General features: G+C 36.2%; 1 protein-coding gene across 2 annotated transcripts; it reads left to right on the top strand.

The window, feature by feature from the left end:
* Positions 1 to 71,551: 71,551 nt before the first annotated feature.
* On the top strand, positions 71,552 to 143,489 carry LOC149574819 (tobamovirus multiplication protein 1-like). 2 transcript variants are annotated; one of them, XM_089814656.1, is made up of 12 exons: positions 71,552 to 71,838; positions 71,928 to 72,099; positions 84,459 to 84,549; positions 84,652 to 84,704; positions 99,750 to 99,842; positions 99,950 to 100,021; positions 100,173 to 100,245; positions 100,438 to 100,483; positions 100,608 to 100,671; positions 142,470 to 142,523; positions 142,724 to 142,801; positions 142,954 to 143,489. In XM_089814656.1, exons 2-12 carry the CDS (start codon positions 71,932 to 71,934, stop codon positions 143,044 to 143,046), a joined length of 885 nt encoding a protein of 294 aa, XP_089670782.1. In that variant the 5' UTR covers positions 71,552 to 71,838; positions 71,928 to 71,931; the 3' UTR covers positions 143,047 to 143,489. The 2 variants fall into 2 exon arrangements, with proteins under 2 accessions (XP_089670782.1, XP_089670781.1); XM_089814655.1 differs by lacking the exon at positions 71,552 to 71,838 and having other exon boundaries at positions 71,845 to 72,099.
* The last annotated feature ends 690 nt before the right edge of the window (positions 143,490 to 144,179 follow it).

Here is a 144,179-nt window from a genome sequence, read left to right as displayed (position 1 = left end):
CTAGTTAAATAATCATAAAAGAAATCTCAAAAATTGTCTCTAATTCACATCCTAACTTGGCTAACTAAACAACCCACAAAGAAAAATCATCATGAAAATAAACATCATAAGACTATAAATAGAATCTTAGAAAACACATAGTTTTCAGCCACATGATTTAAATCTTCTAATTTCTCTTATTTAGTTTGAGTCATAAGGATGTGTTTAGAAATAAAGTAAGAATATAAATGTTAATATAAATTGTTATGTTGATATGCTTATTTAAAATAATAAGTACTTAAATATCCAATCTTTTATCCATATAAAATATTATACAATATTATCGTGTTATTAATTTAAATTATCTTAAACCATAAATGATTTAATTAATAACATAAATTTATATTATTATATTTAAATATTGATATTAATTTCAATTTCTAAAATATTAAAATGACTTTTATTTAAGTCTAAAATTAATATTTATTTTTCCTTTAATTCATAATGCAACTAGAGATAAAATTATAAATTTAATTTAATTATTTATAATTTCTCTCATAAAGTCAAATAGTTATTAACTAAATGATTTCAAAGCGAACTCTACCACAACTTCTCTTAAAATATAATAAAATTATAAATATTTAGTTTTTAACTTCTCTCTTGCATCAATAAATATTAAATTATTTATATGCAACTAAGAGTTTAATTAGACTTAAAGAATCACTAATATTACTAACATTCACTTTAACTGAATGAATAATATTTATTTAAATTTTTAGACATTAATAAATAATTTTTAAATTTTATTTTTAATTAACTAATTTATCTTTAATTTATTTATTTATGTTTTAAATAAATAAATCTAAAAATTATATTATATTAAATAAAAATACACGTGCAATTAGTATTTTCGTATGTCTTTGATCTCTCAAATCATGCAACCATACTAAGTTTTCTATTTTTAGCATATTTGTTTTCACATGCATGTAACCTTGCTATACTTAGCTTCTATTTTGAGCATATTTATTTTCACATGCATGTAACCATACTATACTTAATTTTCTATTTTTAGCATATTTATTTTTACATGCATGTAATCATATTATACTTAGCTTTCTATTTTTAGCATATTTGTTATCACATGCATGTAACCTTACTATACTTAGTTTATATTTTTAGCATGTTTATTTTCACATGCATGTAACCTTATTATACTTAGTTCTATTTTTAGCATATTCATTTTTGCATGCATGCATAAGTTTAGTTACAACATGTTTTCCTCTCAATTAATCTTTTTTTTTTTCCAATAAATTTTGCAACTAAATTATTTTAGATATAAAAATAATATTTATCTATATTTATAAAATTCATGATAATCTTATGGTTCTAAAGACAAATTTAAAGTTGAAACTCTAATTGTTCAATTTATTATTTTTCTTCCAATTTTTAATAATCAAATTTCTGTTATATTAGAAAGGGGTTTATGAGAATACAATTACAATAATTTTCTACAATTTTTCTATAATTTTTTTAAATCAATTTTTCTTGATTAATTAGTTTTCTTTTTTTTAAATCTACAACATATTCTTTATTCAACAATCAATATAGTAAATTAATAAGCAATATGCAAACACTCAAGAAGATATGAAGTAGACAAATCTTTCAATAAAATTTTACAATGGGTTTTCAAACCCTACCACAAAACCACAGCTAAAATCTGAGACAATCTGTGAATGCATGCAGACACAAACTCTCTGAAACTTTCAACAATTCTTTTTTGATCCCATTCTGATGGGGACATGACCCAAGAACAGAATGGACACAACAGAAAAGGAGAAATTATATTAACTAAGAAAATAAGCTAGTACAACAGTACAGGGAAAATAAACTTCAAAACATGCCCTAAGGGCTTACAATAGCATAAATCTGGAGATAATTTCTCCTTTCAGTACCTCCTCTCAAACTCCACTCCGAACTGCCTTTTATAATGCCAGAAATCTCCTTAAATAGACCCCGGAGGGTTAAGGACTAGGAGTACATTCTAAAAAGTGCTAGTAGGCATCCACCAACCAAATAGAAGGTTTCAGAAGCTGCGTTAGAAGTCAACGCAAATCTAGAAGAATCCAAAAATGGTAACCGAACTTTCGGAAGGCATAACTTTTGAACTGTAGCTCCGATTGACGAACCGTTTACATTTTCGAAAAGCTCTCGAAGCGCTCTATAGCCCTATGTACCAGCTTCACTCATCCCCCATTTTTTGGCCCTTTTTGAGGTCATTTAATGCCCCTAACTTGACTTTGAAGCATTCCTAGGAGGTCTCCAAAACTGCAATAACTTTCAAACCGTGGGGCCTTTTGACCTGATTCTTTTTCTGGAATGCTCTAAATCACAATTACATTCATCTGGCCAATTCACACCTTCTAGTTTACCAAAATGATGACTCAATTACATGTTCCTATTTTTTCAAGATTTTCTAGCACATTGATAGTGGAACTGTGAGAGTTGGAACCTTTATTTGACCCAAATGGGTGTCCAAAAATGAAAACACATGAAACAGAAGCTAAGTCTAAGTGCATTTTTTTGGGTGACACAGGATTGCCCTTATACCTCTGGATGCTCCTACATCAGACACCCAGGGTAGATTGAAAAGTGACCCTATCACTTTATGAATGGTAGAGGAAATTCCAAATGGGAAACCTCAGCTACTGAAATCCAAGTTGAGTCCTCGATTGATCGTCCTTTCCATTTGACCAAATACTCTTCATACTGCCTGTTTCTGGTACTCCTACCCACACGATGATCTAGAATATCTTCTATCTCCTCCTTCTCAGAAGCAAGAATTAGACATGGCTCTAACACCAGCTCCTCCTCTGCACCATCATCATGATACTCTGTTAAATCTGCAATGTTGAAAATGGGAGAAATGTGAATACCATCTGGCAGCTCCACTTCATATGCATTTCCTGAGTCATGTTTCTTCAAAATTTTGCAGGAGCCAAATTTCTTCATTTTCAGCTTGTTGTAAGTACCGGCTGGAAATCTTTCTTTTCGTAAGTGTACCATGACTAGATCCCCTACTTGGAATTCCTTATGTCTTCTCCTTTGATCAGCCCTAGCTTTATACTCCTGATTCATCTTGGTAATGTGTGCTTGAACCTCCTCATGTAGACGCTTGATATGTTCAGCAAATTCTTCCGCTTCAGCACTTGTCCTCTCCCCTTGCTCTATCTTCCTCAATTTTGGTGCAGTCCTTGGGCTATTCCCATATACAATTTGGAATGGTGATTTTCCAGGACTCCTATTTACAGAGTTATTATAAGCAAACTCTGCCTGTGGTAGAATCAAATCCCATCCCTTGGGCTTATCCCCAACTAAACATCTCAGAAAATTGCCCAGACTTCTGTTTACCACTTCTGTTTGGCCGTCAGTCTGTGGGTGATACGTGGAACTGAATCTTAGGTCTGTTCTCAACTTCTTCCACAATGTCCTCCAGAAATACCCCACAAATTTAGTATCTCTATCAAAAACTATACTCCTTGGAAGACCATGTAGTCTTACCACCTCTTTGAAAAACAAGTCTGCAATATGGACAGCATCATGAGTTTTGTGGCATGGAATGAAATGTGCCATTTTGGAGAACCTATCAACCACCCCAAATACTGAGTCATTACCCCTTTGTGTCCTTGGCAATCCAAGAAAAAATTCCATAATTATTTCCTCCCATGGCCTTGATGGAACAGACAATGGCTGATATAGGCCAATATTGTGACTAAACCCCTTGGCAACTTGACAAACTTGGCAACTCTATACAAACTTCTTCACATCATATGAAATTTGAGGCCAAAAATAATGTTCTCTAAGAATGGAAATGGTCTTATCTCAACCAAAATGTCCTACCATCCCTCCACTATGTTTCTCCTTAATCAGATTTTCCCTCATGGAACTCCTTGAAATGCACAATTGACTACCCTTGAACAACATGCCATCCTTAATCAAATAGTCTAACCACTTGGTTCTATCTACAGCAATAGGTTCTTTACAAGCTTTCCATGCTTCAACAAAATTAGGATCCTTGGGATACAAATTCTTGAGTTCATCAAACCCAACTACTTCAACCTGCATTACTGTAAGCAACAATTGTCTCCTACTTAGTGCATCTGCAACCCTGTTAGATTTTCCACTTCTATGCTTCAACACAAATGTAGAACTCTGCAAGAACTCTACCCACTTCATATGCTTCTAATTCAATTTACCTTGGCTATTTAGGTACTGTAATGCCTGATGATCAGTATACAAAACAAATTCCTTTGGCAATAAATAATGCCTCCATTTTTTTAAGGCCTGAACTATTGCATAGAACTCTTTATCATAAACAGAATACTTCTTCTTTGCATCATTCAATTTTTCACTAAAGTATGCAATAGGCTTACCTTCTTGGCTTAATATAGCCCCAATAGCACTACCACTGGCATCACAATCCACCTGGAAAACCTTTCTAAAATTTGGAAGTGCCAACACAGGTTGTTATGTTACCTTCTTCTTTAGCAATTCAAAACTTCTCGCAGCTGCTGCAGTCCATTTGAACTCTTTCCTATCCCCTCTTATTGTATCAGTTAGGGGTGCACATATGCCACTAAAATTTTTAATAAACTTCCTATAAAAACTAACCAGACCATGAAATAATCTTACCTCAGTAGAAAACCTTGGAGTAGGCCATTTCAAGATGGCTTTTACCTTCTCCGGATCCATTTTGAGACCTTCAAGTGATATAACAAACCCCAAATAGACTAACTCCCTTTTGCAAAGATACACTTCTTCAGATTAATTAACAGTTTCTCTTCCCTTAGCCTTTCAAGGACACTACGAATATGCAGTAAATGTTCTTCCAAAGTCTTGCTAAAAATTAAAATATCATCCAAATAAACAATAACAAATTTTCCCAAGAACTTCTTAAGTACCTCATTCATGAGCTGCATAAAGGTGCTTGGGGCGTTCGTCAATCCAAAGGGCATGACTAACCACTCATAAAGACCCTCCTTGGTCTTGAAGGCTATTTTCCACTCATCTCCTTCTCGAATCCGTATCTAATGATAGCCACTCTTGAGATCTATCTTTGTGAAGTACTGAGCTCCACTCAAGCAGTCCATAAGATCATCCATCCTTGGCAAAGGAAATCGGTACTTGATGGTTATCCTATTTATAGCTCGAGAATCTGTACACATCCTCCACTCTCCATCCTTCTTTGGTGCGAGTACTATAGGTACTACACATGGACTCAGGCTCTCTCGAATCAAGCCTTTCCTCAACAGCTCCTGAACCTGTCTATTTAGCTCCTCTATTTCAGTAGGAGTCATCCTGTGAGCAGCCTTGTTAGGCAAACTAGCTCCTGAAATTAGATCCATCTGATGACTGATTTGCCTTACTGGTGGCAATCCATTTGGAACATTACCAGAGATAATATCTCCAAATTCCCCTAGTAAATCTGAAACTTCAAGTGGTATTTCACTACTACCTTCTTTATCTTTCCTAGGAATCAAAGCATAGCACATACGCTGATGTTTCATGCCTTCTAAAAACTTCCTTTCATCAACAAGACAAATCCTAGCATTGCTACATACCTTTTCACCTTCCTTTTTCATGGGCTTCAATTTGTGGCGAACTCCATCCTTTGTCAGAGAGTATGTGTTTGCATGTCCATCATGTACTGCATGTCTATCAAACTGTCATGGTCTACCCAACAATAGATGGCAAACATCCATCGAAATAACATCACAGAGAACTTCATCATGATAACTCCCAATTTTGAATTTTACTAAACATTGTTCACTTACCAGGACCTTATGATCATCTTTTACCCAGGCAATCCGATAGGGATGGGGATGTTTCTCCCTCTTGAGTTTCAACTTAGAGACCATCTCTTCTGATACCAAGTTATCAGTGCTACCACCATCAATGATCATGTCACAACATTTGTCCTCACACTTACATCTGGTACGGAACAAACTCCTCCATTGTCTTGGTTCAATCTCACCACTTAGTAGGACTCTTTCATTTACCAAGGTCTCTCCTCTTTCTGCATCCTCTAAATGTGATGATTATGCATCCTCATCCACATGAGCAACCCTAGCTTGGCCCTGAGCTCTCCTATCTATCCTTCCTTATCGTTGAGGGCATTCAAAGGCACAATGACCTTCTTCATTGCAATGGAAACAGGTACCACAGAAGTCGCCTCTTCCTTGTCCACGTCCTCTACCTCTTCCTCTCTGATTTCCAAAGTCTTGATCATGGGAGCAGTTGAAACCCTCATTCCTCTGGTTCCTTCTAGTACCCACATCTTCATTTTTCTTTTGGGTTTCATTGCGGCCTCCAGATGATCTACCGCTTCCCCTTCCTCCTTGACCACACCCTCTTTGTCTTCCTTCAAACCTTTTATTCAGCTTCTCTTCAACTCGTAGGGCAAACTGGTATGCCTCTTCAACGCTGGTCATTCTTACCAGACTTAATTCCTCCTGGATGCTAGGTCGCAACCCACTGATATAACGAGCAACCTTCTGCTTATTTGCTTCTGCATGTCCTGCTCTAATCAAGAGTCGGTAAAACTCCTCTGTATATTCTTGGACTGATCTTCCTACTTGCTTTAACCCATGCATCTTCTTAAACAAATCAAGCTCGTAGTCCATAGGAATGAACTACTTCTTCAATTTGTCCACCATGCGATCCCACCTTGTGATCTTCTCCTTTCCTCTTCTGTTTCTTTCCAATTGGACCTCTTGCCACCAGATTTTGGCATGGCCTTTCAGTTTGGCCTTTGCAAACTTAACCCTATCTGGGTCCCTGATATCTTCATACTCAAAGTATTCTTCTAGTTCATTGATCCAATCGATCAACTCATCTGGTTTCATATTTCCTGAAAATACACGCACTTCAATTGTAGGTCTTTTCCCAAACTTAGTAATGGCCCTAAAAAGTATTTCTTCTGCATGATTTAGAACTTCCCCGTCAAAATCCCCTTTTGGTCCAATTTTGTCTTCTTTGTTTTCATCTTCACTTTCATCACCTATGGCCACAATTGTTCCTCTACGGAGCTCCTCTTGCAATGCTTGTACCTACCTTTGGAGGGCTCTAACCTCCTCAGGATTAATAGCTCTAGCCCTTCCGCCATGCTCTCTTCGTGGAGGCATCTTCTTAACTCAAACCCACAACCACACAGTCCTGGTGCAAACTGCCTCACAGTCGGCGCTCTGTCTACACACTTAGGAAAACCAACTCTGATACCACTTGATGGAGACACAACCCAAGAACAGAATGGACACAATAGAAAAGGGGAAATTATATTAACTTAGAAAATAAGCTAGTACAACAGTACAGGGAAAATAAACTTCAAAACATGCCCTAAGGGCTTACAATAGCATAAATCTGGAGATAATTTCTCCTTTCAGTACCTTCTCTCAAACTCCACTCCGAACTACCTTTTACAATGCCAAAAATTTCCTTAAATAGACCCCGAAGGGTTAAGGACTAGGAGTACATTCTAGAAAGTGCTAGTAGGCATCCACCAACCAAATAGAAGGTTCCAGAAGCTACGTTAAAAGTCGACGCAAATGTAGAAGAATCCAAAAATGGTAATCAAACTTTCGGGAGGCATAACTTTTGAACCGTAGCTCCGATTGACGAACCGTTTACATTTTCAGAAAGCTCTCAAAGCGCTCTATAGCCCTATGGACCAGCTTTTCTCGTCCCCCATTTTTGGCCCTTTTTGAGGTCATTTAATGCCCCTAACTTGACTTTGAAGCATTCTTAAGAGGTCTCCAAAACTCGAAAAATTGCAATAACTTTCAAACTGTGGGGCCTTTTGACCTGATTCTTTTTTTGGAATGTTCTAAATCACAATTACATTCATCTGGCCAATTCACAATTTCTAGTTTACCAAAATGATGACCCAATTACATGCTCTTATTTTTTTGGGATTTTCTAGCACACTGATAGTGGAACTGTGAGAGTTGGAACCTTTATTTGACCCAAATGGGTGTCCAAAAATGAAAACACATGAAACAGAAACTAAGTCTAAGTGCATTTTTTTGGGTGACACGGGATTGCCCTTATACCTCTGGATGCTCCTGCATCACATTCTGAATTTTGCTCCTCAAAACTTATGTGTAATTGCAAACTGAGCTTCAATTTCCTTAATAAAGAGTTTTTTCCCCAAATCAAGATTTTGATCATGCAATCATGCAGAAACTCTTTGTCTTTAATTACTATATTTTAATTTTCTTGTACACACTTTATGCAATTTAATTAAAATAAATTTTAATAAATTAAAGTTTTCTATTCCTTATTAAATCATGTGATATTTTTAATATAATATTTATTAATTTAACTATTAGTATTATTTAGAGTTTATTAAAAATAAAACTCCTAAATAAATTATTATTAAATTAAATAAATATAAATTATAACTTTAATTAAATCTTTTAAATTTAATTTTTCAATGCACATTTAAAGAAATTTTTAATTAAAATATTCTTTTATATTTTATTTTCCTCCACTTATTAATTAGTGCAAGCACTAATTAAAGCATAGTTTATTATTTAAATTAATAATAATAATTAAAGCTCATTGTTTAAATGCAACTCTAATCTAATTATTATTAAATAAATAATTATAATAAAGCAATCTTTAATCTTTAATAATTTAATTATCTCTTTTTGTCCAACTTCTTAAATTAAACTTTTTAAAATAAATCTTTTAAACTGAAGTATATATTTAATTAATTAATAATTAAATAATTATCATCATATTCTATTCTTTTTAACCAATTTTCTAAGTTTAGACTTCTAAATTAAAATACATATTTAATTATTTTTTATTAATTAATTAAATATTCTCATAATCTATGGCTAGGATTGAACCTGAACATTATCTCCCCATTCTTACCATTGAGTTATTGTGATAGGGCACATTCATCCTAGCAATTCAAGGAAGTGTACCTACATCTTACATAAAAGATGAGCATGTACATATATATAAATATATCTAAACTAAACAAACAATGGCAGGGAATGGTACATCGTGTAGATCCTGACTAGCAGGTGATTGTGACTCCCTCCCTTAACCACATCAAACATGGCAAACAGAAAGATAAAAAGGACACATGTACCATACACATGCAAGTATGGGGTAAGTACCATAATAATTATAGTCAAACATCAAATGTTCAGATAAAATTGCATCATTACAAATATGAAGTAGTCATCATTAAAACATCATTAATGCACCAGTAACCATAATCATTAAACAACACATGAAATATAGACAACTAAGTAATCATCGTTGATATATCTATAGTCCAAGTTATGAAATAATATCCTTGAAACTAACACATCCATGAAATGGGCATAAAAGAGTTTAATAAATATAATAGAAAAATAAACTATGGGTGGGCACTACACTCCACCCGTATTGTCTCCACCAGCCCCTATAGTGCTACCTCACTTGTCATCTCTCTCATCGCCATCACTAGTGTCCCTCACACTGGTAATCTAAAAATCCTCTAAACATCCTCCAATGTCATAGTCATCTCTCCTGTGGGTAGGTGAAATGTGTCTGTCTCACTATGCCACCACTCGCATAGGGCAGTAACCATCACCATATATGTTTGTGTATGGGGCAATCTTGCCAAGTATCCCAGGTCGATGCCATCAATCCTCGCCTAGTCAGCCAATGTAAGCTACTCCCCAGTGCGTAGTATGGCTATCTATCACTTGCGTAACACCAGAGCATCTAGAGACCACTGCACACAAACCAATAGCATGTCGATATTCCTTTTTCTTGTATACATCACCTAACTTCTAAAAAACTCCCCCCCTCCCTCTACCAAATCCTTTTTTTATCTACGCAACTTTCTCATTTTCCCCACATTCCTACCATCGAGTTCCCATGAACGCTTGAACCTTATGATCTTGCTGACATAGATTATTGTGGGATTGCTCTTTGACCTTTGAGCCCCAAACACCCCAACCCACATTCCTACAGGCACATTCCTGTGGGACCTAAGCCTTTGCAATCTCATCAACCCTGCTTATCATGGGATCATGTTTTGACTTCTACCTTATCGATCAGACCCTAACCCATTCTCGCTTTGACCCTATCCATTTTGGAAAAACTACATTTCTGCCACTTGGAGCGCATTTTTGTCGGTAGGATCACTTTCCCGCTATCGGATTAGCAATCTTGCAAAAGGTGTTTCTAAGCCCCATTTTACCCTTCCCCTCTAGTCATTTTTAGGGGATCACGATCTCACCGATCCCTATAGAAATCCCATCGAAACTGTGTCCATGGGATCGTGTTTCCTACATTGTGAGAATGCTAAAAATATTGCAAAATAAAAAATCAAGGGCTAGTTTTTTTACCCTACCAATTGATCTAGTGTCTACCACACTCATAATCATCGTACCATGTCTGCCCGATGCTCTAGTCATCCAAATGTAGCCATCATATCATCCAAGTCAAAGCTCCAAGCAATAATATCTCATCATCTGTATGAGAGCCAATAACCCTTTATGGCCCCCCTCAAGCCCCTAATAGGCCCCCTAGGGTGCCCTATCTTCCTCTATGACTCCTCTAGTGACCTCATTTTCTTTCGGCCTTCTTTCCTTTTGCCCTTTAATTCTCTTATTCACCCTCTTTTTAATCCTTCTATGTCCTTCTACTCCTAGCTTGTTGCAACTTTTCAAGAAGTGGCCAAGCCTCATTTTCTTTCCCTGATGCCTTCTTGAGGGGGCATCACACAATCTATTCTCTCCTTTTCTACTCAAAACTGGGGCAACCATGTCGCTTTAAAAAGTCTTCTTCATGTCATTACATCCAAACTTCTTTAAAATAATATTGTTCCAAAATTATGTCAAAGAGGGGCAAAATGTAGACACCAAAATCTAATTATATCACTAGGTAATCTTATTTAGTCATCTCCTAGGACATTACTAATTAAATATTTATTATTTAATTAATTAATCATCAACCCCTAGTTAATTTATTTATTTAATTAACTATAGTCTAATTGATAAAATCGAATGATAACCCAAAATCAATCTATCAATTAAATCCCTATTCCTCTATTAAATTTAATAAATAATCAAATCTATTTAATTTAATCCCACATCCTCCATTTTATTAAATAAATCATTTAATAAATTATTCAAACCTCTAAAAACATCAATAAAACCCTACCTTTACCCCTAATCCAACTCATTCACCCATACTAACCTCACTTAGTCACCTAACTAACCCATCCCATCAAAGCTAAGCCACTTGCCCCTAACCCCCTTCCTAAACTAAGTCTAATCCCCCTCCTAAACATGTGCACAACTTTAAGCGAGGGTTAAGACTTGCTAACCCAAGCCAAAGTCAAAAAGTCTCCATTATCCTCTTCCATCCCTATCCAAGAGCATTTATGGCTCTTACATGCCATTAATGCCTCTTACATTCCATTAAATACCTCTTACATCCCTCTTCCACACTCTTCCTCCCTCATTACTCCCTTTGACCAACCATTATCTCATCCTGTCACACTCATCCTCCTTGTGACAAGTGTCACTCCCTTATTGGCTCTAAACAAGCACAATCCATGTGCTCCCCTTTCAAAGCATCCTAGCCCTCCCTCACCATTCTTCCATCCTTGAATCCTAACCCTCCATCTCTCTACCCCATGGCCTATAAATAAAGCCCCTCCCTCTCATAATCCATCATCCACTTTCATGCAAACTTATAATGCCCCACTGACCACTATATCAAATCCATTTTTACGTCATTACCATGTTAAAATTCACCCAAACCTCCATTGTTGAAACCCTCACCCATTTTCATACTTGATATGACACTCCATCCATTGGAAGCTTGAGCATAACATGAACCTACATCCCCTATCTATCAGGGACATATCTACGTCATCATAGGTTACACCCAAGGAGCTTACCATTCTTGGTTTGTCTTTCTTCTTGGTGATAACCTTGGTGCTATCATAAGTGTTAACCTTTTTAGTATTGTGAATACTTCATTAATAGTTAGTATTCCTTTATTATAGTACTAAATTAGGTGATACAATCCTAAGCAAGGAAATGTGATGAAAAAGCACAGGTGAAACTTCAACCTCATTAGGTTCTGCATTGAATGTGGAGAATAGAGGAAGAACAAGTCAAAGAGGAAAAGGCCCTTCACATGAAAATTCATGAGGGAAGTCAAAGAAAGAACGTTCTCAATCTAAAGGAAAGAAATATTGTTGGTACTATGGAAAACTTGGTCACTTGATGAAAGATTGCTAGTCTTGGAAAAACAAACAAGGAGAAGGAAATGAAGATGAGAGTAAGGAAGCTAATCTTGCAAGTAATTAATTACAAGATGCTTTAATCTCATGTTTAGATAATGCTAATGATTTTGGGTAATAGATTCTAAGGCCTCATTCCATGCTACACCTTGTAGGAAATATTTTCAAGATTATGTTCAAGGTGATGTTGGATAGGTATATTTGGGTGATGATGGGCCCTATCCTATTGTTGGAAAAGGAAAAATAAAGATCAAGTTGCCAAACAGAAATGACTGGATGTTGCAAGAGCTAAGGTATGTCCCTAATTTAAGAAGAAATTTAATTTATGCAGACAATTGGGTAGTGAAGGTTGTGTAGTCATGTTTACAGACAATGTTTGGAAGGTAACTAAAGGTTCATTAATAGTAGCTGAAGGTGCAAAGGTTGGCACATTGTACTTGTGTACTGGAAACACTTATTCCACTTTATTTACTATTGATATTGATAATGTAGGGAAAGCTATTGTAGATGTTCCAAGAACAGATTCAGTTGTTTGGCACCATAGGCTTGGGTACATGAGTGAGAAAGGGTTGAAAATCCTTTGCTCTGAGAATCTGTTGTCAAGGTTGAAAAATATTGATTTAGAGTTCTATGAAAATTGTGTTTATGGTAAACAAAGAAGAGTCATATTTCTCAAAGTTGGAAAAGAGAATAAGAGTGAGAAGTTGGAGCTAGTGCACTCAGATGTGTGGGGATTGGCTCGGGTATCATCTCTTGGTGGCTATTGTTAATATGTTATATTCATTGATGACTCAACTAAAAAGACATGGGTGTATTTTTTGAAGCAGAAATTTGATGTCTTTGAAACTTTCAAGAAATGGAAAGCTTTGTTTGAAAATGAAGCAGGAAAGAACCTAAAGTATCTCAGATCGAATAATGGAGGTGAGTATTGTAGCAAGTCCTTTGAATATTACTATTATATTAATGGAATCAAAAGGTAGAACATTGTTCCAGGAACTTCACCAGAAAATGGTGTATCTAAGAGGATGAATAGGGAAATCATGGAATGTGCAAGGTGCATGAGATTCCATGTTGGGTTGTCACTTCATTTCTAGGCATATGTTGTAAACACTATTGTCTATTTGATAAACAGAGGACCTTCAACTTCTTTGGATGGTGGTATTCCAAAGGAAGCATGGAATAGTAAAAAGGTAAATTATTCATTTTTGAAAACTTTTGGTTGTGAAGCTTTTGTCCATGTTGATAAAGAAAATAGAACCAATCTTGATACTAAATCTGAAAATTGTACCTTCATTGGATATGGAATAGATGACTATGGTTATCGATTATGGGATTTTGAAAATCTAAAAATAATTAGAAGTAGAGATGTTATATTCAATGAGAAGGTCATGTACAAAGAATAGTTGCAAGAAAAGAAGTATGACTAGGTCAAAGAAGACTATGTGGTTTTGGATGAGACTCCTAAAAAAGAAATGCCACTAGTATCTGATACTCAGCAACAACAAGTTATCCCAAAAACTCCTATAAGTGTTAGATGTTCTACTCAATTGAGTAGACCTCCTAAAAGGTTTTCTCCTTCTTTATACTCTATTTTATTGACTGATTCTGGTGAACTAAAGGAGTATAAAGAGGCAATATAGGTAGATGCAAACAATAGTGAAAACTAGACATGAAAGAGGAGATGAACTCCTTGTTGAAAAATCAAACTTGAGACTTACTCCCTTTACCTAAAGGAAAAAGAGCCTTGCTAAGAAATGGGTTTATAGACTGAAGGAGGAAGATGGAGGAAAGAAAAGGTATAATGCCAGACTTGTAGTAAAAGGTTTTGCATAGAAAGAGGATATAAATATTTATAAAATATTCTCCCCTGTTGTAAAAATGACTTCAATTAGAACTATACTAAGTCTTGCTATTGTAGATGACTTGCATCTTGAATAGCTAGATGTGAAAATAACCTTTCTCCATAGAGGTTTGGAGGAGGAAATTTACATGTAGTAACTAGAGGGATATGAGGTCAAGGGTAAGGAGAATTGGGTGTGTAGGTTAAGGAAGAGTTTTTATGGCCTAAAGTAGGCACCCCGACAATGGTATTTAAAATTTGATAGTTTCATAGCTGAATAAGGTTACCATAGATGTCATTCTGATCATTGTGTATATTTTAAGAGATTGGATAAGGGGAGTTATATTATTTTATTACTTTATGTTGATGGCATGCTTGTTGTTGGTTCTAATATGCAATAGATAAATGAACTTAAACAAAAATTAGCAAGGTCATTTGCTATGAAGGATTTGGGTGCTGCTAAGAAAATCCTTGGTATGAGGATCACATGGGATAGGAAAAATAGAACCTTGAATTTGTCCCAAAGTGAGTATATAAAGGTGTCAAAAAGATTTAATATGCAGGATGCAAAAGCAGTTAGGACACCTTTGGCTAGTTATTTCACATTGACCAAGGAAATATGCCCAAAGGCATAGGAAGAGTTAGATAAAATGTCTATCATCCCGTATTCATTAGCAGTTAGCAGTCTGATGTATGCAATGGTATGCACACGGCCAGATATTGCTCATGTAGTGAGAGTTCTCAATAGGTATATGAGTAATCTGGGTATGGAACATTGGAGTGTTGTCAAAAGGATACTTTGATATTTGAGAGGTACTACTATGAAGGTGTTATGTTTCATAGGATCAAGTTCTGCTCTGAGTGGATTTGTTGACTCTAATCTAGCAAGAGATCTTGATATAAGGAGGTGTACTAAAAGGTATGTTTTTACTGTAGGGGGTACTGCAATCAGTTGGATTTCTAGATTGTAGAAGGTTAATGCACTTTCAACCATCAAAGCTAAGTATGTAGTTGCTATAGAAGCTAGCAAGGAGATTATTTGGTTACAATGTTTTCTGGAGGAACTAGGTCAGAAGTAGGAAGATCGCCCATTGTATAGTGATAGCCAGAGTGTCATTCATCTTGTAAAGAATTATGCTTTTCATTCAAGGACAAAGAACATACAACTCAGGTACCATCTTATATGGTCTATTTTGGAGGATGGCCAATTACGGCTTGAAAATATTCACACAAGTGATAATCCTGTAGACATGTTCATGAAGACAATCCCCAAGGAGAAGCTAGTTCATTTCTTAGCTTCTATTGAGCTTCTTGACTAATGATCATGGAGTTAATACACAGCAAAGGCTTTTATCTAGTGGAAGCCCCGTGTGGTAGTTGTATTACTATAGGATCAATCTCCAAGTGGGAGATTGTTATCTAGGGTGGAGTCTAATCAGTCCCCAAGTGGGAGATTGTTAGTTGTGGTGACTAATTAGAAAAGTATTGTACATGCTTCATAATTCTTTTTAGCTCCTATTTTATTGTTCCTTATTTAGATAGGCATATTGTAACCCTAAAGTGATAATATACTATATAAGATAGCTTAGGGTTAGGTATTGGGGTAATACTATGTATAATGAGATAGGTTGTTCTTGTAGCGATATTGAGTTGTAAGGGTTTGTACTATAATCACTAGATAATAAGAAAGGTTGGATGACTATGTAGGTAGATGTAGCCTAGGTTTAGGGTGAACCATGTTAAATCTATGTGTTATTTGTGTTCTTATGGTTTTCTTCTTTTGTTTCCACATTTAACTAGTTATTCCTATATTGTTCTAGATCTATCAAATCCTGACAGTATTGACAGTTGAGGACTTCAGTTTGTAGTAGAAAGTACCACAATTTGCAAACAATAAGGGAAATGAACATGTCTCAAATAGTTAGACAAGGGACAAAGAAACCTTTCCAACACAAGTAATAAGGATATCAAAAGAAAAATCCTACAAATGTTAACACCATATTTGATGTTCACAAATGTTTACACATCTTTTCACATTCCAAGCAATACTACCTAAGGTCATGGTTCATTACTCAACACCTTGGCCCATGCTTAATGCTCCTTTACCTTAGACCAAGTGGTTTCCCACAAGAGATATTGGCTTTGTCATGGAGGTTTTATTGGCAGAACCAAGGGGACACAAATGGTGAGTGTAAAATCTTAGGGTGATCCACATAGTCCACTAGGATCAAACCTTGCACCAAGATGTTGAGCAGATAAATAAGGTGGCTTCTATACTATAGTTTTTAGAAAGGGCTTTCATTCATATCACTCCCCTTGCTCCCAATATGGGACACCTTACCTTAAGGTAATTAACGGACCTCACAACCACAAGAGTACCTTAAGCGTTCCTGCCTAGTGATTTCCTTAAGGTCACAATCCTACAAGTACCTTCACTAGATGGAGACAAGTACTACATCTACCAAGGTTTTGTGTCCTTGATAGCCTTGAGTTTATAATGGGTTGGAATAGTCAGATTCTCTTGTCCCCACTTGGGTCATTCCTCTTGATCTCTCAAGTGCAGACTCACTAAAGGTAATATCTCTCTAGCAACAAAATGGATCCACTTTTGGAGGTCAAAATTTTTGATTCATCTCAACGGTGAAAAGCATACTCTCTTCTCCCAATTGCTTCCCTCAAACACACCAAGCAAGTTTGTTTTACCCCTTACTTCACCTTGGTATATCAAATGGGTCAATATTTCTGATTCACCAAAAGGTAAAGACCATACTTTCCTACCAAGTGGCAAGCTTTTAGTGGAGCAAGTGATTATGTTCCTATGAAAAATGAACAACTAGTATATTGCCACATATAAAATGAAAGAAATAAAAGCACAATTTTGGTTGTTTGTTTTCTTTCTTTTAGTCAGCCCTGCAAACAAGAGTTTGTAGCCTTTTTAGCATAAGGTCTTTGACATGCGTTCTTTTATAGTAATTTTAGAGCAACCCTACAAAAAAATGTGTTGGTTCATCAAAGGGTTAGTCCAAAATGAGATAAAAATCTACAATAGACCTCTGTTAGATAGTGAATAAATCTGAGAAACCTGACAATAAAATGCTTAAAGACTCAAAATTGATCAAATAACTCAAACAACAGTCAGTTCCAAACAAGGTGATATTTTTTATTGACAAAGTATCGTACGATACTTTTTAGTATACAAAGGCAATATTTCTCAGTATGCCCATGTGATAGAACTCACAATATTGGTGCAATAGTTTCTCTAAATGCCTATGATATACTTTAACTAGTAAAGTATCACACTTTAGTACTAAAAAATATCATATGATACTGATAAAGTAACACATGATAATTTCTTCTTCAAAAGTAAGGGAAAAAGTACATAAACAAGAAGTAACAATGCATGACTAAATGCAGCTAGAGAGGTAAGAAAAAAAATGTTTTTCCCCACGGTGGGTGCCAAAATTTTACACTAGAAATATGCACTTTTCTAAACCCTTCTATCTAAGGGATTCCATATATTGGAATGCTTGAATGGTGGCTTAGAGCTCCCTAGTCATGGAGTGCAAAGGTGTATGTATAAGCATAGAAAGAGCTCACAACTAAGCCTTAGAGATGCAACCCTTGCTAGTAAACCATGAAATGGGTGCTTCTTTAGATAAGAGAAAGAGTGCTAGTACCAAAGAACTCTCAAATATGAAATGCAAGAATGAAACTATGCTAAGATGAAATGCATAATGCAACTAAACTAAGCAAAATGAAAGTATTACAACCATGCTAATTAAGCTAGGTGATCTATGATATTGTGAAAGGAAACTAGATTAATGAAAATGAATGTAAACTAGAATGAGAATTCAAAAATGAGAAAGAAGATATAAGTTCTCCACAAAATGCTCGAAGAGAACTTGTAGAGAAACTTGTAGCATAACAACAGCTCAAAATCAAGATCCTCAAAAAAGGAGAGAGTTGTCCATTTTAAAGATGTATGGACAGTTGAGATCAAGATCAAGAAGTGGATGATCAAGGATGGGAGTTGACTTCCAACATGATCCATGTGCACGATCATTTCCACCAATGAGAAAGAGTTGACTTTTTATGTGAGACAAAGTCTTTTCTTTTAATTTGTAAATAGGAAAAAGGCTTTATGTGTGCATATTATAGTGGGTTAGAAGAATGGGGTCTTTTATTTAATTAAAAGTGGACATGTTCTTTTAATCAAATATGAACTTAGGATATTATAGTCACACTATAGGTTAAAACCAAATAAATTGATTTTTAGAAATTTGGCCTAGGTAAATGATTAAATAATTTAGCCAAAATGTTGAGAAGGAGGCTAATAGTCTAGATGATCATTTTGAGGTGATTACATTTCAAATACCCATCTAAGAGATGTACCTTCCCTGATCCAAAATAAATTGACTATTGATCGCCTTTGAGATAGTTAAAACATTCTTCTTGATCTCTTTGCATTTATATTGAAAATTAACTTAAAGGACTAATTGCCTAGGAACTTATAGTTTAGGAAATAAAAAGAATATTAAATCAATTGAAAATATATTAATTGGGATGAAAATTGCATGTTAATCACCTAGGTAGAAAATAGAAATTTATAAGCATAATGGTAGACTTGGGAATCTTTGGATCGTTGTTAAGTCTTTTGCTCTCAATTATTTATGTATGATGTATGTATGCTTTGTTGGAATGTTTAGATGGATAATATGCTAAGAGGGGGGATCAGTATCTTCATAATTTCTACCCTTTAACAAAATTTTATTGGATCCATTGCTTCCTTTGCCACTCGATAGATACTAAGCACATACTATATTACTTGTAAATGAAATTAACGTAAGTAATCTAAAGATATTCATAAATAACCACATAAATAAGAATTCATCACACATAACACAATCATTTTTGTCACAACGAAAACCTTTCTTAGAGGGAAAACTATGGTGGGGGTGGTACCCACAAATCCGTCACTATTGTAGTAAGAGGATGCCTTGTTAGGGATACAATGTTTAGTCACTTTTGTAACTTACACTATTAGGAGAATACAATAAGATCTATTAGATTCACCTTTCACAAGGATTTTCACAACACTCTTTAAGTGTTTCTTAGTTAAGAGATTTACTACAAATAGTTAGGTCTACCTTTTAGAAGGATTTCAAACAACTACAATGATAAGAAAGAAAAAACAATAATCTACACAATAGAAGCTTACTTTTCTTGATTAGATCTCGCTTCTGCTCAATATCTTGTATCACCTCTTGTGACTAATTTGCAAATCCTCTTTCACTACTTAAGATTTTTGACCTCTAATGTGTTCAACTCTATCCTCTATCATAAAAATTGTCTCACTTCAATTCCCCTCTCAATCATAGTTAACAACATCTAAAAATTGTTCTAAACTGGTCCTTTAATAGTTTTGCTTTTACCTTCAAGATATATGACCTAATTAACATTTTTGAACCCTCTGGAAAGCATCTTAGACCAAAATCAACACTTTTAGAATCATCCAACCTTTCCTTCCTTTTTATCTTTATTTCCATTGGTTTATTTTTCCTTGCAGTTATCAACAATCAATTCACATCCTTCAAGGAATATTTTCATATCTTTACCTTGGTCATTGTAAATCATTTTTATCGCTCGATAAGATTGTGTCACATCAGATTTTGTGCCAAATTAAACTCTTATGTAGCCTTTGTATTACTCAGTAAGTACTCTATTCTTCTTGTTCTTGTTTGATGGAGTTTGTGCTCTGGCATAACTAATATGCTCGGTAGTTTGTATTTTGACCTAGTAGTTATGTGTGCTTGATGAATATATGATCACTTGATAACCACTAGATGCTCTGTTATAACTATATGCTTGAACTTTTCTTCCTTTATACTCTGGCATATCATAACTCAATTACTATGTGTAACTACTATCTTTGTCACACCTTCTTGTCCATCTTTTTGTCACTAATTGGAAACATAGTCCTTATGATCATTTATGGGAGTAACATTCTCCCCCTTTGACATTAGTGGAAAAAACTTGATACTTCAAAAATTTGAACTTATATACAAACCCTCAAACTCATAAACTCCCCCTATGCATATGCTTCCTCAGTAAACTATATATTTTGCAAAAAAAAAAATTCAAAATTGTTTTTTTTTCAATATTGTAATAACTCCTTATATTATCATATAATGCAAATAAATAAACATAAATATACAATATAGTAGATCATCTCACTTTTTGACACTAATACCAAAATGTATTTAGGATCAACAAAAATAATAACTTGCTTTGGATCCAAGCTAAAGTGATCAATAAAGCCTTTACATTTATTGAGTATGATGCCAATAGTTTTATCCCAATTTGTCCTTATGAATTCAAGTGATTTTTGCTCAACTTGTAGTTGGGCAGCAAGGGTAGACATGTGATCTGTTATGGAGAGGTTTGAGGAAACAATTGACTCCTTAGCATTCCTAATGTGGTGTTGCATAACCTTGAGATGAGGTAGTAACAAACCTTAAATTTCATTTATCTATGTCCTCAATTTATTCTCCTCATCTATCAAACCATGTTGAAAATTCATGAGAAATCTCACTCTAGAGTAATGTACAGATGTGTGTTGATCTCATATTGGTTTTAACAATTGAGTGTCAACACACTTAAGATATTTACTAAGTTCATGTCGAGCTAGTAACACATGCCAAGTATAATATGTATAGATGTCAAGTTGTAATGAGTGCCAAGTCACTCATGTGCCGAGCAGTTCAAGTGCCAAGTGAATAGTTGATGCTAAGCAAGTTCAAGTGTTGAACAAGACAAAATTATAGTAAGTGTCGAGCATCAGTATTATCAAGTGTTGAGTAACATAGAATGGGCCTAGTTGTTTGTAAAGGCACAAACAACTATGTAAACCATTTTTGAGCTGACATATGGATATATCTCAAAGCTTTGAAGATAAGATCAACTCTATTTGGATTCCCTATGCGATTAACATGCAACCAATCAAAAAATGGAAGGAATTGAGCAGAAAAAATGAACAAATCTCAATCATAGATTCATACCTAACCCTAAGCCACAAAAGTCTTTTTAAAGGGAGATGTAGCCCCATAATTCATGTATGTATGAGTGAATGTGTATGCGAGGAGGTGATACCAGTGAAGAATTGAAGAAAATGAAAGGGGTGAATTGATCAAGTTTCAAGGTGACTTAGAAGGACAGAATTGTAGAATAGAGGATCAAGGACACAACAATTTCATATCAGATCAGAAAGGATCAAGATGGATTGAATTGAGATTTATAATCAGCAATACCATATTGTAAATAGTCAAATCAAACATTCTACTATATTTTCTAACAATTGTATTAGCAGGATGAAATCCTTTGAAATAAGGCTGACTTAACAGTCACAGTGAAATCCTTTAATAGGGTGACATTCCAAGTGAGTGTTCTAAAGTCCTTTAGATAGGCACACTTTTAATAGGGTGTTAAAATCCTTTAATAGGGTGGGATCTAACAATCCTTTGTAATCCTTTAATAGGGCATGCCTTTCATAGGGCAGATCATGAGAATGGTCAAACTATGTAACCTTAACAAGTGAACTTTATTGCTATAGTAGTGAAGAATTGTGGGTGTCATCCCCACCCCAGTTTTACCTTCTCATTAGAGGGTTTTTAGGTAATCATATTTGGTGTCAAGTGTTTATATGAATGCATTTACTTTACATGTTATCTCAATATGTTTTTGAAAAGAAAAATAGGTTTTAAGGGATCTTGAAACCCATAAGTTTTACATAAACAAGGCTAATAATAAGCCAAAAAAGCCCAGCCAAAACAGAGGTCCAACAGCTAAAAAAAGACCCGAAGGCCCAGCCCAAAACAAAGGCCCACAGAAAGGCCAGGAAACAAACAAACTAAAACAGACTATAGAAAGCCTGTCGAAAAGCCAAAAGCCAGGAAGACAAAAAGATAAAAGACAAGAAAACTAGTCTTCAGTTATCTTCTCCATTTCCTGCATAGTCTGAGCTGCCTTGATTATCTTTTGCTGCTCCTTTGCCATTTGATCCTAGACCTTCTCAATGCCCTGATCCATACTGGTGTGAGTACTGATTATGGCCTTGTCATCATCTGACCTAGCCTTATCCTTGTTCTGTCCTCCCTCCTCCACCAGCAAGCCCCTATCCTTAAGTTTACTAGCAAGGGATTGAATGTTGTCATTCATCGAACTCAGGAGAGAAGTCATCTGACTTGCCAGGTTGTGGTTGTAGTTTTCAAGATTTCTTAATCTCCTTTCATTTATGCTTTCTTTGTTTCCCTGGTCCTCCTAGCTATCATTACCTGTCTTATTCTTAATACTTTCCATCTGGGATACTCTTTCTCTAACTTCCTCCAGCTCATGGAAGAGCCATTTGATTGATCTGAAGTTGTTAATCATACTACTGCGGGCATTATTCAGAAGGTTCATTCTAGTCTCCCTTGCATTGTCTGAGATGGCCAGGATTGTTCGGTCTATGACCTCATTGAGCCTAGGCTACTCCAAGTTGTCCACCAGGATCTGAGGGTTCATAGCTTCCCTAAAAATTCCCATAGTAGCAGTCCTCACATTGAAATTTTTCCAGGCCTTTATCCTATTTTTGACCTGCACTTCCCCCTCGTTCTCACTAGTGATGAAATTTGCTTTTTCCTCCGAAGGAGGCTGAGACTGGATAGGGGAGAGGGGAAGAGGAATAGCATCAGTCCTCTAATTTCTAGTCTCCTCAACTCTCACAACCTTCCTCTTCCATTTTTTCCTAGGTTTCTCCTCTTCCACCTCCTCCTCCGACACTTTGTTAGAATCTTCTGTATCCATTTCCTCCTCCTCCTCAGCATAACCCTCTTTTGCATGAGCTTGGTCGTGATCCCTAGGGCTTTTCCTACTGGGAGTTGTAGTAGTGGACAGTTTCCTGGCTTGACCTTTTTTCTTCTTTCCTGAGGAAACATTCTCCTCCTCCGAGCTAATGCTCTCAATGTCATCAGAGTCAGAAGAAAAATTGGAGCTGCCTTCGTCAACATCCTCAACATGAGGAGGGTTCTTGCATATAGACTGAGCTTTGAAATGCTCATGGATGAGGAGTAATAATCCCTCATGCCAAGCAGGGTTAACAGTGGCTTTCTTCTTGAAACTAGAGATTTCCTTGTTCATAGAAGTGAGAAGGTAAAAGGGTATGGAAATTCTTTTCTTATGGCGAAAATGATTTAAAATCACAAAATGGTGAGTTCTGACCCAATCAAACCTAGGGTCCAAGGTAACATAATCAATGAGGGCATATAAAACATACCTTCATAACTTCTTTATAGTCTCTGTCACATAGAAAGACTCTTTCTTTTCCAGCTTGTTCATCTTTGCAAAATTTTTCACGAACTCCTTGACTGCATTGGACGAAAGTTTCTTGTCCCTGTAGAATTTGAAACCCTCCATAGGGATACCAGTGACCTCTGCAACCACCTCCTCTGTGATTTGGAAGGAAACCCCGTTCACCTTGACCTTGCCGTTGTTCCACAAGTTCACCATGCTGTTGGTGACCTCAGGGTCAAAACCATGGAGTTTCTCGAAAAAATTTAGCAACTCTGCCCTTTTCCAATTTTTTCTAGACTTTGCCCATATTCTTCAACTTCTCCACTTCACTCGCCAGCTCCTTTCTACTCCATTCTTCAGTCATGACGTCCATTTTTTCTTCAACAATTCTCATGAGCCCCAATCTCTGCAAATTTTTTCCAGCCAATATTTTGGCTCTGTTTCTATTATTGGGTTCGTGATCATTGGCCTCTCTGATACAATAGCGAGTGAAAATGATAACGATCCTACAAACGTGTCGAAAAGACGGATAAAATCCCTTGAGAATATGAAAACCAAGAAACATATTATTGCTCGTACCAACATCCATTCTTTCTTTATTAAACTTATAATTTATTAACCCTTGGTTGTAAGCACTACAGGCAAGAAGCCCCACTATTTCACCAAGGGTCAATGGAAAAACATTCTCAATTAAGATCCACAGTAGAGAATGGCCCTGTGGGGACTTGAACCTTGGTTGTAGGACCTACAGGCAAGAAGCCCCACCATTTCACCAAAGGGACAAGCCCGTTATCTCAATATGTTAATGCATATATTGTTTTAAGTTAAAAGTTTTATTGGTTAAAGATTAGTACTTCTGATTCACCACCCCCCCCCCCCTCCAGAAGTATACATTTCCCATTTGTATTTCCAACAATTAGTATCAGAGCTAAGTTCTCATCAAGAGAAGCCTTACAACTTGGAGAAAAGATCTTGAGATGGAGGTTTACAAGTTGGGAAAGACCATTGAAAATTAGGAGATTGAGATACATCTCTTACTACAACAATTGAATGAAGCCAGAGATGTCTTGAGAAGTTCGCTAAAGAGAAGGAAAGAGATTGCTATGGTAGAAAATGACACACAATACAAAGAGATTGACACCACAATGTTGTTTGTAGAAGGTAACTCCTATGAATTCGATGCAGTAATTACAGATCTCATGGACAAGAACAAAGCACAAGCTAAGGAAATCAAAAATCTCAAGTTGGAACAAGAATCACAAGCTATACTGCTATGTGAAGTGACTAAGAAAAAGAAGAAAGCTATAGAAGACAAGGCCATGATTGAAGAAGGCAAAAGAATTTTGGCAAATAGATTAGAAGAAAAATCAGCAAACTTATCTAGGATCTCAAACATTCAATTGGATACCCTAAACCAAATGATGAATGCCTATTATGAGTTGAATGTCAAGGATATTGAGATAACTACATTGAAGTTGCAGAATGATCTGAAAAGAAAAAAGGAGTTTGTTGAAAGTTTCAACAATCCAAATGAAGCCATCAAGTACTTTGAGCAACTACTAAAATCCCCTAGATCCAGTAAAGACACATCAAGATTGGGATACATAAGCACTAAAGAAGGAGAATCATCCAAAGTTGCTAAGGAAAGAAACAATAAAGGTAAGAATTCTAAACCTACTTGTCATCACTGTGGAAAGAAAGGGCATACAGGTAATCTTTGCAGGAGCAAGGATGCTAGTCAGAATGCTAAGCCAAAGAACATGGTTCATTTTCACAAGTGCAACAAACAAGGTCATCAGGCACATGAATGCAAAACTAGAACCATGCATGCACCAAAATTTGAAGGACACTGCTACAATTGTCAGAAGTTTGGACACATAGCCTTTAAATGTAGATCTAATTCCACATGGTCTATTGGCATTAAGTTTTTATCGCCATTAGTGACAACACTTATCTATATCAATGTAGCTACCAAGCTTAGCACTTAGTTTCCTACACTCACCGAGCATTCTAGTATTAACCAAGCTTCGAAGTGTTTAGTAGCTTACACCAAGCATAACAATGGCTATCGAGTGACTATAGGCAATATGAAGACCAGCAGTGCCTATCGAGCAATAAGTTTGTGTCATGGAAATTTAGTGTAAACCGAGTGTTGGAAGAAGTAGTGTTTATCAAGTGAAGCAAGGTAAACTCAGCATGCAGTATCTACTGAGTGACACTACATCTACTAAGTCACCAGTGGTCACCGATTTTAGAACTACATCAAGTGATTGGTATGGACTGAGCCTTCACTTCTACCAAGTGCATGACGATGTCATGTAATGCAATGAATGTTGAGTATCAGAAGGTCACCGAGTTAGTTCAGTGAACCTGAGTTATTTACTATTGGGCCAACTTTGTAATGTGTTGTTCACTTGTATTTTGGCCGACCTTGCAATTTTGGAAATTAGAAAGGTATATATGTAAGATATATTGTAAGATACATTGTGTTGAAGTACTATGAAGTATTTTTTGAGAAGTGCATGTGAAGGATTATCAGTAGCAATTTAAGGAATGTAGCAAGGTCAATACAAAAGCAAAAATGTCATATCTATCACATAAGGTGATCAATGCATAAAGGATCTTATCAACAACTAGTTGTAAGTAGATCCACTGCTTCATCCTAATAGGTGAATTAGTTTCTAAATCCTTTAACAAGGTAGACTTAACAGTCTTTGTATAAATCTCTTAACTGAGTGCATACTTCATTGTATGTTTGTAAATCCTCTAACAAGGTGGACCTAGCAGTCCTTTGTGCTCCTAACAGGGCAAATTACCAGAAGTGGTCAATGTAAGCCTTAATAGGCCAACTTTGTGTTGTAGTAGTAAAGTTTTGTGGGTACCATCCCCACCCCAATTTTACTTTCTATTTGGAAGGTTTCTGGGTCACCAAAACATTGTGTTCTTTTGTGTGATGAATGTTTTATCTTTTAGTACTAATGTATGCAATAGTATAGATGGATTTGTGGTGAATTTAAAGAAAAGTTTTGAAGTTACTGATTCACCCCTCCCCTCTTAGTAACTTATCCAGTCTTGAATATTTCCAACATGGTCATCAAACAAGTCAACAAAGGGAAGAAGCTTTGAAAAATCCTATAATCAGGATTACAATACAAGATATAGCTTTCATTATTGTCAAGAGTATGGACACATCCCTATGAATTGCATAAGAACACACTTCAATGGTAGCTACAACAGATGGTTGAGTCAAACCACATGCTTTAGTTATTTGAAGATTGGTCATATCAGCAAGCATTTCCCAACAAGGACAAAGGCACCTAACTCAAAGTTCAACAAAGGAAAAGGAAAGGTAGATGTTGAGCACATTATAGGAGAGATGAACAAAATATGGACAAAAAAAGATGGATGCAACGCATCAAATGAAAAGATCACTTCACCCAAAAGGTGAAGTGAACACATCTCATCAAACTAAAGCAAAAGGAGGTATGTGGGACTGATATTTAAATGCTTCATCATACATTAGTTCCAAGATAAGTTAGAACTAAAAGGGATAAATTAACATGAAGAAAGATGCAAGATAATAAGTAAATTCCATGATTAAATCTTTAAGTTTTCATCTTACTACTGAGTGTGTAAAGTCCTCTTCAATTGTCGAGTAAAACCTAGTATGTGTCAAGCTGTCAACTAAAGCCAGTTGAAGCCGAGTCAGTAGTAGCTACTGAGTGAAGGAAATTTCTATTAAAGTTGAGCAAGGATAATTCTTATATCTGCCAAGTGATGGGAAAACCAATGGATGCTGAGTGAAACAAAAATTGCATTGGAGCTGAGTTTATAGTTGTATATGCACCATGCATTAAATGTGATATTTTGAAGGGTATAAGGTATATTTTTGACCTTTTTCATCATTACAAACATAGAACAAGAAAGAGTAGAGTGAAGAAGCAATTTTCAAGCAAGAACAAAGCATTTGCATGAATCAAAGTGAAGGTCGAGCATCAAATCATCGATATTAAAGTATTCTTCATCTACTGAGCTATGCAATTTACATATTTGTTAAAGCTTTAGTTTGAAAAATGACCTTGAGTTCTAAGAATGCAAAGGATAAGAAACTATTTGAAGTTCAACTAGTTAGTAATCAGGTAAAGCAACTAGATTTTAGAGCCATACCAAAAGTTGCAAACAAGAATGATCTAGCAGGTGTATTATCAGTTATTCCACCTAAGGTCATAATGGTTCAAGATGTGAGAAAATGCTATAACTACAAGTTTGGAGGAATTGGAGACATGGAAATACATTAGGCATAAGATAAATTATGTAAAAATATATTGTTAAGGAAGAGTTCAAAATTGTAGAGAGAAAGGGCTTAATTCATGCCCTAGATTTTCCAACGGTCTTCAAAACTTAGTGGATTAGAATTGTTCTAAGCAAAATACATGATGGATGTATGTGGCTAGAAGGTGGACCCATCAAAATTTCAAAGAGGATTATACATAGGGTTACAGGATACCCAACCCTAGATTGGCCCAAGACCCTAAGGATCGACTCAAAAGAAGTAATTGAGAAAAATACAGGGGCAAAATGGAACAAACGTGGAATGACAATTGATACTATCAAAGATCCACTCTTGTTCTATGTTTGTTATATCACATAAATTCTATCAGTCAAGCTAAATAAATAGTGTTCCATGTATAGAAATTGATGTAGGATACAAGACTGTGAAGAAAGATCATACCTATGATCTTGTAGAACTACAATTGCAACAAATAATGGAGAACTTAGGAGCAATAAGGAAGTCTAAAAGTGTTCAATGTAAGTTTGGTTCCATAGTGATATGCATATTTTTCTATGTTCAAAATAAATTCCCATCTTTTGGGAGAGTAGGATGGAAGACCAATAGGTCTATGGCTATGCAAATAAATGAGTACATTGAACAAATGAGAGATAATTTTGAGTCAGTTTTGACTAGTTACTTTGAAGATTTCAACCAATCAATGAAATAGAGGCTGAGAATTCTTATTTCCCTAGTGGAGAAATACTACAATGATATTTTCTTTCTTGTGGATATTTACTACACTTTCATCTAGGCTACAGTACCTAGAGTCAGATGGCTAAGGCCTTTGGGATATGAGATCAACATTGATGAAGCATCAGCTTCCATTACTGCACTTCTTGCTAAAAAGGTTGACAAGACTACCAAAATATTTGGTAACTATGATATTGTGAAATCCAAAGTTGAGATGGAATTAAAGATAACATAAACCTTAAAAAAGAAAGACAAAATAGTGAGGAAATTGAAAGCCAAGTTTGGTGAAGGAGTTGAAGGCAATGGTGAAGATGATGATGAAGGAGAAGAAGAGGAAGAAGAAGAGCAAGGCCAAGAACCTCTTGCCCTAACCCAAGGCATGGGTGAAGATGCAAAAGAAGAAGGTGTTGAGGAAGAACAAGCCAAGCAAGCACCAACCAAACAAGAACCAAAGAATAGGAAGGCTAAAACATAGCTTGCAGCATAGCCAAAGGGAAAGAAAATTGCTAAACCAAGCCCTGCAAAACCTAATTCTCTAGCTACAAGAGCCAACACAAGGGCCACCACTCAAAAGGCCAAGGAGCAAGTAAAGGAAATGAAAAAGGCTACTAAACAACAAGGTCTTGTGTAGAAGAAACTAAGAAGAAAATATGTGGCACAACCTGAGTCAGATGATGAAAGGACTGAGTCAAAAGACACAAGCCAATTCAGAGTGGTGAGTCATGCTCCCAAGTCTATTATTGAAAACATTTGTGGTAATGTTAGGGATAATGTAGACTTAACAAGATTGAAAAATATTGAATTTAATAAACTTAGTTGAGAAGACCAGAATATGTTAGAAGAATTGTTGTATGCCATGATGGAAAAATTCAAGAACACACCACTTGAATTTGATAACATAATGCCCAAAGATTTGTATTCAATTGTTGAGAATAAATGGCACTATTGCCTAAATATGGAAAAGGAAATAAGAGAATCTATATTGGCACAAGTGATGCCATAATTATTAAAAGGAAAAATCACAAAGGCAAATAAGAAACATGGTAGCAAATTTGCACCTAAATATAAAGCCTTCAACATTCTGCAAAACAAGATTGAAGATGTTGTAAAGAAATCCATTCAAACGTGGAAGTTCATATATGGCTTGACTACTATCAAGGAAGGAGAAGAGGATCCCTTTGAGGGAAGGAATCATGGAGAAGGTGAGGATGATGATAAGGAAGGAGAAATTAAGAAAGAAAAGGGATATAACATAGTGGAGGAGGCACAATAGAAAAAGGATGAAATGGCAACAGCTGAGGAGCAGCAAATTGAACAAAGTGTGCAAGGCACACAATTACCACCATTAAGCCCTCCACATGACACAAACACACCTACAGACACAATAAAAGTTAAATATATTCCCGATAGCTTAGCTCAGAACATTAATTGATTAATTGTAAAGGATTTGAAGAAGATCCTTGACCAATCTGCACTACGAGCTAAATTGTGTGATAATCTAGTATTGGTCAGCGTAGATGAGCTATAGAAAGCAGTAGCTGACATAACTAGGGATAAAGTGAATACACAAGAACCACCTTCTATCATCCCAATAGCTACTAATGGTCAACCTCCAGTGCAAACATCAGAGGATACATCAACAAAGGTTGACACCACAATCAAAGTTGTTATGATTGAACAACAGACTCAGATTATAGAAGAGCCTACAAAGGAACAAATAGGACAAACAAAGAATTTTGTACCTACTGCACAAACACAAGGTGCACCCCAATTGATCATAATTGATCAAGGCATATCTAAAGAAGGGAAGGAAATACCCAAGGAAAAGGATTAGGAAGCCATACAAACATTGGTTAATTTACCAATAACTAACACTCCTACCAAAGTCCTTTAGGAGCCGAGCACTAATGCAATGCCACTTCAAATTTTTGCACCAGGCTCGAGCTCAAAAAAGGTTGCAAGGGTAATTCACTACGGATACCCAACACTAGATGAAGAAATAGTTATACCAAAATATGAATATGCAACCATGAACTTAGAATAGATCAACATAGTGCAAGAGGCATTGGAAAGAAAGAAGAATCAAGAGATACTTAGGAAAGAGTATAAGAAAAGGCAAGCACTTCATGAGATCAAAGACATTTTTTTAGGTGCATTTAGCTTGCAAACACCTAATGAAACCAAGCCTATATTAGAACAATTGTTAGAAATTATTGAGCAGGTGATAAATGAAGACTAGGAAACCAATGTAAAACTCATGGAATGGTCTGATAAGAAATTTCAAGGAAAAGTAAATGAGAAGATATCTAGTGGAATAGCACTATCACAAGTAGAGCTGGCTAAAAAGATTGAAAAAGTGAAGAAGGTACTTGAGAATATATTCTCATTGTACACAAAATTTTGTGACCCCACACTCTTCACACAAGAAACAAGCCACAGAATTTTGATTCTAGAAAGAAATTTGATGATTTCAAGTACACAACTACCTCAAAATCCAACTCAAGGTGAGAAGCATTTCCATATAGTGCTTCACACACAAAAGGAACTAGTTGTATTAATAGCAGAAGAGGCTAACACAAGAGCCAAGCTAGTCCACATTCAAGCTTCCCTGACCCCTCACATGGAAATACTACAAAAGGAACTAGCCTATGCTGAAATAGTGCTAAAGAAAGATCCTAATCTTTCAACTTTGGACGGATTAGTTTGCATTTCAATAGAGATATCCATCCAAATCAAATCCTTAGATGTTGCAATAGACAACTGGGATACTGCTCTAAAGATTGTAATGGAAGTCAATAAGAATTTTTTGGATAAATACACACTTAGTGTATAGACCCTTTGACATAAGTGTTAAAAAGGAGGAGATAAATGTAAGGAAGAGATAAAAGCCAAGGGGGGACAAATATGCAAGGGGGACACATGTGAAAGGGGATATAAAAGTAAACAAAGAGAAGAACAAACAAAGGGGGAGTAAACAATAGAGAAGTGGAAACACAGCATATTAGATAAAGAGTATTAGAATGATTGAAGACAAAGAGTATTAGCAAGAGGAAAATCTAATCAGAGAGATTTTGGATACAGAAAAGACACATTAACTCAGGGGGAGTCACAAAATTTTGAGGTATATAGTCCATTACAAAATTTTGAACAATTTTGAAGTTTTATATATATGTTGAACTAGATGTATATTATACTGGAGGACATTAGATTTTTTATGTATAGTTAAGTGTTTTTGCCACTCATGTCAAAGGGGGAGATTTTTTTATCTCAGATTGGTTTTAACAATTGAGTGTCAACACACTTAAGATATTTACTAAGCTTATGTCGAGCTAGTAACACATACCGAGTATAATATGTATAGATGTCAAGTTGCAATGAGTGTCGAGTCACTTATGTGCTGAGCAGTTCAAGTGCTAAGTGAACAATTGATGTCAAGCAAGTTCAAGTGTCGAGCAAGACATAATTATAGTAAGTGTCGAGAATCAGTATTATCAAGTGTTGAGTAACACAGAATGGACCTAGTTGTTTGTAAAGGAACAAACAACTATGTAAACCATTTTTGAGCTAACATATGGATACATCTCAAAGCTTTGAAGATAAGATCGAATCTATTGGATTCCCTATGTGATTAACATGCAATCAATTAGAAAAATGGAAGGAATTGAGTGGGAAAAATGAATGAATCTCAATCATAGATTCATACCTAACCCTAAGCCACCAAATTCTTTTTAAAGGGAGACAAAGCCCCATAATTCATGTATGTATGAGTGAATGTGTATGCGAAGAGGTGATACCAGTGAAGATTTGAAGAAAATGAAAGGGGTGAATTGATCAGGTTTCAAGGTGACTTAGAAGAAGGATAGAATTGAAGAATTAGTTTGTAGAACAGAGGATCGAGGATATAGTAATTTCATATCAGATCAGAAAGGATCAAGATGGATTGAATTGAGAGCTGAAATCAGCAATACAAGATTGTAAGTAGTCAGATCAAACATTCTACTGTACTTTCTAACAATTGTATCAGCAAGATGAAATCCTTTGAACTAAGGTTGACTTAACAGTCATAGTTAAATCCTTTAACAAGGTGATATTCCAAGTGAGTGTTCTAAAGTCCTTTAGCCAAGCACACTTTTAATAGGGTGTTAAAATCCTTTAACAAGGCGGTATCTAATAATCCTTTGTAAGCCTTTAACAAGGCAGGCCTTTCACAGGGTAGATCATGAGAATGGTCAAACTATGTAACCTTAATAGGTAAACTTTATGGCTACATTAGTGAAGAATTGTGGGTGTCGTCCCCACCCCAATTTTACCTTCTCATTGGAGGGTTTATGGGTAATCATATATGGTGTCAAGTGTTTATGTGAATGCATTTACTTTACATATTATTTCAATATGTTAATGCATGTATTGTTTTAACTTAAAAGTTTTATTGGTTAAAGATTAGTACTTCTAATTCACCCCCCACCTCTCAGAAGTATACATTTCCCATTTGTATTTCCAACAATGTGGTGCTCAGGTCAACTATTAATGCAGCAACACTAGACTTCAAGTCTTCATTCACCTTATGCATTTTATCCTTTATATCACTAGTGATTGATGGAATATCACATTTTTTTGTAATAAAGAAATAACATCTTGCATTGTTACCTCTAGCTTGGTTATCGTAGATGAAAACACAAATTGTTGAAGGGCAATGGTTGTTGACACCTTCTCCAGAACTTTATTCTCCAACATCTTTTCTAATCTTTACATTAATTTTGATAAAGTATCTATGTTTGGTTCATTCAGTTTATCAACTATCTTGACAAGTTGATCTAGTATGGGAGCATTCTCATTTATGGTAATGTTAGGTACAACTTCAAGCAAGATTTCTTTTACATCATGTAATACATGTTTTTGCTTGTGTTCCTTCCTCAATCTTATTTTCCCCTTTTCCCTTTCACAAAGCTTGGTATAGATAGCCATATTCTCCTCATCTAGTGTGTTAGGATCACATGAAGGCATAATAATAACCTCATCTAAAGTTGCAAGGTTTGATCTCAACGCTTGGGCTTCCTTCTTCTTCTTCTTCTTCTCCTTCAACTTTCTACCTTTTTTTTCCTTAAGATTGGTGGTTGGGGAAACTTGTAGAGTCACTAGAGCTATAGAATATGTAATTATTTGCTTAACTTCTAGCTATACATCTTCTCCCTTCTTCTCATTTTCTTGTTCACCTTGTTCAACACTTTTTGTAGCAATAATATGCATAGGCGGCACATGATGCTTTTCCTCAGATTGGCCCAGTATAGTAACATTTTATTCTTCTATATTTTTCTACTCTTCTATTTGTCTAGTAGAGAATGGTTCTAACAATGTGGAATTATACACATAATTAGGTGTACATGCAAACAATGATAAATCTTCACCCTTTCATGCCTTTACATTTTCAGTGTAGCCTTGCCCAATATTTCCCTCACTTAGAGGTTTGTGGGTTGGTGCTTCTCCATCTATTGCAGATTTGACTACTTAAGACTTGATAGAATATCCTTGTATTTAAGCATTATAATCAGCTTCACCTTCATCTTTATGTTCAGTGTCTTGATTTTTCTTGATATCCCCTTCTGCAGTTTGAGTTTGTTGCTTAGGGTTAGTGTCATTTTTCTCTACACTTGTGAACATGGGTATACTCTCTACTAGAGTATGTAATAAACCAATAGACATGTCTCTTTCTTTCTTATGTGGCTCCCCCTTTGTGTTATTTTTGGGGTATGGTTTGATTTGTTTTATTACTGGTGCATACCCTGTTATATGAGGAAATGATGGCTCAATAGATATAGGACTTTCATCCTTCTTCTTGGTTCCAGCCAATACATCCTCATCTTCCTTAAAACTATTTGCATGATCTTCTTCAGGTGTATCTTCTATGGTTATTGTATCTTGTACTTCAAGTGCAATTTTGTGACCAAAATCATCTTCTTGATTGTTTGACTTCACATTATGTTAGTGCTCGATAGCTTCAATAGTAACAATTTCACTAGGTTCCTTGATTTATATATTTATCTTTATATGGTTTGTCCCTTGGCTTCAACATCTTGCATTTCTAGATAGGAGTTTCAAGGCTCTACGTTTGGGTAAAAATATTTTATTGTTTACTTTTATTGCTTCTTTTATTTCTAAAATTTTTAGGTCAAGCATCACTGTAGCTAATGATCTTTCCCTCATTTATCTCTCAGTAATCATAGCATATTGTCATCTATTTTCAATCTTACTATACAGATATTTGGGAATCATGTTTCCAATCTCAATTGGAGTATTCTTAAATTTTTCCATCTTATCTATACCAATATCTCCTATCTTCCTTTGATCTTATTCATTCATTTTCTCATACTTTAAGTATTGAAAAGCAACTAATCCGTCATGCTCTCTTAATGAATTTTCCATATCATCTACATATTTGGGTTTAAAATTTATAGCAACACAATAATATCCTCCCTCTTTTGAGTTTTTCCTTTTACTATCTTCAGTATCATCATCATCATCTTTAAGAATTAACTTTATTCTTCTTTGTGTAGGCTTGGTAGCAAGTTTCCTATTGACTTGAGGGGCTCTTTCCTTTTTTGACATGTTTTTACTTCTACTTGTTCAGGCTTAGTTACCTTAACTGTGCCTTTCTTCAATGGTGATTTTTCTATTTGGGTAGCATGTGTCCTTGACCTAGTGCTCTTGGGGCTTATAAGAGTTACAAATGGTCTCTTCTTCCCTTTCTTTCCTTGTGAATTTGCAACAACTATGGCTTCACCCTTGACTTCAATAATAACTTCATCTTTACCTTTTCTCTCTATAATCTGTAGGGGTTGATCATCTTTTCTCACACCAAGTACATCCTACAGTGTCTTGATTATTTTCCTTTCTTTGCTTTCATCTTCTAGAATCACAATGTCCATAGTAATTTTCTTTTTGGCCTTTTCATATATGCCAAACTTAGGAGCTCCTACTTTTAATAGGGTCATTAAACAAGGCTTTTATATGCATTGGTGACCCAATCAATATTAATTTCATAATCCATGGGTGCAATCCATGAAACCCTAGGAATAGCAGCCTTGACTAAAGTATTGTTGGTGTCAATAAAGAAACACACATCATCATGTATTTTTCCACTAAATGTGGAGCTATTTGATATCTCTAGTTCATCCTTTCTTTGAAGTTCTCAAAGTACTCAATCATAACATTGTCAAAGTTGTTGCCAAGAGTTCTAACATATTCATTGATCTAGTATATTATGGGGGCATTTGACTTCCAATTCACTAGACCAATGCTTGGGAAATAATTTTACACGTATAAGAAAATGGAAACTAACAATGATCCAAACTTAAATGTGTTTGTTCTAGAAACCCAAATTGTATTCATATTGTTTGACAATTGTCATAGCTACAACTCAGTAACATCATACTTATGATCCTTCTTCACTATCATGTAAGCCATGTCTACCACCATGCAAGGTACATTGTTGTGTTTACAGATTGAAATATTTTGTAGACAAACACATACACTCCAAATTTTATCTATGAGTCTCTTATGTTGTCTAATTTTAGATCTCTTCCATCCCATTGTGCTTTAGTGTTTTCCTCAGTTTTCTTTTAGGAAGCAGTACATAAGGTTTTGACCCTATCAATTATATGATACACAGTGATCTTATGGATAACATCACAAGTGATTTGAATGGGTTCATCTAACAACATCTTCATAGCATGTACTTTGCTAAGAACAATATAGATCCAATCTACTTTGAAAACCTTCAGGAAGTGAAGGGTATGAGTAAGAACCTTGGTCTCCAAATGTTTGAATTCATCCTTCAAATTTTCATTGTCGCATAGTTCCTCATATGCTTCCCTTAGATCATAGTCACCAATTCCCCCAATCTTATAGTGGTAAAATGATCAAATTTCATTGACAAGTAAAACCCTAGGTGGAGTGGTAGATAATGCACCTACCTTGTATGTTTGTGTATCAATTTATGGGTAAATTTTGTACTTAGGTTCTTCATAGGCATCATTTCTAATCATTTTTACTACATTTACCTTGGATTTCTTCTTCGTAGATGTAGAGCTCAAAGCCATTATTGTGAACCACGATTACAATAAATAAATTCTTTTGATTTTTGTTAGTGTAAATAATTAATTATTATTACACTTTACTTAAGTTTACTTAGGTTAAATGCATTATCATATAGACGCCTAGGAGTATGCATAGTCATATGAGTTGTCTTGTTGACAACACAAGAGTTTTCATATTCATCTGAGTTGTCCTATAGACAACATAATTGTTTGTACTCTAATTGAGCACATGGTGTCCACAACATCTCTTTACAATATACACCTATGTATGCTTATCCTCTCATCATCACACAAAATCCTATGCTTAATGGAGGATAATCCACTCTTAGTGGACATGTGCTTAGTTGTGAGGCTTATCACTTTGTTGACTCCTAGTCATTCTAGATGCCTTTATATATAGGCACTTCTAGTGTGTATTCATATGATATTCACTCTCATTATTGTTATTATGATCATACATTATTGGTCCATATTGTGCTAGTGCTTGAGCTTCTTGATCTTGGTGTTATTTTTCCCTAAGGCAAATTCTTACATGGTATTAGAGTGATAGGAGATCTCTTCACATAGCCATTGGAGGCCATTTTTGCTTCACGTCTCAGAGGGCCATGATTCAGATCTGAAGTATCTATAGTTATTGGGAGTGTTTAGAGCCAAAGCAGACCTCGCCATGGCGTCTGGAGGATCGATTCGGTGAATTTTGACTATAAATTTAACTACCCTAGGCCATAGTCAAATCTGAGGCAAAAAAATTTTACAAACCAGAACCCACCTACCCTAGGCTAGAGTCAAATCTGAGGCAAAAAAAATTTCCAAACCGGAACCCAAAGGCCTAATTTACGAAATTGGTATGATCTCTTTAGATCAATGTAATTAATTTTTCAAATCTGAATATTTTTGCGTCTTAGCAAATTTTTTTGCATCTCTGCAATTTTTTTGGATTTGCATTTGCAAAAAAATTGGCCTATTAGGCCTGTAGGAGAGCATTTTTTTGCAAGCAAATGGGGTGGTCAAACCCCGACAACCTGTAACCGAAATATTCCAAATCACTGCTGACATATTCCATATTACAACCAGCACATTATGCTTCCAAATAGCAAAGGGCATCCTCAATATTTTTGGTGGCTTCACAGTTGAGTCTATCTCCACAAACTCATGCTTTTAAATTACCCTACCCCTGCAAGCACAGTGCATGTGGGATTAAAAATTTGACACCATCAGTCAGCTTCTCTTGTTGGCTTCTGCTCTCATTGGCAATCTCCTCTGTTGGCCACCACCCGTCCTCCACCATGCGGTCCACCCTCCATCGGTGCTTAACACTGCCACTCCCTCCACATCAGTAGTAGATGACTCAATGCTAATAAGTGATGCCCCCAGCACAGTCAACTCCCACATGGCTACCATGTCTACTGCCACGACTGCACCATGTTAGCAACCATCAAGCCCACATCACCTGCCAACACAATAGCATGTCATCTGCCATGTGATGACTAGTCAGCACCTTTGTACATCCATGTCGACTGCCACACCAGCTGTATGGACTACCACGTAAGCTAGTCGGGTTGTTTTTTGCTAACATCATCAACTTGCAATCCTAAAATTGACGGTCATTTGATCGTCACAAGCAAGCCATATTGCACTATCGTGATGGCTATTTGGATGTCAAATTTAACCCAATATTTTCCTGACATCATCAAGGCAGACCCCTCACCATATGCAGTTTTTATTTGACAATCCAACTTCGAGAGGCCATATGTTAGTCATCTAGACTCCAAATTAGGTGCAATTTTTTTTTTAGGCTAAAATTTTCTAAAAATTTTAGTGGTACTATTATTTTCTAGTTTTGGTGCATAGATTTATCAAAAAAAATAATTTTTGGTGACTGTACCTATCCAATCCTACTTTTTGCAACTTCAAATGCTCTGTACAGGCTCATCAAGACACATAATCAAGTTCTATTTTTTTTAAAAGTGCATAATTTTTTGTCTATTTTCTAGATCTACAATCAAATTATAGGCTTGTGTGGACAAAAATACTACTTTCAAAAATAGGTCCTTTTTGGCATTATATTGCTTTGATCAAACTTCAAAATTGTTGTATATTTGAACTACATTGCTAAGTACCAGATTTGAACTCCAAGAGGAGGTTGCAAATAGAAAATTAGAAATCCACTTTTTTTCCATATTGACAAGTGGCCTATTGTAATCACACTAAGTACAAAGTGTCTAAGCATTCATTTGGGTGGGAGCGGGGGGGGGGGGGGGGGGGGGGGTGTCTTGTGTTTTTTGTCTCCTTGATATTGTGCTCTTTCTTTTGCATTATGTGTTCTTTTTGTAAGTTAACTCCACATAATTATGCTACTTAGAAAGAAAAGATAAAGGAACCATTAGTTGAAAAAGGTTTACTACATTATGTAACTAGTGCAACAAAGAAACCTGATGATGATGCTAATGAGTCTCATAGAGAAGATTGGGCATCAAAACAAGAAATGGTCCTAGGAACCTTGTTGAAGAATATCTCAGATCATGTCAAATATCACATCAAGAACATTAACAATCCAATAGAAGTTTGGGATCAACTTGAAGCATTGTATGGGATAGTAGATGAAGATATGGCCTACACCATTCAGGACCATCTTCTCAAATTGGATCCTAGGAATTTTGACACTATCAAAGATTATCTTACCCAAGTAGACATGTATAGGGCACAACTTAAGGATTGTGGTGAACCCATCAAGGATGGAAAATTGATCAAACATGTTATGACTCATCTCCCCCCTGAATATGATGCTTTTGTTTATAGTTATAATACTCACAAGTTAACAATGGGAAGTGCCTTCACTAAGCCTTCATTCGAGTCATTTTCAGGAATGCTAGTCTTAGAACATGAAAAGTTAGTGAGTATAGGAATTCTCCAGTCTTCCAAGACCAAAGCCTTGGCAGCTAATCAAGGGAATCAAGGTGGTAAAAATTCCAACAAGAAGCAAAAGTAGTGGAAGACTAAGCCACAAGATGACACACAAGAAACTTCCTCGACACGTCAATCTTCCTCCACACAATAATCTTCTTCACAACAAGGCAAGTCTTTTTCCAAAAATAATAAGAAGGGGAACAATTTCAACAAAAGGAAGAAGAAAACTTGTGCCTATTGTAAGAAGAATGGTCATCATGAACATGAGTGTAAGGATAAGAAAATTTATGAGTTGCTAAACATAATGAGGAAACATAAAATTGATGTTCCAAATGCCTATAAGGATAAGGGATCTTCATCCACTTCAAAAGGTAAGGGACAAACTTTGGTAGCAAGTACAAACAAATTTGAGGAATGAGTTCTTGATTTAGGAGCTACACATCATATGGGTGCTTGAAGGGAGCATTTTTCCTCTTTGAAACCATCACATGTACCTTACATCTATGTGGGATATGACACACAAGTGGAAGTTGAAGTAAAAGGGAATGTTGAGTTGGACAATGGAGTTTTCGAGGATGTAATTCATGTTCCCAACCTTAGCACCAACCTTCTTTCAATCTACCAAATAACTCACTATGGATGTGGCAACAAGGTGGAGTTCCTTCCTGATTCAATTGTGTGAAAAATCTAAAGGATGATTCTATGGTGGCAATTGGAAAGCCTAATCGTGATACAAAACTTTATTATTTCTCACATTTTGTGCTTGAGTCTACTTCTCTTGCCTTGTTGACCCACTCAAATTCACAAAGTAAACTATGGTATAAGAGGTTTGAACATCTCAATTACCACTACCTTCAACAAATTAACAACAAGGATATGGTCATATGTCTACCTCAAGTCAAGTATTCAAAGGGTGTATGTACAAGTTGTGAAGAAAGCAAGCATCCTGAAGAGAAGTTTGACAAGGGGAAGTCTTGGAGAGCTATTGTTGTTCTTGAATTGATTCATAGTGATGTAGCTGGCCTATTTCCAGTGCCATCATTTAGAAATGCTCACTATGTTCTCACCTTCATTGATGACTTTTCACACTACACTTGGGTCTTCTTTCTTGCTCATAAGAGTGAAGTCTTTGATAAGTTTATCACCTTCAAAGCTGAATTTGAGAAGCAATCTAGGAAAGACATCAAGATTCTTTGAACAAATAATGGAAGGGAATATGTGAATTCAAGGCTTATAGACTTTTTTACTCGTGAGGGTATTGATCTTCAACATTCAGTTGCATACACTCCACAACAAAATGGTGTTGCTGAAGGGAAGAATAGAACCCTTAAGGAGATAACCACTTATATGCTACAACGTAAGTCTTTAGATCAAGTTTTTTGGGTAGAATCTATGTGTTGTGCCAATTACATCCAAAACAAAAGTCCCCATAAGGCCTTGGCTAGAATTACACCTTTTGAGGCTTGGCATGGAAGAAAACCAAGTGTAAAACACTTTAAAGTTTTTGGTTTTCCAACATGGGCAAGGATACCTCCACAAAAATGAAAGGCATTGGAACCTCAAAGTAAACCTTGTATATGTGTTGGATATCCTAATCATCTTAAGGCATACAAACTCATGTTAGTGTAAATAATTAATTATTATTACACTTTACTTAAGTTTACTTTGGTTAAATGCATTATCATATAGATATCTAGGAGTATGCATAGTCATATGAGTTGTCTTGTTGACAACACAGGAGTTTGCATATTTGTCTGAGTTGTCATGTAGACAACATAGTTGTTTGTACTCCAATTGAGCACATGGTGTCTACAACATCTCTTTATGAGATACACCTATTTAATCTTATCCTCTCATCATCACACAAACTCCTATGCTTAATGGAGGATAATCCACTCTTGGTGGACATGTGCTTAGTTGTGAGGCTTATCACTTTGTTGACTCCTAGTCATTCTAGATGCCTTTATATGCAAGCACTTCTAGTGTGTATTCATATGATATTCACTCTCATTATTGTTATTATGATCATACATTATTGGTCCATATTGTGCTAGTGCTTGAGCTTCTTGATCTTGGTGTTATTTTGCCCTAAGGCAAATTCTTACAATTTTCTTGATTCACTCCTAAATTTGCTTCCACACTTCAATTCTTTCATGGGTTTGCAAGCACAATCCTCTATGCTCAATTGCTAGCTTAAATTGCCACTATTTTCTCTATAGCTCTCTTAAATGCAAGGTAACCAAATGAATGGTTTTTACCCTATTTATGATAAAGGTTGCCTTTAATGCACTATTAGGGCATATTAATTACTTTGTACAATGTCAACTCGGTCATGTTGTAATTCATTTTTTACTCAATGAGTACTAGCCTGACTTCTCAACCTCAATGAACATATCAACTCTTCTCAAAACTTTACTCACTCAATTACTATTGCTCCATCAGTTATTGAAAAACTCAGTGAGAATATGCATTTTTAAAACTTGATGAATTTATCCCTATGCATCTTATACTATGCAGATATGGACAACATTTTTTTGTAATTTTGGAACTGGTGCAAGATATAACAATAATTACAATGATTCTTGAACAAATTACTCCTTTGAGAAGGTTCTAGTGCCTTCTTACCAAACAATACTTGTCGAGCCAATAAACTCTCCCCTTTCTTAGGTTCATTGACATGCTCTTCAACTTCATTCATCATAATAGCTCTCTTATTACCAGCCTTCTAAGAACATTCATAAGCTCTATGAAATTCTTCACCACAACAAAAAAAAATTACCTTTAAAGGAAACCTTACCCATCCTCTTCCTTGGCTCAACATGATTTGATTCATCTTTTGCACTCAGTTTATCCTTTGTTGAGTGATCTTGCTTCTCCTTTCCACGGGAACTAACTTGATGTTTTCTCTTTAACTTCTCTTTTCCCCTCAAAGCATACTGATTAGCATCCTCAACAAAAGAAATACTAAGCATACCAATCTCATCCTAAATATTGAATCTCAAACCATTAATGTACTAAGCTATCTTCTCCTTAGAAAGTTCTATATGTCCAGTCTGAATGGTCAGCTTGTAGAACTCCTCGGTATAATCTTTCACATGCATGTCCTTCTACATCAGATTTTGCAACCTCTTAAATAAATCAAGCTCATAATAAACATGAATGAACTTAGTCTTCAACTTAATCACCATCAATCTCCAATGAGTGATCTTCATTTTACCTTCATCTTCTTTGTCTCTTTGCAATTCTTTCCACCATAAAGAAGCATGTCTTTTTAGCTCAGTTTGTTCCAACCTCACTCTGAGTGTATATCCAATATCCTCTAACTCAAAGTAGTCTTCTAATTCACCAATCTAATCAATCAAGTTTTTAGGATTAAAAGTACCTGAGAAATTAGAAACATCCATCTTATGCTTCAACTTCAACCGAGTGCTAGATCTATAAGACTGACCAGCTCTGTCTTCCATAGGTCTCTCCACATGATTGTTTTATCTTCACCACTCGATCCAAAAACCTCAAAGTCTTTAGAAACTTCCTCATAACCATTTTATCTACTCACATATTGAGGTACACCAACTATAGCCCTCATGATCTCATTCTTCATCAACTCTGTCTCAGATTTGAAATATGATCTAACCTTCTCTAAAATCCTTACATCCATAGTATCACAAAGATCTTCAATTTCCCTAGGGTTGAATCTTATCAGAGGCATCTTCCAAGATCTTTGCAAACCCTCTAAAAAAAATCCATAAGATCAACCAGACCCTTGCTCTAATTATATTCAGCCCAACTCTTGGTGCAAACTTCCTCAACTTCAACAATCTATCTACACATTTAGGAAAACTTAAGCTCTAATACCACTTGATGCATTGCAAGGTAGTAGAATCCCCAAAGGAGATTTCCTAGCCCCCAAAAAAAACCATACAATGGAATAAAAATAATAACACTTTGATTTAGATCCAGAATAACACTAATTATTATAATATAATCATAAGATTTTCATCCAACATGCTCGATTGTAAGGCCTTCTAGGTTACAACCAAATACAAAACAATTATAATGGTAATTCTTCAAGACCTCACAAGATCCAATCTCCTATCTAGTCTAGATCCATAATCCGATAGAAAACCCCAAGAAGAATCTAAACTTGTGCTTGCATGCCACCAAGCAACCTACTTATTTTTCAAGCTGCAATTGCTAGATCTTCTTACAAACTTTGCTCTCTCAGCTACCCCCTCTTCTCCATGTTGGAGTCAAGACCCTCTACTTATACCCAATTAAGCCACAAGTTGGCCTAACAAGTTACAAATCAAATAAACTCTTACATTAAATACCTATTTAAGCCACAATTTGACCTACAATAGATATTAAATATCAAATACCTTAGAAGGCTTACAACACTCATTAAATACACCCAGGAAAAATAACCAAGACCCAAATAGGTTCACACAAACTCCCATGATCTCTCCACATCATGATCTCATGCCACATTCATTAAATGCTCTAAGATGATTGATTAAATCCATAAGAGCTTCATTCGGCAAGCCCAAGCTATCGAGTGTCAACAACCACTAGCCAAGTACTATCGAGATCCTACTAGCATTGTCAAGCAACATAGTATATGGCAAGCAATAATATATGTCAAGCAATAGTATATGTTCAGCACATCAGCCAACACTACACCTAGTAACTACTAAGCACCACTCCCTTGGTGGTCAAGCCCTCAACTCCAAAGCCAAAATCCATCCAACATGTAGGATTGCTAACTACCCTAGGATGATCCTGCATGTGTGTGTGTGTGTGTGTGTGTGTGTGTGTGTGTGTGAGAGAGAGAGAGAGAGAGAGAGAGCATTGTAACCATAACTCTCTCAGGACATATTATATTGTTAAATTATTGGTATAAAATGAGTAATCAAAAGTTAGTTTCTCTTTCTTATCCGCCACTCTAAGCAATTAATTTAAATTTTAAGTTGAAATACTCTATAACAAATAAAATTTTAACAAGTGCCATGTAGTGGCTAGTATTTATCTTTAGTTTAGTAATTAATTTTAATTTATATCTAAATTGATTTATTAATTATAGATAATTATTAAAAATTATAATTATTTTAAATAGTTATAGTTGTAATACTTTTATAAATAATTATAAAATATAATTATAATTAGTTAGAATTATAAAACAATTTTACTTATAATTAATTTTAATGTTAATTATGTAGGCCAAATAACTAATTTGAAAGTATAATATACTTTTCATTAACAGTACATAATTGATATATAATAGCAATATTATAATATCATTCGATTAAATCAAAATTTATATAAAATTCATTAAAAATAAATTCAAAGAAATATTCAATACTTTATAACATGATAACAAAAGTAGTCATTATTCTTTTTTGATAAGTAATAATTTTATTTCTTCATAAAGTAAACATTTACATTTACAACAAAGGCTTTTAGCCTAGATAATCTTTTACAAACCCCATGCACACAACAACCACCTAGGCACCTACCCATCAACATATCACCACCCCATCACTACACTAAAACAAAAATAAACATTATAGCCCTACTAAACAAAAGGTGCATGCTAACCAATCACAACCTCACCACACGCTTACTTTATGAATCCCCACTTTGCCTACATCTCCTCCTTGGTGTTTTTGACTATAAACCCACCAACATTCTCCACTTTGGTCTTCTTCCTTCCCATCACAATTCATAACTCCTCTTGAGGCATCTCCCCTACCTCTTTCTCCTCAATCTTGCTTAGTGTATGCTTGTGTTTTCATTTGTGCTCCTCTACTAGTTGCCCCTTATATGCCTCCCATCGGTCCATGAATTCCAATAGCTCTATCTAGGTCATCCTTTATTCAACCACCCTCTATACAATAGGTGTCGAGGTGTCAAAACTCATAAAAGGTCAAAAGCCTCCCATCACCCCTTTAACACGATGCCACCATCCCACAACTATATAGAAACTTGCACCAATCTCCACCATGTCTAGTCACCATATAAATCCAAGATGTCATTCATGCTCAATGCATAACTCCACCATTTGCAAAACCTTCTCCTTATTTTGGGCAAGTGGAAATGCCCACACATAAAAAAGTGATGAAATGTCCACATTTGTATGTGGATGAAAGTCTCCACCGATGAATTCCCTTCCAAATAGTTTATGTAAAATGCAGACAAACTCATCCTTCTCTATCCTAAATACCTTCCCCAACCTATGCAACGTAATTTCACTTCTGAGCCCTAGCATATGTTTCTGCTTGAGTATCTCCAAAAAGAAATTTGCCTCCATCTTAAACTTTACAACTGAAGCTCCTTCACTTGATATGGTGTGAAATGTGAACCATGCTTCTCTTATAAAGCCATTTGTGTCTAGAGAGTTCTATAGGCACATCACCCAAAATAATGAATACCACCGTATTGATTCATCATATCACCGTTGATCTCTTCTAGCCAAACAACTCCCATGCTCACCTCATTCTTACACCAAAAAATGATCTTCAAAGATATCGCACCATCATTTCAATATCATCACAATGTTATGTGGGGTTATAGAGGTAATTTAGTAAAATCTAACACCATCTCATTTTTTTCATTCAACTTTACTCCCACATTTTCCATTTTGTCAGCAATATAGTTTTGTATGCGTAGTGTATGCGAAACTTTATAATCTTCAAAACTTTCCAAAAACCTTCTAATGTGTCTAATGTGTTTATCTAAAAACCATGTCTCCATTTTTCTCATCATGATCCCATTGATTAAAATTTGCAAGTCTCCTTGAAGGTGTATTTTCTTGCATCCACTTTGCTTTAACACTTGAAGCACAAAGATAGAAGCAAAACATTCAGCTACATTATCTGTCCCTTCTGGAATTGACTTTTCTCCAATAGTTAGTATGTTATCTTATGCATCCAGGATTACATGGAGAAGCACCACTCTTCCTCAAGTTACCTTTAGATGTCCCATTGAACTGCACTTTAACCCATCCTACTACAATCTTACTTTGAGACTCAATTCTTTCTTCAGCCCCATCAAAAGGATCAACCCTTATAAGCCTTTGAATGGGCCAACAAAAGTAGTCATTATTATCTTAATATAATATTTTAAATTACACTTAAAAATATTGTCTATAAGACCTTCAATGAGGTAAATGTCATATCATATGAAAAATAATAGTTTTTACAATTAAAAGCTTTAAAAAATTACATTTAGACTATAGAAAAGGCGTTCTTTTAGCAAAGTTAGAAAGACAATAAATTGTAATTAGTGGACAAAATAGTTTTAATCATTAGTTAAAAATAAATCTATAAAATTATACAACAATACTTAACCTACGAACAAGTACCTGATTAGACAAAATAATACAAATTAAAAGCAATCGTTCTAGTATGTTTTAATTATTATTTATAATTTCATAAGAATGCATGAATATGTTGGTCTTAGAATAGTTTTGACATTTGAGTGTCAACACACTTAACCACTTTCTATGTTAAAGCCGAGTACACTATGTATGTCGAGCCACAGTGTGTGCCGAGTCAGATTTCCAACAGGTGCTAAGTGACTTTAGATGCTGAGTGTTGGCACTCAAAATTGTAGCCCCGATTTTGAATACCATTAAGAAATTAAGGCCTATAAACGCTTTTTGATGCATATGTGCTCAGCTGTACTTTTGAGACCTAAGAGGTGTTCAATGTTTCTAACACCTTCCATTTGGTGCATCTATATGTTTCATGAAGTTAAATTTTTGTTTCGAGTCATTTCATGAAGTCTTGTTTTGAGCAATTGTCAAATCTGTATTTTCACCCAAGTGTCAAACAGCAACAGGAGGCTGTGTTTGTCATTGAATATCTCACACCCAGTAATGTTTCATGACTCACCACTTTGGGAGTGTTTAGTGTCCATACCTAAGAACCTATGCTTCAGATTTCAAGTCATTTTGAATCCGTTTGACTAGGTTTTGAATCCCTCAAAGTCGGTCATTTACTGATGTCATGTTGATATGCAATTAGTTTAGAATTCTAGGAAGCCCTGTTTGACAAGTTATAACTTTGACCTAGTTGACCAAAATGCTAAAATTCCTTTTGCATTACATTGTAGAGGTCACAGACATGTTATGTTTCATGTTTGAGCTTATGATGAATCTATTTGATTAGTTTTCAAACGTGATTCCAAATGCAATTTCTAACTTTTTACTAGTGTCAACAAGTGCAGATTTGTCGGAACCCCTGTTCGTAATGTCATATCTTGAAATCCATGATTGGTGAGATTGAATGGATTGTACCACTATGTTGTACTCCAAACATACTTTAAGTGTGCCAATTTTCACATCTTGATAAATCCATTTGTACACTTTTCTAGGTTAATTCCATTTGCAAAAATCACTTTTCTGTCATTGTTTCAATCTGCAAAATCCGAGTAGCCTTCTTTGATCAATTTCCAAACGTGCCCAGTTATTTATCATGAGCCCAAATTCTAGATTTATAATCTCCTCATGATAGTGAACCAATGCCTCTAATTTTGTTTCCCCATGTGCTCATTTGCCTAATTTTTGAAGCCAATTCCATACGCAGTTTAGTGTTTTTTGAAATGTTTACTTGCAGGTAATTATGAAAGGAAAACTTTGTCGATCAATATCTTTTGACCCTGAATTTATCATGACATGAGATTTGACAGGGTAGGAGTATGTAGAGCAAAGAATTATTATGTCTAATTTCAGAGCCCAGTCAGATCATCGAGTTAGTTTTTAAGGCCAGTCAAGGGACCTCCAGACGCAAAAATTGACAAGTTGCAAGAAAGGGTAAAAATGAGTTTTAATGATGTTTCAATGATGGACTTTGATTCAAATCAGTGCCAGATAATCAATGGGCTAGTTCGAAAGTTTAGGTGTTTGAGTTCAAATTTTTTTTAGCCAGACCCACTCTGGGGCCCAACTGATTCTATCAGATCAACATGTGGGAGGGAAATCTGTAGCAATAATGATGAGGCAGCTAACAAATCTTCAGAGTTTGAGTGTAGTCAAGTGTCTGTTAACCTCAAAATGGTTTTTGACACTTGAGTGCCAACACACTTAACCACTTTCTACATTGGAGCCGAGTACACCATGTATGCCGAGCCACAACATGAGCCAAGTTAGGGAAGCCTTCAGGTGCCGAGTGAAGTTCAAGTGCCAAATGACTTTAGGTGTCGAGCATGATACAAGTGTCGAGTGACATTTGAGTGACGAGTCATAGATGATGCCAAGTAAGCCAGTTTGTTATATGTGCCGAGCATCTGGAATCAGTAAGTGCCGAGCAACATAGAATGCACATACGAGTTTGTAACATTAAAAATTCAGATGTAAACCCTTTTCATGGCCGAGATTTGACGAATCTTGAAGGATTAAAAAGATAAGAATGAATCTTTTGTTCTTCCTATGCAATCCACATGCAACCAATAAGAAAAATGGAGAAGGCATGCGACCAATTGTAAATGTGCAAGGAATGAGCAGGAAATAGAGATTCAATATGGATCATAGATCCATACCTAACCCTAAGTCTTCAAGTGTCTTTATAAGGAAGACTAAATCCCATTGTATGTGTGTGGATGGACGAGGGTGTGTAAAGAAAACTAATTCTCAGAGTGAAGAGTATCAGATCAAAGAGGATCAAGATCAAAGAAAGCAGATCAAGTGCTTGTATTCAACAATCGAAGGATTGTAAGCTATCAGGTTTATTATACCTAATACTCTCGAGCAATTGTATTAGAAAGAAAACCCTATGGTGATAGTTTAGCTTAGCAGCTATTTTGTAGATCCTATAAATAGGTGATTAAATCCTTTAACAAGGTAACACTTCATGTAAGGTGCTTGAAATCCTTTAATCAAGTCACTACTGATACAGTGTAAAGCCTTTAACAGGGCAGGCCTTTAACAAGGCAGACCATTAGAAGTGGTTAAACATTATTGCTGCAGTAATTTTTGTGGGTATCATCCCCACCCCAGTTTTACCTTCTTATTCCTAGAGGGTTTCTGGGTTACCAAAATCTCAAGTGTTATGTGGTGATGCATATGTGTTTCTCATAATTGTTTGATGTGTTTATATGGATGCAATTTACTTTCAGTTAAAAGTTTTAGTGGTCAAGGTATAATACTTCTGATTCACCCCTCCCCTCTCAGAAGCATTATTCCTATTTGAATATTCCAACAGTGTCCAATCAGCGGCTCATCATTATCTATTAGATCAAGCAACCTCAAGCATATAAAGTTAGAAGAAACACATGTGTGTAGTATTTCATGTTCTACCCATTTAGATACACTCGTAGTCTAGACAAGTCGTCATTTAGAGGAGATCAAAGCACTCCCATGACTCTCAAAGGAATAATTTTGGAAGACTATGAAATGATGAAGAAAATTGCAAGCCTCGCAAGATTAGGCTCGGTCCACCAACCTATCTTTGAGTGGTCTTGGTTAACACCTCTTATCTACCAGTTATTCAAATCAAAGAAGTAACAAAAATATTAAACTGAATTATATTTAAATGCTTGATATTAAATATTTTTGTTTTAGTTTCCTAGGCCAACTTTTCCTAAAGTGTGATGGGGACCTCTCCTCAGGCTAATGTTTCAAGGTGCATGTATGAATATGGTTCATTTTAGTAAGGGCCACATTGAAGTATTTTTATTGCCATTGATTGCAATAAATATAGAAACTTTGAGACACAAGCCTTGGATTCCTAAATATCTGGCTTGAAGGTAATACACCGAGGGCATAACATATTATGTGTTATGTGTTTGAAAATGCCAATAAAGCTAGGTCATACCCATGTGGACCCTGCTCTTTCTTTTTTATGCTACCAACGATGCCCTCTCAAGAACAAGATAAGAGAAGCCACAGGCAGCAGGATATGGAGGAGGTAGGGGACATTTAGTAGCCTATGCAAGAATCAAAGAATTAGAGGCATCCTTAGAGCAAGCCACCCATGTAGAAAAGAAAGAGCATCCACGTAGAAGGGAAATTTTACAAAACTAAAGTCCATGCACACACATTGCAAAATGGAAATTTTGACTTGGATAATCCATAGTCAACATATGGTTAGTCACCAACAAAGTTAGCTGCAGGAGATCACTTAGAGCTATATTCACACTGAAGTGGAAGGCACAGTCTTTGGAAGGAGAAGATCCCACTTTAGCTGTCAGACAATCTTCAAATAGTAATAGAGGATGTCTAAAGAAAAATAGGGGAAGCTGATGTTTGAAGAAAGGAAAAGATGCCCATGCAACAGGGGAGTAGCTATACACAAACCACAGGAAAGCGGTAGAGACCACACGCAATTAAAAAGAACATCCATGAGCAAAGAGCCTCAGCATAAGAAAAGCAGTATCCCACGCATGAAGAAAGTAGTATGAAGGCATGTGTTGAATAGAAGGGAGGAACCTGCATTGTTAAAGATAAATGAAGCCAACCGCCATGTTAAGGCAAGGAAGCCAATGTCACAATAAGACCACGTGAGCAACAGTAGGAGATTCACGCATAAAAGCATGGGCAGATTGAGGAAACAACTTGTAGAGAATAAAGTGAAACTAGCACAGAACGTGTGGAGAGACAGGGGAGTTTTAAAAATAAATAAGACATGCAAGGAACAAAGCCACACCAAATCAAGAAGTCCCATGTGCAAAGCAAAATTTACAGAATGGCACAAAAGAATGCCAACAGGCAGCTCACATTAAAAGAGGCCACCATGGGAGCAATCCTTAGTGCCAAAAGAGGGAGCTCCATGCTTAAATGAAGAGACAAAGTGAAGCTGTACGTTTAAATTGGAGGCAAAAACATCGTCTAAAGCAAAGATAGTGGCAACAACAACCTGATCCTGCTATAATGCAGAAAAATGGTAACATTTTATTAGTCTCAAATATTATGAGAAGCCGAGGTAACACAAGTCCAAGAGGCATCTTCAAAACCTTTACCCTACATCATTTGGGAAATAGACATTGTCAAACTTTAAGTACCATTTCACACAAGAGATGAGTGTTCAAAAAAGAATGCCTTTTAAAGGCAGCTCCTTGTGCAGGTGGGCCCATGGTTGGCTAGAAATAGATAGAAATTTTAAACGAACATGCATGAACTGATGATGTCAGTAGGTCATCGGGAAACTAGAAAATCTGGCAATTCACTATATCACCATCAAAAAATGGCAAGGTTTTCCAGTAGCGTCATAGTGGATCATTGAAAAACTTTGAAATCTGGCGAAGTAAGATGTGGGTCCCATTTCCAATGTAGTCAATGAATCAGTGAGTGATAAGTGGCAGCTAGGCAATGGGAATATAACAAATCAGCGATGATGTGAAGCTCTAGACCAATCACAAGGTGCCACATGGCACAAATTCCAAGGATGGAAATTATGTGGCAAATCATGATCAAATGGCACCATATCATGCCACGTTGCAGATTTGAGGGTATTCGCTATGTTGCTAAGGTGAAGTTGCACGACAATTAATATAGCAACATAGCAAATATGATGTGGCATCCAAGTGGTGTGCTGACATGGCAGAACTGAAAGACAAATAAGATGTTGATGCATGGCACCTAGGTGGCAGGGATAGATGACTATACATGGAATGAGCCAATCAGAAGACAACACGTGGCAACGATGGCCAAACCAAGTTTGACCAAGATAGAAGATTGAAGGAATTTTCAAAATTATAAAATTAATGTTTTTTATTATGTCTTCCGATATGCATGTACATGTTCTTTTTAAATAAAGTTTGAATTTAATGGCATAGTTCAAACTTTATAGTATATCAAATTTTTGAAATTTTCAAGTGTTATGCAAAGCCATGAGACAGAGGCCTAAACTTCAAAGAGGCATAATTGGGGATATTTTTATCCAAAATAGGCACTCTAATATACCATTGGAACTAAGAAGATCTGAATTTTCTATTTCTGAGGTTAGTTTTTGCACAGGTGCTCACCAGTTTGCTTTATAAGCCAATTTGTGATTCCCAAGGCATTCTCAGCAGAATGGGTAAAATTTGTCAAGGAGCATCAAATTTGGTCATGAGGTAGACATGAAGGCTTGTTGAAGTGTAAGAGTGAAGAAAATTGACTTTAATCAGTTTTCCTGCATTCTAGAGGCCATTTTAACTAATATTCACTTTTTACCTTAAGTTCATTTTAACATCAAAAATCAGTTACAAAGAGAAGGTAGAGAGAAGGTTTTTCAGCTTCTTGAAGGATAATTCTAAAGGGACACATGTCAATTGCAAATTCAATCCAAGAATTTCCCTCTTCATATACATTCTTTCTTTTCCTCTATAAAACGTTGTTGGTAGGTTTTTCAATTTCCAGTTCTAGGAGCTCTGCTTAGGCTGTAAAAGCCACACACCCAACATTCTCTCTTGTATGGAACAAAAATTTATGTTTTATGCAGACAGTTCTTGTTTTCTAGGTGATTTGTGAAGTATTCCTATACATCTTTCATGTATTCATTTTCAAGGAGAATGAATAAAACACAGCAAAGGGTTTTAAATTCAGTCTGAATCTTGTCTCTTGGTCATGGATTTGTAATCTTTTCTAGTTTGTGAATAAAGAGCATGAATTAGGTTGCATTCTATTTAATGACGTATGTGATTGAAATGTCTTACTTGTGGAACAAATAACCATGTAATTGCTTGGTGTTTATCATAGGGTTTGCAGATTTCATGATGGGATAGCCTAAGTATGAGATTTATATTGATGCAGATGTCTATTCACAAGGTGAAAGATAGATCAGGGATCTTGATGTAGGAGTTATGTCAAAGATTTCAATGAGATGTATGGTTGTAATTCATTTAATTGCCCAATAGATAAGGCATTGATCAAAGATAGGATCATTAAGTTTTGTTGCTCATACCTGGGTCTTGCTGATATCAACATATTAAATCAATTTTCCCTTTTATGTTGAAAGTTAATCAAAGTTTAACCCTCACTTAGCTTACCAATTTCATGAGTTATGTTCTTAGCTATTTCATGCTTATGATTTCATGGTCAAGTATAGAAGATTTAGGGGTTTCATCTATTATTCTAGATCCTAATTATGCTCATTGCACTGGTCACATAATCAGATCTTAAGAGGTTCACCCACCTAGGTTTTGTAGAGCTTGAAGTGAAAGAAGGGTCTAGCCTTATAGTTGGCCCAGGTTCTTGGTAAATTGTGTCCATTATTGGAGATAACTACCCATAGATGCATTCTTGCCTTGCATATCTAGTTATTCAAACTTTGTTAAATAAGGAGCCAACACCAAGCATTATATAAGTGCCAAGTGATATATAGGTGTCACATCACAATTGATGCCGAGCAAGTCAAAATGCTTCATATGTCGAGTGAGCCAGAACTATACATGTGCCAAGCAAGACATAATGTAATAGGTGTCGAGCAAACCAGATAGTATATGTGTCAAGCACCAGTAGTCTAGTATGTGTTGAGTAACACAGAATCAACATATGAGTTTTTGCCCTGACAAACTCAGATGTAAATCATTTTTGGAGCCGATATAGAAGGATTTCAAAGGATGATAAGGATAAGAATGAATCTTTTGCATTTCCTAAGCAATTAGCATGCAACCAATCAAAAAAATGGAGAAGGCATGCAACCAATGATAAAAATGAAAGGAATGAGTGGGAACTTAAGATTCAATATGGATCGTAGATCCATACCTAAACCTAAGTATTCACAATATTTAAAAGGAGGTTGAAAACCCCGTTGCATGTGTGGAAGAGAATAGTGTATGAGTAAACTATAGAAAAAATTCAATGTGAAGTGAGAAAGACTTAGAGGAACAGAGTAGCAATTACATATCCAGATGATCAGAATAGTACAAGGGACATGATCAGATATTAGATCTCAGAGGATCAAGATTAGAAGGAGCAGATCAAGTGCCTGAAATCAACAATTGAAGATTGTAAGAAATCAGGTAAAAGGTTTCTAATACTCTCTAGCCATTGTATTAGATAGTGAAAACCCTATGTTGATAGGTTAGCTTAACAGCTATTTTGTAGATACTTTGAAGAGGTGACTAAATCCTTTAACAGGGTGACACTTCATGTAAAGTGTTTGTAAATCCTCTAACTAGGTCACTATTGATATAGTGTAAAGCCTTTTACAGGGTAGACCATCAAAAGTGGTCAAACATTTATTGTTGTAGTAATTTTTGTGGGTATCATCCCCACCCCAGTTTTACCTTCTTATTTCTGGAGGGTTTTTGGGTTACCAATTCTGGTGTCATGTGTTTACTTTATGTTCATTTAATATGTTCACATGCATGTAGTTTATTTTTAGTTAATTGTTTTAAAGAAGTTGAAAAGCTTGGAGTGTGATACTTCTGATTCACCACCCCCCCTCTCAGAAGTACTCTTCCCATTTTGAACATTCCAACAATTGGTATTAGAGCCTAGTTCTCACAAGGAGAAGCATAACAACTTAGAGAAAAGATCTGAAGATGGATGTCTTTAAACTTGGGAAGATCATAGACAATCAGGTGATTGATGTGCACCTCACTCTACATAAATTGGAAGAAGCCAGAGAAGAATTGAGAAAGTCCTTAAAAAGAAGGAAGGAGATAGCCATAGCTAAAAATGACATACACTACAAGGAGATTGATACCACACAAGTGTTTTCCAATGGATATTCCAAGGAATTTGATGCAGCAATAGCAGAATTGATGGAGAAAAATAGAGCACAAGTTGAAGAAATTAGAATACTCAAGCTTGAACAAGAATCACAAGCCATAATGCTTTGTGGAGTGACTAAACAAAAGAAGAGAGCCATTGAAGACAAGGCCACGATAGAAGATGACAAGAGAAATCTTACCAATAGACTGGAGGAGAAGACAATGCTAGATACCTTAATCCAAATGATAAATGCTCATCATGAGCTAAACATGAAGGACATTGAGATTTCCACCTTGAGAATGCAAAATGAGCAATTGCAGAATGAATTGAAAATAGAGAAGGAGATAGCTAAAAGCTTCAACAAACCCAATGAGGCTATCAAGTACTTTGAGCAACTACTGAAATCACCAAGGGCTAGCAATGATACTTCAGGACTTGGTTACACCAACACTAAACAAGGAGAATCATCCAAGACTGTAGAAGAAATGAGTAACAAAGGTAAGAACACTAAACCTACTTGTCATTTTTGTGGTAAAAAGGTACATACCTCTAATGTATGCAGAAGCAAGAATAATCATCAACATGATAAGCCTACCAATGCAAGCTTTTTTCACAAGTGCAAAAAGCAAGGACATCAAACACATGAATGCAGAACCAAGACCATGAGGACACCAAGATTTGAAGGTCACTGCTAAAACTGCAAAAAATATGGACATAGAGCATTTGAATGCAGATCAAAGCCTATGTGGACACCTAATCATCCCACAAGAGGAAACAACCTTGGTCATCACTACAATTGGGATTACAACACCAAGTATAGCTGTCATTATTATCAGGAGGATGGATACATTCTTGAAAATTTTATAAGGACACATTTTAGAGGGAATTACAGCAGATGGTTAAGTCAAATTACATGTTTTAGTTGCTTGAATACTGGACATATCAACAGGAACTGCCCAACAAAGTCAAAAGCACCCAAGACAGAAGTCAACAATGGAAAAGAGAAGGTTGATGTTGAACAAATCAAAGGGCAAATGAACAAGACTTGGAAAAAGAAAGATGAGTGTAGCACATCAAATGGAGAGATCACTTCACCCAAGATGTCAAGTGATCACATTTCATCCAACTAAGCAAAATGAGTGTATGGGACTGATATACAAGGCCATATCATACATCAGTTCCAAGATAAAGAAGTATTGCATGGAAGAAATCTTCATGAGCAAAGATGCCAAGACAAAATTTGAAGTTCTTGTAAATATTGCCAAATTGTTCTCATATGCCGAGTAAAGCTCCAATGGATTTTGAGCTTTTAATAGCAACCATGTTGATAGTTGAGGCCAAGTGAAATAGAAATCTAATGGAGGCTGAGTAAATGAAATACAATGGGAGCTAAGTCATGTTGAATCCTTCAAGTGCCGAGTTTACAGTTGTATACACTAAGCATTTAATGCAAGGTTTTGACAGGTATTCGGTCAAATTTTGATCATTTTCATGCCATTCTAACATAGAGCAAAGACGAGAGAAAAGAGCAGAAGTGATCATACAACAACCTAATAGCCATTTGCATTGATCTCAATAGCAATTCAACATACATTTTAGTGATCTAAGGTATTTATCAAGTGCTGAGCTACGCAAAGTTAAAGTTTTTAATATATTTAAACCCTAGTTTAGTAAAATGGCCTCTAGTTCAAGAAACCCCAAAGGAAAGGAAGGTCATGAGGCTCAATTAGTTAGCAATGAGGTAAAGCAACCTAAGTTTAGGCCAATACCTGAAGTCACCTACAAAAATGACCCAACTGGTGCATTGTCTTTCATTCCACCTAAGGTTGTCATGGTGCAAGATGTGATAAAATGTTATAACTGCAAGATAGGTGCAATAGGTGATCTTGAAATATTCCAAGCTTATGAAAAACTATGCGAGAACAAGATTCTGAAGGACAAATTCCAAATAGTTGAGAAAAAGTGTTTGACTAATGCCCTAGTTTACCCTATTGGTTTCAAAACTGAATGGATATGGATTGTCCTTAGGAAGATTCACAATGGATGTTTATGGCTAGAAATAGGACCAATAAAGATCACAAAAAGGATAGTGCATAGGGTTATGAGTTTCCCAACCCTAGATCAGCCTAAGACTCTGCGCAGTGATTCCAAAGAGATTATTGAAAGGAATACTGGAGCCAAATGGAATAAGAGGGGAATGACTATTGACACTATAACTAATCCTCTTCTAGATTTATTTTTTCGAGTGATTTCACACAAATTCTACCAATCAAGCAGACTGAATAGCATACCTTGTATAGCTGTTGATGTAGCATACAAACTAGTAAAGAAAGATCACACATATGATTTGTCAAAACTAATGTTGCAACAAATAAATGAAAACCTAGGAGCAATAAGGAGATCAAAAGGTGCTCAATGCAAATTAAGTTTAGTTCTCATGTGTGTATTCTTCTATGTCATAGAAGAGTTTCCATCTATTGGAAAGGTGAATTAGAACCCTAATAAAATTGCAATTACACAAATCAATGAGTTCATTGATCAAATGGGTGACAATTTTGAGGTACAAATGACAAGTTCCTTTAAAATTTTAAGAAATCCATGAAGCAAAGAATGATAGTACTAGTTTCATTGGTAGAGCAACATGTGAATGACATATGCTTCTTGGTTGACATTGACAACACCTACATCCAGGCAACAATACCAAGAGTAAGATGGCTAAGACCATTTGGATTTAAGCTTGATATAGAGGAAGCCTCAGCAGTAATCACAACATTGCTTGCAGAAGAGATAGATAAGGAGGCTCCTCACTTTGGAACATATGATGTTGTCAAATCCAAAGTTGAGACTAAATTAAAGATAACCACTGTTATCAAAAAGAAAGATAAATTAGTAATGAAGATAAAGAAGAAATTTGGAGCAAGCTTTGAAGAAGAAGCAAGTGGTGAGGAAGAAGAAGAAGAAGTAGAAGGAGAGAGTGAAGAAGAAGAGCAACGACAAGATCTAATGGAGTTGACCCAAGGCTTAGGAGAAGACAAGGAAGAAGGTGCCAAGGAAGCACCTACACCTGCCAAGCAAAAGAAAAGAAAGGCTAAAACTCAACCTACAACTCAACCCAAACCAAAGAAGGTCACTAAGCTAGCTCAAGTGAAGCTAGCACAAGGAATAAGGGCTACTACAAGGGCAACAACACAAAAGGCCAAAGAGGAAGCAAAATAGAAAAAGAAGGCCACTGAACAGCTTGTTGAAGAGCCAAGGAAGAGAAGAAAGTATGTGGCACAGCCAGATATAGATGATGAAGAAATAATAGAATCAAAGGGTATTAGCCAATTCAAAGTGGTAAGTCATCCTCCTAAATCTGCCTTCGACAAACTTTGTGAAAAGATTAGGAGTGCAGATTTAAATGATTTAAAGACTCTTGATTTTTATAAGCTTAGTAGAGAAGAGAAAAATAAAGTAGAGGAATCTATGTATGCCATGATGGAAGAATTAAAAAACACACCTCTAAAACTTGACAATACCATGCCCAAGGAGCTGTATGAGATAGTTGAGAATAAATGACATTATTGTCTAAAAATGGAAAGGCAGATTAGAGAATCTACCTTAGCTCAAGTAAAGCCTGACATGACAAAGGGTCAAATAACAAAGGCTAATAAGAAACATGGTGGCAAATTTGCACCTATGTATAGAGCCTTTAGCATCCTTCAAAACAAGATAGGGGATGTAGTGAATAAATCCACACAATTGTGGAAAACAATTTATAAAATAACTGAGGACAAGCAAGAAGAAACAAATAAGGCAGAGACTAGTGCCAAGAAAAAGACAGAGGAAAAGAAAGCAGAAGAAAAGAAAGGAGAGGAAGAGAAGCAAGAGGAAGCAACAACTAGAGCAGATGAAGAAAAGAAGAAATAGGAGGAAGATAAGAAAGATGAGGAGGATAAAGAAAAAGGTAAGGAGGAAGAAACACAAAAATAAGATATGGCAATAGCTGAAAAATAGCAAGAAGAGGAACAGAGTGTGCAAGACACACAAATGCCACCTCCTAGCCCTCCTCATACAACCATCACACCTACGAACAATAATTATTAAGGATGTTCCTGACAATTCAACTTAGAACATCAATCCCCTAACTGCAGAAGATCTCTCCAAGATCCTTCACCAATCCACTCTACAAGCATAGTTATGCACAAGCCCTATATTGGTGAGTGTAGATGAACTACAAAAGGCAGTAGCAGAACCACAAAGAGAAAAGGTGAAACCAAAGGAACCACCTTTCACCTACACAACTACTAGGACTAGAATTTTGATGCTTCCACCACCTATAATAGCAGATGACACCATATAGAAGCTGAGTGCAGTGGAAGGAAAGTTAGATGAGGAGGATACATCAAAAGAAAAGGAGCAAGCTACCATACAGACATTGGCAGAACTACCAAAGACTGACACTCCTGCAAAGACCCTTCACAAGCCAAGCATTGAAGTCACACCTTTGCAAATCTCAACTCAAAGCTTGAGCTCAACTAGAGTGGCTAGGGTACTTCACTATGGAGACCCTGAATTAGATGAAGACATTGTAATACCTTCCTATGACTCCAAGACCATCATAATGACGCAAATCGATGAAATGCAAAATGCATTAGATAGAAGGATGAGGCAGGAAATACTCAAGAAAGAGTTCAAACACAAGCAAGAACTACATGAGATTAAGGACATCTTTAAGGATGCCTTTAGATTGTAGTCAACAGATGAAGTAAAGCCCATAATAGAGCAACTATTAGATATAGTCGACCATGTGACCAATGAAGACCAGGATACTAAATGCGAAACTCATGGAATGGTCAGAAAGAAAATTTCAAGGGAGAGTAAATGAAAAGATATCAAGTGGTATAGCACTTGAACAGGTTGAGTTGGCCAAGAAAATAGACAAGGTCAAAGCTGTACTTAAGAATATTTTCTCATTGTACAGAAAGTTGTGTGATTTTTCGAACTTCACACATGAAACAAGTCAGAGAATAATGAGCTTGGAAAGAAATTAAAAAAATTCTAGCATGCAACTGCCAAAGGATCCAGCTCAAAGTGAGAAGCATTTTGCACAATCGCTTCACGCTCAAAGGGAGTTAGTTGTACTCATAGTAGAGGAAGCCAATATAAAGGCTAAATTGATGCAAATTCAATCCTCTATCACCCCACATTTGGAAATCCTCCACAAGGAACAAGTATATGCATAAAAAATTCTAAAGAAAGATCCTAATCTTTCTACACTTGATGGACTTGTACACCTTGCTGCAGAGACTACCATCCAACAGAAGTCACTTGACATTACTTTGGAGAATTGGGATGTAGCTCTGAAAATAATAATGGAGGTAAATAGTAACTTTTTGGCCAAGTATGGTATTAATCCTTAGAACCTTTTGACATTAGTGTCAAAAAGGGGGAGATATATGTTTTAGGGGAGATATAAGGGAGATATAATAGTTTGATGCAACTAAGGGGGAGAATACTATAATTTTTTTATAGCAAGAAGGGGGAGATAAGTAATAAGACAAAGTGAGGGGGAGATACAAAATTTTGGCAATCATATGGAAGACACAGATCACAGGTATAGAATACAGGAACAGAGCAAAAGACAAAGAGTATCAGGCACACAAAATTTTGGTTGCAAATAATGTCAAGGCACAATTAGCTTAGGGGGAGTAACAAGGTATTTTGAATAAATTTTGAACAAATTTTGAAATTTTTTGGATAAGGTACTCATAAGGACAGATGAATAAATGTCTAGTCTAGTTAAGTGTTTTTGACACTCATGTCAAAGGGGGAGATTGTTGGTCTTAGAATAGTTTTGACATTTGAGTGTCAACACGCTTAACCACTTTCTACGTTGAAGCCAACTACACTATGTATGTGGAGCCACAATGTGTGCTGAGTAAGATTTCCAATAGGTGCTAATTGACTTTAGGTGTCGAGCATTATATAAGTTTTGAGTGATATATAGGTGTCGAGTCACAGTTGATGCCAAGCAAGTTAGAATGCTTCATATGCCGAGTGAGCCAAAACTATACATGTTTCGAGCAAGACAAAATGTAATAGGTGCTGAGAAAACTAGGATAGTATATGTGTCGAGCACCAGTAGTCTAGTATACGTCGAGTAACACAGAATCAACATATGAGTTTGTGCCCTCACAAACTCAGATGTAAACTATTTTTGGAGCCAACATAGAAGGATTTCAAAGGATGATAAGGATAAGAATGAATCTTTTGCATTTCCTATGCAATCAACATGCAACCAATCAGAAAAATGGAGAAGGCATGCAACCAATGATAAAAGTGCAAGGAATGAGTGGGAATTTAAGATTCAATATGGATCGTAGATCCATACCTAACCCTAAGTCTTCACAATCTTTAAAAGGAGGTCAAAAACCCCACTGCATGTGTGGAAGAGAATAATGTATGGGTAAACTATAGCAAAATTTTAATGTGAAGTGAGAAAGACTTAGAGGAACAGAGCAACAATTACATATCCAGTTGATTAGAACAGTACAAGGGACATGATCAGATATTAGATCTCAGAGGATCAAGATCAGAAGGAGCAGATCAAGTGCCTGAAATCAGCAATTGAAGATTGTAAGCAATCAGGTCAAAGGTTTCTAATACTCTCTAGCCATTGTATTAGATAGTGAAAACCCTATGTTGATAGGTTAGCTTAACAACTATTTTGTAGATCCTTTGAAGAGGTGACTAAATCCTTTAACAGGGTGACACTTCATGCAAAGTGTTTGTAAATCCTCTAACCAGGTCACTATTGACATAGTGTAAAGCCTTTAACAGGGCATGCCTTTCACAGGGCATACCATCAGAAGTGGTCAAACATTTATTGCTGCAGTAATTTTTATGGGTATCATCCCCACCCCAGTTTTAGCTTCTTATTTATGAAGGGTTTCTGGGTTACCAATTCTGGTGTCATGTGTTTACTTTATGTTCATTTAATATGTTTATATGCATGCAGTTTATTTTCAGTTAATTGTTTTAAAGAAGTTGAAAAGCTTAAAGTGTAATACTTCTGATTCACCCCCCCCCCCCCCAAGAATTACTCTTCCCATTTTGAACATTCCAAAATAATTATTATTTAAATGAAGTTTCAACTTAATGAAAATTAATCGTACATAAAATGACCCAATGGTACTTAGCCTACAGACAAATACCCAATAAGACAAAATAATACAAATTGAATGCAATTGTTTTAATAGCTTTTAATTTTCCTTTATAATTCCATAAGAACACTACATAAATAATAATTAAAATGAAGTTTTAACTTAATGAAAATATACCTAAAAACTGGAGCAAATTAGGGAAACAAAATAATAATGTAGTATTAAAAGAAGATCATAGTAAGGGTCATTTGGTTGATGGAATTATAGAATGTTGGAATTCTACAATACTAGAATTAGCCAATTCAAGAAGTTCTAAATCTGGAAAATGGCTTTTGGAATATGGCTCAAATCGTTTAGTTGATCTAGAAGATGAACGAGAAGATGAACTTTCTGTGTTTGGTTCCTGGAATTGGAATAGTTTTTTTTTATAACAAATATCATTACCACTTAATAATCACTCATTGAAAAATACTAAATACTAATGCCTTTCTCCACATACAAAGAAAAATGTATCAACCATATGCACATCATATATACAATAACAATGAAGCTCCCAACAAATCTAGACCAAAATTAACCAAAGAACATCCATTGCAAAAATCCACAATTAAGACTATTCAATTGAATGAATGACAATCACCAATATCTCTGCCAAGTATTGACTTCACACACACACATAAAAAATTTTAGCGTTGTAAAATCATGAGAATATGAAATCATCATTCCACAAAATAGTTGATAAAAATGAAGACTCTCATCGAATATCAAGAGACTATTGTACAAGGTCATGTGATGATAGTTATTGGTCATATACAACAAACCCAAATATAAACATGACAACATCAAATGAAATGACCCTTTAATATGAGGCTCATTGATATAAAAAAGGAACGAACAATAATAAAACTAAAGCCTTTAAGATGATAATCGACTACACCAATATGAAATGGGTGACCATAAAAATGAAACAAACTGTTGATAAAACAACCTGTTAGCATAGTCATATATGACTGCATTGTGCCAAGTCAGAACACACAATGACAAGTAAGAATATCCTTCCTGTATCAACCATAATCTTTGCAACTTTGGCAAACAAAATTTGGGCAAATACAACATGTACATCCGCACAAGGGCAAACATAGGAAAACAAACCCAAAAACTTTATAAATTTTGATTTATAAAAAAGTGGAATTCAAATTGGTTTTCCAATTCCACCTTGAGATGGAAGATTCATATGCCCATTTTTGGCAAAAAAATGGAATTTGGAAAATCCAATTCTATTTTTATTTTTTGGAAACAAACCTCAAATTTGAGAATACATTTACATTTTTCAATTCCAAGTCAATTCCAACAACCAAAGGAACTTTAAAAGACGTTCTTATTAATTTAATAAAAAGATAAAAATAATTATGTATATGTATATGTATATGTATATGTATATGTATATGTATATGTATATGTATATATATATGTATATGTATATGTATATGTATATGTATATGTATATGTATATGTATATGTATATATATATAAAATGGCTAGAAGCCTTTCAGCCTATACTACCCTTTCCCTGTCCATACATATGCCTTTAGACAAACAAAATTTTAGAGTATGACCACTCTAACAAAGATAAACCACCCAGCCCAACCACTATACTAGTTGAACAAACAAAAAGAAGCCATCGTCATCTCTGATGTCTACTATTCCTTGAACCATCGTGCCACTTTCTCGCTAGTAAAAGTTAGAGTTGAGTGGTCATCCATCATCAAAATCCCATGTCTCCCTCAACAATGCTTTCCATTGTCCTCCCCCTCTTCGACTATCAAAGATGCATCAACCCAAACACCCTGTGTTGTGGCTACACCCTCCTTAAGGTGGCATTTCTTAAGAATTTGGTGGTGAATTTGTTGTCCAGATGCAAGCATGCTCTTCCTCGGCATGGCCTTTATAAAGCCTCACTCCTACTCCTTCGGCACCCAAATTTTCTCAGTCAAGAATTCCACTATCAATTTCCACCCCTTTTATGCTTTGGGGATGTGAACGCCTTACGGAGTTGAGGAAAGTCACACCACCAATGGTCGAATAGAAGAGTCCCCTCCACCAATTAGCCTCCAAGGCTCATAACCCATCTCAATTCCAACACCTAGAACAACTCTCTCAATTATATCCTCCAGCCCTAGAAGCCACTGCCTTTCTACACATGTAGCCACCACCCAGCAGACCTCTTCTTTCAATTCCCCCACCATCAATGCGAGCGTAACAAATAGTGATGCCACTTCCAAATTAGATCTCCTCTTCTAGAATGCCTCCAAATATTATGGCCCTAACATCTGCTAAACGCTCTTTAGAAAGACTGGGTCATCAAAAACAAAAATATTTTTAAGACGTCGCATGGAAATTTGGCCTTTGTAGGTTTGTATCTGAGAGTCCGAGTTGAGAGCAAAGTTCACCTCTATTTTTTTCTTAATGAAAAACAAATGAGCTTGCCCTGCCTTCAACATGAATATATCTGCCTTGAAACTTTCTAGAACAGAGTACCAAAGCAAACCAACACTCCATTTGACACGCATGAGGGATACATCGGTAGCAAGGAAATCTATGCTTACCGTGAAATGATTAATATCATCAGAAGTCAGACTCAGAATGCCTTTCCCTTTAAACCTCAAGTTTTAATTATCATCGGTGAATTTTGTGTCTAAAGGTCAAACAATAGTGCTCTCTTTATTCAAATCGAAGGTGACGAAAGTCCTCGAAGATTTCATTTTATGGACCCAATGCTGAATTGGCACCTAAATTGGCCAACAAATCTGCCACTCTGTTCGCTTCTTGAAATGAATGTGAAACCTTAAAATCATCGAAAACCAAAAGCAATTCCTTGATTTGTTGTATACTTTGATCTGAGTGTTATACCTCCATCTTCCCTCTCTTAATACCATTTATGATGATCTCTGAGTCACCTTCTAGATGTATTTGTTTACAACAAACTTTTGCTCCTAAGCCCAAAGCCTCCCTAGCTGCCAAACATTTTGCAATATTTTTTGTTCCATCTTGCAAGTGTTTGGCTGCAAATGCAAGTATGTTGCCCTTATGGTCTCTTGCCACACATCCACACCCTGAAACACCTAGGTTTCCCTTGGCCACCCCATCAAAGTTAATTTTAATCCAACCATCCTCTGGAGGTGTCCAAAACGTCCTTGCCCTCTTAGAAGTTGGATTAACCCCAACAAGCCCATCAACATGCCAATTTATAATATATTTTAAAACCTGGTTAAAAATTGATACTTAAAGAAAGAAGAATAGAATTATTTCTAATAATAAGTATTTTTTCTTCTATTTTTATTTTTAAATATCTCAATAAAAAACAATACTAAAACATATTCTTATATAAAATAACTAAAATAACAATACATTATTTCTTTTATGCAATTTTTTAATTTATTATAAGTATGATCATAATGTTTTCTTAAAAATAAAAAATTAAAAACAAAAGGACTCTCCATTTCATATTAAAAATTCCTATATTTTTCACTTAATTATATCTATAATATATACCTTACAATCACAACTAAACGTCTCGATGATTCAAAATAATTATCCTCTCTAAAAATCAAATACAAATTTGCCAACATTATTTTTTCAAAGAAATCCTATTTATAAGCAAAATTGTAAAAGCAAAAATCACACAAAAATTCTATTTACATGCATTTTTCTAAAGGCAAAGTCAAATACAAATTCAATTCGTAATATTCAAGGTTAGGATGGAATTGACTGAAAAGTGTCTTTAAAGCAAATCTATTTACGTAATATCAAATGAAAAGAACATTCTTTTCTTGCGTGCGAGTGATGTTAAAGATTGACATGCTGACCTTTGCCTTTCGATTTCCAAGTCACCCTCCCTCGCAAGGAAAGAATAAATGTCATATGGGTTTTATCTTTATCATTTTAGATTGGGAGGTTTCATAAGGATATATAGGTTGTATATTTAAATTTGGATAAAATATTATATAATTTAATTTGTACCAAAATTATTTTTAAATATATAAAAAAAGTTAGTAAAGTTTAATTGGCAGTATATTGGATTAATAAAGGTATCAAGTTACCTAATAAATGTTCGAATTTAGGTGGGGACAACACTACCACCACTTAACCCTATTTGTCATAAAATTGTTATCTTCTTGATATATTTTTAATTTTTTCTTTAATAGAAATATGAATTAAAAATATATAGTTGTTATTTTTTACTAAGACTAAAATGTTAAAGAGTGTCTATTATACTAATGGTTGTCTTTCATATGATTTGAACTCATCTTTTTAAAAATATCACATGACTAACTAGATCTCTAATGAATTCTTTTTAACTCATTCAATTGTACGAATAAATCAGAACTATTTGACCTTTTTAAAACTCTAAACACCATTTCTACAAAATTGATTTTTGTAAATATATTAAGAATGATAAAAAATGAAAAACCATAAAAAATATGCAAGAATTCTCCAAGGAATAAACAAATTAAAGATGAAAGGCATAATAAACATATTTTTTCTCATTCAATAAATGTCTTTGAAAATTGGCATTTTTTTCGATGATCACTGAAGATTACACTCAATGATTCATCTTCATGATGAAAGTAAAAGACAATGTAAATAAATCAATTATACATAGATTTTTTGAAGTTTTATGATTATGAAATACGATGTTAATATATGTAGAGACAAAAAGGTGTATATTTAACACTTCCTCACTTTGTTTTATACTTGGTTTAGCATCTAATTATCATAAGCATGATTTGAAATAATTTTAACTTTCTTAAATAATTAATCCTAAAATACTGCAACCTAGTTAAACTCGATTTGAGAGCCCCATTTTAGCCTTGTTCAAATTTGTGTGTAGTTTGAGACATTACAATGACATAATAATATACATTTGGACATTAGCATATGTTGAAGTGGATCTAGTGTATTCAAACACACCTTTTCCAATCTAGACAAATGTTTTCTCCTTGAACATTATCTAATTATTATGTAATGGTTACATTAAAATCTAGAATGCTTTTCAAAAATCTATTACTAAAACTAGAAAGGACCCATCACTAATCATTAACACGTACACATACTTATGTTTCCCAAGACCCTCAATGACACATCCATTATTTCATAAACATCATTGGTTGTACACTTCTACCTCTTCTAATACTATATGTTGAAACATGCTTCCTTGGGACTTGACCAAGGCAAGCTCTTGAAAGTGGTGTAAACATTCATACACTCGCTTTATAAATCTGGTGGGTATTGCAACACATAGTATGGGTGCTAACAACATGAAGATTTTGTTGTCAATAACTATAACAAATCTTAAAATGAGCATATAAGACACTTGGGTTCCTAACCTCATTTTTGCACTTAGATAGACAAATCCATACCTAAAATCCATTTTCATTATTAAAATAACTTCACATGCTTATAAAAACGCTTCTAATTTTTTTAAAGACATTAATACATTTTGAAGATACTATCTATAATTATATTATATATTTATATATTTCTCCAAATGAAATATAATTTCCCTCTCAATTTTTTGCCTCAACCTTTATAGCATAAATTTATACAACCTCTAATGTGTAAGATTTCCATTCTTATACATTGCGTAGAAAATCCCAATTGCAAATGAATTATTAAATTCAAAGCAATATGTTTTTCCCTTGTGAGGTAGTTCATTGGTCTACATATATAATATATTAAAACTAAAAGAAAATAAATAAAAAGAAACTTCATTTGTCCCTTGATTCATCCACTAGAGGAGTGAATTGAAATGTCATTCATCACTTGAATATATTGTGGGGTTAGAATTAGAAACTTACACTTTTATGGACGTCTCAAATGAGGCTTTGAGGCACATCTTCATTTTCCAAGCCTTTGCATGAGGGAAAACATTCTACAAACTTGATTATCAAGGATAAGTTCAATAATAAGATACTCTAGTGAAAATTACTATAACTCATTGTTGTACGGCAATGCAATGTTTGATAAACAATTTGGGTATACATTTTGAAAATGATTAAGAGTGTATTTGGGAAAGTGGGACAACACAAGCAATGCGCATTACATTCAATCCTTAAATGAATATGATTCTTAGCTTACTCTTCTTCTATTGGTTAAAAATTAGGGAATACACTTGAATTGTGGAAAGGATCTTTAAAAGTGATATGTATCCCATGGAAAAGATGCCACTCGATAAGGATATTTAAAAGTATGGAGATTTACCTTGATATGTTAAAGAGCGTCACATGATATGACATGATATTCTAAGGCCCTAGCTAATCTTCAGACAAAATGCACCAAAGATAAAATAAAGTCAAACATGATTCTTTTTAAGATTCACGAACACAACAAAGTTTTCTCAAATTTTTTGTTGTTTTTTATCACAAAATATACTGATCATGAAGATCAAATGCTAATTTTTTAAAAAAAAATTATTTTGTTTACATTTTTTTTTGAAATTTAGTTATTGATTCAATTTGTAGGAAGGATAGCCACATCCATATTCTAATGGGTACATATAAAGAGTTTCATATTTTAGTAAGTGTATAAATCCCTTAGAAAAAACTTTTAGTCTTAAATGAGTGTGCATAATTTCCTACCATTGAGAGCTTACACTATAGAAATAAAGTTTTCTTTAGCTTCATTTGGTGAGTTCAAAGCTAAAATTTAAGGATTGACATCAATATATTAATTTTTGAATTTATTAGTTCATAATTTTTTTTTTAGTTTAATTTTTTTAATAACAAGATTATACTGAAACTATAATTGAGTTTATGGAATTAGGGAAAAGTTATCATTTGTTCTATGTTCTGTAAGGAAGGTTTAAAGAGTGGTGTATCAAAAGTATTATATTAGATCATATTATATCAAAATGAATAGATATGTGAATGGGCCCTTGGTCTCCTGGTGAAGGTGAATGACTCATAAAGAGCCCACTAGGGATTAAGTCTTGTTGAGTGGAAGGCTCTGACATCATAAGGGATGAGGCGGGGATCATACCCTCAGTGATTTTGACGATGTGGATGCCCCTCAGTCCTTGGATCTAAACCGAAGAGGTTTCAGGCACAAGTGCATATCAGGTTCCTGAATTGTCTTTGTGGTGGCCTTGGTTGGTTGGCAACTCGCAGGCTTCGTGCCTCGTTGGGTTGCCTCATGGGTCTGAACCTTCCATAAAAAAAGGAATAGTTACTATTATTTCTTCTTGTTGATGAAAAATGCATTCTTTGAAATTCTTAGTTGTTTTTCTCTTACTTTGAACCTTCTCCCCAAAATAAAATAACCTAAAATCTTAATGACATATTTTATATAAGAGTTGAAATCTAAGCTACACGTTGTCTAATTACGAGTCCTTGTTCCTTAATTTTTCCCCCAACCTCCACGTTTCATGTTCTTTAGCCTAGTTCTAAACCTTAATTATTATTGAAAGCTTGGTTTGGAATACCACTTACAAATTTGACACTTAAATTTCTATGTGAAATTGAAATATGGACACAAGTTGACATGAATTCTTTTTTGCGGGTTGATTGTGTAACATTTTTTTATTGTCAACTTTTCGGATCACACTACATGATCCATCATTAGGATACAAGAGAGCCAAGGAGGTCCATTTTGAAAGTATTGTCACATTTTTTGTATAATATACGAGGTTTGGCATTGGTTTACCATTTGTATTGTCTATATATTTTTACTATAAATTCCTAAAATCTCTATGTAAGGATTACCTACATGGATATACCATAGGTCATAATATGTTATTAATGTTTCTTTTTCTTTGATCCTTGATGGTATTTTTCTAATTATTGATGCTAGGTGTTTTGTACATGAGATTGTTAAATTTTTGTCAAACTATTTATACTTTTATGAACATTGAACTCATAAAGTCTATTTGTCTTATCTAATAGTATAGCATAAATCACAATGCATACACCAACCAAGTTAATAATATAAAATATATGGCTATCAATTTTTTTTTTTAAATACTATTATTTTCTTTTACATCCTCAATAGTTTAAAATGCAACAATAGACCTCAATAAGAGATGAATTATACATATATAATCTAATTACAAGTGAGACATTAATAATAAATAACTAGTAGACGTGAATACCAATTGTATTGGTTGTGAGGGGTTGGTGTGGATTTAGAGAGAAATTTTGAAATTTAGGCACAATATATACATCATATTTCAAGTTTTTAGTAAATATGCTTTATATCTTATTTGAAGAATCTTGATTGTGGTTGTTTTAAATGTATTCTAATTAGTAGGCCCCCATGGTTTCAAAAAATGCATTAATTGCACATAACTTGTAATAAAGAAACCACTTGTTAGTTATATTAGTTGAGCTCATAATTTATTCTTTAAAAATTAATTTTGATTTGTCTTAGAATGAGAAATTGTATACTAATGTCCTTTCATGTACAACACTTTTTATATATTTAAAAAATAAACAAATAAGATGTAGATTTTGACCTCTTTCTTTATTTCTAGAACACATGACATTATATTGTATTCCATAATATGATCAATATCTTCTCAACTATTATTATTATTATTAGAAATTATGTCACCATCGATCCTTTCTCATATAGTCTTATAAGTAAAATTCTCTTCATATATACTTATCCTAAGATTTACTCTCCCTTATCATAAAGAATTGTGTCAAAGCTAAATTTCTTATAACAATTGAATCTCCCTCATCATTGATAGTTCATTTCAAATTCTCTATTATACGTACTCATCCTAAGATTTAGTCTCCCTTATTATAAATAATTGTGTCAAAATTATATCTCTTATTATTATTATTAAGATCTAATCTCCCTCATCATTGATTAAAAAATTTCCATTACATATACTCATCCTAAGATTTTTGTCTCCCTTATCATACATAATTGTGTCAAAGTTAAATTTTAGTCTTTCTTATATTATACATAATTGTGTCGAAGTAAAATCTTTTATTGAGTCTCCCTTAATTTTACATTAGGCTACACACTAAGATCTATTTTATCTTTTGATTTGTATATATAATGTCAATCTCACCACCAAAATATTTCAACAATATTCGAAATAAATCACAGCATTTAATTTTAATTTTAAAATATCTTTTTAAAAATATCTTGTTTTCTAAACCTCCCATTCAATAGGAGTCATCAAGATTGACTCAAATTCTTACACGTTGAATCCTTTTAATTAATTTATCTTTGTTTGATTGCTATTAATAATGAAGATATATCGATAAATATTTAAAACTGTCAAACACATTTCAACTGAACCGGATGATTAACTACCAGTTACTTAGGGAAAGTGTTTATGAAAAAGATTGAGGATATCCGATGAAATATACTGCATTCATGGCAGTGCCAGTGCCGATTCATCTAGGGAAAATGGAATGTGTTGGCACAAACGCAAGGAAATGTGATGCTATTTGCACACGTGGCTAGACCGACAAGGTCCCGCCTTCGCTTTATTTTATCACTGCTGGGTGTCATTACGGTTTATTAGGTGTCTGTATCTGCCCATCAAAATCATAAGGTTCGTTCGAGTGACTCTGTAACTTCTTCGTATTACGCCGATTGGTATTTTCAAATCTTCTTGTTGTTGGAACTTCTCTTTTTCCGCAGAACCATGGGAAGTAAGGTGTTTTTTCTGCGGACTTTCGTGGATGATGATGCCCTTGCAAGTTCGTTGGGCTCTTCAAGCTGGTGGGATGAAATCGACGAATCCCAGGAATGGCAGGACATTATTTTCTATGCCCTCACTGCTGCCTATTCACTGGTTGCGCTCGTTGCCCTGGTAAGGTTTCAAAAGGTTTTGTATGTATAGATATTTAAATGAGTTTATTTTAGTTTCTGTATTTGTGGAGATTTCGGGTGCTCGTATGTGTATTTGTACGAAGAAATGTCTTTTGGTCGATCATATGGTGTCGTTTGATCCTGGTGGAGGAATCTTTGTGGGTTGCGTTGAAATAGAGAATTAGGGAGGTAGTGTGGTTGATATGAGGATGATTTGTAAACTGGATGGGGATGGTGCTTTGGACAGTATTTTTCTTTACAACTATTAGCGGAGCTGCTTTTCGGAAGAGTCCTAGATGGACCTCGTAACAGAATGATATGATGAGAATGCATGTACACCAATCGCCAGAGAACTGAGTCTCTGTTTTAGAGTCCGCGTCTCACATTTCCTGGTAAGTATGCTCTTGAAAACGTTAATTGAGAAGAATGTGGGTGCGCTTGCCTGGATAGAAGGCTAGGAGGTAGCTCTAGAGTTTGCAAATCATGCATGCCGTGGCTGATAATTCCGTTGGAGAGTTAGAAAACTGATTAAATATTTTCAATGTCCACAAAAAACCAAAACGGGCCACTATTTCTCAAAAGTAAAGGCAATTGCAAATAGAAGAGTTCTTGTGTGAGAAGACCCTGACAATTTATAAAGGGAGCGAACAATTAAAATGAAGTTCTTGCGAATAAACAAAATAACTTGAAGAGGTTAAAAACTTAAATCCCAAAGCAAACGATTCCAGTATAAGCAAATTCTTTGACGAAGCATTAAGCTGAACTAAATTTTGAGTTAAAACTCTGTTGCATATGTCACGCAGAAGTCGAATTAGATTGTATAACGTCACAATTTGCTACCAGAAAAGGATGAATGCAAGGGTTGTTAGTGGTTACGGTTCTTAGTTTGAGAAGAGAGTAGGGGTATATTACCCTTTGACATTGTTATGCAGAACTAAGGGTTGATACATTACAGAGAACTGATAATGTGCGTCCATCCCCATGATCCAAAATCTCAGCAGGGAAAACTAGAGGGATCTCATACCAAAAGGAAGAAAATCGACTAGATGAGATTGCGATTGAGTCTTGGAGCACCTTCTTTGCGATCCACAAACAACACTGTAGTCTCATTGATCTGTTCTCATCTGTATGTAGAGGGTGGTTAATCCCTTCAACTTTTGAGATGGATTAAAAGAAGAATTTAACTGACCTGATAGACTCATGGATGTCAGAAGATGTTGTGCATGAGAGTGACACCCTCTAGAAAACGACCAAGCCCCTTTGATCAGGATGGTGAAAAATGTGGATTGGCAACCTAAACTTGATATTTGAAAAATTAAATTAGTCCCCCTTTCAATCTTATGGAGAGAACCAATATAACAAATGCTAGAACCTAAAGTGCTTTTGAGTGGTAGGATTCTAATGAGACAAGAAAATCAGAAAATTTTCAAAGGTTCTCTTGAGCGGATCTCCAATAATCAGGAAAACAATATTAATAGTCCAAAACAGCGCATTGTTGACAAAGACAATCTTGTCCTTATCATCACCAAGGCTCTTGGGGAATGTAAAAGATCAAGGCCCATTAGAGACATTAAGAATACTTTCCCAGCTAATCCTTGGTTTGATGATGAGTGCAAGATGGCAGAAAGGAGCAAGAGGGAAAATGAATAAAGAAAACAAAAAGGAGTATGAAAAGTTATCAAAGCGGAAGAAAAAGCAATATGTGGAATTAAGAAGGCTCGAGTTGATCAACCTTGGGGAAAACAACCCCAAAAAGTTTAGAAAGAGCTACGGCAAAAGACAAAACAAATAGAGAATAACATCACAGGGGCTTAATGGCTGTAGTACGCCAAGATACTTTATGAGTGCGAGATGGGAGAGTACAAAACACCAGTAATTAAGGCCACAAATGATATATTCAGCAACAAAGATACTATTCAAAGCATAAGGAGGTTAGCTGCAGAAAAAGCACAGGATATTGATGGGCTATCGATATTTTTGCGCCTCATATCAATTGTATCTTCAGCAATGTCAATGAAGAGGGTTTCCCTCAAAATTGGACAACTAGTGTGGTGATACCACTTCACAAAAGTGGAGACATGAACAACCCTTCAAATTATCAGACTATCGTGGTCAACCCCCTCTTCGACAAATTAATTGGTAGCATGCTGGAGTGGAAAATCAGTAAATGGGCAGAAACAGAAAGAAAAAAAGCTAAGGGGCAGGTTGGTTTTAGACCAAAGTATTCCACTATTTCAGATTCTTGCTTGAAAAAATATGGAACACCTAGGGGGCAGAGGCCTTTTTCTGTTTTGTGGACTTTAAAAAAGCTTTTGACATGGTGCTATGTATGAAACTCTGGGATAGAATAGAAGAGCTTGAAATTTCTAAGGAACTTAGGGCTGCAGTACATACATTGTATGAGCATGTCAAGGCTAAAATCACAGCTATAGAGGGGATGTCGGAGTGCTTTGGCAATGACATTGGGGTCAAATAGGGTTGCCCGTTATCTCCAACCTTGTTTGGACTTTACATTGACAAGTTGGAAGAATGGTTAAACAAGTCCAATGATGAGGGGGTGCAACTAACTAGCTATGTGATAAAACTACTTATATATGCGGATGATCTCATCATAATCGCTAAGACGACCAATGGTTTGAGAAATCACTTGAAGGCATTGGAAAGCTTTTGCCATGAAGTGGGAATACAAGTGAACACTAGCAAAACTAAAGTGATGATCTTCTCTTTGAAGAGAAATAGGAGGCGCTCAAGCACATTTCTCTTTGAGGGTAATCCTTTAGAGATAGTGAGTGAGTACAAATATTTGGGAATCATTTTTCAAAACAAGCTCAATTGGGAAACATGCAAAACAAAAAGAATTCAAGGGGGATGGAAAGTGCTGTATTCCCTACAGAATAAATGTAGGAACGCAAAATTATGGGATTGGAAGACCAAGAAATTGCTATTTGGTCTTCTAGTCACCCCGATGGTCTTGTATGGGTGTGAAATTTGGGGCAGCTGTATGTCAGATCGAAAATGTAGTTAGGTTGAAAGAATGTAGAAACACTTTATCATTAGCAAATCAAAACAACTGTTCCTTATGAGATCTTATTTGCAAAAGTCGACTCCTTCCCCTTAGAAGTTGTTGCAATGGTTTGGTTACTAAGTTACCTAATGAAAATTTAGGGCATGGAAAACCATCTTTGGTCTAAGTTAGTTACGGAGGATAGATTAGATTGGAGAAAAGGCACGTGGATGAAGCAAAATAACAAGTGGATGAAAAATGGGATGTTAACATTCATGGGTACCCGATTAGTAATGGAGAAATAAAACATCATGTTTGGGAGAAATAAAACATCATGTTTGTGAGAAATTTCGAAGTATCATATGGTCAAGGTAGAATGGGAGGAAAAAATCTTATTATTTCAAGGAGTTTAATCCCACTACAAATCATGAGGAAAAAAAAAGGAGCTAATATTAAATGGAGAGCAAAAATGCTCATTGCGTAGCTCATAACTAGTTCTCATCAATTGAGATGTGAAACAGGTAGATGGTAGGTGCCAAAAGAGGAATGGGAAAACATAAGATGCCTATTCTGTGATAGGGGGGTTGTTGAGACAGAGCACCATTTGTCATGTAATGCTTGGCATACAATGACATCAGATGGTATACAATTTTTTTGGAGAAAGGTAGTTTGAACCAAATATTTGAGGAAAAACAATTAGGAAACACCACAAACCTAATTATCAAAATGCACCAACGAAGAGACGAGTTAGCCAAGAGGTTACAACTTTCTTAGGTTCTCTTCCTCCTTTTTGGGGGTGTGCCCTAGCTTGCAGGTCCCATAAATTGCTTCAGCCTCCTGGACGTTATTAAAATCTTTCTTTCATTCATTCACATAAACTATGGTTGGTTTGTTTCAATAAGAAAGTTGTAGTGTTACACTCATTATACTAACGGGGGCCTTAGGTGATGTGGCTATTGATGTTGGAGATACTCAATTCCATTACAATGTTTTTTGTAGTTGTTGTCGAGAATATCTCTAAGTGATTTGAATGTAATGTTAGTATCCAAGTTACTAGTTCCAACCCACTATATGGATACATGAAATTTATTTGGGGGTTTTGGACGCATTTGGGTATGTGTGTGTATATATAGGTTGAGGTTTAAAGATTGTTTTTTGTAAATGTAATAACATTACCATTGTTATTGGTCTATTCCAAATGCAGATTTGAAGACTTATTAATATGAGAGGAGATATGTCTCTAGGGTTAATCATCATTAGATAATAATATAAATAACCATATATATAATATATATAATATATATATGTATATGTATAATATATTTTATATATAAGAATATTTGTTTAAATGATGATTTACCATCAACCACGTATCTCATGATCGAATCAATCTGACTTAAGCTACAAACTTAACACTTCCTCTTAGCAAGGGAGGATTGTTATAGAATACATTATGCTCTCAAATATATGAAGAGATATCATCTCGGTATGATATTCCTGGAATGACATATTTAAGGATATCAACATATATCCATCAACTTAGATGTTGTTATTCAGTATATTTTGAAGTATGATTCAACAAGAAATATCAATCATATGATATTTATCATACTTATATTCTTTTGGTATGTGCACTGGCATCAAATCCTTGATGCCTACAAGAAGAATATGTTATATCCTAGTAGGATACGAGTTTTCTGATTTTCGACACTCCGATACAACTTCTTAATGTAGTCTATTAGATAACAAGAAATCACAATGTCATGGTCTCTATCATGACAAGTATCATGATCTCCAACACTTCGAGACAACAACTTAATGAAGTCTAATCATGATACGTTCGTTATCATGACTTTCGACACTCTGGGACAACAAATTAATGAAGTCTGTCTTGACAATAGGGCAAACTATTGATAAGATCGTCACCTTACAATAGCTACCTTCCATATATATATATATATATCAATGAAAGATCGTCACCTTTCTTGACATAATCCACATATGCTAAATAGTAACTACCACGGACCAAGTCAGAGGGTGGAACAAGGGATTTCACCTGAACTTCTCTCTCACATAGAAGGTATCATTCACAAGGGTTGTGCCTCAAAATTCTCCCTCTGAACAATGATCCTAGGAAGTCAGTTCCTATAGTTACTCCCTTAGAGGTTCTCTTTGCCCAAGGATGCCTGTTAGACTCCCTCTGAATCTGAAATCTTCCAATTTTCTGGTGATAAGTCATTACTTCCTCATGATGTACACAGGAGTAGGCCCATCAAAATCATGCACTCACACACATTTATTTTTAGACTCCCTTTGAATATCGATCTTCTAAGCTTCTATGTTGCCTTTGAAGAAGTGTCAGACTCCTGCTTAATATATAAGGATACTCATAATCTCGATCATCAAGGATATTCGCTTCAAGAACCTTACTTTATCCAACCTGATCATCAGATGACTAATGAATTCTAGATCACAGTCTCTTTGGAGCTACTGTCATAAGATCGAGTTTGCTTAATATTTGGTAGCATGTTTAAAGTACCAATCTTCTTTTACTCTAAGAACATCCTCAGACGTAAGGGAAAAGATCAAGGCAAATAACTCTTATAGTATGTATAGGAGAGAGACTACAATGAGTAGATAAATGTAAAAAATAAGAATACTTATTTGTACATGAGGGTCTTTAGATATTTGTGAGTGAAACATCTCTTTTCTAAAGATGGTTCAAGTGGGAACGAAAAATTTGTTATTATTTCTCCCCACAATGTAAAATTCCCACTCTTATATTTTTGAACATCTCTTTTTTAAAGATGGTTCAAGTGGGAACGAAAAATTTGTTATTATTTCTCCCCACAATGTAAAATTCCCACTCTTATATTTTTGAACAACTTTATGATCTTCTTTTTCCTCTTTGCAACAAATTATCCCTCAAGATGCTCATTAACATCCTTCGCAATGCAATTTGCTTATTTGTCCAAGCGATCCAAGTACTCCTTGTTCTAAGTACCACTTGGTATTGCTACCCTTTATTGTATTTTTTGCTATGCTTATAAATCTTGAGGATAGATCTCACATAGTTTGGAGACAAGCTTAATGTATCTCTTATGGAGCCTTGTATGAGTAAGGATATGATATGGCAAGTTTCTCTGTAGGTCAAAATATTTGCACTTATGTTATATAAAACTCCTGCAATTCTTCCTCTTCAGATTGAAGCCACACTTTTGTTCTCAGTAGATGTGGAATTTTGGTGAAGCATGAAAGAGGACCATTCTAGACTTGTTCCCTTATGTAAATGCAAGTAGTAGCTAATGCTCTATCAAGTCTGAAACCTCAACCATTTAAAATTGTATTCTCCATTAATACTTGAAGGAGTTCCAAGTATATCATAGACCAAGGTCTTCCCAATGTCTTGTATGTAAAGTTTCTTAAAATTCTGTAACCTTTTATTCAGACTTTTATTTCGGCCTTGATTGCTGAGAATGGTCTTCTAATTTCTGAATATTGAGGAAGTTGACACCTATCTTTAATGCTGATGCAATAATGAATATTCGACCTTTGATTGAATGGGAGTATCTCTGAATTAATCACAGGATATAGATGCTTAGAGGAGCAGACTTAATTGTAACTGTGTGTCCTCAAACTGCACCTATAACCTTCCTATATATCCTTGCTAAAGGGTATGTCCCTCAAAGAGACATAAGTTAACATAATCAATCTTTCCTATAAGTCGATGATCAGAAAGATAAACATAATAACATCTAACACACACAATGTGTTAGATTAGTTAAGGATTATCAATCTACTTCTTGAGAAGTCACCGGCTCCTAAGGAAAATAATCTAATGCCAACTTAATGATATATAAGGGTAAGAAGAAGAAGTACGGTCTGGTTATCTGGTTAAATATACTTAACATTGTATATACTAGTGGCTCCTTTATAAGCCACCTCTTCAGATATCTTAGCAGAAGTATATTAATTCATTGTAATTTGATTTTCAGACTATTTTCACCTCTTTAATAATCATAGTTCTTAATATGTTTATGATTAATGTTACCATTGTAATGTCCCATTTGGGACTAAGAGGCATGCTTATCAAATTATAATCATTTTGATATGGATTGTAGTTTCTTTTTATGTGAATTGTTAAATTTATGGGATTATGCACTTGTAACTTAATCACAATGAGGCATTACTCTCTATACTGTCATTGAATATATGATTGGAGATTATTTTTTCACCTATCTGCTCCTTCCTCAGATCGGTTTATCCTTGACTATGTCAAATTCTATTCATGAAATGATCTGCACATGACACAAAGCTTCCAAATTATGGGAGTTGTCTGTATAGGACTCATAGAATGATCAAAAGAAGGGATGGAATTAGACCACCTGTGATCAACCATCTCCAAGAAGATTATATTGATTCCTTTATTCCTTTTAACAACCTGATCATTATTTAATTTACAGGCACAAAGTCCCAATCTCCATCATGTTACATATTGTCACCAAGATGAACTTGACAAGTTACATAGTGATGTCTCTTCATAAATTCCAAATTAATGCCCTAACTCTCTCAAGGTGAAATGCTACTCGTATTAGCATCCTGCAAATATAATTTATCTTAGGCTGTAGTAGTAAGAGAAAAAGCAACGATGTTTTATATTTACACAGATCTGAAAATGGGGTTGAGAATTTTGTGATCATTGGATTGGATGCTTGACATCTTTCCCTCACATGTAAAGGTGGCATTGTTATTAAATTTACCATTTAAGCCAGTTCGACACACAGATGGCTCTTTTCCACAATCTTCCTTCGCACCATTGCTTATTGGATGGTCATCCCTTCTCCATACTAGATCTCGACTGAAATTCATTTGTATGTCCTGCAAGACATTTTCCTGTAATCTATTATTCTTATTCTCTTAAGTTCTTTTGATATTTCTGTTCAATATTTTCCACAATGACTGTATTCCTTCACATGAGGTGTATATATGTCCTCCACATAGATGGGTCTTTGAGCAATGGTCCCCTAAATATATTTATTGTAATGAAGGTACATTATTTATTCATCTCTTTACTGCAAAATATGTTGTTAGTTGCCACTGCTATTTTCTTCCTTCTTAGTCGATACCTAATGAAGATTCTATATCCTTGTCAATATACTGCAATTGTTGACTGAAGCGGATCTGCAAGTCGTCATCGCATGTCTATGTAAGGATAGTGTTGTTGTAGATGTATATTGAAAATGGATAATAGGCTATTCTGTTGCGGATTTTATCTTCTCTACCTTCCTTGCTTATATTCCAACCTCCATCTTGTTCTCCGTCTATGTTTTTGTTTTTCCCCTTATTGCTCACTGATTGTATATATAATTTTCCAATCTCCTCTTCCCTGCCAACTCACGAGCTCTCTGCGATCCTCAAGGATTGGGTGTTTGGTGTTACAATGTTCTAATCATGGCTCGACGGAGTCCCTGTTGTGTACTGCTTCACTTCTTGACTGTCTTATATATCCCCCTGTACGTTGAGCCACCATATTGAAACCAATATATATTTTATCATGTACGACAACTCCAGAATTGGAATATCGTCTTGGGCGGCTTGCTTCCTATATTGATCCCTGTATTTAATCCCAAAGCATGTATCATTGGATTGTAGTTGTCTCTTCCATGGATCTGTCGATGAATATATGGGCATCCCTCCCGATTGGTATAGAATTTGTTTTTTCCTTATATGTTTTCATCTGTCGTCACTTTTGTTCCTCTCCTATTATTCATCGTCTGCACCGTTTGGTCACAAGGAGACAAGTGCTGATAATAGAATTTTTGAATCTCATATATGAAAGTTACCCAAGCATTCATTCTTTCTTTCATTTGCAGTTTGACTCTGATACCATGTTGAGGTTTAAAGACCATTTTCTGCAAATGTAATAACACTGCCATTGTTATCGGTCTGTTCCAAATGCAGATTTGAAGACTTATTAATATGAGAGGAGACATGTCTCATGAAGAGACACATCTCTACGGTTAATCATCATTAGATAATAATAATATAAATAACCATATATATAATACAATATATATGTATATATATACTATATTATATATAAAAATATTTGTCTAAATGATGATTTACCATCAACCGTGTATCTCATGATTGAATCGATCCGACTGAAGCTACAAACTTAACAATATGTACGTATACACAAGAAAACAAGATATATTCAGAATTAAATCATTTGATAATATGATACTTCATCATTGATTGATGCTAAATGTGAAAGATAAATATTAAATGCCAATTGATAGTTAACAAATATTCATATACGCCATATATCTCTAGTGATCATGGCCTATGGTAAGGTTAATCACATACCTTAGCCTTCAGTCAGTTTAACGAGAACCTCCGTGCTTAATTAATAACTAATTACACACATCATAATTGCTGTCGGCAGTAGGCTATGACTTGTCTTGGTATTATATTGATGTGGGGAAGTATTAGAGTATTTGACTTGTTATCATCAATATCTTTTCAAGTCGACATTTGTCAAGTGTCAGGTGCTTATCGATTTATTATCACGTATCATTCTGACCAACTCCTTTATTTGCACATCTGAATTGTTCCCTTCCTTTTGCAAAGAAGATCATCTCGTGAGATTTTCTTTTTGTGGAACATTTGTCTTAGGAGATAACCACATTATGTGTTGACCTCTTCTGTAGATATGAGAGTTCACGAACATCATGCTTTACCATAATCCATTTTGCAGTTGATATTACTGATTTCCTCTGCTCTTAGTATTCCTATTGGCATTCTTGTCATTGTGTTTTTAGTCGATGTTTAATTATCTAAATATCTAAAGACTTTTAATTACTTATTGAACTATAGCGTATTCATGATCGCTTCTTGTGTAGACGTGCACCCACCTCCTGTGGGTGCATCCGGATGCACCCACAGATGTGCTTCCTTTGCACATCTTTGCACATCCCACCTCTGCATCCACACCCAGATGCACCCACATCCAGAAGTACAAGGATGCTTGAATCTGGTAATGTAGTATGGTAAGACATATTCGTTGCTGCATAGACTTGCATTCTCTCCGTGCCAGTGGTGCATGTGGCAGGAGTGATGGGGGTGATGCAATCTTTATGATGGGGAGAGCCTAATATTGGAAGGTCAGGGTTAACTCTGAACACCAATGCAATTGGTAGTAGATTTTTCATTTTATTATTATGTGAAGAAAGAAAGTATGTCTGCTGTTGTGGCTGGATGTAAGAATATTTGCAAGGGTACAGAATTCTATACTGCATTATTCCTTTAGAGATAAGGGTAGCCCAAGGAGCAGTAATGGCGTCAATGAATGGTGGAAGTCAAAAGCCTAGTTTTCAGAAATTGCATAATCATTAAACAAACTTTGGTGATTCATTTTTGTATAAAATGATAATGAATACTGTTCAGGAACTTTGTTTAGTTGGACATTTGGAAGTGGTAAAGGTGTGGGGAGTCAAAATGTAGTCCATTCGTGTTTATGTTATAGCTCAAAATTCTTAATGTGCCTTTTTTATTGTACCTTTTTCTTCATTTTATGTTAAATTTCTTTTTTTGTCTCTAAGTTCAATTTCAAAGACCAACTGTGACTGGTTTTGTTGCCTTCATATCCATGATACCGTAATTGGTAAATGCAGTAGCACTTTAACTTTGTATATATGAAACATTAATGGCTTACTTTTGTGATTAATGCAAAACTCAAGAATTTTTCTAGAAGGTTGGCCTTGCCAAGATTTTTTTCATGTCTGAGTTATATGTTTAGGAGGAGGCCAATGTTAAAATTAATGTGGAAATTGGTATCTGTAGGTGTAGTGGTGTGTGGTAACTTGAGTTTGTTATGGAAATGGGTTTTTTTCCTTTTTGGGAACCACCTGAAAAAGACATTTTGGAATAGGATCTCATGAAAGAAACAATTTCTGACAACTTGCTTGTTCTTTCAAGCTTGTCGAATCAATATTTACGAGGGATCTAAAACTGTTAGTATTTTCAAGATTTTGGTGTTTGCAACCATTATATTATCTACTAAAATTGGTTGTACAAGTATGAGATGCTTTATTGAAGCCAGTTATTTTATAGTCATGAGTTTTTTAGCATTATGATCAATTTTTATTTTTTTAGTATTGGAAAAGTACAGATACATTTGGTTTCATGACACATGACTAGTTAAAACTCTTGCTAGTTCTATTATGCTTTTCACCTGATGACTTTAGATGACTATTCAGTCATATTTGTTGCAGTAGAGCTTTCTTGTTTTTGTACATGGAAAGAAATAGATTACAGGAGGGCCTCCTTTGATATTTGGACAGCAGATAAAATTCTAGATGCTTTTTTCATGTAACGGATGATGTTGTGAATACTGAATGATATTATCTATTATGAAGACCAAAGGAATTACGTTAGATTGTAGGCACAAGAAATGTGGACTCTAAATAACAAGGTTGCATGGGTATGCCTACCCACACCCGTAGGACATGTGCCCACATACCCAAGTCCCTGGTACATGTATCCAAGTACCGGGTACTCAGTGGAGAGCATCATAGCTAAGGACTTTGGTTAGGATTTCTAATTTTTGTTTTGTTTTTTTTGTTTGCATATCAGCTTGTTGTTTATCAAGCTTAATTTAATACGTAATCAGTTTGGAACTTTGATACAATACTGCCTAATAGTAAACTTTATCATTGTTCAAGTTGGAAGTTTATCATATGCAATATGTCATTGTTATATGATTAATTATCTTCTTGTTCATGTTTAAAGCCTACCTTCTCTGTTATGCATCTAAACATTTAGCATATATTATTATTACAAACATATTGCAATTCTGAAACTGAAAACAATATATTTCATCTTCAAACTTTATCACTGATCTTGTTTTGAAAAACCATTGTTATGACTTGTATTTTCAGATTCTCTGTAAATATTAAACTATATAATTTTTTTTTGATGTACTCAAGTGCCCCCATCCCCTGTTATGAAAAATAGTCGTACCTGTACTTGTACCCTAAGTATCTAATTACTCCTGTCCCCATGCAACTGTGCTAAATAATAAATTTGAGTGACACATGTGGTTTTGATTATTGTAATTTAACGCGAGAGTGTTATTCCTAGTCTGTGTTACAATGGATGCATTATTTGCTTGAATATTAGCAATTATGCATCACAGAGCTTGGTCAAATTAGAAAATTGCTTTGCCATACAAGATCAAGCATGCTATTAGAATGTAGTATATGAGTTATTCTCGAGTTTAATGGGTCTATATAAATGGAGCATGGGGAGCTCACTATCATTTCCTGAATTTTATCTGTTTGTTCGAATTGCAGGTACAACTGATACGTATTCAATTGCGGGTACCAGAGTATGGGTGGACAACCCAAAAGATATTTCATCTAATGAATTTCATTGTGAATGGAGGTAAGGACTGACATTTGCATTACCATTTTTAGATCCATTTTTGTTTTGCATTACACATGAATGAAATCTATTTACTTATTTCTGCTGTTTATTATATGCTAGTACGTGCAATTCTCTTTGGATTTCATAGAGATATTTTTCTTTTCAAGCCAAAGGTATGTATTAACCTTTCTATTATTTTAGTTGAACTTATTTAACATTTTGGGATAATATGGTATAGCTTTTCAATGCTTGTATGCATAGTTTTAGAATAATTGTAAACGCTGTGTACCTTGCACATCCATGCTGTTTAGATTGTCATGCTATAGATCTAAATCTTATGACCATAACATGCTTTCATGTATAATTCATATGAGATATCCTTATCATCGACATTGAACATTATATTCTGAATAGGTCATTAGTGAATCATGTATTGACTTTGTAATCAACCCCAACCTGTTGATTTCTGCCATGATTTTGGATATTGTACAATTTTCTATTAACACACTCTCTACAAGATATCCGGTGTGGGAGTAGGTCAACATTTTTACTGGCAAATAGATTTGCCAGAAAATTTAGAATATTCAATGGTATTCCCTACAAAAAATTCTTTGATATTCTCCTCAAGAGAATCATCTTTTTTTTAGAAACATTAATTTGTTAGGATAAGTTTGAGGTTGAATGTGTCTTCAAAATTAGAAGATCAATAATTTTTTAATATTTATTCTTGAAGACGGTTTATATTATTAAAACCTTTTTAAATATGAGAGTTTGAACAACAATTTGTTTCTATTCATAATTTATAAAGCTAGATCACATGCCTTAGAGAATCTTCTATGATAAATTTTGTTGCTATATTTTTCACTGTTATTATGATTTTTTTAATTCTCACTAGTAATCAGGTTGGCTTAGTGCACATTTTTCATAGTATTGGGTTTTGAGGAGATTATCTTCATATTATTGAGTCTATATGTTTGCTCTCCCCCAAAATTTGCGTATTTAAAAAAAGTCTTAGTGGGAAATCGTTTGACTTTTTTTCAAGAAAAGTCATGTTTTTCAGGAAAACAAAATGGCTTCATGCTTGGAGAGTGGTATTCAATGTTTGAAGTTTGAAACCTATAAAACAGAAAAGACATTTGCTGTTCTTTCATTTCTCAATTTCCAATTTTATAAACATCTGCTGACAGTTCTCTGTAAAAATTAGGGCATCTCTTTGCAGTTGTGTTTCTCTTTTACTCACATTGAGGACTGGTTTGGCTTACAATGGGAGCATCTGTATATTTATAACATATTTTACCTTCTTACCTGTAAAGGACCAGTTTGATCTACAAAGTATCATCAGTATATTTATAAAATATTTTACCTTCGAAGTGTAGAAATCCTTTTTAGTAAATGTACCTTTCCCATCACTAAGGTGTTCAAGCTTGAGCCTCTATACCTTTCTTTTTATTAATGTGTAAAATATTAATCAGTTTCTTGGCTATTGAATTACTATTTCTGGATAGAAATTATTTATCATGGGGAGTGTGATCAGATCAGCTCCTTTAACTTTGCAGCCAATTAAGGTCAATGCTGTGCCTGCATTTAGGTATTGGGGATTAAGCTTTGTTGGTTGTGTATACACTCTTAGTCCTCCTTTTCAATATCGCACGTATTCGCAACTGTTACAATTTTTTTCACCTATTCAACTAAATTTGGCCCCCTGAGGGCTAATTTGCTTGAGATTTACTTCCTTAAGACATACTAGATGTTCCTTTGGAACTACTCTGAGACATCGGTCCTGTGTTTTGTTCTCATGAGCTTTTATAAATTCCATGCAGTAGTATAATCTTATTCTCAAAAATTCTTTCAATTTCTATTTTCAAGGCAATTGCTCAGTCAAACTAATGAACATTAATCTAGTTCAAAACATTAAAAGGATTCCAAAGAAAATCAACATGATTGGCATTTGAATTTGATTGCTGATTTTGTGGGCTGATAGGATTGCTATCAATTGGTCCACAGGATTCTGCATTGGAAATTTAGTAAATTGGATGAAAGCATTCCTACCAATGATTAGGAATTTCTCAGGTTACTGACCTTTGATTAGGAATTTCTCAGTTCAAAGACAATATCAGTTGAATTTAGATGCTCTTTTGTGATTGGAGGGGAAAGGTGGAAAGATTTCAATGGGAGGCTAATACTGGGTTATCCTGTATAATGATACATATACTCTTATTGGTTTTAAACAACCTGGTTTTTGTTTTCCTGTTTGGAAAGCCTGTCTTGTTTGGTTCTAAGCTTAAACCTGATTTGAAAAGTACCTTATCTGGGAATTAATATTTTGGCGGTCTATATTAGGCCTTGGCCCATAACACAGTCTAGGAGATAAAAATAACAAAGCAGACAAAATTTTTGTGTGAACTATTCACATTAACGAAATAGGCAAAATCTAAAGCATAACATTACATTGGTAAACAGAGAACAGATATCAAGAACATTAAACACATAACCAGCTTTAGAAACTCAAAAAGGTGCAACAGGATGAAACACTGTGAAATCCCAAGTACACCAAAACAAAGTGAAGCTACTTTAGAACAACATGATCAAAATAGCTGTCACTAACTATCACCAACTCCAGAGCTACCTGCGGCAGTTTTCCATTTGTGAAAAGCTGTGTCTGCATTTAGGTATTGGGGATTAAGCTTTGTTGGTTGTATATACACTCTTAGTCCTTCTTTTCAATTTTGCACGTATTCACAACTGTCACAATTTTTTTCACCTATTTAACTAAATTTGGCCCTGTGAGGGCTAATTTGCTTGAGATTTACTTCCTTAAGACATACTAGATGTTCCTTTGGAACTATTCCGAGACATCGGTCCTGTGTTTTGTTCTCATGAGCTTTTATAAATTTCACGCAGTAGTATAATTTTATTCTCAAAAATTCTTTCAGTTGCTATTTTCAAGGCAATTGCTCAGTCAAACTAATGAACATTAATCTAGTTCAAAACATTAAAAGGATTCCAAAGAAAATCAACATGATTGGCATTTGAATTTGATTGCTGATTTTGTGGGCTGATAGCATTGCTACCAAATGGTCCACAGGATTCTGCATTGGAAATTTAGTAAAATGGATGAAAGCATTCCTACCAATGATTAGGAATTTCTCAGGTTATTGACCTTTGATTAGGAATTTCTCAGTTCAAAGACAATATCAGTTGAATTTAGATGCTCTTTTGTGATTGGAGGGGAAAGATAGAAAGATTTCAATGGGAGGCTAATACTGGGGTATCCTGTATAATGATACATATACTCTTATTGGTTTTAAACAACCTGGTTTTTGTTTTCCTGTCTGGAAAGCCTGTCTTGTTTGGTTCTAAGCTCAAACCTGATTTGAAAAGTACCTTATCTGGGAATTAAGATTTTGGGGTTCTATACTGGGCCTTGTCCCATAACAGTCTAGGAGATAAAAATAACAAAGCAGACGAAAATTTTGTGTGAACTATTCACATTAACGAAATAGGCAAAATCTAAAGCATAACATTACATTGGTAAACAGAGAACAGATATCAAGAACATTAAACACATAACCAGCTTTAGAAACTCAAAAAGGTGCAACAGGAGGAAACACTGTGAAACCCCAAGTACGCCAAAACAAAGTGAAGCTACTTTAGAACAACATGACCAAAACAGATGTCACTAACTTTCACCAATTCTCTGGGTTTCAAATACTTTATAGCAAGCAATGCCAGAGCTACCTGCGGCAGTTTTCCATTTGTGAAAAGCCTTGTTGTAAACACCATGACCAGAAAAGGAACCATCCTGATGTCATCAATACCAGGACTATTGATTCCTCCAAACTTTACCATTGTATGCCTTCGGTAGTTTCCGCTTTAGCACAGAGGAAAGGAAGAAGATCTTTTTTTAGATGAGGGATTCTATGACCAATGACTACCTATAATACCCCTCGTTGTGAGATATAACCAAGTTCTTAATCATGAGTCATTAAGTTGCCCCCATTTGAGTTCAGTTCGAGATTGTTTTCAAACATTGTCATAATCTCTTGTACATTCAATGTTTACTGAAGCTGCTCCTTGCCCTACAACTCTAAATCTGGAACTTTCCATTGTTTCTTCATTTTTCTAAACTAGAAAGCTCCTTCCGGCTATGTATTGCCTTTCCATTATGCTGCATCTTAAACTTCACAATTTAGCTGTATTAAAAGATCACGATGATAAGAGATGCTGCTGGTAAGCGTGTTTAGTACATTTCCCATCTTAAATGAAGCATAAGAAGAAATAAGTGTAAGCCTCAGGCAGACAAAGATAGCACCCTCAAGTCATGAAGGGGGATCTTCTTCTATGAGTTTAGCTAGCTTTGTCCAATCAGTCATGTCATGGTTTCCTTGAGAAGAAGTATTAGCAAACTCTATCCCTTTATTGGAGGCAATATCAATACCTTTATTTTGCTCTCTATAACAGTGGTAAAAACCCTTTAGATGAAACTTTATAATCCAAATTAGGATTTCTTTCAGAATAGACTAAACTTTTCAGTTTGGGCGATGTAATTTTCAAGGCAATTAGTCTAATCAGAGAATCTCCTTTCCCCATAACATCAAGGTAACTTTCAGTGTATGCCAAAATTGAACCAGCTAGGATCACCTTCCACTCAGTTTCTTTATTTTATTGATTCTTTATTTTATTGATACAAAAATTGAAAGACACCTCTATCATAAAAGCTCCCAAGGCCTTCCTGGACACATAAACAACTCTTGTTTACCAGGGTTGCCATGAGAAGCATCATGAAAATTAAGCTTACCCTTTGTACGGGGCTTTCCATTTTTCTGGACTACTATTATCTTGGAGACTACCAACCTGTCAACATAGATTTGTTAAGTACATTATTTTAAGGACATAATGTAATCTGAGTTGTTTTCAATGAGTAACAATTTTAGTTTTTAGCAGTGTGAAGTTCTATGCTAAGTTATTGATTTGTCCCCTGGATAGCTGGATGCGGAGGTGGAAGCGGACAGGTGCCAGATGCGTCAGGATGACCTGCGGATGCTGGCCGACTGGCTTCAGGCTAGCATCCGTAGGGCATCCGGATGCATCCAGAGGAATCCAAATCAATTGAATTGCTTGTGAGTACTCATGGAAGGCACAAATCTAGACAACCTTCAAAAAGATTTCTGAATGGGACCTAATCTTAACAGTAATTGGTCTACATCACTTGGCTTTGCTTTGATTTGTGATGACATCTCACTAGTTAACCAATAATCATCATATCTTGACAAAGATTTGTATGAACCAGAATCAGAAGATCCTTCTAATGCTTGTGCACGGTAATTATGAAAATAAGATGGCGATAACATGCCTGATCTTCTGGGATAGAATATGTCCTAAACTGATGTTGCCATCCTTTCTTATGAACATAACTGAAACCAATAATAAAACTCTATTCAACTCAATTTTTAAGCATTAGACTACAGAAAGTTTATAAGAAAGAAAAATCATAGAGCTTAATGAGAAGTAAAAAGGTGGCTAATATCCCCATGTAAATGATACAGTAGTAGCCATCAAGGAAGAAGTATTTTTTCTTATGCCGGCAAAAATATAAAAATCACAGAGACTGAAGCAAAGGATATTAGCCAATTGTGTGACAGTGAATTGAAATACAAGGGCATAAGATGGCTTGGAATCCATGTTCAATCTACTACAAGACTCCAACAATAAAATGAGGATACAATTTAACAGGATGACATATCATACACTGTGGCAAAAGCATCTTGTATTTGAATTGAAGGCCATATTCTTAAATAGTAGACATGAAGATGAGGATGGTTTATATAGTGTAGTTCTCGAGGAAAGGACAACTAGTTCTTGAGAAACATTTTGGCCAATTCAAGTTGCAGACATTATTTTGAGATTCAAATGATTTGTTTTTGTATATTTCTTGCATTTCTTTGCATATATTACACACACACACACACACACACACACACACACACTTCCTCCCCCATCCACATCTGATTTTTTTTTTTCCAACATTCTGTATCCGCTTCCGGAACCCGCATCCAAATCGGCAACTTAGGCTTTGCGCATTTGGGATGGATGGTCATGGCAGGAGATGAGACCTCTAGAGGTCCCTGAGACATCCAAGAGACTCGTGCCCATCTCTATTGTATCCGAACATTCCAGTGGCGGTGGTGGGATGGCAGGGAGACACCCCGTCCCTATCCTTGCGTCTTGGAGACACTCTTGTGTCAATAACACACAGCTCAAGGGGGGCAGGAACACATCCCCATGTTTCACTGTTTTTCAGCCATTGATTTTATCATCATCAGGTCAAAGGATGAATACTTTTTGCCTCACTGGGTCATGTTTAGCTTGTAGGATTATTATTTCTCACAATTATCTTAAATATGAATTTGTTAGATACATATTGCATTGAAAATTAATTGAACTTCATTTACAATGTGCATACTTTATGATTATATCAATATGCAATTTTGAGCTGAGTGGATTCCATTTCTGGGACTCTCAAGCTTCACTTTTAAGAGGGATTTTATCATGTCCCCTTTTGTAGGCTAGTAAATTTTGCTGCATGGTTAACCTGTTTTGCCTTGGTCTTGTGGGCTAATCAGGTTTTCTTTGGAATTGGATTGAGTTTTGGCTTAGGCAGTTCCAATTGTCAACCAATCAATGTTGTTTCAGTGGGGTTTCTAGACACTTACTATTTTTAGTTAAGCAGAAGGCTCAACATTCTTGGCATTTGAGGACTGGACCAGGAGTGTCTTGTCAAGACCTTTTTGACAAGCTATCACACATGCATATCCAAGACCCTCTGATCAGAGATTTTAATGCCCGAAGATTTAATTGATTTATTAATAAAATGAGTTTATCGAATAAGTTCACATTATTAAATGTCGCTTTATTATTATGGGAACTTTATTTCCTTAGTGGGAATCAGTATTATTTTAGAAAGGAAATTAAGAAACAGAAGAGGAAATGTGAAGAGTCACCATGTTGTGTTTAAAAGAAGTAAGGGGAGCTCGTTTCAACAGAGGAGGCAGTGGACGGAAACCCATTATCTTGATGAGATATGACACGGGTATCTCATTTGTGCTTAAATTTCTTTTCTAAATTCCAATCTGACTGTCATTTCTGTATTTAAGATTGGATTTGGATATTGTTTTGCTGGAGATTAATGGAATATTTGTTTCTGAAATGTACTTTCAATCGGATATTTTCTGGGGTTCTTGCTGGTCAAGATATCTGGGATTTCATTGAGAAAGTGGGGCTAATATCCGGTTAGGGATATTGTAGATTTTATAGCAAGCAGCATTCAGAATTTCCAAATATGGCTAGAGAAGCTTTTGCGACCAGATATCTGATTTTATGAGACTCACCTCTTGGGACATAGCCAATGAACTTACAAAATATTAGAGATTGGCAAACTTAGTATATACAAAATAATCAGACCAATCATTGCCATACAAAATTATTTTATAAATTGATTTTAATCAGAAGGTGAAAAAGTTTATTGAGTACTATTAGACATGGTATATAAAAAAGGACAGTAGAATAAAGAGTTAGCGAGCAATGTGAATGGAGTCCTAAAAGACCAACTGGATTCAGTACATGCCAAATTTTTAATGTATAATACCTGGCATGAGAAAGTTGATCCTAGTGAATTCGATATTGAATTTCTCTTCTTCAAATGCCTTTTCAAAATATTATCCAATAAACAAGCATGCATATAATTAGCATGATTGAAAGAACAGAGACATGGTATAGGGTGAGATCAAATTACAGAAAAGATCTATTAAAAAATTGAAATATGAATCCATACTCAGCTCAGAACTACATATAAATATATAGACCTTGCAAAAGTAAGAGTCATGATTATTTAAGTTTGCATGTGTGCTGTTTACCAGATTAGGGGATTACAAAAGGAATACCTCAAGTACAAGACAAGATCATAGAAGTAATTTGCAATTTGAAGTAATGGTGACAAGAATTGAGGGGTAAATACCAAGCTTACTGGAATAAGGTTTATACTAGAATTAAATGCTATAGATTTTAGAGAAAGCAGACTGTGAAAACTTCGTCATCCTTGACCATCAAGATGAGCCTTTAAGCTTGTATCTCGAATGTAGATTGCTTTCTCATGTTGCATGCATCCTTTTCGAGAATAGTCTTTGTAGATCTGGAGTCTCTTAAGTGAGGAGGTTGAAATATGGTTTTGTTTTGACAAAGGGCGATAAATCTGGAACTAGCAAAGAAAGTATTCCTTAGACTTTATCTGCCTGAGTCAAATTTGTAGCTTTGTGCAGTTAGCTTCAAGCCTTCTCTTATTTATGGTTGCCCTCTCTACTTTTCCTACTTTGCTTTGGAGCCATGGATAATGATAATGAGCGTATTATAAGACCTCACAATATAATTGCATGTTACACTCTTTTGTAGGCTCTTCTTTGATAGCCATGACCAAACCAATGCTTTGATCACAGCACTGTAAATACTGTGGGCTTGCAGCAAATGCGATGTTCCATAACCTATGTTGGCTTGTGTTTGTCATTGTTGTCAAGCTATTGGTATGTGATAAGGTTGTGACATAATAACATTCTCATCAGGATTGCAAAAAGTGAGATTTGAACATTAGAACTCTGTTATTTGTCTGATCAGACACATTGCAGCTCAGGAGATAACCAAATTTCTTCTTATTTTGAAGGAAAACAACTAAGACTTAGTGTGTGTATCAATACACGATATAGTCCTTTGTGAAACAAGATGAGTTTAGATCTGGTTGGGATTGTTATGTGGGATCCTTAGTGAGGCTTCCCTATAGACAGGTCAAAGTTTTCAAATCAAAGACCTGCAACATAAGTTTCTGCATCCTGTCACCATGTTGATAGGAATCTGTAACAGAACAGCAATTTCAGCAACAAGAGCTCTACTGATTACTTTTAACAACATATTAGTGCATGGGAATAACACTAAACATTATTGTAATGTCAAAGGTTGATATTCACTCTTTTATATGTGTGGGTATGAGGTTCAAGTTTTAAATAATAATGGCTAGTTATCGAGACAAAAACTAGATGGTTCAGTTTTCAAAAGCTAATGGTTCAGTTTTGCGAAATAATTGATTGTTTCAACCATAGTTCTGAGAATCGCCCTAAAATCGCCAGAATCGCCAGTTTGGCGATTTTTTTGGAGCCGGTGAATTGAATCACCGATTTTTTCTCATGAATTGCATGAAGAATTGGCGCAGGTAGCCAAAAGTCAAGCCATTTTTTTAATAAAAACGCATGTTTTAAAATTTTTTTTTTTGCCTTTCCTCTTTTTTTTAACCCTAAAGGGCCTTCTAATTGTTTAGCATGAGTAGAAGAGAGGATCTTCATCTTAGATTCTTACATACATTTATGATTTGATGTGTTATGGATCTTCATCTTACACACATTCTATGATTCAAATCATTATCATCTTATGATTTCTATTTACTTCAGCTACAACCTACAATTTACATTTTACGTGTAACATAGTTACGTATGTGATGGATTTATCATTTATGTTCCATGTTTATGTATGTCAACTTCTATTTGTTGATGTTATAGTGTGTTTAAGTTATATTCAATAAAGGGTGTATGAAATAAGTTTTAAATTGTTTAAATCTCTAAATTTCAAGGGTTCTTAAAATTTGCTGATTCGTGGCCAATTCGATTTCGATTCATGGCTGATTCATGATTCAATTTGGCCTTGCCGATTTCAATTCTCGTTATTTTGGTTTCAACTACCCAATGAAGATTGAAACACGTGGAACTTTGTTTGAAAGAGTTTGGAATGTGCACTGGATGTGAAATAGTTCTTCTGCAAATATGATAAAGTTTTTTACTGAGTAAATGTTTTAATTGAGCAGATTGAATATCATGTATTTGCTGTTACAGAAGTAATGAGTTTATGAGAGATCCATTGATTCCGATCAAGATACTTTGCTAGAGTGTAATTTGATATAATAGAAAGATAAGTTACAATTTTTTTTCCTTGTAAGCATTGAAGATATAAGAAAATTGTACATGTTCAGATTGTTTCAGACAGAGAGCAGTGAAGTTAATCTAATGAAGTGAAACAGAGTGATTCTCTGTACATAATTTTTTTACCATATATGGAGTTGGTGCTTCTACTTGGAAGGGATTGTTGCTCCCAGGGTTGGTGCCTTGAAGCTATTATTAGTGGATAGTGAGGCATTAAACATGTAATCAGTGAGATTCCAGTGAGGCTTATTCAAAGTATTTTTAGAGTGTTTTTTTCTAGCCTTAAAGGGTTTTCCACTCATAAATCCATGTGTCATGGTGTGCAAATATGTTTCTATTGTCTTGCAGATTGGTACAGGTTTTATGCCGATTTAGTATATTGTTTTAATACTTGGTAAGCCTAATTTTTTACACAAGGGAAGTCTTGTCTTTATAGGCCACTGGTTCACAACCCCCCCATCTCAGTGGTCAATGTATTCCAACAAACTATGGGGAAGAGATATGTCAGTTTCCTCGATAGTTTCTTTGGAATGACTGACGTTTCTTCTATGACTTTATGAGAGGATACAAGTGCTAGAATATATAGTCCACCGATATAACTGAGAGGGGGTGGGCGGTGAAACAGTTATCCAACTATTATCACAATTATCAACCTTATTAAATCTTAACCATATCAGCAATATAATCAGAAACCACAACAAGATACTCATGCACAATAACACCAGATATGTTAACTAGGGAAACCCTTGATTAGAGGGAAAACCTTGGTGGGGATGATACTCACAAGATGATGTACTAATATCTAAGTTGCTGATTCGAGATTTGGTTCAGGTACGGATACGGGGTTTGGGTATGTGGGTACGACAAATTCCTCCCCTGCAGATTTGGGTTTGTCCATATATGTATGTATTTATGTTCAAACATCAAAGTTACAAATACAAAAAGAAGAGTGATACTCATAAATCAATATTGGCTAGTAAAATTATAAATAAATAATTGTATTACTAATATAGTTTCCGATTACATGCTTTACAATTGACATCAATTCGAACATGATCAACTAACATAACTATTGGCTGGGTTATACAAATCTATCAATAATAATATACTCAGATCTTTAAATCAGGGTAACGTGACTCGTGGCGAGTCACGCATGTCAGCGAGCCGCGCTGACCTCGCCGAGTCACAATGACTCGTGACCTGCGAGCGGAGAGTCACGAGGAGTGACTTGCGTGACCCGACCCACCTTGAGCCGGCCGCGGTAGGCTTGAAATCCGGCAATTAAATTATAAATTTTTACAAGTTTTTTTAATGTTTTTTTTTTTAACGTTTCTCACTCATATAACCCTAAAAGGGCTCCCATAACAGTCTATAGTGAAAAGAAGAAAGAGAGAGAGGTAGAAGACAAATAGAGTTTTCTTGTTTTGCAACTAGCTGAAAGGAAGAGGAGAAAAGCTTGCATTCGTGACATTGGAGCTTGCATTTAGATCATCAAGGAGTATATAGGAGCTCTTCTCAACACTTCCCAAAGCATTTGAAAGAGGTAAGACTTGATTGTTTAGATTTTGATGATTTTTTTGTCTATGCTTACAGGTTTTTTGCATGAATTTTTTTGTTTGTTTATGAGTTTTTTTTTTTAACTTTAGATCTTCATAAAATGCAATGCTGAAATGGTAATATTTGGTCTAAAATGTCTTATTGCAGCAACCTTTACATTTTTCCTTAATTAAGTCATAATGGCTTCTGGAGGTAAAAAACCCAAGCTCTCTAAAGGCAACAAAAAAGATGAGTGTTGGAAGTTCACCATAGAATTTCTGGGTAGAAAGAGAACTCAAACAAAATGCCTATTTTGCAAAACCATTAATAGTGGGGGGATAAATAGATTAAAATACCATATTGCTGGCATACGTGGTCATGACGATGACGATGAGGATGAGCCTGAGGATGAGGATGATGATGAGGACTCCGACTAGGAGCCATAGCTGTAGACTTATAGTCTTGTTTTAACTTTTTGTTTAACAATTTAACTTAATATATGATCAGCATTTGGAACATTTGAATTTGATGGTTTGCATGGATTTATCAGTTTATATATGATTCTATGTTTTACACTTTTACTTTTATAATGTCTCCTTCAGGCTTCAGCTACTGTTTAACTTTAAAGTATGTCTAAACTTTAAAGTTAAACTTTAAACTTTAATTACTAGTAATATAGTATTTACTTTTAGCAATTTACCTTTGTAGTATTGTACTTATGTAATCGATGTTTGACTTTTAAGTTTTAACTTTAAGTATGTGCATTATGATCAAATTATCTTCTATTTAATGATGTTATTGTGTCTTTACACTTAATTCAATAATGGGTGCATGGAATGTTCTTTAAATCCTAAAAAATCTCAAAATTTTGAGGTTTTTTCACTTTGCCGAGTCATCGTCGAGTCACCGCCGAGCCGGGTCACGAGTCAAGTTACCCTTGCAGAGTTCGAGCCGAGTTTGAGTCTCGTTACACTGCTTTAAATAAAAAAAATGAATCCTTGACCTTCAAATGAATCGAAATAGGTTGCTGTTCACTGTTGTCATAAACTAAGGGCATTAAATATACTAATTTTAACTTGAATAATATTAGAAGTTGTTGCAAGACTCTATCTAAAACTGATACAAAGAGCATGCCGATGAACAAATCAGAAATACATACATAAATTGACCTGCTGCCATGGGGTACTTCTTGGGTGCCCACTTTTGTTGTGTGTCCTTCTATGGATCCACAGAGAACCCATGAAGTACCTCGAAAGAACTAGTACCAGTACCAGGACTTGGGTCTAAACAACAGTACTCGGTAACTGAGATAAATATCCCTTGTTAGAGGATGGACTCTATTAGGAGTTTATGAAATACATTCAGTACATATCAGTCCTTGTTAGGAGATTCCAACCATGTTAGGAGTTGTGCCAATTTTGTTAGGAGTTGTGGAAGGTAGATGGACCCACTGTCCAAACAGCTTCAAGGGAAAAACCAACGAACCCATTGTCCAAATGATCTCTGTATTATTCCTTGTAGAATAATAGAATTGAATTGTACTGCTCCTTCCTCTTTCTCTGTCTTGTCAACTGGACTTCTGCTCCTTCTAATATTGATACTAGTTCAAGAACTTCGCATCCAATAATCCCTTGGACCGCTTACTCGTATTACCAAAATACTCTGCTCCTATTCATACTTCCTTGGTCACTTTGCATGCTCCATTCTACTTACAAACAAGGAAAATACTTTCCTCTATACCAAGTCCTCAAAACAATTCCTTGAGTTGGCCTTGAGGCTTTCTCAATTAATTATAATAGGACTACAATAAGATAATTATTTCGCAACCATATAGCACTGTCAGCTCACAGTCTAAACAACTTCTCGCACGTGTGACTCCAGGATTTGTGCACTTATTGATGTCATCGTCAGATTATCCTCTATTACTGTCTTACTACACATCACCTATATCTCTGTTAGATGATATAATAGGATCATCAGAAACTACTTCACAGGTACTTTGTTTCTGCACTGCAATCAATTACAACCTCCGCATGTCTTCGACTTATGTTACGCGTACTTAACCTCATCAATAGGACACAGTGTGGATCATGTCCTTAAATTGCGCGTCACCTAACAATTAAAACTATGTCCGTACGATCATGATCTCTATCTGCTACTTTGCCAGTCTTTATAGGATTATTGCTACGTTGACATTAATGACAAACACAGTCATGAATGCAACATATCAATACTGCTACATGCTCTCCGATGCTTAGGATACTCCCCCAAAGGAATACCATCAGCATTCATACTAACAATCTCCCCCTTTGGCATTGATGGCAATATAGATGAAAAACATCTAGGTTCCAAGAATACCAAACAATACTCTATTGCTGTTGCTGCTGTTCTCATCTTTTCAAATATTCTTCATCAATCAAATTTGAAATCCTCTGGAGCACTGCTTTGTTTTGCATCTTCTAGGATTAGCATCAGTTGTTCACACACTTAAACAACTCTCAGCTTCTCCCTCATACATCATAGTGCTTTATGCTTTATATCTCCCCATAGAGATATTCCTTCTCTTTACATGAATCTTTCTAAATCTCTCTAATACAAATATGTTCAATTATCTCTCCCCCATTCAACTAGAGGATGTTTTTTATGTACATATCTCCCCCATTGACATCAATGACAAAGACCTTATTATGTCAATTCTTTGCTCCAAGTCTTCAACCAGCTCAAGTTTCCAAGGACACTGTTCAAGACCAATTACCAAGAGGTACTCCCCCATACGGTAAGCACTTAGTGACGTCAACATCAAATTATCCTCTATCACTATCTTACTGTGCATCACCAGATTATATACGTGTCATACAATATAATAGTATCATCATAAATTGCTTCACAGGTACTCTGTTTCTGCACTGCTCTCTGTAAATCACTTACAATTTCTGCATGTCTTCGACTTATGTTACGTGCACTTAACCTTATCAATAGGACACAATGTGGGTCATGTCCTTAACCGTGCGTCACCTAATAATCAAAACTCTGTTCGTACGATCATGATCTCTATCTGCTACTTTGCCAGTCTTCACAAAAATACTGCTATATTGACATCAATGACAAACACAGTCATGAATGCAACATGTCAATATTGCTACATGCTCTCCAATGCTTAGGATACCCCCCCAAAGGGATACCCTCAGGATTCATGCTAACAACAAGTGAATCTTGTTCCCAAGTTTAGACGTTGGACTTTCTTGAGCTTTATTAATAATAAATATTTCCAAAGTTGATAATCCTCATTTTCTTATATCATTAGGTCTTTGACTCCTTTTTTATTGTAATATTCCATAGGCCTTGGAGCAAATTTAAAATTAAATAACCAAAAACTACGTAAATTAAAATAATATTATAAATGATTATGTAAAATGAGGATGTTCGAGCAGCCACTAAATGCTTTTATCTCATATTTGGCGCTCTTCACATGGAGAGAACCAACTGTACTGGTTGTATGAATATTGAGTCTCAAAATCATGTAAGCTTCAAAATCTCATTGGTATAAGAATTGTATCTTGATGATTTGTCTTTATTATTACATTCTTAATTCTACTTTATTGTTCTTGTTTACACTCATGTTTTTCTAACGCACTTTAATGAATCTTGTTTGCTTCTGAATGGTTCTAGGTTTTAACAGAAATGCTGTTAGATGTTCCCAGTCTTTTGTTTTTTTCTACATACACATTGCTTGTTTTGTTCTGGGCAGAGATATATTATCAGGTATGCAATCAAATTATATATAAATTGTAGTACTTGTGTATATTTAGTGTGCTGCTGAAACTTAAATAGTGAATGCAATGGCACTGGAATTGAATCTTCTGTTGCAGGCAAGAAGCTTTTCTACAGATATGCTTCGGCCTGCCTATGCAATCGTCAATGGTATTGTCTATTTTGTACAGGTATTTACTTAATTTCATTTTTCTGTGCTCAAGTGGCACTCTTACAATGTATAAACAAAGTTTGATCAATATGATGACTATTTAGAAAGTTGTTTATCAGAATGTTTATTTCTTGGCTGTGACATTTGATGCATCTTCTTTTTGATATTAGGTTTGCATTTGGATATACATAGGGATAGATGATAACAGCATTTCTGAGGCAATTGGAAAGCTTTTCTTTGCAGGTTCATTTTTTTAACTTTGTTTTGAAATGTTTAGCATTCTATTACATTAAAAGCAAGTAATAATTATTCATGATACATGCTACATTCTATCTCCATTATTGTTGAAAGTATCAAATTGTATTTGAAATCACTACAGAGAATCTTATATTATAGGAGGGTTTTTTCTAACTTAGATACACATGGTGCCTGCAGCTGTGTCATTGTTTGCTGCAATTGGTTTCTTGATTTATGGAGGAAGGTAATGCAATATAGCAGCATCTGTCTCCATTTACTTTTTCCTATTTAAACTTGTAGCTTGAATAACATGATTTATCATTGCTGTATTTCCAATCGCATTTTAAGCATCAATGCTTTTGCCGCAGACTCTTTTTTATGCTAAGGCGATTCCCACTGGAATCAAGAGGACGCAGAAAGAAGCTGCACGAGGTTTGCAAGTGCTCTTTTAATCAACTCCATGATATTTGAGATACCGCAGATGATATTTCTGTGTTTTAATAGAAACAACAGAAATGAAACCAAATATGCTGTTTGAGTTGGCTTGTATCCTTTGTCTTCAGAATCTGCAGAATTCTGCAATGAATTCCAGATTTTAGTGTGCAGTGTTCAATTTCTTAACTGTGTTATAGGCATTCCCTTGATCACATTTGTTTATGTATTTCATTTTTGGTTAAATGCCAAAGACTTGAGTAATCTATTTTTAATTTTTACTATGAGAAAAACCAACATTTTTCAGTCTTGGCATATACTGTTAGTATTTCCATGTCTGGTAGTAAAACTACTTGTCTTGTCATTTTGCCTGACCTTTTTAATCTCATGATGAATGTGAATGGCTTACTAAACTACATACTGTCAATTCCTGTTTGAGCATGCTCATAAGCTTACTATATTGAGGAATATTTTTTTGGGTTGGCTTTTACCACCCTTGTAAAATGCTGGCCACAAGGCATACAAAGCTTTACTTTCATTCTGTTGTACTTAGGGTTGTCCAAACACCTTGAGAAAGGTTCTAGTGGGTATACGTTTTCCTTTCTCCTAAGATTGTGCAGGTTGACCCTCTCAGCTGTGGGCATCCTGCCTGAGAATAGTATTAGTCCCTTCACTGTCCTCTTGGTGTAGTGGTTGACGATGCTTGACCTGTCTCTGGACTTAGCTTTCTTACAGGTGTGATGGTGCTGGTTCTCAGTCTTTGTATCCTTCCTCAGCTTGGTCTTCATCATCTCTGCTGATGATTTCTTACATGGTTCTTATTGCTTGTGGTTGGAACAATTATTTTGGGGTTATGAACCAGGGTATTTACGTGTTTGCATGTATACAGATATTTTGTTTAGTTACTTTTCAAGGACCTAGGGTTCTTTGCGCCTAAGTATTTTTCTATGAACTGGATGAGGGTGACCAAAACAGTGAGCCCATAAACCAAAAAAAAACCCTAACTAAAAGATTAGCAATAGAAAAAATTAAAAATTAAACCTTATGACCTAAACCCTAAACCTTTCCCACAACTCATTTCCTCCATAAAGTACCATTCTCACCATTTTCTCTCCTAGATGATTTTGAAGGTTGCTCCATATGTTTTGTATGGATGATTAAGACACACTTTCAATAACTTTTTCAAGATTATTCAATAAGTTTTGAATTTGTTTTAATCTATAACAAGGGGTTATTTTGCCGATTTGTTCTTAATTTTGCTCAATAATGTTTTTGATTTTAGGTTCATACACAATGGCTCGAATTTCTAGTTCAGCTATGCTGGACCAAATTGAAGAGTCCTTTTAAGAATTGATATCTTGTCTCTTTGGTATTATACAACAATGATTAAACAAATGTACGGTGGATGGAGTTTTCTTTGGTGGTCTGACCATTGCAGCAAAGAGTATATGAGCTCCTATTATTTGAGTGAAAGCTCACTTATGAACCTTTCCTGGACATGGAATAAAAGCTTGTCCTGAGCTAGATGAGGAAGAGCTACCATATGATCTAATAATGACTTATATTAAAGAACAAGACAAGGTTAACATGAGCAGTAACAAATCAAAGACTGATGATCATCCTCTTGCCAAGAAAAGTTCGAAGAGACCTAGAAGTAGTGACTTAACACAACTATTTGGTCCATATCCTTTCATGCTAATGTCACCATCTTTGAAAAAAGAATTTTCAGTTGCATGCAAAAGAGGTCTAGGGGATAGTGCCCTAAAAAATGAAATCAAAGAGTTTGGATATTAGAGCATTTCTCATTGTATTTATGGCAATTGATTTCCTTTGAACATTGTTATATCACCTTATTAGTAAGAGATGGTGAATACTCTTTACAATGCACCTCCTGATTATGTTACTCTTTGGTATGAAAGGGTGCAAACCAACTTAATAGTGAAGGAGAAAGCTTCAATAGAGACATCAGATACATTGGTAGAAATAGGTGTGTATATTTTTTATGAATATAAAGATTGCAAAAATAGATCTTTAAACAATGTTATAGCAATGTTCCTTAAAGGGATGATGTTGTTGAAGGTAGTGGATTGTGAGGGGCAAGTAATAATTGCAGGTTTCATTGCCAATATCCTCATAGAATCCATTTACATGGTGGGACTTGAAAATGTTGTCTAAGTTATAATGGACAATGCTAAAAATAGTAGGGCAGTTGTGTCTATAGTGGAGGCTACATCGGTCACACTTTTTGGACACCGTCTGCAATCCACTCACTCAATTCTCAATTTAATGTTGCAAAAGATTGACACATGAATTGAATGATCCAAACAAGTCTAAATGAAGGCCTTTAAGATTCGAATGTTTGTGACTAATCATCACGTGTCACAAGCCATATTAGGACCTTTTCCAAGTTAAGAATTGTTTAAGGTATTTTAAATTTTATATATTTTTATACTCAATATGCGATGTGTATTTTGTTATGTTAGGTCAAGTTGCCGAAATATGATTTGCATCTCACACAATAGTCTTAAGAAGACTTGTGAAGTTGCAAGAGAGACCTTAGAGTTCTACTATCATGAACACCATGTGGATTATGTGGGGCTAATCAAGCATAGAAAGTAAAAGCATAGATCCATGATGACAGGTGGTGGGCTCGTGCAAAATATGTTTTGCATTTCGCTTACTCCCTTGTGAGCATGATTAGTTATGTTGATCCTAGTATCCCATGTTTGGGTGCTTTGTGATAGCGTGGACTCTATGGTGGAGATATTGAGAACAATAATAGAGGCCAAAGAACATGAACCCCCAAAAGTTTTTGTTAAAAATTGTGCAACAAATTGTTCTGATTGTTGGAACAAGATGGTCACCCCCTTACATCTCCTAGCATTTGCTTTGTTGCCAAAGTATTACAGCAAAGAGGTACTTGCATCAGCAAGGAGGGTGACACCATGTACAGATGGGGAGGTTGCTACAGGCTATAAGGCTACATTGGGGAGGTTGCGAGGCATTGGTGCATGTGGAGTACCTAGGAATGCTTGGGAGCTTTTAGGGACCACCTTGGATGCTTTAGGATTCTTCTGGGTATGCAATGCAATAGGCAACTTGTATGTAGTGTGATAACGAACTTGGGGCACTCCCGTAGATGCTTTCATACTTGAATGCGTTAGAGAGGCACACAAAGTAGATTCAAGGTAATTATTAACTTAGGTCTCAAATGATGCTCCAAGGGGGTGCCCCGCCCACCCCACCCAAAAAAAAATAAAAATAAAAATTTCTGCATCCCCTGTTGGTAATGTTTTGAAGACTTGAGAGACTATGGGGAAATGTTCTTCCATAGAAACACCACTGCTGCCACCTCCTTGAGATGCCTCCAAGTCATTTGCTATATGTCATATGCTATTAGATACTAAATGCAACCTTCAACTTAATAAAATTACCTTTCCTTTTATCGGGCACTTGCTTAGATGTTATATTGCAACATTTTCCTTGATAATTTCAATTCACCTCTATTTGTATATCTAGTGCCATCCCCTCCACCACTAGTTCGTTGCGGTCTCCTCTTTGTCACCAAATTCAAGATATTCGTTTCCCGTTTTCAAAATTCATTTCTACATCCTTGCATCCTCCCTTCAGAAAACTTCTTGGAACTACGATCCCAAATGATAATTTGGCTACTTAGATCTTATGTAGTTTCTTCTTGGACGTGAATGTTTGGAGCATTGGAGCATCACTGAGATGTCTTTTGCATGTTCATTTTTTAGGAGGACTTCAATTTTGATTGGAAAAATAATGTATACGACCAAATTCTCACCTTTTAAATTTATTCTCTTTTTATAATATCTTTTCCTTTTTGATTCTACGAAATTTAAGGATGTAGCACATGAAAAGATTTTCCTATGTAGATAGTTTTGGTTTAGATTCTTGTGTGTTTATTCTTGGGACAAATTAGCGTCTTTGTTCGCCACCTTAAGGATATTCTTGTTTTCTTGCCTTTCTCACAATCTAGAGAATTCTCTTGGAACATGATGCTCTCAGTGGTCCAAGCAATACATACAATTTAATTGCTTTTTGCTTTTATATTTCTTCAAGACATATTTGCAACTTGTGGCTGAATTTGCGCTTTATGCAAGGTTTAGTTTCCATGTATAGCACTATCAAGCTTTTAGCTTGCATGGCATTGCATAAATCTACGAATTTGGTAAAACACATACTATTGGATTGTGTTCTACATGTGGTTCAATGCAAGCCACAAAAGACATTGTTGTTCATGTCTATGTCACTGAATGATACTTGGACTTTTAGGTCAAGCAATGATTGTTGGAGTTGATGTCATTGGCACTTGAATAGGTTCTTGTAACTATTTGTATCTTGTCATGTACTTTGATATATTTGTTCTCAACTCTCTTGGTCTAATAATCAACAAGAGAGTTCATTTATAGAACATATTTCCAGCACCATATAAATATAATTCGACTCTGATCATAGCCTTTTATTTCTTTAATGTATTCCTTCATACGATATTCTATTTACGTTGAGTAGAAGTGCTTTATTACTTATGTCTCTTCCACTTTCCTTCTTATTCATGTCACTTGATAATTTACAAGCCGTTTAGGGAGATCTCTTTCTTTCTAGTTTGAGCATTGTCCTTCATGTAAATCCTAGTCTTGGTAGGGATTTTTTTTCTTGGTAACAAAGATTTCATTTTATTAATAGTGAAGTTGGAGCAACTTGTCCTCAAACAAGAGTGGGAACATCAGGAGTGCCATTGCTTCCATATAGTTAACAAAGAGCCATAAGCATTTAATAATTGAAGCTCACTAGACAACTTAAAAGTTTAAAATTTGTTTTTAGCCTCCCTTTTAGATATGGAGCAAAGAACCATCTCAAAGTTTTTCCGTTTCCTATTTTTTTCCCTTTCACTGTTTGCCACCCATCCTCAAATTTAGTCGCATCCTTCTGCTTTTCTAAGGATATAACCATTTGGATATCCACCTCTGTACAGGCTACTTCAGCTTGGGTCATACTACCCACCAACTCTAAACTTGCCATTCCCAGAATCACTGCTGGTTTGTAAGTAGTTGGGTCTGAAGAAAGAAAAGGATTTATTAATTTATTTATTTCAGTTCTGTAGGTAGATACTCTAATTAGGCTGTGTTACAATGTCATCAGTTACATAGGGGAACAAAAAGACTACAAGGACTTGCTTTTGGCCTCCCTCAATTGGTGCATTTAGTTCTTTTCTCGCTAAGAGGAGTTGATCTATTGGTAGGATACCCTATGTGTTATTAGGAAGAATAAGCTTTCTTTTGGTTTGCCCACTAGTCCACCCCTCTTAGTGTCATCCTGGTTGAGTTTGGTGCTCATCCTTTTACTTGGGACCATTTTCAATCTGGGTTGATTTCTCCACCGAATATGGGGCTTTTTAGACTCTTCTGAGGGTCGTTAAAGATACTCCTAGTTGGCTTACAACTCCTTTGAGGTGGTTGTGGTGTTAGATCCCTGCTGATACGGCTTGTTGTTGGTTTGCTCAGGCTTATGCTCTTCATGGTTTGATTGGGATCTCGATGGACCATCTTTCTGTTAGAGTGGGGTTGCCGTTGCATCAAAAGACCTTTTCTATCAATGCCCGGTACAACCACTTATGCTATAGTACACAGGAGGCGGTTAAGCCTTTTCACGAATCCTGAGGGGAGCGCTGAACAAATTTCTAATAATCTCCTCTTCAGTGTTACCCGAGGGTCTGAGGATTCAAACTTGTGACCAAGCTTTGACACCACTTGTTAGAGTGGGTTTGCTGTTGCACCAAAAGACTGATTTGTCAATGCCCGATACAACCACTTAACTTATAGTACACAAGAGGCAGTTAAGCCCTTGTCGCAAAATTTGAGGGGAGCGTCGAACAAATTTCTAACACTTTCTCCCTTTCAGTTTTCCCGTTCACCTCCTCCAGTCTCAGTAGGAGCTGAACGAGCACGTTAGGATTGACATCTATAGACACTATATTATCATGACTTGGAGCAACCCTCTAGGGGTGGACTTCGACCGAGGATGGCTTTCTACGCAGATCACTTCATGGTTATTGTGCACCCTTGATACCTCACTCACCACTGGAGACATGCTCTTGGCATCTCTTTGGGTTTGTTCAGAGTGCAATCTCATCAACTATGTATCCAGCCAATCATCACATTGATAGTGAGGAGAGGATCTACTGTCTCTACCAGCTTGGGAAGGTGGAAACTGAGACCCCCTTTATCTTTTGCTACCTTTTCTTCTTTGAGATTAGAGGGAGGTTCTATTGCTTATTCAAAGAGTGCATATCCCTCTTGTCTTTCTTCTGTTACACAGATCAGTGGTGTCTTGCACTTTATCTTCAGGAGGCCATGTGGCTTTGAGACGACATCCTGCAGCCTCAGTCATCTTCAGTATAGTCTTTGGACCAGCTCATCACATCATTCTTCGCTCTTGGGTCCTTGGCCTGGGGTTCAAAGCAGCCCCTTTGCCACTCTTTGGTTCATACCACATTTCTGAGACTTCGCAAGGGTACATTCGGCAACATCACCCTACTTACAGCGGTTCTTCGAGATGGTCTTAGCCTCACCATCCCCCTAGGCTGTACCCCTCAGTTCTTGACTACTTCTCGATTGTGAGTAAAGTTGGTTGTCTTTCTTTGGTTCTTGTTCTGTTGCTTTCTTGTCTTGTTCTTTTTGCGGACACCATTTGGTGCTTCCTCTACTAACGGTTTTCTCATTGTACACTTTTCAGTCCCTTAGACCCTTGTGGTCTCTTGCTGGACATTGATAAATTTATCTTATCTTATTGCTTTAACCTCTAGTCCCATAGATCTACTTTTGGATTTCTATGGACATTAATATAAATTCTTCCCTATTCTCTATCTCTACGAGTGTACAAACTATTCTTTTGTACATACTGCCTTGTACCTAATGGATAAGGCATTTGAGGTGAAGGAGAATCCAACATAGCAATGGAATGTGGAATGAAAGGATCTAAGGGAGTCTCATGAGTATTGGGGCATTCAGCCATTACCAGGTGAAATCTTGTTGGAGAAGCTAGCTGATTCATAATTAAGCAATGATTACGACTATTGCAACACATGTAAGATGCATATGGTGATAAATCTGACAATTGAACTTGCTGCTCTATACTTGCAACATTTTCATCTTCATAGCTGAAATAATGAGTTGCAATAATTTGAATTTTCTAGTTCTGATTTTCATTGTCATTGGAGATTCTTGTAGTTCCTTTTTGAGATAAATTGATTGATCTGTTTTATAGGGGCACTCATCGAGACAGGGTACAATAAGAGAACCAAAAAAAACTAACAATAAATATGGGAAAGTCTGGAAGCACCAAAGTACAAGAATAGAGCCTAAAATAAAAGGAAACCAACAGAGAATCCTCACAAATGCCACAGAGACAACAGAACCAAAAAAAACAAAAGCCAAAAATGCCCTTTTCAGGTCTAGATTACAACTGGCCTTATATAACAATGAGAGAATGTTCCCCAATTTGTTGGGAGTCTTATCCAATTGCATCCAGGGCTTCCTTCCATGGCCATTCTACTTCTATTTTGTGCTCTCTTTGCATTTGCTATTTCATCCGAGGCCAGAAGCAACACTGAGTTAATCCTTTCATTTGCCACTTTCGATATCTGAAATGAGATATGAAATACACTTTCCTGTGGGACAGCATAGAAACACACATTAAGTCCACAATCTCTTTAATGACTCCTCATTTCAAACAATTGTTCCCTGGAATAGTGTTTGGGTCAGTGATAGCAAAACAACTTTGTCCATGATAAATCCTTTTTCAGTGTTCTTGGCTTGGGCATTCAGTGAAACTTCTAATCTCAGCTTCTGTTACACAGAGTGATCCTTTTGATGGTGGTGATGATTGCATGGAGAGTGCCTAAAAGCAAGCCCTTCATAGTCGATCTGCAGCAATGACCTAAGAGAGTATGTAATCTGCGAAGAATGAGCTACTGCCTGGAATAGGTGAAGCTTGCAGACAGACCCTGTCAAAGCAACCCAAAGAGCCATTTCTTATTGGATCCAGCTTGATGAAGAATCCCATATACTTTGCTAAAACACATCGTTTCTTTGATGTGGAAACTAAAGGGGAAGTTGTAGAAATGAGCCCAAAAGGACACCTTGGAGAAGATAACCTTGGATCAACTAAAGGTTACCAAGAGCATGAAAGTGACCTGCTGTACCACGAAACCAGGGTCTACGAAACCTGCCCACTGCTTTTCCTCTGTGAAATTAAGCCAGCCCATCACAAGAACAGGAATTGAAGGGTGGCTGATATTAGGCCACAAAACCTTTATCCAATGAGAAAATGTTGAAGCAGTGAAAACATAAAAGCTTGCTTCTCAATTTTGCCCAATGAGGACAAAAATTCTCCGAAGAGCCGAGAACTCAGCATTTCCTACGACTGGCTGCATAAGTTTTCTTTCTCATTGTTGTCTTTTGCTCATATTGGCTTTGATCAGTCCCCTATTCTTTTAATGCTGATCCTCTGTTTGGGAATTATACTAGACCCCTTTTTAGATTTGAAAGAATGTGGGCAGCTCATCCGGATTCGGAAAAGAGCATAAAAGATTGGTGGGAAATTAAGGTGGAAGTACAACATTATCGTATTAATAGATTAGAATGTAACATAGAAGAAATACTTTATTCATATAAGCACATATGCATTTCCAATTACAATGATGATTCATAAACCATTCAGGCAATGTACATATACTTCCCGAAGGGGTGATTCAATCGTTACACAACCTTTCGGACACTAACTCTATCCGTTGGCTATAATATAGTTTTTACCGACAACATCATCCCCCCCAAAAAGTAAAGTCGTCTCCGGACGACAAAATAGAGACAACTTATATATCAAAAATTAATTACATCAAGACTCATAACAAACTAAGAAGTAGAGGGTTGCGTCCCTGATCCAGTTGGTGATGTAGATGTCCTCTGTGCCCGGAGCTTGTTCAGCTTTGCCCGCAACTCATGTACTTGCTACGTCTTGTTGATGTCAGTTTTGTACCACTACATAACATGTAGTAATTGAACACTTGATATGGGATATCAAACACTCAATTCCTCTCTTCAAAAGTTAATACTAATGAAGACATGAGAATAACTCCAATGTTCCTTACTGTTGTGAAGTTTTCACACCATCGCCCCAAAACTTTGGGGACCCCCCTTGTTTTAATCACCTTGGCAAATTTTTGGATTGTCTAACAATTTTGATTTTTTTGAAAATTTTGAGTCTTGGACAACTTCAGGCTAGAGGGGAGGGTTAGATTTATTTTTCACCCGGTTTCAACTTGATTTTCCAAAACAACCAATTTCATCCTTGGGCCGAACAAATTTTAAAGAGCAACACTTGGTAGGGTAGAATTGTGAATTTTGTACTTAGATGATTTGTTTGAAAATTTGGATATAATTGTATAAATTTGGATAATTTTCAAAAAGTGAAATTTTTGCTAAATTTGGTCTTTTGGAAAATCTTAAATTTTTGGTGAATGAAAAAAATTTAATTTTTGTGATTTTGGAATCAAATTGCAAAATTGATTTTAGACTTTAGAGATATAATTTTATTTGTGTTAAAAAATTAAAATTGCTTGGTAAAATCGATTTGAGTTGAATCGCAAAGAATTGGCTTTAATGGATTAAAATTGTCTTGAAAATTTTTAAGCCTTTAATTAAATCGGTAATATAATATTGAAAAATGGCTTTTGGCTAGCCAAAATCCGATTTTAATGACATATTAATTGCTAAATCTTCATTAAATGGAAACATTTATCATCTCCAAGGCATTATTTACTTCCTTTTTGCAATTTCGGTCTAATTGGCAATTTAAAAAGATAAATTTCATCTTGGCAATGTTAATCTTGGGCTAAGTATTTAATTGGGGGCCATGCCTTATGTTTTAATTAATTTATTTTTTGCTCCAAGGGTCCCAGTCGGCCAGCTTGGAGGAGTAGAGGGAAGATGGTATAAGAGGGCTCCTCCCTCTCCCATTTTCTTCATTCCTCACAGCCTTCTCTTGCTTGGTGATTTTTTTTTTGGAGTTTTGCTTGGCGAATTTTCTAAGGGAGCAGATTTTCAGACCTCGAGCAATTTTTTACTTGCAAGGGCAGTTTTTTCTTCCTCCTTGGGCGATTTTTTTTGAGAGGGCAGATTGGCATTATTTTTGGTGATTTTCCATGCTTGGGCAGAATTTCCATGTTTGGCGAATTTTCTAAGGGGCAGATCTGAAACCTCTTCTATGTTTGGCAATTTTTCCAAGTTTCAAGAGTTTGAAATTTTGATTTGCAAGAGGGTAAGAAATTCTCAAGTTTGATCTTAAATTCCAAAAGAAAGATCCGGCTATTGGTGGAGGTGACTTTTAATCATTTAGAGTTGAAAGGGGGCCTTAAGCTGACTTCCTTCTTTCGTTTTTGTGTAAGGATTGTCTCCCATGGTTCTTCTTGCATTCATTGTCCACCACTTTACCATTCTGTAATAAGGTGACGAGTTGGTAGATGTTAGTGCAAGCAAGAACTCTAAGGGAACAAACACTAAGAAAGACAGAGGATATGATGCCCAAAACAACTTTCTTCTCCAAAATGAGGCGAATAACCGATACCAATGTCGATATAGTAGACATGATGCAGATAAAGGTAACTTCAAATCATTTAGAGTTGAAAGGGGTCCTTAAGCTAACTTCCTTTTTTCGTTCTTGTCTAAGGATTGTCTCCCTTGGTTCTTCTTGCATTCATTGTCCACCACTTTACCATCCCGTAATAGGGCGACGAGTTGGTAGATGTTAATGCAAGCAAGAACTCTAAGGGAACAAACACTAAGAAAGACAAAGAGGATATGATGCTCAAAACAACTTTCTTCTTGAAAATGAAGCGAATAATCGATATCAGTGTCGGTACAGTAAAAATGCTATAGATAAAGGATAGACTAAAGGAAGGACAATTCCCCCTTGGCAAAGAAGATACAGAAGGTGGTTGCACATCATAGCCCAAGCATCGACACTTCTATTTCAACCATGATGAGCGATGTTGGGGTGACACTTGATTTTGAAGACATCAAAGAAAAGGATGTCAATGAGACAAGACTCGGGTTGAGATTGGATGAGTTAGGAAGGCTTGCTAGCAAGAAGAAACATTTGAACACCTTTTCCTCCCTAAACGCTTTCATTGGATTTGCAAAAGAATATGAGAAGGATCACGAGAAGACACTACAAGCAACAAACGACGTGATGAAATTGGCGGAGCTCAAGATAAAGCACACACCTTGTCCTCCTATAGAGGAAGTCAACAAAAGGCTAGCTAGGTTCATTGTCTTAGCTAAAAGAATAAAAGAAAAAAGAGAGAGTTAAATTAGAAGATCATTTGATGTAAGCCCAAGTGGCAATTTCTCTTTCTTCTAGAATAGGACAAGTGTGTATTTTTGATTAGCCGCCATTTTGGTGCTTTCTCATTGGTTGCCATTTTTACACTTTTTTCATTGGTCCATTGACAAGGTGGCGTCTTTTCATTGGTTGATGGGGTGGCAACCATAATTAGGGTTTGTGAGATTCAATCTGGATCGTCGATTTTGCTTTTGATCTCTACTGTCGGTTGTAATTTTGACATCTATAAAAGGCCATTTGCTCTCATTTGTAAGGGTCGGGAAAAATTGTTGCATAAGATAATACCAAAATTCACTATTTCTTTTTCATTGTTGTGACTTGCATGGTGATTAAGGGCCTTTGGTATTATTGCATGGTTTCTACTTCCAAAAAGTTAGAGTAGATTTCTTTTCAAGTTGTTGAAGCAAATTTCATTTCAAGTTGCTAAGTAAGAGTAAAGTAGTTGCATGGTAGCATTAGTAAGTGTTTGATAGGGATCAATACTAGACCACTAGCATCCTAGTGGCTTGTTGGGAAGCCTTTCGTGGCAAACTAGTTTATTTTTCCTTTGAATCATTGCACTTGTAGAAGTGAGGCCACTGGTTAACTTTCATTAGGTTCGATCCTAGTCCATTTGCTAGCCTTCCATCCATAGGAGTAGGAGTAGGATAGCAAGTAATTTAGGACTTAGAACTTAGGAGAAGAGAGTTAGAAAAACACCAGTTGTAAGGACCATTCACCCTCCCCCACCATTACTGTCACCATCAACATCATCTAGCACTCATACAAAATCATCACCATCTCACCAAAACCCCAAGTCATCCTTGAATGAATAGCGTAAGGCCGCCTACGTGTTTACCAACGAATCACATTGATAAAACTGAGTGAGTATCCACAAGTGTAAGGAACATTGGAGTTATTCTCATATTCCATGAGCAATAACTTTTCAAGAGAGGAATTGCATGTTTGATATTCTGTATCAGATATCCAATTACTAATATGTTACGTAAGTGATACAAAACTCGCATCAACACTTACACCTGTGGATATTAACTCAGTTATTGATGTGATTTGCTGGTAATCACATAGGCGGCCTTACGCTGTTCATTCAAGGATAATTTGGGTTTTGGGATGATGGTGATGATAATGGGTTTGTAAAATATACGAATGCCAGGTAATGTAGATGGTGGTGATGATGGGGGTGTGTTTAAATGACTTATGCCTTCCTAACTTTCTTAGAATGAAATCCGACTAATCAATTACTTGCTACTCTACTCCTATTCCTATGAATGGAAAGATTAGCAAATGGACGGGGATTGAATTTGATGTAAGTTAACCAGTGGCTCTACCTCCATAGATGCAATGCTTCAAGGGAAAAGACTAGTTTACCATGCAAGGCTTCCCAACAAGCCGCTAGGATGCTAGTGGCCTAGTTATAGATCCCTATCAAACATTCACTAATATCACCATGCAACTATCCATCTACTCTTACTTAACCACCTTCTTGAAATAAAATCTACTTTAGCAACTTCAAAGGAAATCTAATTCTAACTATTGGAAGTAGAAACCATGCAATAACACCAAATGTTCTTAATCACCATGCAAGTCACAACAATGATAAAGAGAAGCGATTTTGGTATTATCTTAGCAACAATTTTCTCCAACCCTTTACAAATGAGAGCAAATGGCTTTATATAGAGGCCAAAATTACAACCAATGGTAGAGATTGAGGCAAAACCAACGATCTAGATTGGATCCTAGAAACCCTAGTTAGGGTTGCCACCCCATTAGCGAACGAGAAAATGCCACCTCATCAATGGACCAATGAAAAAAAAGAAAAGTGGCAACCAATGAGAAGGCACCAAAATGGTAGCCAATCAAAATCAGACACCTATCCTACCCAAGGAGGAGAATTTGCCACTTGGGCTTCCATCAAATGATCTTCTAATATAGTTCTACCCCTTTCTTTCATCTTTTAGCCAAAGCAATGAACTTGGCTAGCTTGTTGTTGATTTCCTTCATGGGAGGGCAAAGTGTATGTTTCATCTTGAGCTCAGCTGAATTCATCATGTTGCTCGTTGCTTGCAGTGTTTTCTCATGATCTTTCTCATATCCTTTCGCGTATCCGATAAAGGCATTGAGGGAGGCAAGGGTGCCCAAATGTTTCTTCTTGATGGCAACCTTCCCCAATCCATCCAATCTCGATCCAAACTCTGTCTCATTGATGTTCTCCTCTTGTCCACTTGAATTATCCTCTTGGCTTCTAGCCTCAAATATTTTCAAATCACTTCCTCCAAATTTTCTCTGCCTTGAAATTCACTCTTCCTTGAGATTCACTTTTCAATTTTCACCGCCTCTAAATCAAATAAAAGAGGTATGAACCCATATAGAATTGCTTTTGATTTTGCACTGTCCTAAGTTGCAACTCTAAATTCTCGCTTATAATCCTAGCCCAATCAAATCTTCTCTTTCCATTTTCAATTTCATCAATAAAATGATACATCTAGTTTTCGAATTGCATACCTTGAGCTAAGCCCATGATTCAACTGAGAAGCACAATGAGATCGCCATAATCTAATTTGAAATCCGACTTGGTGAGCTTTGATGACCTGGGAACTCCTTTTTTGCCTTCTTGTAACCAATTTTTCTTTAGGTGAATGAAGAAAGCCTCCTGATTATCTCGAAATGATTTGGCCACCCGATCCATCATTACCACTATCATGCCTTTGTACCGGGGGATATTAAATGCTTCTTCGACCACTTGTCTGTCGATGTTGGCTAACACTCTCTTCCCTTCATAAAAAATGACGGACTTGGTAACAATATCAAACTAGGATGCACACTCCATTACCAATTTTGGACAAAGCAAAGTGGGAGAGAAAGCCGTTGCGTGTACAATTCTGCTCTTGTAGATCTTCTTTTCCATGGGGGATTGTCCTTCTTTTAATCTGTCCTTTAACTGTATCATGTTCACTGTACCGATATTGATATCACTTATTTGCCTCACTTTCGAGAAAAAGGTGGTCTTAGGCATCATGTCTTCCTTATCTTTTTTGGTATTCGTTCCCTTTGGGTTCTTGTTTGCACTAACATCTACCATCCTAAACACTTATTTTTGCCCTTTCGTTCTAAATGATATGGACTACACTTATCGATCTTCAACTTTCTTTCTATTGATGGAATCTAGCTTATTTCTGCCTCGCCAAGTCCTATCTCTACACTTATCAATCTCCAACTTTCAATTTAAGGGTGGGACTACTACTTATTTCTACCTCTTCGTACCTTAGGATGGACTATACTTATATCTTCCAACTTCAACCTAGGGCGGTCTAGCTTATTTCTACCTCTCCAAGTGTTCTATGATGAAATCTACACTTATCTCTCTAAATTTCAACTTAGCAATGGGATGATGAAGTGGTGGATGATGAATGCAAGAGGAATATAAGGGAAACGAACCAAGCAAGAACAAGAAGTGGAATCTGTCTTTAAACCAATCTTCACCTCTAAAATGAATAGAATTTTACCTTAATTTTATCTTTACCAATAATTGGGCCCTCTTTAAGTTAGGATTAGATTTTGAAAATTTCAAGCCTCCTTGCAAATAATGATGCCCTATCAAAAATCAAAACTTTGACTTCGTTGAAATTGCCAACATTTGCCAAAATCAAACCCTTGGATCACATGGCCTCCTCACCAACAAAATCACCCAAATTTGGAAATTGAAATCACAGCCTTTGGAAAGAAAATCAGACCTCAACAAAAATCGCCTACGAAAGAAAAATTCAGATCTGCCCCAAAAAATTGCCTAAGGCAAAAGTTCGCCCAAGATGGAAGAAGAAAAATGCCACCAAGCAAGGGAAAACTTGCCTGAGAAAATTGCCTAAGATTGCAAGCTGCCCTTCAAGAGAAAAATTGCTCAACACATGAGGAGAAGGAAGATGGAATGAGGAGATGAGAGAGGGGGGAGCCCCTCGTATACCAAAATTTCCTTGTCCTTCCAAGCTGGCTGACTTGCCCTGGAGAAAAGCAAAATTAAATTAGTGCTTTATTAATGGCCCAGATTTAAATGCCATGCTTTAATTACTTAGCTCAAAGTGAAATTAGCCCATTTAATTGCCGGTTGTGATAAAAAATTTGCAAAATAAAACAAGGAAAGCCTAAGAGATGCCAAAATTTTCATTTAAAAACATTTTAGCAATTAAAATATCATTAAAATCAACTCTAGCACGCCAAAATCAATTTTCAATTTTAATTTGCCAATTTCTTTTGAACATTTAAAAATCTCCTAAGCAATATTTCAACCAATTTAATGAAATTTCACAATTTAATCCACTTTCAATTTTGCAATGCAATTTTAATTTTAATCAAAATAAATCATTTTTCTAGCATCCAAAATCGATTTTCCAATTTTTAATTTCTCTATCAAATTTTTTTTTATCGAAAATTTCAAGATTTTCCAAAACAATTAAATCTAATAATTTCATTTTGAAAATGCTCAAGTCTATACAATTATTTCCAATTTCCAAAATTTATCAAAGTCCAAAAATTTGCAAATTTATCTTGCCAAATATTGTTCTAACCATCGAAAAAAATGTTGTCTTTGAAATTTGTTTGGCCTAAGGATAAAATTACATGTTTTGGAAAATCAAGTTAAGATTGGGTGAAAAAACAAATCACATCCTTTCTGCCCGAATGCGTCCAAGGTGTAAAAATTTCAAATCAAAACCTTTGGACAACTCCAAAAAATTTGCTAAGGCAACCGAAAATTTTCCAAAAAATCTGCGAAAATTGCCAAGGCTCTTGAAAAAGGGGGTCCCCAAAAATTTTGGGGCAATGATGTGAAAACCTCACAACACGTCTGAGCGTCCAAATTCAGTTTAGCCTACATCTGTAGTTCAAGTGCCCTCTTCATCATGTCGGTTATCCTTCAGAGCTCTACCTTCTTTGTATCTGATTCTTTCTTCGCATCCGCCAACTGAGATACAACTGCTGCCTTCTCAACAATGAGTGTTTCACACTCTTTTTCCCAAGCCACCTACTGAGTGGCCAAACTCGCTTGTACTGAGGCTAGTCTAGTAGCTGTCTCCTCCCAAGCCCTTATCGCTACTACTTGATCCACCTCACTCCTGCATAGGACATAGTAGGATGACTCTCCATTGGGGCTGGAGGATTGTCGCTTCAGGTACCTCTCTCATGGGTGAGATAGTGACAAGTGTCAACACTATCGGTTTGATGCTGAACCTCCTACCCAAATACCTACTTAGCTCCTGCTCACTTAAGTCCTCGATTGCAACATCCTCACTGGTCAATAATACGTTGTCTATCATCACCACTGCATCAGATCCCACTATCTCTAGTCTGACCTGCGGTGTCCCTGAACTCTAAAGAACCCCTTGCACAGGTACCTCCATCACTCCCTCCTGTGCCTCTACATCATCATCAGGTATAATTGCGGCTGTATGTGTCTCAGCCCCTATCTCTAGTAGAACTACAACTATAGCTAGCAAAGCCTCTCGGTTGACTGTAAGCTTAGCCACTCCTGGAGGTGTTAATGCTAGTTGGATTGATGGCTGGGGTGTTGGCCGCACTGCTGGTTTCGCTGCTACGGTGACTAGGGTCATAACCACAAGCTACCTAAACTGTTCAAATCCCAGAATGTGAATGCCTGTTGGAACTAAGTGGGAGTGAGAAGTAGCTACAAGGGACCTCGGAAACAATAGTGGTAGCACTGTGATAACCTTGACGTTCTCATCATCCTCCTTGCCCTCCACCTCCTCTGAGTTGTTAGTGTCATCGAAGAATGTGTCCTGCCTCCCACTATCAGTGTTCTCGTGCTCTGAGCTCTCTACCTCCTGTCGCGACCTCTTCTGTCAGATGGCCTTTTGCCCTCCTAGAGTATCAAAGTACTTCCACTATATGATCGGAGGCTTCCCTGGTTCTATCGAACTTGGCTTGATCTCCAGTCTAGTATTAGGTATCATCTATGTTGTGGTGTTGAGAAATAGATTGATGGCATAGTGTGGCATATAGAATGTTTTGTGTTACAATTATTAAAATAACCTTCATGTTTCTTTTTAATGCTCACTATTATATCTTATTATATCTCTGTAAATATTAGAATGTTTCTAATATTTAGGTGTAGTCTAGAATAGAATGTTTCTATTCTATTCGACTCCCCTCTTTGTATATATAGATCAGTTTGATCTCTGATTAATTCAAGTATTCCGCCATTTACATTTGTAACATGGTATCAGAGCTAGGGTTTAAACCCTCTGCAAATCGATTGAAAAATTGTGTCTTCAGCTACTGGCGTTCTTGGAAACCCGTAGCTTAGTCTGTAAGTCACAAATCTGAAGGTCGTTTTTTCAAATCTGGAGGTCGTTTTTTCAAATCTGTTCACATCCAGATCTCAAAAAGTGGGATTTTTTGGTTGTTTTTTTCAAAAACGGGTCTGTCTATCCCTGTTGGATATTCTACTCGCGTTTCAGTTGCTGGGTTTTGTTGTTTTTTTTTTCACCTGCAAACATCTTTTTTCTGCCTTTTTGACCTTTTTGGCCGCCGACTGTTATTCTGCTCGAAACCCTAGTTTTTGACTTCGGAAAAATTTTCTGAGCACATATTCTTGGTGGGTTTTTTGAAATCTCAAATGGGTCTTCATCAGATTTTTGTGGGTGCCTCGTTTTTTGTGCCTCGATTTTCGAACCAGTGGATCTGGATTTCGACAAATTTTATTTCTGGGTTTTTCGAGCTCTTTTCTGGTTACTTCTCCAATTTTTTTGGGTCTTTCATTTTCTCACTTCGAAGTTTGTGCCATTTGAAATATTCACATATTATAAGCATCTGTATCAGCAGCATCAAAAGTTGGACTCAATTAAACAGCACACCAATGCTGCCCAACACTCAGAGCAGAAAGAATCTATCTACCATGCCTTTATGGCCACATACCTGCAAATCATGTGAAATCTTCTGCTTGGTACATCGATTCTGGTGCCTCCCGACATTTCACTCATAGGCGTGATTGGTTTGTTGAATTCACTCCCTATTCTGACTCAGTAATCTTTGGAGGCGGTGAAGAATACAATATTGTCGGCAAGGGCAATGTTTAGATTCAGTCTAGAGGAAGAAAACTCATGTTTCTCAATGTATGTTATGTTCCTGGCATGAAACATAATCTTCTGTTTGTTAGTCATATTATGAAGCACTCTCCTCAGTTGGATGTCGTTTCCAGTGGAAATAAGTGTTCGATTATTGATCGTGTTTCCCACACTACCCTTGCTTTCGGTCTTGAGGATCATGGTATTTATAGGCTTGTAGATTTAGGCGATTCCCTTGAGCATGCCTTCATCGCCGAATCATCCGCTCTCAGCAGTCTCTGGCATCAGCGATACGGTCATCTGAACATTCAATATCTAGCACAACTTGCTCGAGATAATTTAGTCCATGGCCTACCTAATATTCAGACCCAGAACCATCGCGTTTGCGGAGCTTGCCAAGCAGGGAAGCAACATAGGACACCATTTAAGAATGGTGAATCATGGCGGGCATACAGAGTACTCCAGCTAGTCCATGCTGATGTATGTGGTCCTATGAATACTCCTTCTATTACTGGGAATAGGTATTTTTTACTCTTTGTGGATGATTTCAGTCGCAAAATGTGGTGTTATATTTTCTTAAGCAAAAATCAGATGCCTTTCTTGTATTTCAGCAGTTTAAAGCTCTAGTAGAAAAAGAGTCTGGTTCCTCCATCCGTACTCTTAGGATCGATAATGGGGGGGAATTCTGTTCTTCTGCTTTCTCTCCCTTCTGTACTACTCATGGCATTAGACGTCAGTTCACCACACCTCACACCCCTCAGCAAAATGGTGTTGTAGAGCGTCGAAACCGTACCATCACAGAAATGGCTAGGACTATGCTAGAACATAGAAATGTTCCCAGAAAATATTGGGCAGAAGCAGTATCCACAGCTGTCTACCTTCTTAACCGGTCACCCACCCTTGCAGTTAATCGTAAGACTCCTGAGGAAGCCTGGTCTGTTCGCAAACCTAGGATCAACCATTTGAAAGTTTTTGGCTCTCTGGCATATGTATGGATTCCTGATGCCAAACGCACTAAGTTGGATTCCAAAAGCCAGAAACTTATGTTTACAGGATACAGTCACACACATAAGGCCTACAGACTGATTGATGTAAATACTGATCGTTTAATCTTTAGTCGTGATGTTGTGTTTGATGAGGAATTTGGACCATTTCCGCTCTCTGACTCCCCACCACATTCCGAGATTCAGTCTTCAGCAATCTCTGACTTGGGTTCTTCTATTTTGTATGAGTCATCTGATGCTACTGATACACCACCTCAGTCACTTCCAGATAATACAACTCCTGCTCCTGCTTCTCATCCAGCTATTCCGTCAGCATCTGATATTGGCTCCTCGACTCTTCGGCCAAAATGGTGGGCTCAAACGATTAGTGATCTTCGTCCTGATGAACTCATTGAGGGTAGAACCTCCAGAAATAAGAGCCTTTAGCACAACACAGTTAATATAGCTCTTATGGCCAACATCCACAGTATCCCTGAGCCCCAGATATATGCAGAGGCCAAAGGAATTCCAGAATGGGAACAAGCAATGGATTCTGAGCTTCAAAGTCTTCAAAAGAACCACACTTGGGTTCTTTCAGATCTCCCTCCTGGGAAGAAACCCATTAGCTGTAAATGGGTCTATAAGGTCAAGTACCATGCAGATGGTACCTTGGACAAATACAAAGCTAGACTTGTTGCTCGAGGATTCACCCAGCGCGAAGGCATTGATTATGAGGAGACATTTGCACCGACAGCCAAGATGAGCACTATTCGCATTCTTCTTGCAATTGCAGCTCAGTATGGTTGGAAAGTTCATCAGATGGATGTGAAGAGCGCCTTTCTCAATGGTGAATTATAGGTTGAAGTCTACATGACGCAGCCCCCAGGTTTTAAGGTTGCCGGTTTAGAACACAAAGTATGTAGACTCCAGAAGGCCCTCTATGGTCTTAAACAGGCCCCTAGGGCTTGGTACATAAAGATTGATCATTACTTGGTTGCTCAAGGATTTCAGCGTAGTCCGTCAGATAGTAATCTATATATTAAACACTCTGGTAATGATATTCTTTTTCTTGTTGTCTGTGTGGATGATTTGATCATTACTGGAAATTTAGAACATTTGATTTCAGAAATCAAACAGGATCTATGCAGAACTTTTGATATGACAGATCTCGGATTGCTTCATTATTGTTTAGGTATTGAGGTTTGGCAGACTGACAATAGTATTTTTTTGTCCCAGTCCAAGTATGCCAGAAGTTTGCTTGATAGGTTTCGAATGCAGATTGCAAATCTGCCTCCACTCCAATGGAGACTGGTCTGAAATTGTCCGCACAATCTGTTTCTCCTCCTGTAGATGAAACACTCTTCAGGCAGCTAGTAGGTAGTCTCATCTACCTTACTACTACTAGACCTGATCTCAGTTTTGCAGTCAGCTACATCTCACGGTTCATGACAAACCCCAAGACTGATCATTGGATTGCAGCGAAACGTGTGTTACGCTATGTACATGGTACTTTAGATTATGGTCTTCTTTACACAAGGAGTACTACTCCTCAGCTCAGTGGATTCACTGATTCCGATTGGGCCGGCTCAATTGATGATAGGAAATCTACTTCTGGCTATGTGTTTAGTATCGGATCTGCAGCAGTTACTTGGACCAGTAAGAAGCAACAAGCACATGCACTCTCCTCTACAGAAGCAGAATATAGAGGAGCTGTCAAGGCAGCTTGTGAAGCAATTTGGCTCCGACAGATGCTTGCAGATATGCATATTCCTCAAGCAGGTTCGACTTCTTTGTTTTCAGACAATCAGGGCGTACTCAAACTTGCCAAGAACCCAGTGTTTCATGAACGAACCAAGCACATAGAGCTTCATTGCCATTACATCCGACAATTAGTAGAAGATGGATCTATTCAGTTACGCTATGTTCCTACCTCAGAGCAATCAGCAGAAATTTTCACTAAACCCCTTGGTCCTGACAAGTTTGTTAAATTTAGGGGATCTATTGGTGTAGTAAATAGATTGAGCATTAAGGGGGGGTATTAAAATAACCTTCATGTTTCTTTTTAATGCTCACTATTATATCTTATTATATCTCTGTAAATATTAGAATGTTTTTAATATTTAGGTGTAGTCTAGAATAGAATGTTTCTATTCTATTCGACTCCCCTCTTTGTATATATAGATCAGTTTGATCTCTGATTAATTCAAGTATTCCGCCATTTACATTTGTAACAACAATGTCATGAACTCATTCATGCGCTCAACCAATAAAGATGTCCAGTCATATACTTTGCCATTCGTGATGCCGTTCATCATGGTCACCCATAGAAATGAGATATTTGATGCCCTACTCGATCAAGTGAGTCTACTTTTTACTTGGTTCATCAAATAATGCCAGTGCCCTTCTTGTACATCGGATTCCTTCAATCCTCTTCCCTTCAAAGTATCTATTAAAGCTTCGCTTTCTGCCTGAGGCTGTTTACCACATACTAGTTTTACGAGTTGTGCCTTCACTTCCCAACTTAGTTTCTTTGGCTTGTTAATTTTTCTCCCTCCCTGTGCATGACCAGGTATGCCAAACACCCCGATGAAGTCTGCTGCTCTAAAAGATATCACGAGGTTTTGTTCCAAATACGGATATACACTTGTTCACGAAAATCGGTCGTAGGCTTCTAGCATGATGTGGAGAAAACTTTCGAAGTTGCGAATACAAAACACTGACATCCACAATGCCCATTCCACTTGCGCCCTCTGTACGCTTTCCTTCGCAAAAATGGTCATTTGGGGTCTCTTGCCACCACTTCCTACATTCCAACCCGTTCAAACCCTCAAACGCCACATTCTGAGGTGTAAGGTGCGTAGTTGCAGCCGACTGTACTTGCTCCCTTTCCTTCTTTTTGCATGTACTTCTTGCAATCCATACTCCCGATGGTAAAGCTTGTACGTTCTTGTTCATTGTGCTATTGGATGAATCTTCTTCTAATTTTTTCTTCCAAGCCCTCTTCCCTGCACTCTCCATGACTATTCCTCCTTTTGTTTTGCCAGAACAGTTTTTTGAAAATAGTTTCACAACTACCGTACCTAAGTTTGCCAATCTTTTGCGTGAGTACATCTGTATGGTAGGGTTATAGAATGGCACTATGGCACTTTGCCTTAGTGTTTAGGTCCATATGATGTGCATATGGTAGTGACTTGTATTTCTTCTATGCTTGTATGGTGAATTCTCTCTTCTGCTCTCTCAATCAGCCGTGTGATGTCTTTTGATGTGTATGGGCTGTATGGCCTAGTGTTCTTTATAACACCCTTCTATGGTGGCCGTACATTATTTGCAATGGTGGTGTTTTCCAACTTCTTTTTGTGGCCGTACGGTGCTTTGAAAAGGCCGTACGATATCTTGATTCGATTTTGTGTAATCCGTACAATTTCAAAATATAACAAGGGAGACTCTAGACCGCAACTTTTGACCATACGAGATCTTCTCGTATGTCTTCTGCTGTACAATATGTCTTATGGTCATGCGATATGTCTTCTGCCATACAGTGTCTTCTGTTCATGCGATATGTCTTTTCTTCATGCCATACGGTATATATCTTGTGTCTCTGTTGTCATATGGTGTCTAGACTTCATTGCTATTGCCCCTCCGGGCCGTACAGTACAATAAGCATACTTTACTCATTGTTCCTTTCACTGGCCGTACAGTAGACAAATATTGTTTCTTTATGGGGGTTGTATGGTATCTCCAATTGGCCATACGGTAGGTAGATTAGTTGTACAGTCTTTCTTTACTGTTGTCTTCCGCCTTCATCTCTTCTGCCGTACGATGCGGTTTGGTGTCTCGAGGTGATGGTTTTATATATGCCTTACAATACTTGGTATGGTATTACTATCTTTGCCTCCAAATCATAATCCCTTGCTTGGCGATATCAAAATCCGTATGCCAATAATTGCCTACAGTTTATTACTATTAGTATAATAATAATAATTATTAATATTATTATTATTTACATTCTTTCTAAATTGTTTGTTTGGTTGCTATTATCTTTCCAGACTTCATTTTGTTGGTGGTAGATTTTTAACTTAGACCCATTTACTGCATCAGTCACCTCCTTTCTGTCCAACATCCACAGTTTTATTGCTCCATTATCGCCCACTTCGTGAACTTTGTATGGCTTGACCCATTTCACCTTAAATTTGCTTGGTTTGATTTTGTTGTGCCCATTATATTTTAAAACTAATTGACCTGGCTGGAATTTGTTTAGTTTCAAGTGCTTGTCGTGCCATACCTTGCGTCTGCACTATGAAACTTCGGTAGCCCATTGTGCTTGTAATCGCCGCTTGTCAAGTTTATTCAAGCTGTGCAACCTTTCCCTAAGACTTTCCATATCTCCTAACTTGTTTTCGAATTCTATTTGCAGACTTGGTGCCAATAACTTTGTTGGTGCAACGGCTTCCTAACCATACATCAGCTGTAACGGAGTGTGTCCTGTGGTGACTTTGTACAAGGTACGGTATGCCCATAATGTCGATGGCATTTTTTATCTCCCAATCCTCACCTTCAACTATGCAAGACTTGTAGATTACTACAACCATGATTTTGTTAGTGGCTTCTGCTTGTCTGTTTACTCTAATAAGATAGTATGGACTCGATAAAGAATGATATATTTTGAATTCTACAGTTAGTAGTCGGATGACGTGATTGACAAAATGTCTCCTACCATCACTTATCAACTGTATTGGGATCTCGTACCTTGTGATGTTCTGCTCGTAGATGAATCTCGCCGTGCTCACTACAGAGTTGTCTGGTAGGGCCCACGCCTCTACTCACTTGGTAAGGTACTCCGTTGCGACAACAATGAACCTTCATCTCCAGGTTTTGCTCACCTTGAGGGGTCCGACAAAGTCCAACCCCCAACGTTCAAATAATTTTTGTGCATGCGAAGGGTTCAAAGGCATGAAATCCCTCTTTAGTGGTTTCCTGACCCTCTGACAGGTATCGCATGCAACAACCCACTCCTTGGCGTCGTTGTGCACGATTGGCCACCATAACCCTGTCAGAAGTATCTTCCGTGCAGTTGTATCGAGCCCCACATGTCCTCCTACTTGTCCTTCATGTGCTTCCTTCAATACCTTAGTTATTTCTTCCTCTATAACACATCGTCGTTAGATCTAGTCGGGTCCTATCTTATACAGCAACTCGTTAATCAATTGGAACGTTTGACTTCTCAGCACCAGTTTTGTCCTCTCGCTTGGCGACATTTGTCTAGGAAATTGCCCCATTGAAAGATATTCCCCGATACTCGCGTACTAGGATGGTAGTATGACAATCTAGAATAGTTGTGCGTCGGGGAAGTTGTCGTCGACTCCCTCTAGAGGTTCTTCTGATTTGATCCTCAATAGATGATCTACACTTACATGGCTTTCCCCAGGTCGTATCACACTTTTAAATGTAAACTCCTGCAACAATAATAGCCATCTGCTTATCCTTCCTTGGATGATTGGTTTGTTCATGAGATATAGCAGGGCTTGATGATTTATATAGAATACGAATGGAGTCGCCAATAGGTAATGTCTAAATTTCTGCATGACGTACACCATTCCGAGAGCCTCTCGTTCTGTTGTATTATAATTCTTTTTTTCCTTAGATAATAGTCTACTCAGGAAGTATACTTGATGGTCCAATCCGTGATCACCTCTCTGTACCAACGTTGCTCCAATTGCGTAGTTCAATACATGTACATGGAACTCCTTGTCCCAGTTCGGATAAACCAGAATAGGAGTTGTGGCTAAGCGTGTTTTCAATCCCTCAAACAATTCATTCTGCTCTGTATCCCATTTGTAGGGTTCTCCCTTGCAGGTTAGTTTGTCAAGTGGATATGATATTTTTGCAAAGCTCTTAATGAACCTTCAGCAGTATCCTATGTGTCCCAGGAATGATTTTACTTCAGTCACATTTGTTGAAGGTGGCATTTCCAAGATTACTCTGACTTTGTCAGGATCTGTATTTAATCTTGCTTTGCATACGATGTGCCCAAATAGTTTCCCTTGCGGTACCATAAATCTGCACTTCTTCGGGTTTAGTGTTAGTCTTGCTCGTCTACATCTTTCCATGCATTCTTTGAGTGCGGTCAGATGCTTGTCCTCCGCACTGAAAACAGACCAATTGTCCAAAAATGCCTTGAAGTTTTCGACTCATCTTGTCAAAGATGTGTAGGATAATTCTTTGAAATATTGTTGAGGCATTGCACAGACAGAACAACATTTTGTTGTAGGCATATACCCTGTCTTCTACTATGAAGGTTGTTTTGAGCCTATCTTCTTCTGCGATAGATATCTGGTTGTATTCGGAGAATCCATCCATGAATGAATAAATTTCATGCCCCGCTATTTCCAAAATATTGTCAGTGAACGGTATCGGAAACGGGTCTTTAATCGTTACTGCATTCAAGCATTGAAAGTCTATACATCCTTATTTGAGTGGTGTCCTTTTTCAGAGATATCACGATTGGGGATACCCACTCACTCATCTGTACCCTAAAAATAATGCCTGCTTCAAGCATCTGATTGATTTCATTTGCAACCCGTGCAGCATAATTTTTTTTCATTTGGTACGGTCGCTTCTGTACCGGTACTGCTCCTATTAGTGGGATGCAATGGACGCATAATTTCGGCAGTACCCCTTTCAGGTCTTTATACATCCATGTGAAAACATCCTTATATTCCATAAATATTTTAAAAGCTGTTGCTTTTAGAACTGGATTCTAGTCATCTCCCATAAATATATTTATCGGGTTAGCCTCATCCCCTAAGTTCATCATCTTCATTGTGGGTTCTTCGTATTTAATAGGCTTATCTTCACTAAATGCATGCATAGGTGTTTCATCTATTTGCGCCTCTCCTTCCTTCACTTCTCTATATTCATTTGGAAATTCATTTTCCTCTCCTTTATTTCCATCCTCAACCCCTAACATGTGGCAGCTCAGAAAGAGCTCATAGTCCTCCACTTGCCAATGGAGTAGGCTGTTTATGGAATCCATGTTGTCATCGTTGGACCTTTCTTCCAGTCTTAGGATTCCTTCTTTGTTGGGTTCCATTCGTTTCTTCTCTTCATCATCTCCTTCGCCTTCAAAATCTGATACTGCTTCCTCTCCTACCATCTGTGTATGTAGGTCAATTACAAATCTCTAACCTCCGCCTTCCATGGACAAAGTATTCCTTTTCTAGTAGTGTTTTACTTTTTCTTATACTAGCCATCCCTGTCTGAGGATGGTGTTGTACCCTTTTCTTTTCACCGGTATAACCATGAAGTCTAGTAAGAATGGCTGTGTCCCAGTCATTATAGGTTGTGCCATCAGAGTCCCTAGGGGTTTGATCCTGTGTTGATCGGCGATGAGCAGTTAAAATGTAGGTGGCCATATCATAGGTTGCCCCAACTTCTTCCATGTTTCTTTTGGTAGTACATTCACTCCTGACCCTCCATCTACAATGGTGTCCGTGAGGATGGTTTCGAGAATACCCATCTCCACTATTGCAAGGTGTCTTCCTTAGGTGAGCGCAAGTAGTGTTGGGTCCACCTTGGTCGTTCTGCTTCCACCTTGTACATCTTTTCCTGACTCTTCCATCACCTTCAGGGATGGTGTCATGTTCAGGATTGCATTCCGTAACCGAGGCATTGTAAGAAGGTCCTTCAGCTTCATGGGAACTTCAACTTGCATTACCTGTTGTATGATATTTTGTTCTGTCTAATTCCTCCTTGAGGTACTAGTAGTGTCCCTTGTTTGCGATTTTTCAGCCTCCATTTCATTTTCTAGTTCTGCTTGCGCTTGTTGCAACCTTTTCTTTCCCTCTTCCAGATCTGGATATGTTTTCGCTTGCGTGCGAGTGATGGCTAATGTCTCCTCATCACATGTTTCTATACTTAATAGGTTCACCCCTGGTTTAGGGCATTTTGAATCCCCATGGTCTCCAGGGCCACACCATCTGCACAACAGTTGTGGTGTTCCCTTCGTAGTATAGTCTCTGGTGAAGTGGCCCTAGAGATTGCATGCACGACATTGTATCATTGGCTGTCCACTCGGATCGCATTATATTCGGCTTCAACCCCCATTATTGTTGTTGTTAATATTGTTGTTACCGACTCGTCTGCATCAGTTGTTGTTTCGGTACCCTCCTAAGGTTGTTGCATCATTGTTTGTATTCGTCCCCGTTCTCGAGGTGGATACTTCTTGCGTTAGTAGTACTTGATGGTGTCCCTTTCATTTTCATATTGAACGGGCATTCCTTGGTGGAATGTCCCACAATTTGGTAGATATCTCAAAATTGGTACTTAGGACAAGAGCCCTTTGTGTGGCCCTGCTCTTTACAATCTGTACACTATAGTTCCCCTTCTCTCGCTTGGCCAGGATTCTTTTTCATGTTTTTGAACTCTTTCATCAAACGAAGAATGTCCTTCTGCAGTGCCCGAACCTTTTTACTTGATTCCTCGTCGCTGCTACTTTCAAAGGATGAATCTTTTGAGTCTGACAATCTATTTTTCTTCTTTTTACTCGTTTTTTGCTCACTTTTCAAGTCCATTGCACAGTTATATGCATCCACATATGATGTTGGAGGTACAATTTTCATCTTTTTCTGTAGCAATGGTCGTAACCCTTCAACGAACCACCTTTTTGTCAACCCGTTTGCTGGTTGGCTTTCCATCTTTCCTACCAGCACCTTCAGCCTCCTCGCGTATCCTTGTGTATATGCGAATTGTTTCATTCTTGCCTTGTTTGGTACTGTAGATTTCCGCTACTATCTTGTTATCATCCCTGAGTAGTCGAAACTCTGCTATGGATTCTTTCTTGACATTAGGCCATGTAGTTAACTTCTTCGGATCGATGTCTGAAAACCAATTGATCACTACACCCCGTAGGGTAGCCAGAAACTGTTAGACCCAGTCATTCTGATTCGTTACACCGTTCGCAGTCCAGATTGTTTCACATGTTTTACAATGCATGACTGGATCAGTCGTCCCATCGCCATTAAATTTTGACAATTTATCCTTCAGTCCTGCCATCGTTAATTTCTTCTGTATTTGCGGTACGTGCTGCATACCTGTGTTGTTCTGTTGCATACCCACGCTATTTTGAACACTCACGCTGTTTTGAGTACCCACGTTGTTTTGCACAACTGCGCTACTTCAAACAACTACGTTACTCTCTGGTGTGAAGAGGTCTTCTTCAACTTGTACCCGTTCGTTAGGTGTATCGGGAACAAAGAGTTCACCCCACGCTTGTGCTCCTTTGGCACCTCGAGCTGTGCGGGTTCCTTCTCTTCCATTCGAATTCTCTACCCTTAGCGTATACAAGTTTAGGAACTCCTCCCTTGTCTCTTCTACCAAATTCAATTCTGATGCATTTCTTCAAGAAAGTCCTCGACACCCCTTAGTTTGCTAGGTGAATGCACTCCCTCTGTCCATGCTTCTTCGCCACTTTGGTGCCTGTTGGCGAGTTGCTAAAACTTCTGCCTTTGCTTTGCCTATTGTGTGAGTATTAATGCTTCTAGTTCTATCATATCTCATTCTTATTTTTTTTTTATTCCTATCCTTATTGAGCAAATTTGGCATTAATCTTCATAACACCTCTTTTCTACTAGGTTTGACTGACAACGGTGCCAAATGTTTACCATATAGGGTAAACAGATACTTATCGCATTAATAGATTAGAATGTGACATAGAACAAATACTTTATTCATATAAGCACATGCATTTCCAATTACAATGATGATTATTCATGAGCCATTTAGATGATGTACATATACTTCCCGAAGTGATGACTCAACAGTCACGCAACCTTTCGGATACTAACTCTACCCGTCGGCTATAATATAGTTTTTACTGACAACAACATTATTCATAGTGGTTAAGAAGTTAAGAAACATCAAAGAGAGAATTAAAGTCTGGAACAAGGATGCGTTTGGGAATATCTTTGAAAACAAGGCGACTATTCAAAATGATCTTAAGATGGTGTAGGATCAAATTCAAGATGAGGGATATTCTGACCAGCTTATGATTTCTGAGAATGATAAGTTGGTTAATTACCATGATAATATATCCAAAGAAGTGTTTTGGAGGCAAAGATCTAGAGCACTATGGCTGGAATCCGGAGATAAGAATACTAAGGTTTTTCATATGACTGCTCTAAAACATAAAACTGCCGACAGAATACGTTATATTTAAACTAATCATGGAAAGATGGAGAAAGAGAAATAAATTAAGGAAGAAATGGTGAGATATTTCTTGAGTCTCCTCACTCCTGATATGAGTCTGAATCTGTTGGATCAAGAAGAATTACTTTCTTCTATCCCTTCTCATATTGATGAAACTCAAAATAAATCTCATACAGTGATACCTCTATCCAAAGAAATTAAGGATGCTGTGTTCTCTTGTGAAGGAGAAAAATCTCCTGGGCTGGATGGTTTCTGATGTATATCTTTCAGAAATATTGGGAAAATGTTTATAAGAATGTTACAGATGCTGTTAAGGAATTCTTTGGTTCAAAATCTCTTATAAATGAAATAAATGCAACGTTTATTGTTCTGATTCCCAAGAGCTCTGCAGTGAATTCTTTAGATGGGTTCAGATCTATTAGTCTTTGCAATTTTTTATATAAGATCATATCTAAAGTGTTGACTTCTAGGATGCTGACTATTCTCCCTGGGATCATTTCCAGCCAGCATAATGGCTTTGTGCCAGGCAGACAAATTCTAGACTCTATTATTTCTATGCACGAAAACTTTCACCCTTTGGAAGCTTCTGCTAAATAAGGATTTTTAATGAAACTTGATTTTCTAAAGCATATGACAGAATTGATTGAAATTTCCTTTGGAAAATGCTAAAAGCTTTCGGCTTTGGATTGAGAGTCATCAAATTGATTTTCCATTTATTTCCACTTCTACGGCAGCGGCTTTGGTGAATGGGTCTTCATCTAATTTTTTAAAACCGTCCAGAGGTCTCAAGCAAGGAGACCCCATTTACGCTATCTTGTTTGCTATAATGGCTGATTCTTTGGGCAGATACATTAATAAATTTGTTCAGGAAGGAAGAATTGCTGGTTTTCAACTGTCCGTTTGTTGATGACACCATCCTCCTTGGGGCTTCTGTTAAAGAAGCTAAGAATTTGATGATAATTCTGACAACCTATACAAATTCTATAGGTTAACTTTTCGATTGGCTTAAAGCTCCCTGTACTTTGTGATATTGCTATCAGGATTTAATTGTGTGATTTTGAGTCAAACTCACTGATCCGTGTTTCATGAGTAGAGATTCAACATGAAACCATCTCTCATGAGAATAAATGGAACACTTAGTACTCATTGGATTTGGGTGATGCTCACAAGGGTGAAGCACTGGGACTTCCCGAGAGGTCACCCATCCCAGTACTACTCCAGCCTGAGCGCGCTTAACTATAGAGTTTCCTCCATGGTTAAACCCGTGTTTCATGAGTAGTGATTCAACATGAATCCATCTCTCATGAGAACAAATGGAACACTTAGTACTCATTGGATCTGGGTGATGCTCACAAGGGTGAAGCACTAGGACTTCCTGGGAGGTCACCCATCCCAGTACTACTCCAGCCTGAGCTCACTTAACTACAGAGTTTCCTCCATGGTTAAACCCGTGTTTCATGAGTAGTGATTCAACATGAATCCATCTCTCATGAGAATAAATGGAACACTTAGTACTCATTGGATCTGGGTGATGCTCACAAGGGTGAAGCACCGGGACTTCCCGGGAGGTCACCCATCCCAGTACTACTCCAGCCTGAGCGCGCTTAACTCTTTACCCTGGAGGAAACTCTGTAGTTAAGCGCGCTCAGGCTGGAGTAGTACTGGGATGGGTGACCTCCCGGGAAGTCCCGGTGCTTCACCCTTGTGAGCATCACCCAGATCCAATGAGTACTAAGTGTTCCATTTATTCTCATGAGAGATGGATTCATGTTGAATCACTACTCATGAAACACGTGTCAGTGAGTTTGACTCAAAATCACATAGTTAATTCCTGATAGCAATATCACAATTTGACTTACTGTGGAAATTATCTCCTACTTATCCCTGTACTTTGTTAACACTCCGGAGGAAAGGCAAAGAAAAATCTTTTAGATTCGTTTTGGACTTCTATTATTGACCGAGTTAATAAGAGACTTGTTGAGTGGAAAGGAGCAATGCCTAGTCAGGCAGGGAAAATCCAGTTTCTTAAATCTACTCTTCAAAACATGTTGGTTTATGCTCTCAGTCTCGTTTCAATTCCTGCCATATATGTGGATATGATTGATAGTATCAAAAAAAGTTGTTATGGTCCGGTGTTGAAGAGAAAGGTTGGCTTCCCCTGGTTTTATGGGAAAATGTGTGTAAACCAAAGAATAAGAGAGGATTGGGTTTATGTAATATCAGACTGGTGAATAGATCTTTGCTGGCAACACAATGTTGGAGAATTCTCGAAGAAGAGAAAGAATAGAACTTGATCATGAAAAGAAAATCTCTTTCAATCCCCAACTATAGAGGAGTTCTTTACAACTAACTTCTCGATTAATGGATCTCAAATATGGAATAGCATTCAGAAAGCTAAAAGTACTACTGGTCAAGGGAAGATATGGATTCTTGGGAATGGCAGAAGGATCCGGCTCAGGGATGACTGCTGGATAAAGGAAAACTCGCTGTTTGTTGATCCTTCCTTCACTCAAATTGCTGAGATTTGCTAAGATATATTTGGAAGTGAAGTCAGACATTATTGGAGAAATGATGAACAGGTCAATCTGAAGGAGGTTAATCCTATCCTTGCTCCTATTGACTTGGCTCTGCAAATGTGGTTTATAACACCAAATCAAAATGATAAACTGATTTGGGCTTATAATCCAGATGTTAGGTTCTCGGCTTCTTCTGTTTATGCTATGTGGTTTAAAGATTATGATATTTCATTTTGGTCTAATGTTTGGAATAAAGTGTTAGTCCCTAAAATTAATATGTTTTTCAGGGTCTTCTTACAAATAATGCTCTAACTATTGATAATCTGAAGGAAAAATGATTTACCATTCCTAAACAGTGTTATCTTTGTTTCAAAGAAGTTGAATCTTCTGTTTATCTTCTTTTTCATTGTTCCTATACTGCCGAAGTGTGGGCTGATATTCTCCAAAGATTAAATGTTTGTTGGGTCTTCCCTAATTTCGTTCAAGAGTTCTTTGAATGATGGAAATGTCTGATCAGTAATAACGGAGCTAAGAATCTACGGAAACTTGTAGCTCCACATGTTATCTATAACATATGGAAAGAAAGAGCCAATCATACATTCTGCAATAAGCATGCTACTGCTACTATCACTGGGGAGAAGGTTCTTAGAAATGTCAATGAAAATTTGTTTTCTAACTGCAAAGCTATCAACACGGATGAAAGGACAGATCTGAATAACTAGAATTTTGCTGGCTTGAGAAAAGAAAAAAGAAAAGAAAGAGAGAACTTGGCCTGGTCTTCTCTGCCTAAGGGATGATACAAGGTTAACTTTGACGGCACAGCCAAAGGAAACCTTGGAAATATTGGTTGAGGGGCTGTTGCAGTATCATTGGGTATCCAGACAAGCCATGCGGCAGAAGCCATGGCAACTCTGCACTCTATTAGTTTGGCAAAAGAAAAGGAGTGTGAAAATGTTTGGTTGGTGATTCAAATGACATAGAAGTACAAAGGGGTTATTAAAATTTCTATTTCAATAGAATACATCATTGAAAAAATTAAAGTTATTTGCCAAAGTTCTAGAAACTTTAATATTTCTCATGATTTTAGAGAAACTAACAGAGCTGTCGATATTTTAGCTAACTACAGTACTAAAATAAATCAAATTAAGATATGGGATGGTACGAATGACATGAGCGATGATTTAATTGATATCATTAATTATGACAAATATAACCTTAGGGCAGGTGCATATCGATTGATGAGTGACATGATGTATTGTACTTGTGGCCATCATTATTTTACCCTTTTCTGTAAGATGTTGTGGATTATCACAATTTTGATGTTACCTCTTCACGCTTTCTAGGTTCTTGAAAGTCCTAATTTCTCTGCAAACAAGGGTGGAGAGCTTAATCACGAGGAACCAAGCATTTGTGAGTGGAAACAAGATGAGTTGGTGTGGAAGAAATTGATGAAGGGGGGAGTTTCCCAGTTACCTAGAGAAGCTGCATTGTTCAGAATCCAGATAAAGACCTTACGAAAAGTTTTGCAGACAGCTGGAACAATGGAAGGGTTGGTAGAAGTGTTGAGTTAATTGTGGAGCTTATTGCTAAAGTCACAGGGGGCTTTCTAATCATGCTATGAATTTTTTTGAAATGTGAAGATCTCTAAGAATGTCGTGATCAAGTTCCCTAAAAAGCAAAAGGAGAGAGAAATTGGTTACAGGCAATGCTGATTTCAATGAAATAAGTCAAATTAAACCTTTCTGGGTGAAAATTCTCAAAGTAGTTATGGAATACTTCATAGTGGATGGAAGGTTTTCAAGGGTTCACAACTACCATTTTGTTTTTTAAAAATCAGTTTTTCTACAAAGTTCGGATTTCTTTCCCTTTCTATCTCCACAACTTTCTAACAAAAAGTATAAGAAAAATCGTAGACCCTCAAAACTTATGCTTCATGAGGGTTGATCCTACTTATCTATGAACGTTGTTGGGCTAACAACATGGGGTCTCTAACTGAACCCAAATATGAAAAAACTAAGAGGAAAAGTGATGAGCCTTAGATTGGCAGTTCAAAGAAGAAGATTAAATCTTCTCAAAAAAATTCGAAGGAGTCCAAGTCCTATGACCATCGATGACAATGCCACTGAGGACGATGAGGAGGAAGACTATGTGGGTTAGTTGCCTCAGGCTAAGACTAGGAGCAAGAAAAAAGAGCAGAAAAAGGGTAAAGAAAGAGTTGAGGAAGCTAGTAAAAAAAACTAAAAAGGCTCTCGAGGAAATGGACATGGAGGGTTCGGGAGAAGAGATGACCAAATCTACAGAGAAGAAAGATTAGGATGGGCTTGAAGAAGAGGTGGCCTCAATCCTTCAAAAATTCAATGTAGAGAAGGGTACTGACAAGGAAAAAGAAATTGGGGCTGAAAAATTGAGCAAGGTTGAAGACGAGGAGAATAAAAGGTTAGAGATTGATAATTAACAGGGAAAGGAGAAGATTGAGGCTATTTAGGACAACATTAACCTTGTGGAAAAGCATCGGGGCGAGGAAAAGATTGAGGCTATTCACGAGAATGTAAACCTTTTGGGCTATGAGAATTCAGCTTCTCAGCTCCAGCAGGACAATCAAATTACTGGCCCTGGTGGTTCTATCCCCAACATTGAAGTAGACAAAGGATCTTACAATCCAGTTGGATTCGGATGACCTCAAGGACGATAGAGACAACACCTTGGGTATTCTTTGTTGATATTTTGGTAGCTTTAGTAGGATAAACCTGTGAGATTAAAGATAATTTAATGTAATTACAATGATTCACACACACACACACACACACACACACACACACAGAACTTTAATTAAGTTTGTCATATTAATTATATTAATGAATAGACATGTGCCACGATTGGACATGTCTCTTCCGTTTGTTTATTCCTCATACAAGAGAACGTTATCATTTGGAAAGTACATACCAAACATAATGTTAGTGCTATTACATTTGCAGTGGTCTCGAGGAAATCAACATGGTATCAAAGCCAAGCTGCAACTGTGATGGATTTGAACATGCAAATATCTTCCCATCTCTGGTAGGGTGATTGTAAGATTTCAGAAGTTCAAAGAAACTTGTCCGACTCGATGACTGTATAGAAACTTGGATCCCATCCAACAACAAAGTCGGAGAATCAGAAGGATGAGAGAGTTACGAAATACCTTTGAAAGATTTCGGAAACTCGACATGGAATTTGAAAGCGATGATGTTGCCCAACTCTTTGTGTTGTCAGGGAGTCATGGCAGTTTGAAAGTTTGAATCCACTTGCAAAGTTCTCTTGGGGCCCAACTTTGAGTTTTACACCTGCATGTTGCTAAGAAACATTGCAATTGGGTGGAAGATTGCATTGTGAACAAAGTACAATACATGTTTCCTTTTTCATTTTGGAGTCGTTATTGTTGTGTATAACATAAATACTCGTACAGTGTGAGATATCAAACTTATGATCAAGGCTATCTTATGTTCCAATTGTCTCAAGTGTTTGCTATGACTTTTTGAACAACAAATGTCGTATAAAAGTCATGTCTTCTTTTTGTATCTCTTCCCAATGTCTATCAATGGATATTTTGGAGAATCTTTGAGTGGAGGCTATTGGTATCGTATATAAATGCCAAGAGCGACCTATGGTGTCATTCTAACACTCTCAACAATAACAATGATTTTTGCAACCATATGCTTGGGATATGGAAATAGCATCATGAGCTCCTCGATTTTTTATCAGGTTATTACACAGATGTGTCGCTTGGGATCCACACTACCGCCCGTGCCATTGCGGGATTTTCATTGTTGCTGTTGCGAGAAGGATGTTTTAGTATTTTCTTATGAACATAGATTGCGCTAATTGTTACTTGGAATTGTTAACTCTTTGCTTAGATAAATTGTTTGGATTGAATACAATTGGAATGTCGATGAGGAAATAGCCGATCGTAAATCCCTAGTTGTGTGTTTGCACATGGTATGATAAGCATTTATACTTTTTCAAACAACTTGGTGGAAAATTAGAGTCGTGCAAGAGAGCCATTAATATTTGGAGTTAAATATAGGGCTTGAGAACTAGGGTCCCACTGCCAACCAAGTATGGAGGTATATTAATTATGTTTTCTTTTAATATTCTTATGAAGTTTTTTTTAAAAATTCCTTGCATTGTTAATATATAATGGTAGATATTTGATAGTGTAAGGAAATGACGACACTATTATTTGATATAATATTTGTTAAATGTAGAGAGATTTATTATGTGAGCATGAAAAGTAAAGATTGAGTTTATGTTATCTTATTTCTTATTTAAAATGAACAGTTGTGTGATTGAAACATGTAAGAGGGTAGTAAAATTATCGTGTATATTTGATATATATATATGAGTATTATGAATTCTCATTTTAAATGTGAAATCACTCTCACTATTGTAGATTATTGAATATAAATCTACATGAAGTATAAATATATGAATTCATACAATTGATAATTATAATGTGAATCATGATAATATTAATGAGAAATATATTTATGTTGTCGTTAGTAGGCATGAGTTAAAATACTGACATTCTTTTGTATTACAATTATTGTTTGCCTTGATCTTTTCCTCTAAGAATTTTCTTGCAGGAAGAGGAAGATTGAGATTCAGAGGGAGCCTAACATTTCATTAGAGACAATCTTGAAAAAGAGGGAGCAAATAGAGGATGTGATTGAATCAACCTTCGGTAATCTCGGTCATATTGGTTAGAGGGAGTAAATCATGTTGAGATGGATTTTCCAATGATCAATAATTGTAGTAGTCAAGAGGACTATGATTCATGAGTATACCTTGTGACTGTGTGATTCTAATGGGCCTACCCCCTGTGTACATCATTAGGAAGTGACGACTTCCAAATGATGTCATTTGTATTTGTAGGAGTTACTGAAAGGTGAGAGGATCTTACAATAACTTACTTTTCTATTAGGATGGATATCTTATGATGTCTATTCAGATCATGATAGATTATACTTTGCATGGTGGATGTTTATATGGTAAGCATTATGAGAATATGTGTGCACATATCTTATAAACATTTTTTGAGTACATGGTGAATGCTATGCACATGGATATTCTGGAAGGCCATTACACAGAGTACTTGGTGAATATCATGTGACTTGATGTTCTGGAAGGCCATTACTCATAGAGTACTTGGTGAATATCACAGGACTTGATGTTCTGGAAGGCCATTACTCACAGTACTTGGTGAATATCCTGCATCTCAACATTTTGGAAGACCATTACTCAAATTTGGTGAATATCATTGATATTCTGGGAGACCAATACTCATGATATTAGATGTGATATCAACCTTATTGAGTAATTGGTGAATATTGTTATTCTAGAGACCAATAGTCAAATGTGATATCAAAATAGTGAATATCATATTTGATATTTTGCAGACCTTTGCCTTATTGAGTAAATGGTGAATATCAAGTATTGATATTTTGGAGACCATTACTTGAGTTTTGGTGAATATCACATGTTGATATTTTGAAGGCCAATACTCTATCTTTTGATCAAAGATATTCTTATATTACATTGAGGTAATATATGTGTCCTGTGTTTATCCTCCCTAGCTAAGAGGGAGTGTTGAGATTTTGGTAGCTTTAGTAGGGTAAACCTGTGCGATCAAAGAGAATTTAATATAATTACAGTGATTCATATGTATATATACAACTTAAATTAAGTTTGTCATATATAAATTATATTAATGAATAGACATGTCCCATGAAGGGACATGTCTCGTCTATTTGTTTATTCCTCATACAAGTACAAGAGGATGTCGTCATTTGGAAAGTACATACCAAACATAATGGCAGTGCTATTACATTTGCAGCGGTCATGAGGAAATCAACATTCTTCAGATGACAAAGGCCAGGTATATCTATTGCTTCCAAATTGATAAATGGATGGTCAATGAGATCAAGGTGCTTCATGACAAGATCAAGGGGACTGACGAAAAGGTGGACATAGCTATCGATAAAACAGAGTTGAAGAATTCTGCACCTGTGGAATGTACTCAGGATTATTCTTTTCCATAATCATGAGGGTGTCAAGGCATTGGCGGACAACCTATAAAAGATTATATGCCATGCTGAATAACAGGAACAATTAGATCATCAATGTGGATCAAGAGGGTGATTCAGTGGCTGGTAATACTGCTGGACCTGATAAAAGAAGTAGATCTAGTTTTAAGAAGAAAGCCATAAATGAACCTAAGAAGCTGGACAATAAGGAGCTGAATGACATCAAGATGGCCTTTCAGAGGATTGATGAGCTGGAGATGGAAACTGTGGACCTGAAGAAGTCGGTCTAGTCTTTTCGTTTGTTTCTGTATTTTGTGTGGTTCTGTTCTGCTGGTCGATACTGCTGGTTGTGCAGTTTCTTGTTTCTCATGGAATCCTTGTTTTGGATTGGTTCTGTTTGTTCTTGTTTCTCATGGAATCGTTGTTTTGGATTGGTTCTGTTTGTTCTTGTTTAGTCTTTGGAGCTTATTAAAAATCTTTATGTAATGGTGCTGTATAGGCTTTTGGGATCCCTTCAAAACCTGCTTTTGCTTTAATCAAAAACATTTGCCAGATATAGCTGCAACTGTGAATGAACTTCAGAGAAGTGAAGAAAAGGAACATCCCAAGGAAAAATTGATGGTGCAGACCTTTTTTCAACTAGAGGTTGACAAGGATCCTTCTCCAAAGAAAACTCTGCGGTGCTTGGCTCATTTGTTCCTGAAACAAAAACTAGGCAAATGCCTGCCTTCTGTGCCAAAAAAATGAGCCCTTAATCTGAACAGTCATGATATAGGTTTGACCCTTTATTGCAACCTTCTAACCGCACAGGATGAAGGAATATAGAACAACAATGAAAGTGAAATGATGATCCTCAGATCATCTACACAATGCACAATGGAAGATATATGAAATTCAAAATCTCTTTATTACATTCCGATGCAATGTAGTACATTTATAGATTTAAGAATATAACTGAAATTACAACTACCTATAAACAGGTAACTAATCACATAAATTAATGATCATCATTCTTCATTCTTCCCTATAATGAAATTTGCAGGCAAAATGGTTATTATCTGATCATTTCTCTCTTTACTCAGGGTCTTTTCTTGGTCTTTTCTGCATTCTCTAATCATTGACATAGTCTTCATCACCCATGATTAATTTAAGTAGAGAATCCTCATTTATAGGACAAGGTTAATCTCCTCAGCTTGGGATTCACCGGTGATGAAACATTAGGCGATTAATCTTGTCACTATCATAATATCATTGATCAATGATGAAATATTATGCTATTAGTATAAAATGTTAAAATGCGATCATTAGAGAATTAAAATCACTCAAAGTTTTTGCTAGACTGGGGAAGAGGAAACTGTAAAATGTTTTAATATGAAATTTATGAATTATGCTGAGTCATGATAGTGTCTAAAGGCATCATCATAAATTCATGATAGTTGTCAGTTAACTGTTATATGAGGATTCCACACGAAGATGTGAATGTGGACTCAATTTGCATTCAAATCAATCAAACATAATAGAAAACACATTTGTACTTGTTGGAAACATCTTGTCATTGAATTTTGCAAAACAAGTGTGTTGCTAATGAAATCTAAGCAATTTTTTAAGTTGCTGTGTTTTTGTCTAGTAGTGTTTGGGGCTTGCTGAGTTTTTGCCGAGTTCAAGTTTTCCAACTATGGTATTACCTTTCACATGAAGTTAGTATAATAAGTGAATGATTGGATAACAGCAATCTCTGTGTATCATATGTCAATGGGTGGAATCAAAGATTTGTTCATGCTTATGGTAAATGCACTTTGATTCTAATACAGTATTGCAGAAGAAAGATTCTTTATTCGGTCATGGGAAGTACCATTTGCCTTCAACTGGGTTGTAGAGGCATGGTTCTCAAGTTCCTAAATATACCCGAATATGGAAATACAGTTGAAACTTTTCTGATTGATTTACATTCACCAGAGTTTGTAGAGCATATTATACCCAAATATTGTTCAACCACTCTTTTGCAACTTATTCCCATTTGCAATTTAATCAAACCACAAATAAATCTTTTCCGTGTAATTCTCAATTAAAGAGGGTGTGTGTGTGTCTCTCTCTCATTTGATCTCCCTGGATCAATATTCTAATATGACATCCAACACCTCATTCTAGTTAGTTAATTCAATTTTATTTTGACAATCACCATTACATTTTACACATCCAAAGCCTTGTGCTACTCCATTCAAATTTTTATTTTTCATTTTTTATTTTGACGATCACAATTAAATTTTACAGTTATTTTCCTTTCTTTGAAAAGCCTATAATTTTGAAGGATACCTATCAACTACCTACATTGTGAAATTCATGCACCAAAATATACTCAGTTTCAGCTGGATATGGTACTTACCATTTGAATGGTGAATCCAAAGTAAGGCCCCATTTGTGCATTGAGGCCACGGAAATTGGGACAACGCAGTTTAACTCTCTCATCCACTCATGCCTTGTAACTGTCTCTACAAAACCTTTGTGTTTCTTCAGCAACTCAATCTATTTACCCTCTTATCTTACTTACCTGCATGTGCCTAACTTAAAAATTATTGTTAAAAGCTTTTGAGGCTCCACATAGCGATCTGTCCCGAATAATCAATGTCCATGGACCATTATCCTTTGTAAATATCGTTACCATCTTCTGCTCACATTCCATTTACATAATCCACAACTGGCAGATCACTTGGATTTTTCCATTTACCAACTGAACTTAAACATGGCTTTGTATTAAAAATCTCTTCAAGCTGTGCTGGTAAAGCTTTCTCTAGTGTACTTTAGGAAAACATTCTGCCTTTATGTGGTCTGCTTTTCTATCCTTAGTTCACAGTCACTGTTGGTCCTCCTCTCAGCTAAACAGAATCAAGCAAAGACTTGGATAGGTGCAGAAGTGGAAGCAGAACCTGATAGGATATTTACTTGTCAACTCTACAAATTGACCAGAAATGGATAATAGTGTTTTTCTATAAAATAAAATGCTCACTTGTGTTGACAGACTTCAGTCAAAATTTTGTTAATCGTTGAGATTTCCTATAGTTTCTTTTAATATATTGCTGATTTCCTATTTACTCATGCATTAGCGGATTTGCCTGTTTTTTCTTATTTAAATATCATCTTTTATGCTCTTAAAAAAGTCAACAAATGTTAGAATTTTCAGGCCTTAAATTAATCTACAAACAACTAAAATGGTTTGCATGTATGTAGTTGCACTTCTAGTCCATGTTAATGTGCAGTTTACCTTTTAGGTTAAATGATATTACTTCGACGACTACAATCAAAAGTAGCTGCATTCTCCTCGACTTGGCATTCCAGGTCTATAACATTAGGTGGTTTCAACTTGTAGGACTTCATTGTTAACCTAACTGTTGTTTCTTGTGATTAGCTTAATTAAGTATGCAGAAGTTGCTGTTTTTTATTGCTTTGATGTCCCTTTAGGTATGTAGAATAATACTGGAATGAACAGTTAAAACTTTATTTCCTAATCCTTAAAGGTGACCGAATGATTTTTCTCCACAGGTTGGTTTCGTGACAGCTATATGTTTCACTTGCTTTCTTATAAGGTGCATTGTGGTAAGCTCATTTTGACATTCTAATATCACATTTATTCCATTCTTTAAATCTTAAAAGGAATGGTCTGTCTGCACTGGTCATAATGTACTGTAACCTTTATGTAAGGAGCATGATGTTGAGCATATATAGTAGTTGCCATGCATGGTGATCATCAAGCAATGCGCCTCACATTGATCTGCATCTTATCTTATGTTCGGCAGGTTGCACTTTCTGCTTTTGATAAGGAAGCAGATCTTGATGTTTTGGATCACCCAATTCTTAATCTCATTTACTATATGGTGAGTTATTTAGTTGTGTATGGTAATTATATTTGTTTGCCACTGTATTTTGTTTTAGATAATTTTGCCAAGTTTGCATGTCATATTTACTTTTCTTGTTTAATGTTTTGTTTGATGTTTCAATGATTTGCTCCTCTCATTGTTATTGTCAGTTGGTAGAGATTCTTCCATCAGCACTGGTCCTTTTCATCCTCCGCAAGTTACCCCCAAAACGAATTTCAGAGCAGTATCATCCAATCCGTTGATCCATTGAGCTCTATTTCTCATAACCCTTGTAGGCTGCCCTCTAAATGAATGCCGGAGCAGTGCTTTAAAATTCTTTGAAGAGATTTTTCTGGCAACTACATTGCCTTTGAATTGTACAGATTTGCTGAGGGGATTAATTGCTGGGGTGCAATATCTGTCTCAAATGTTTCTCATTGTTTAATTTGTAAAACCAGTGACAATCAGGAAGAGATGGTACCCGGTACCTAGCAAGGAGTGCTGGGTAAATTTATTTTTTAAAAATCTCTAGTATAACGTTTTTGGGCACATTGATGGGTATAAAATGTTTGGTAAGATCAGAAATCCTTATTATGCATTTTTGGGGTTTTGTGCCCACGGCATTTCTTTCCTTAGTGGATATTGTATTACGTTTGTGGATTTTATTCGAAAGGATGTGTTATTCCTCTGTGGATTATTTTTGAAAGGATATTTCATCCATTATTCCAACAATAGTAGGAGCAGTGAACAGTAATGCCAATATTGCTAGCAGCCGCATAAATGCTTAGCCTCTAAACAACAGTCTTGGATTTCATTGCGACAACTGTGCCCCATGGTAGGTGTCTTGTTCTCTAACATTTAGTGTAATCATACGTTAATTCTAGTCTAGTGGGCTGCAAACTGTAAATAGCAGGTAGGTACAGATGATACGAATAATAATTGGTACTGTCGGCATAGTTTGCAAACTCTCGAGTATTCTCCAAGTTGGGGCACCGGCTACGGTGCAACATATTTGCACCGTGCCGTTTAGCCTTGCCAGCATCTCCGTTAGTTTACTTTTTGCAGTTCCGTATCCGTACGTTCTGCGATCTGACAATAACTGTCAAATCCATTGCACGTAGTAAGGATTGTTTTTAAATTTTTCATTCATATTTTTTTTTAAGGGCGGATAGTTTGGGTGCCGATAGTTTGTATGTGAAACTTCAAAAACCCTATATGTTACATTGTATATTACATACAACTTATATATTATGTATTTATTTTATTGTTGTATTAATATTATAAATAATAATATTAAGTAGATTTATTATGTCTTTTCTATTATTTATTGTATTGTATTAATAATTTATTTTAAAATTTTATTACTTTAATTTAAATATTTTGAATAAATTTAATT

The sequence above is a fragment of the Cupressus sempervirens genome, chromosome 2, assembly GCF_028749045.1.
Source record: "Cupressus sempervirens isolate cs-2001-9-10 chromosome 2, ASM2874904v1, whole genome shotgun sequence".
Lineage (NCBI taxonomy): Eukaryota > Viridiplantae > Streptophyta > Pinopsida > Cupressales > Cupressaceae > Cupressus > Cupressus sempervirens.
Note: the sequence above shows the minus strand (reverse complement) of the source record. Positions and strands in the feature narration are given on the sequence as shown.

What these genes read in the sequence shown, in the direction of transcription:
- LOC149574819 (XM_089814656.1), top strand. Translation starts at nt 71,932, where the DNA reads ATGGGAAGTAAGGTGTTTTTTCTGCGGACTTTCGTGGATGATGATGCC. An exon ending in GTATTGTCTATTTTGTACAG is followed by an intron (nt 100,022 to 100,172) that starts GTATTTACTTAA and finishes TTTTGATATTAG; the next exon opens with GTTTGCATTTGGATATACAT. An exon ending in TTCTTGATTTATGGAGGAAG is followed by an intron (nt 100,484 to 100,607) that starts GTAATGCAATAT and finishes CTTTTGCCGCAG; the next exon opens with ACTCTTTTTTATGCTAAGGC.